Below are 144,179 nucleotides of genomic sequence, written 5' to 3'. Positions count from 1 at the left end.
TTTAGCTGAGTCCCAGTCTGCACTGAGGCCTTGGAATGAGGGTGTTTTTTTGTTTTGTTTTATTTTGTTTTGTTTTTCAGTGTTTCTGTGTCACTTTTGTCAGCTGCCTTAGGTCAACTGTCAGTTGATTTTGAGCGTTTTTTCCTCTTCTGTCTTTATTTCCTTTTCCCAGGGACTTCTACGCAGTGTGGCAGCAAGGTAGGAAAACGTTAGATTTGCTGCTGTCCTTGGTCCAGCACGAACACGGGTTTGAAAGGGTAAATCGCGCTGAACTTTGAGCACAGACACGCTTTGTGCCAGCTGCTGGTGAAGCAACCCAGCCGGGGATGGGGTCATGCTCGCTGCTCTGGGCTGCCCCTCGCAGGAGGGTGGAGCACTGCGACCCACAAACGCGTCTCCTGGCCCTGCTTTCCTTATTTTATTTTATAAGCAGCATCAGTCATGAGACACAAGACACAGACGCATGCAATGCAAGTGCTCTATCTCCCTAAGCCTCTTCTTCTTTTATTTTTTTGTTTTGTTTTGTTTTTCTTTTGGGGACACACCCGGTGACAGTCAGGAATTACTCCTGGCTCTGTATATAGGAATTACTCCTAGTGGTGCTCAGGGGACCAGATGAGGTGCTGGGGATTGAATCCAGGGCGGCCACGTGCAAGACAAGTGCACTACCCACTGTGCTATCTCTCCAGCTCCTCTTTATTTTTTTTTTTATTGGGGGCTATTCCCGGCTCTGTGCTGAGGACAGAACCCACAATGGCTGCAATGCAGCAAGCCAAGCCCTGCCTCTCCAGTCCTCTCTCCTTATTTCTAAGCCTTTCAAAGGGATTCTGAAAAATTAGTCTTGCTCTTCCTTGTCAAATGATTTCAATTAATTTATCTGTCCTATGATGCCTGGTTTTGGGGTTGGGATGAGGGCAGTCTCATGATCTGAGGGACTAATATGTCTTTTGACACAGCCTAATCCCAGATGGCACCCTATCATGAAAAGAGCATGTACAGAAAAACCCCGCATGTCTTAAGGTATCAGTGGTACCTAAAAACGATACTAAAATCAGTGTCAAAGAGAGAGTTCAGGATTAAAGCGCTTGCAAGTGGCCAATGTTGGTTTGATCCCCAGTACCACACGTGGTCCCCAAGCACCACCTAGGGTGACTCCTGAGCACAAAGCCAGGAATAGCCCCTTCCCACCACGCCCCCAAGAAAAAAGAACAACCGAAACTAAAACCACAGAGGTAGAAAATAGATTTGTGGTTACCAAAGGGGCTGGGAGGTTAGGGAAGTAGGGCAGCGAGCATAACAGGTGAAGAACCTGGGCTGGCCACGTGCAAGGCAAGCGCCCTACATACTGTACTATCTCTCCGGCCCCCAAAATATTAAAAAACTAAAATTTTTGTGCCTCCCGATTGCTCATAGATGTGACAAAAGACAGTGCAGCAAATATCCTTCCTGTGATTCTTAAGGGCAGGTGGGCCAACGTGACATTCTCAGGGTTTGTAATGACCAGCGTCCCAGCCCCAGCCAATGACCGGGTCCCACTGACCCTGCCGTTTTAAAGCTACCGCAGGGAATTGAGTTACTTACCTTAGCTGTTCTTTTGTCACTCTGCATAGGGGTTCTTCCTCAACACCTTTGGGCTTCCAAACATTTGTTCACTGACTCTAGGTCTAGCTGATACCGCTGATCGTTCCTGACTGCAGGAGCAGATAACCAGGGTCACTGTGGGCTCTGACAAAGCTCTTAAGATAGCATGGAAGGTTCTGGAACAGATGATCAACAGCGGCACTAGATGATGCTCATGGGGGGCTGATAGCCCGAGATCTCCACTTTGAAAAGGCAGGTTTAATCTCCATTTCATTTGTTAGGCTTGGGGGAACCATGTGGTACCAGGGATCAAACCCTGGGCAACCATATGCAAGGCAAGCATCTTAACCCTGCCTCCTGAGCACGTGTGCTTCAGACCATTGAGTTATCTCTCCAGTCCCAGGGCCCTATTATTTTGAAACCAAGCAGGGCTAGCTATATCAGGAACTCAGAGTAGGCCTTGACCTTGCAACTGTGTTAGAGCTGGAATGTCTCCGAATCAAGCTGAGGAGGTAGGAGCTGGCCAGTGCTCAGTCGGGAAGCCACTTCTCTCCCGGTTGGAAACTAGAGAACATTGAGAGTGAATGTTGGGTACCATTTATCTTGAAATGTTTTAAACTCACTTCTGGGTCTCTACCAAAGAACTCCAGAGAAACTACAACTAGTGCTATTATATACAACTTTAGCAAAACTTCAGTCTTTGGGGAAAGCAGAGTCAGTTATACCAGTTTATTATGTGTAGTCAGCCTGGCTTCTCACCGCAGCAAACCCCTGTTCTCTTGGGATGCAACTACCTACCCTGCATTTTGCCCACAACTTTTGTTTGTTTGTTTGTAACCATAGCCAGAGGTGCTCAGAGGTTACCCCCAGCTTCATTCCTTCACGTTGCTCCCAGCAGAACTCAGAGGACCCCGTGGTGCCAGCAAAGGAGCCATGGGCTCCCATACCGAGCTATTCTCTGGCCTGTGTTCCTCACATTTTTTATTGAGGTACCAGAATTTACAATACTGTTAATTCCATTTTCACGCACACTTGGTTCCAACACTATACCCATCACCAGAGTACCTGATTTTCTCCACAAGTGTGCCACACACCCCCCTCCCTTCCCTACCAAGGTAAGTCCAGTTCTGTAGATAGAACTCCAATTCCATTGCTTCCAGACATTTGATATTCCTTTACTATGCTTCTCTATATTGAAGGCAGTGGTTCCTACATGTATATAGATGAGTAAAGCTAAAATCCTGAAATTCAATAAAATTGTGAGCCAATAATAAGTTGCTAAAAATTGTTTTTCAAAAACTATCTTTCTTTTTACTGCTATACAATTTAAAAATTAATATGATGAATAATTCTCTGCTGATTCATTTTTAATTTTATTTGAAATAAATTCTATGAAAATAGGAAAAGAAGAAATTTTTTAATGTTAATGAAAATCTGAATAGGCTTGTAAAAATATAAAAGTGTGTTTTATCCCACAAGGGACACATTGACTTTATGTTAAAATATTATATGATAGGTGATGCTTAAGTGTCTTCATTAATAAGTAAAAGAGTATTATAAAAATCTTTATAAATATAAAAATCAACTGGATAGACATAGAACATTTAAGATAAATGAAATGTTAATTCATTATTGAAAAACTATAAAAACCCTTAGCAAGCTAAGAATAAACAAACCTTTCTTAATCTATTAGAGGACAATTATAAGTGTCATGAATAAGTGCCATATTCAATAGCAAAGTGATGAGAAGTTTGTCTTGTCTTTTAAAGAAGGTCCTTTAACATTTCTTGCCAAACTTGTTTGAAAGCTATGAATTCCCAAATCTGTTGCCTATTCATAAATTTTTGTATTATTCCTTCAAGTCTGAATGATGCTGTAACTGGAGAAAGTGTTCTTGGTAAGATGTTCATTTCATTGAGTTTTTGTACTACTTCCCTTCTCTTCTGGTTTATGGAGTCTCATTTAATTAGGTCTGCTGTGAATTTTATGGGCTTCCCTTTGCATGCAAGTTCCTCCTTTGATCTTGCTGTCTTCAATATTCTGTCTTCAGCCATAACTTTTTTCTGTCTCTGACTTTAGCTTTTGTCAACTTGATTATAATTTGTCTTGGAGTTATTCTATAGGGATTTATTTTTTTGTTTTTTTTGTTTTGCTTTTTGAGTCACACCCAACGATGTATATGGGGTTACTCCTGGCTCTGCACTCAGGAATCACTCCTGGCAGACCACTTGCGATGCTGGGGATTGAACCCAGTTCAGCTGAGTGCAAGGCAAATGCCCTACCCACTATACTATCACTCCAGACCCTATATAGATTTATTTTTGCTGGACCCTTCTGGCCCTCTGGCTCTGAGTGCCTGCACTCCTCAACTTTGGGAAATTTTTATCTGTGATTTCTTCAACTAGCAGTTCTTCATCAAACTTACCTTCCTATTCTTCAGGGTTGCACAGCAGAGCCTGGCGATATGCCAAAAACAGTAACAACAAGTCTCACAATGGAGACGTTACTGGTGCCTGCTCAAGCAAATCAATGAGCAATGGGATGACAATGATACAGTGATTCTTCAGGATACTGATGAGTCATATTATTTCTCTTGAACTCATCCCATAGTTCTCTGGTGGACTATTTTTAGACTTTTTTCATCCTTTGTTGATTTTTACAGGTTTCATCTTGAAGCTCACCCATCTTTTCCTCAGCTGCTGTTATTTTTTTTAAATATCACCAACCATACTCTTCATTTCTGCCCCTTCTAATTGTAGTTCTCCATTTCCACTTTCAGACTCTCTTGAGCTTTGCCAACTACCAGCGCCATACTTTCTTCGAACTCATTGAACATCCTCAATGTGGTCTCACTAAGGTCACTCTCTGAGAGTTTGCAGAGCGAGTTTGTGTGGGCAGAACCTTCTGTGCTCTTGTTTTCATTCATTGAACGTGGTGGGTCTTTATGTGGCTTCCCCAGCATATTTGCTGTGCTGGAGGTGAATCTTTGTAGTTATTCCCACTGGGCGGGGTGGGGGGTGTCTCTGAGGGATTAGACTGGCTGTTGCTCTTTTCCTCCAGATGGTTTCCAGTAAAGGCAGAAGTGTAAGTGTGAGCACTGTGAGTTGTGATGAGTAGAGTTGTCAGTTCTTATACAAGCAACCATTTGGAGGAGCAAACAGAGGGAGATGGGGACTGCCAAGATGCCAGAGATGGGCGTGGTGTGGATGTTCCCATGACCCAGCTGGAAAGGAGGGAAATCCATTTCCTGCTCCAAAGATGACAGCCAGGGATGACAGCCAATGGGTTAACCTCACTTCTGATAAGAAGAGCAAGCAGAGGATTTGAGCTTTGGAGCTGGGTCTAATGAGACAGCAGAGATCAAGCATGATGTCTGTATTGGTCACTTTTTTTTTTTTTGCCTTTTTGAGTCACACCCAGCATTGCTCAGGGATTTTTCCTGGCTCTGCACTCAGGAATTACTTCTGACAATGTGTGGGGACCCATATGGGATGCCAGGGATGGAACCCGAGTCGGCCGTGTGTGAGGCAAATGCCTTACCTGCTGTACTATCCTCTGGCCGCTGTATTGTTCAATTTGAGCGGTGCTCTGTATTCTGGGAGGGGTGAGTCACACCCAGTACTGCTTGGGGGCTACTCCTGGCTCTGTGCTTAGTGATAACTCCCCATAGTGTTCGGGGTACTATGCAGTGCGATGGAACCAAGCTTCCCACATGCAAAGTATGCACTCAGCCCATTGAGCTATCTCTATGGCCCGTGTTGTTTATTTTGGCAGGTGTTTTGTTTTGCTTTGCTTTATTTGGACAGTCATACCAAGCAGTGTTAGGTGCTATTCCATGTGCTGTGTTAGGCAGTCATTAGTGGATCATGCTGTGCTGGGATTCAAACCCAGGCCTCCTTCCTGCAAAGTACATATTCCAGCTCTTTGATCCATCTCCACGACCCATGTTGTTTGTTTTCACTTTACAGAATGACAAAGATCAAGTGTCATAAACCTCCTTCAAACAATTGCCCTGCAGAGTGTATAATCTCCAGGCCCAGAACAGACTTGGCAAACATTCTTTCTCTCTTAATGTTGTGCAGCAAAACCAGTACCCCGGAGACACTGTCTAGTTTGCAAGTGCCTTTGGGATCATCCAAGATGGACTAACGCATGGGAAGTCTCGTTGCAGAATTGGCAAAGTATCAAAACCACTGACAGCTCAATGTGCCCTACGGCAGGCGGCTACCCGATTGAAGGCGAGTCCTTGTTTCCTGGCTACTCTGAGCATATAGACCTCTCTAAAAAAAAAAAAAAAAGGCAGAGAGGAGTTGCTGGCAAACAGATTGATGGTTAGCTAGGAATAATTCTGGGTTTATTGTCTCAGAAAGTGGCAGGGTACCATCACAGGACCAGGAGGCAGATAGAATTGCATGTGGAGCATTATCATAAGGACCATGACACTTGACTATACAAATTAAATCATCCTGTCTCACATCCAAAACAACTAAAGTAATGGGATGGGAAGATAGTTCATTGTACTGTTGCTCACGATTTTTTTGTGTGTACACATTTAGTTTTATTGTAACAAAGCAATTTGCACACTTTTTAACGTTTAAAACTGAGCATCGGGGCTGGAGCAATAGCACAGCGGGTAGGGCACTTGCCTTGCACGCGGCCGACCCAGGTTCTATTCCCAGTATCCCATATGGTCCCCTGAGCACCGCCAGGAGTAATTCCTGAGTGCAGAGCCAGGAGTAACCCCTGTGCACCGCCAGGTGTGACCCAAAAAAACAATTGAGCATCTTTCCTGTAAAACAACAGAGAAATTTAAGAATAAAACAGGAACAAAATTACAGCAGAGAATGTCAATTCCAAATAAGATTCTACAGGTTCTGCTGATTCTCCCATCAAGTGGCAGGGTTCAAGTCATCATTAGGAGAGAATTTTATTTTAAAAGTGTCACCTTAAACTGCAAGGATGTCTGCTAAATGTCACAATTAAACATACCAAGGGAGAAGCCATGTTGTCAAAACACCCACTTAACCCACCCAAACATTTCAAACCTACCCTTTTGCTGACCTTCTATAACCCCATTTTTTAAAAAATTTTATTGACTCACCGTAAGATAGTTATAAGCTTTCATGTTTGGATTACAACCAAACACCCAACCTCATATTTTAAGATTTTTTTCCTTTTTTTAAACAGGAGAAAGTAGTAGACAGATACATGTTGGTAAATGTTGACTGTCCATATTCACATAGAGACACAGTGTCATCTCTGAGCCCAATATACAGAGAAAGGAGGGAAAGTGTTGCTCATTATTTGCATGTAGGAGGCCCAGGTTTGATCCCTGGCACTACATGGTCCTCTGAGCAACACCAGAAGTAAATATAAGAACTGTTGAGTGTGAGCACAGATGGATGATAAATGCCTCGAAGAATAGGTGTAGAGCTTCAAGATTATAAGGTGAGCAGGACTGGAAAGACAGTACAGCAGGAAGGCACTTGCCTTCCACACGGCCGACTTGGGTTCGATCCCTGGTATCCCATAGGGCCCCCCAAGCATAACCAGGAATAATTCCTGAGTGCAGAGCCAGGAGAAACCCCTGAGCATCACCGTGTGTGGCCACAAAGCAAAAAAACAAAACGAAACAAAAACAAGGTGATCAGCTGTGTAACTACTGACCAGTAGAGACAAAACTTGCTGGTTTTCTCTGGTGCAGTTGCCCCATATCTTGGCTTGACTTCAACCTAATCTTGCTATCTCTGTTAGCAGAATCCTGACTTAAAATAATAATAACAATAATCACTGTATCACTGTAACACTGTCATCCCGTTGTTCATCGATTTGCTCAGGCAGGCGCCAGTAACGTCTCCATTCATCCCAGCCCTGAGATTTTAGCAGCCTCTCCTTACTCGTTCTTCCAAATGGTGCCATATTGGAGGCTCCTTCAGGGTCAGGGGAATGAGACCCATTATTATTACTGTATTTGACATATCGAATGCTACGGGGAGCTTGCCAGGCTCTGCCGTGCAGGCGGGATACTCTCTGTAGCTTGCCAGGCTCTCCAAGAGGGACGGAGAATGTATATAAGAGAATACAAGCAAGTATGTTAAAACCAAATAAATGTGTGCTGCTTTAGGTACATCAGTGGGCTAGACTATAATAATAATAATGACAATATTTTTAGAATAATTTTAGACTATGGTTTTTTTAATTAGTGAATCACCGTAAGGGTACAGTTACAGATTTACACACTTTTGTGCTAGTGTTTCCATCATACAATGTTCAAGAATCCCTCCCTCCACCAGTGCCCATTCTCCACCACCAATGAACCCAGTATCTCTCCCACCCCCCAATCCTACCCCACCCCTCCTCTGTGGCAGGGCATTCCCTTTTGTTCTCTCTCTCCTTTTGGGTGTTGTGGTTTGCAATAGAGGTATTGAGTGGCCATCGTGTTCAATCTATAGTCTACTTTCAGCACGCTTCTCCCTTCCCGAGCGGGTTCTCCAACCACATTTTACTTGGTGTTCCCTTCTCTATCTGAGCTGCCTTTTCCCCCAGCATGTGAGGCCGGCTTCCAGGACGTGGAGATGACTGGTTAAAGAAACTTTGGTACATCTATACAATGGAATGCTATGCAGCTGTTAGAAAAGATGAAGTCATGAACTTTACATATAAGTGGATTAACATGGAAAGTATCATGCTAAATGAAATGAGTCAGAAAGAGAGACATACATAGAAAGATTGCACTCATCTGTGGAATATGAAATAACAGAATGGGAGACTAACACCCAAGAATAGTAGAAATAAGTACTAGACTATGGGGTTTTTTGGTTTTGTTTTGATAGGCACACCTGAGCCAGGAATAGAGGCAATTTATTTATTTTTATATATAAATAAATATTACATATAAATACTATATAAATTATATGTTATATAATATATAAATACTATAATATATAAATAAATATTATAGTATTTATATATAATATTTATTTATTATCAAGAGTAACTCCTGGAGGTCCTCAGGTGACCAAATATGGTAGCAGGGATCAAACCTGGCTTGCAGCTGAAGAGACCTCATGCAAGGCAGGTGCCTGATTTTCTGTAGCATCTCTCTGCTCCACTACACTCCTCATGTTAATGTTGTTGTTTCACTGATGTTTTATTTATTTGGGTTTTGGGCCTCATGCAGTGGTGCTCAAGGAGCCACGCTGTGCCAGGAGCAAACACTAACCTACCGCATACTAATCCTGCACTCAGGCTGCGAAACTGGAAGAACAATTTTAGATTCAGAAAAAAAAATTAGTCTATAGTTCAGGGAATCCCCTTGTGCCTCCAGGGATATACCAATTTCCCCTATTATCAATTTTTAACTTTTATAAGCTTTGTCTGTTATAAAAAATTAAACGATAACGATATATTATTATCTTTTAAAGCCCTCATTTTATTCAGTTTCTTGTTTCTTATCTAAATCTTTCTGTTCTAGAATTCATCTTAGGAGCTGGGGATGCTGTTCAATAATAGAGCACATGTTTAGCATGGGTACTCGTGTGTGATGCCCTGGGTTCAACCTCTGGCAATGCAATATATTACGTATACATTATATACTATATATTACCCAAATTCAACATTATATCAAGTGTCACATCTCCTTGGGCTCCTCTTGACTGTGACCATTTCTCAGCCTTTTCTTGGTTTCTGTGACTGTATGCATTATGAAGATGATTTGTCAGTTATTTGATAGTATGGCATTCTGCTGGGACTTGATGCTTTTCTCATGATTAGACTGGGGACATTGGGTACTTGTGAGGAAGACCAGAGGTAAAATGCTATTTTTGTCGCATTGTATCAGGAGTATAAACTATCAACTTGATTTATGACTTGATGTTGCCCTTGTCTGCCTGAAGGTAGAATTAATTCTAGTTACAGACTTTATTTTATCCAACACATCCCCAAATACTAACATTTCAACATGCAGTTTTGCAGTCAATATAAAAATTTTTGGCCCTGGTCTGAATGCATCAGGGCTTACAATTATTTGATCTCAGTCAGTTACTGATTTATTGGGGCTGGAGAGATACTACAGTGGGCAGGGCATTTGCCTCACATGGGGCCAAATTGAATTCAATTCCCAGGACATGTTCAATGTCCCTTGAGCCCTGCAAGGAGTGAGAGCCCTAAGAACAGAGCCAGAAGTAAGCCCTGAAGTCCACTGAGTGTGGCCCCAAAACAACAACATAAAAGTTACAGGTTTGGGGGAGATAGCATGGGGTTTAAGGTACTTTCCTTGCATGCAGTTGCCCCAGATTCAATCCCAGGCACACTGAGTACAAAGCCAGGAGTAAGCCAAGGCATGGTCCCAACTCCCCCCAAAAGTTATTGTGGAGTCAGAAAAATACCACAGGGAATAAGACTTGTCTTGCATATGGCCACATTGAGAAACTAAACTCTCTTCAACCTTTTGTTCATAAGCTTGTTTTTAGGTTTAGTTAAATTTTTTGAATTTTAAACTGCACTAATAAATTTAACATGTTCGTTTTTAGTACATTAGTCACCTACCCTGATAAGCAAAACATTCCCAAGTATTTATAGACAAAACTTAAATTATAAATACAATAAATCTATTAAACATTCCATTTAAATGATATGTTGCTTCTAAGTCATAAAATGCTTTTGGCAATAAATTACAAATCTAAAGCTAATTCCAACATTCAAGTTGGAATCAGCAAGTTAATCCCTCAAATATCCTTATATATCCAATTATTTTAAACACTGGACATACTGTTAATACCAAATACCCATTGATTTTTGTTCCTAGATTTTAAAAAACATAAATACTGTGGATTTAGTCTCTTGATTTTGCCTAAAATTATATGCACGCCCAACGAATAAGGGAATGGTCAGGGCATCTCAAAATGAGATGATGTCCCCATCCCAAGAAAAATTGCATTGATTTCTTGCCAGAGATTTTTGGCCCAAGGCAGATTTTGGATTCCAGGGTTATTTTTTCAGCACCAAAAATAGACACACTCTCCTTTTTAAAAAATTCGTCACTTATTTCAAATGGGAACTTTCAGTCCAAACCTTTCTAATGGAAATTGTTGGTTTTGCTGAGCCAACCTTCTGGGTGTAAGTTACGCCATGGTCCAGTACTTCGCTCCTAACTTGAGTCTGCAGCCAGCCCCACCCTCCATGTTGCTTTACCACCTTAACTGGACTTGGGGAACCTTTTCACTGTCAGATTGAATGGAATAGTATTTTCAAGTCACTGTCTTTGCTATTTATCTCATCTTTTTAGTGGTATTGATGGTCCGTCTGTTCTGGCTCCCAGGAAGACACGAGACCCAGGTACTCAATGGGGCTGCTTTCTTTTTCAAGTTGGAATGAGGAAGAACAAGGGCCCGGCTGGGAAGGGAAAGTGGTGACCCTCTGCCTGTCATGGAAAAGGAGCTGGCCAAACCCACGCAGCATGGACTTGGGAGGAGGGAAAGCGGCCACTCTCTGTCCCCAAGCCTCTGCCCCCTCACTCTCGCTGGAGGATTCCTTTAATCTGTGGCTGTCTCCCACCCTCAGTCACCCCCTCACCTGCTGTGACTGCGCACCTTTTCAGGAGGCAAGATTTACAACGATCAATGGAATCCACTAGTTCATTTGGTGCTCCACCCCTCCACTCCCACTCTAGTATTAGTCTGGGGGGGTCTTAGGGTTTTATACCACTGCTACATGGGAAGATACATTTCTGACACCCCGTGTGTTAAAGGGAAAGCCTGAATGCAGGGACCATCCCTAAGTACTATTAGCATGCTGGACTGAATGCCATTAGAACCCTTCTTGCCAGAAAATTGCACTGCAGCACTGTCGTCCATCGATTTGCTTGAGCAGGCACCAGTAACATCTCCATTGTGAGACTTGTTGTTACTGATTTTGGCATATTGAATATGACACGGGGAGCTTGCTAGGCTCTGCCGTGCGGGCGGGATACTCTCGGTAGCTTGCCGGACTTTCCGAGAGGGACAGAGGAATCAAACCCAGGTCGGTTGAGTGCAAGGCAAATGTCCTACCCGCTGTGCTATCACTCCAGTCCAGGCCAGAAAATTATTACTGTTATTATTATTATTATTATTATTATTAGCTTTTGGTTTTTGTTTCTGAGGCATACCTGGCTGTACTCAGGACTTACTCCTGGCTCTGTGCTCAGGGACCAATCAGGATTGGGAAACCAGATGCAGTGCCAGGGATCGAACCCAAGTCAGTAAGGCAAATATCTCAACCCCTATACTATCTCTCTGGTCCCAGGAAATGTATTGTTGGAACGTGACCTTTGCTAGCTACCTTGTCTGGTGCTGCATCTCCGACCTGTCTCCCAGCTGTGCCTGACCAGCTCTCCCACCCCTCAGTGGACTCACGTTTTCACTCCCTCTCTGTGGTAGATGCAGAAACACCTACCACAAAGGGGACACAGTCAGATCCCTGACGTTTCTACCACCAACCTGATTTCACCGCCAAATTTCAACTTTGCAATCTCTGTTTCGGTTCCACTTCAGCTCACTGTGCTTTATAAACTCCCATGTTCTACCAAACTTCTTTCTTCTTGATCAAGAGGTATCCAGGCTGATGGGGTTTCCGTACCACCACCCTGGCTGGTCTCCATCCAGGCATGGACTGTGTTTGTGTTGATGTATATTCTCTGTACCCACTAGACAACTGCACAATATTTATTCCACAAAAATCTCTTTAAGCATGTAGACTTGAATTTAAATTGGAATTAGGGACCAGAGAGATGGCACAATGGGCTGGAGTTTAATCCAGTCCAGTTCCAACCCTAGCACCGCCTGGTTCCCTGAACACCGCCAGGAGTGACCACCAAGCAACTAGCCAGGAGTAGCCCCTGAGGACCACTGGCTACAGTCTTACCTCTGAAACCCCAAAGAAAATAATCATGAACCTGGAAATTTATCATTTGAGGAAAACTTGTTTAATGAGAAGTTAAGTGAAAATTTTCTGAAGGTTTCCAAACTGACATGTAAGGAACCAGAGAAATAGTACAGCAGGTGGGGCACTTGCCTTGCACTTGGCTGACCCAGGTTTGATTGATCCGTGGCACCTTATATGGCTCTCCAAACCTGTGGGAGTGATTGATAAGCATAGGGCCAGGAATAAGCTCTGAGTGTCACCTGGTGTGGCTCTCAAATTAGAAATCAGTGTATATAAATATAGAGAGTAAAAAACTAGGAAAAACATAACATGTAAAAAAAGTGCCCAGATCCATGTACATCTCAATAATATCCACAGAGCAATGCATCTCAGGGAGCCAGCTCTAGATCAAGTAACAAAACATTTTCAGCACCGCAAAGTATGCTGGTGTTCCCTAAGAGAGACTTCCAGGGCTGAAGCAATAGCACCGTGGGTAGGGTGTTTGCCTTGCACTCGGCCAACCTGTGGTTAGATTCCCAGCATCCCATATAGTCCCCTGAGCATTGCCAGGAGTAATTCCTGAGTGCAGATCCAGGAGTAACCCCTGAGCATCGCTGGGTGTGACCCAAAAAGCAAGAGAGAGAGAGAGAGAGAGAGAGAGAGAGAGAGAGAGAGAGAGAGAAGAGAGAGTTCTATATTTGTTCAGCTCTAATCTGTGTGAGGCAGTCTCCTGCCCCCAGCCTGGCTGTCTGGGGGGTGGGGGGGTGCGTTTCCCTCCCCGCCCCAAACAGCCCCAGCAGCCGAAGACCTCTAGAACCTAGTCACAGCCATGCTCAAGGCCCCTCTCCACACATTCGGACGAGCGTGAAGGAACCAGCAGAGGAACCCAGGTGTGCGGGACCCGAGGCTGAGATCTCCAAGCCTGCTCAGATCGGGACTGGGCCTCTTCTACCCAGATTTCCCATTTACCAGTATCTTGGCAGCCACACCCACAAATTGCCCCAGGCACCGTGTAATCCCATCAATGGCCAAGATCCAGAGACTATAAAACAAAGCTCCTGGAAGCTCTAGGCCACACTTACAGACATGCGGCCTCTTATAGCCTAGTTCTCCCTCTCGGAGAACCTGGCAAGGTACTGAGAGCATCCTGCCCATACGGCAGAGCCTGGCAAACTCTCCACAGCATATTTGGTATGCAAAATACAGTAACAGTGATGGGTCTCATTCTCCTTACCCTGAAGGAGCCTCCAATGCGGCACTGCTGGGAAGAAAGAGTAAAGAGAGGCTGCTAAAATCTCAAGGCAAGGACGAATGGAGACGTTACTGGTGCCCGCTCGAGCAAATCGATGACCAATGGGATGACAGTGATACAGTGAATCTGTGCAAATGCAGGGTTGGAGGAGGAGGCAGAGGGAATGCAGTTCTTCCTAGCTAGGGTTCCATTGAGCCATGCTCACGGGGCCATGCTGTCCCGGGCACTGAACCCAGAGCTCCACACAGGAAAGGCATGTGCTCTCCCATTTGAGTCACATCCCCAGGCCCTCAACCTTCATTGAAACACAAATTCTGGTGATACTTCACTGCCTGTAGACATTAATAGCACCAAGTGAGTCTTTGATAATTTCTTTTATTTTTTAATTTTGGGGGGTAGATTTTTGGAGCTATACCTGCCAGTACTCAGGGGAATCATATGTGATGCCATGTGAGTTCCAAAGAAAAGCGTGTGGGCACATGTGGGATTCAAGCGTTCAGTGTCTGAGAGCCACCTCTCCAGGCCGGTCCATGGCATTGGACAGACAGAGGACCGTGGAAGGGAGAAACAGGGCCCCAGCTGGGTGTTAGTTTATTTCTCTCTTCTCCCCAGCATAGTCTGATCTCTCCCCTTGCAGCTCAGTTGTAGTCGTAGTTTTGGTCGAGACCTCAAAGCTCTCTCTCCTCTTACCCCTTACAGCATAGTTATATAGCAATCATGAAGGGTGGGGTATACATAGGTGGGGTTGAACACTGTCATAACAACAAACAGAGGTAAAGCCTCTATTCCTCTTCAGGGGAAGTTCTAGGAGATTATCTCAAGGAGAAAAATCTCATCTGAGGGTTCAGCTCTCTAGGTTACTAGGAGATCCCCTCAAGGACAGGATTCCATTCAAGGTGTATTGCTTTCTCCTTTCCTCAGCTAGTAATCTATTTAAACAATCAAAGTAAATTTACTTCTTAAATGACTACTTTCTAGTCATTTTGTATGAACAGTAAGAGATATGCTAAGCTTAAAAGTTGGCTCTTTCTGGGGCTGGAGCAATAGCACAACGGGTAGGGCATTTGCCTTGCACGCGGCCGATCCGGGTTCGATTCCCAGCATTCCATATGGTCCCCTGAGCACCGCCAGGGGTAATTCCTGAGTGCATGAGCCAGGAATAACCCCTGTGCATCGCCGGGTGTGACCCAAAAAGAAAGAAAGAAAAAAAAAGTTGGCTCTTTCTGGGGACATCTTGCTATGTATTCCAGACCTCCTCAAGCCAGGTTAGTCTTTCCCACCCCCAGCAGGGCTGTTATTCAGTTACTCCTTTTTGGGTCATGACAGAGTTTATTCATGACCATGCTCTTACCTTTTTTTTTTTTTTTGCTTTTTGAGTCAGTGATGCTCAGGGGTTACTCCTGGCTCTGAATTCAGGAATTACTCCTGGTGATGCTCAGGGGACCATATGGGATGCTGGGAATTGAACCTGGGTTGACCGCGTGCAAGGCAAATGCCCTCACAGCTTTGCTGTCGCTCCAGCCCTTAACTTATTATACTTATGGTGCTTAGTTTGTCCCCTTTCGATGCCAGAGTAGCTTACAGTTGCCCTGGGTCCATCTAGTCCCTTCGTCAGGACCTGCTTTTGGGGTGCTGGAAACTAAGGGAAACTGAGATTTAAGTCAAGTGAATATGGATGCCCAGGAGTAAATATTATTTTGGAGTCAATTAGCTCCCATGTTACAAAAGCATAGCATCAACTGTCTTCCTGTGTCTATACGAAAAGGACATTGCTAAACCATGAAAATAACATAAAGGAAAGAGAAAATCACTATAGGATTATTAGTACTTGATGGAATTGAGTGTGTCTCAGGGGCACGGTTGTGGGAATAATGCAATAAACCTAAACTCCTTATGGGAGGAGCAAGGACAACCCAATGTTACCCAACAGTGTCAGGAACTGAACTGGGTACAGCTGCCTGCAAGGCAACCTTCTAACCCCTTATGCTATCTCTCAGACCCAAAACGTCATACTATAATTGCATGTTTTTCCACACTGCTCAGTGCTCAGGGGACCATGCCATGCTAATGACACCCAGTAGGAATATGCTTGATTGGACACCTATTCTCTGGGTGTCAAATTTTGCACGTATGAAGCCCAGGATTCAAGGATTTAATCCCAGCACAGCTGGGTGTGGCCCCACAAATAATAACAAATATCTGTGGAATGGACAGAACTTAGATGTTTCCTAATAGGGTAGCTCTGAGAAAATAGGATCCATGTTAATGACTGGACCCAGCAGGTCCAGCTAGGAAGTAAGAAGGCCTTTGAAGCCTCCAAACAAAGGGTATGCAAAGGACCCAAGAAGAGGACTGTGAGAAGAGGCTGGGAATCAGCCTGGTGAGGCTCCCAGGATCACTAATAGCACATGACTAGGCCTGGAGGAGCAAATGAAGACACAGTGTTGTCTATGTAACAGGCTGTTAGGGGGGACCAGAAACCCAGTGAGGAACCTGATACACACAAGGTGGCACCCTTGGGCAAGAGGTTAAGGTGTTCACCTTTTGGATGCCCACCTGGTTTGATTCCAGGCACTGTATACGAGCAAGCTCCCAGCAGACTAAGGCCTGAGCACCACCTGCTGTGGTTCCTTTCCCCCCAAAAAAGAAGAAAATAATTTTTTTCTCTACTGGCTCTAGATTGAAATACCAATCAGATAAAAGTGATAGAGATTTTGCCTGAAGGAGAATTAGGTTGGGAAGTAGGCAGGAAGACAGGACACTGATGGAGGGCAAAGTAGAAGATTCAGAAGGTCGAGATCCAACACTCACCCTTGCCTTTGTGGCCCACATGGAAATTTTGCACGTATGAAGCCCAGGATTCAAGGATTTAATCCCAGCACAGCTGGGTGTGGCCCCACAACAATAACAAAAATTCAAATCAAATTAAAAAAAATTTTTTTGAGTGAATTCATGGAGCAGCAGCTCCAATCAAAAATTTTAAAAATCCAAACAAATCTAATTAAATGAAACAAATCAAAAAATTTTCAAAAGCCTCCTTGAGTGTTTGGAAAGGGAAAGAATTAATGAATCTCCTAAGTGCCGGTGTTTGTGGTATCTAAGTGTTTGCAATGTGATTGGTGGATGGAGAAATGACGTCAGTCCAGGGCAAGGGTTGCGTGATTCAGAGGCAAGTTTACTCAATAGGTTAATAGTGCGTTCCACTAAAACTGCTCCACTTTGTTCCACTAAATAGCAGCAGCTGAAAGACCAAGTAGATGCTCACAGCTGCAGAGGAATACAGCACCCATCCTAGTGCACGTCAATCTTTCTGCTCCTGGGACAATGTCTGTCTGAATGAGTTTGAGTCCCTAACAAGTGACTGACACAGAACTACTGAACCGGCTACCCTGTCAGGGGCTCTTTCATTCCTAACTTTGAAGTTAGACCATTGTTTTTCAGCCTTGCTCACAGCTGCTCTAGGATCTAGCCTGAACCAGTGGTTGGAATATTCTGCGTATGTTAGGGTCCGGTGTCTATAATTTCTCCCTCTCCGAACCCACACAAGGAGTTCAGCCAGTAATGTAACACACAAGCGGAGTTTATTAAGGCAGATACGTGGGGGTCAAGCTTCTAGGCATGCAGGTCCAAGCAAGACCCTGAACAGGGGAGAAGCCGCAAATTTTATAGTCAGGGCTTACATCATAGCCTGCACTTATGAATTTTAACAAAAACATAAGTGAAAATGCAAGTTCTGTAATTCAGAAGAAAACATACTTTCAAAAAGTACAAACAAGCAGTTACAGATAGATGATCTAGACATGATTTCAGAACATTCTGGCAGCTACCCACCCTGCTGGTGTCTGGGTGGCTTCTATAGACAGTGAATAGCGGTGATGAAACTATTTGCCAAGGCCCAGTTTTCAGCCCAGTTGTCCTTCCCTCGCAGATGGCAGGGGAGGAAGGGGGAGTGAGGTTTTAAGAAAAACAAAAAGGTTTAAGTAAAACAAAACATGAAGCAGGAACCAGGCATGATGGAGTTGTTCCTGCCCCGCTCTGTGAACAACACATAAAGGTGACAAAATCAATAGTCCATGTCTTTTCTATATGCAAATAACGAAAGAGAAGAAAGTGATATTACAAAACAATCTTGTTCACAATTGTGCCTCAGAAAATCAACTGCCTTGGGATTAGCTTAACTAAAAGGAGGTAAAGGGCTTCCTTTACACAGAAAACTACAAACTCTACTTCAAGAAATAAAAAAGGACATGAGGAAATGGAAATACATCCCCTGCTCATAGCTTGGGAGAATTCTGTACCACTGTATCATTGTCATCCCATTGTTCATCTATTTGCTTGAGCGGGCGCCTGTAATGTCTTCATTGTCTCTGTCGCATGATAGTGTGGGCTGATGGCGTCTGCTCGTTCCAGGAATACAAAACTGTACTACAAAGCTGTTGTTACTGTTTTTGGCATGTCAAATACGTCACAGGTAGCTTGCCAAGCTCTGCCGTGCGGGGAAAAATAAATAAAAATAAAAATAAATATGGCCTGCACTCCAGGAAAAATTGTGTATCTCTCTTCCGGGAGCTTTGTTTTATAGTCTCTGGATCTTAGCTGTTCATGAGATTACATGGCAATGGGGGGAGTCTGTGGGTGTGACTGCCAAGCTACTGGAAAAATGGAAATCTGAGTGGGGGAGGCCCAGCCCCAATCCGAGCAGGCTTGGATATCTCAGACACAGGTCCCGCATACCTGGGTTCCCCTGTCAGTTCCTTAATGGTGAAAGCTCATTCGAGCATGTGGAGAGTGGCCTTGAGCATGGCTGTGGCTGGGTTCTGGAAGTTTTCAGCTGCTAGGGCTCTTCTTGGGGTGAGGAGAGAAATTCAACCCGCCCCCTCCAAGCCCCCCTGCCCCTGTGAAGACAGCCTGGCTCAGGGGCAGGAGATTCTGCCCTTGGGAGAATTAACCTTGCCAAAATGACAATACTCCCTGAAGCATTATGCAGATTCAGTGCAATTCCTATAAAGATATCTATGGCAATTTTGAAAGAGAGCAAACACTCCTGAAAGTCATACAGAAAAATAAACCCCCATAAATTGCTAAAGCAATCCTTGGGAAAAAGAAGATGGGAAGCATACCCTTCCCCAATTTCAAACTGTACTACAAAGTGGTAGTAAAACCGCCTGGCATCGGGATAACTACAGACCTGCAGACCAATGGAGTAGAGTTGAATACCCTGGCACAAAACTTCAAAATATATAATCATCTAATCTTTGAAAGAGGAGCAAGACAGATGAAGTGCAACAAGAAAAGCCTCTTCAACAAGTGGTGCTGGGAAAATTGGGCAGCTACATGTTAAAAATGAACTTAGACCTCTCTCTAATGACATGCAAAAAAGTCATATCAAAATGAATTAAAGATTTCAACATCAGACACGAATCCATAGGGTACATGGAAGAAAACATAGGCAAAACCCTCCATGACACTGAAGCTAAAGGCATCTTCAAAGATGAAACATCACTGATCAAGCAAGTGGAAGCAAATATAAACAAATGGCTGGGGCTAGAGTGATAGCACATTGGGTAGGGCATTTGCCTTCTCTCTGTGGCTGACCTGGGTTCGATTCCCAGCATCCCATATGGTGCTCTGAGCACAGCCAGGAGTAATTCCTAAGTGCATGAGCCAGGAGTAACCCCTGTGCATCACCAGGTGTCACCCAAAAAACAAACAAACAAACAAATGAAACTACATTAAACCAAGAAGTTTCTGCACCTCAAAAGAAATAATAATGAAGATACAAAGACAGCCCACAGAATGGGAAAACTTATTCACCTGTGTAATCACAAAAAGGGCAGTGGCGCTCTATCTCTCCAACCTCCTGCATTCGGTAGCCTCATGCCGCTTCCCCCACCCCGGGGAGGTCAATGGCGATGGGCAGGTGAAGGAAGGAACGGGAGCTAGGCTGGTTGGTCTCAGTAGCAGTTTATTCCATTCCCATCTCCATTCTCCTCTGATTCTCCTCCTGCTTCTCCCTCCCCCATGCTACTTCATTCTCCTTCTCGATCTCTCCTCAATCTCCTTCTTCCTCTCTTATTCTCCTTCTCCTCTGGTCCCGGATCTGGATCCCCTAGCCCACTATTACAGCCTAGTTAAATCCCAAAGCATGAGAGGTTGGGGCTTACACATAGGTGTGGTCACAATCAATAGGGGTAAAGTTCTTTCCCTCAGGGTTTGCTTCTTCTAGGACAAATTCTCTTTCAGCAGGACTACCCACCCAAGAGCGGAATCCCATGGGTGTTTTTCTCCTCTCCTTGTCCAACAAACATACAAGCATTCATAACATTAATCATTTTTTATGGACACAATAAGAGATACATTAAACTTATAGAATTGCTCTCCTGGGATGATCTCGATCTTAGACTACAGTGCTCAGGCCAGATCAGTCTTTCTTATCCCTAGCAGGGTCCTAGTCTCATCATTACTTTTGAATCATGACAGCATTTGTCCATGATCAAGCCCTTAACTTATAGTTAAGAATCATGGTGCTTTGGCCTGGCCCATTTTGATGCCAGGGTAGCTCACAGCTTGCCCTGGGTCCATTCAGTCCCTCACCAGGACCTTGCCTTTGGGGTGCTAAGAGCTAAGGGCAACTGAGGCTTAAGTCAAAGAAGCAGATGCCCAGGAGTGAATAATATTCTAAGCCAATTAAATCCCAAGTTACAAAAGCATAATATTAACTGTCTTCCTGTGTCTATACAAAAAAGGACATTGCTTTAAACTAAACTATACAAAAGACATAGGAAAGAAGAAAGTCAAAATTAACATACAAGTTCAGTATCCTAGGAGGATCTGACCTTACAAATTAACAGAGTCTGATTAGGAGAAAAAGCTGACTAACTGGTGGGGGAAGAGAGCATAGAGAAATGGTTACAGATAAACAAAGGAATGGGAGTGACTCGGGAGCACTGTAATGGGTGTAACCCAATAAACCTAAGCTCCTGTGGCAAGGGAGAAAGAACAAAGCAATTTTATCCAACATTCACCCAATATCCATATGATAAGGGGTTAATATCAAAGATATGTAAGGCACTGCTACAACTTTACAAGAAAAAAAAATCCAACGCATAAAAAAATGGGAAGAAGAAATGATAAGAAACTTCCGCAAAGAAGAAACTCATATTAAAAAAAAAAGATAAAATGCTCTCCATCACTAACCATCAGGGAGATGCAAATCAAAACAAGATATCATCTCACATCATGGAGACTGGCACACTCCAAAAGAACAGAAACAGCCAGTCCTGGTACGGAAGTGGGGAGAAAGGTGGTGAGAATGTGGTGAGTATGCCAACTGGTTCAGCCTTTTTGGAAAACAATATGGACATTCCTCCAAAAACTAGAAACTGAGATCCCATTTGACCCAGCAATACCACTTCTAGGACTAAAGACACACAGCAGAAACACCATCTTCAATGTTCATTGCAGCACTATTCACAATAGCCAGAATCTGGGGACAACCCGAGTGCCCGAGAACAGACAACTGGATAAAGAAACTCTGGCACATTTATACAAGGGAATACTATGCAGCTGTTAGGAAAAATTTAGTCATGAAATTTGCTTATAATTAGATGGACATAGAGAGTATCATGCTACATGAAAAGAGTTAGGAGGAGAGGGACATATATAGAATTACTCTGCATTCATTTGTGGGATATAAAAAAATAAGTATGGGACTAATTTCCAAGGCCAGGGAAAACAGAGGCCAGGAGGACTGGTCAATGGTTGGAAGCGTGTCACGTATGTGTGTGTGTGTGTTTGTGTGTGTGTGTGTGTGTGTGTGTATTTGGTGGGGAGGGGGAGTGGAGGGCAGTTAGGATAAAAAAGGGACCAATATGATAATAACAGCCGGAAATGATCAATCTGGACAAGAACTGAGTGTTGAAAGTAGGCAAAGGGATATACATGAGAACCCTTCAGTATCTGTATTGCAAATCATAATGTCCAAAGGGGAGAGAGAGAGAAAGAGAGAGAGAGAGAGAGAGAGAGAGAGAGAGAGAGAGAGAGTGCCTGCCACAGAGGCGGGGAGGTGGTGCAGGAGGGAAAGTGGGGATATTAGTGGTAGGAAATATACACTAGAGAACTAGGGAAGGGATGGGTGTTGGAACATTGTGTGGCTGAAACTCATCGCAAACAACTTTGTAACTATATCTCATGGTGACTCAACAAAAATAAATAATATTCTGCCCCAAACACCCTCATTCTTCTCATGTAAGTCTCTGATTAAAAATCTACCATATCCTCTCTCAGAGGGATGAGTCTACTGTTGTGTATTTACTAAAAAGTAAAATAGGAAAGGGCCTGGGCGGAGCAGCTCTCTCTCTCTCTCTCTCTCTCTCTCTCTCTCTCTCTCTCTCTCTCTCTCTCTCTCTCTCTCTCTGCCACCCGCATTTGGTAGTCTCAGGCCACTTCCCCCACCACCGGGAGGTTGATGGCGATGGGCAGGTGAAGGGAGGAACCAGGGCCAGGCTGGTTGGTGTCAATTGCAGTTTATTCCCATTTCCTCTCCATTCTCCTCTGATTCTCCTCCTGAGTCTTCCTCCCCCATGCTGCTTCATTCTCTTTCTGCCTCCCTCATTCTCCTTCTCCTCCTCCTGTGCATTCTAACAGTCTAATGATTTATTTTTTTGCTTTATGGGTCACACCTGGCACTGCACAGGGGTTACTCCTGGCTCTGCACTCAGGAATCACCCCTGGCGGTGCTCAGAGGATCATATGGGATGCTGGGAATTGAACCCGGGTCAGCCGCGTGCAAGGCAAACGCCCTAACTGCTGTACTCTTGCTCTAGCCCCACCACTCTTACAATCTAGATAAATCCCAAAGCATGAAAGGCTGGGGCTTACACATAGGTGTGGTCACACTCAATAGGGATAAAATTCTTCTCTCAGGGGAAGCTGCTTCTAGAACAGATTCTCATTCAGCGGGATGACCCACCCAAGAGCAGAATCCCATGGGTGTGTTTCTCCACTCCTTGTCCAAAACATACAAACATTCATAATATTAATCCTTTTGTATGGACACAGTAGCACTGTCTTCCTGCTGTTCATCGATTTGCTCGAGCAGGCACCAGTAACATCTCCATTGTGAGACTTGTTGTTACTGTTTTTGGCATATTGAATACGCCACGGGAAGCTTGCCAGGCTCTGCTGCGCGGACAAGATACTCTCAGTAGTTGCCGGGCTCACCGAGAGGGACTGAGGAATCGAACCCAGGTCAGCCGTGTGCAAGGCAAACGCTCTACCCCCTGTGTTATGGCTCCAGTCCCCAGTATGGATACAGTAAGAGATACATTAGGCTTATAGGATTGCTCTCCTAGGGCCATCTCGATCTCAGACTGCAGTTCTCAGGCCACATTAGTCTTTCCTGTCCCTAGCAGGGTCCTTATCTCGTCATTACTTTTGGATCATGACAGCATTTGTCCATGACCATGCTCTCAACTTATAGTTGAATATTGTGGTGCTTTGGCCTGGCCCATTTCTATGCTAGGGTAGCTCACAGCTTGCCCTGGGTCCATTCAGTCCCTCGTCAGGTCCCTGCTTTTGGGGTACTAGAAACTAAGGGCAATTGAGGCTTAAGTTGAGGAAGCAGATGCCCCGGAATGTGGATTGTTTGGAGACAATTTACTCCCAGGTTACAGTAGAATAATATTAACTGTCTTCCTTTGTCCATACAAAAAGGGCATTGCTTTAAACCAAACTATTCAAAAGACATAAGGAGAGGAGAAAGGCAATATTTCACCCATACATATAAAATCATAGATTTCTGAGGAATCTGACCTTACAAGTTAACAGAGTCTGATTAGGGGGAAAAGGTGGTAAACGTGTTGGGGAAGAAAGCATAGAGAGGAGTTTACAGATAAATACAGTGGAATGGAAGTGCCTCGGGAACACTGGCATAAACCTGAGCTCCCCATGGCAAGGGGAACAGGACATACCAATGTTATCCTAAAATTTTTAGAGCTGCACTCCAATAGACACAGAGGAATGGAGATGCTTCAGGAGCACTGTGATGGGTATCACCCGAAAAAACCTAAGCTCTCTGTAGCTAGGGAGAAAGGACAAGCCAATGTTATTCTACATTCTGTCCTTTGCTTATTGCATTCTTAGGGGCCAGTGGCAGTAGTACAGCAGGTAGGCTACTTGTCTTGTACAGAGCCAATCCAGATTCAATCCCTGGAAACCCATATGGTCCCTGAGCACTGCCAGGAGTAATTCCAGAGTGCCGAGACAGGTGTAAGTCCTGAGCAATGCTGAGTGTTAACCTCCCAAAAAAATTACAAACAAAAAACTATCTCTGCTTATTGAATTTTACATAAGTTAATGGCCTCGGTCATTTTTTAAACCTTAGCACCAAGCTTGCTACATTTTTTGTTTATTTATTGTAGTGCTAGGGATGGCACTGAAGACCTCACTTATGCAAGGCAACCACTCTAACACTGAGCCACATTCCAGGCTCTAGAGACCCCTTACTTTACAATGGGGGTAGAAGGTCACCCAGCAGTGCTCAGGCCTTGCTCCTGACTCTGTGCTCAGGTGCTGGGAAGACCCTCTGGAGTGTCAGAGATCGAAACCCGGTCAACTGCATTCAAGACAAGCACCTTCCCAGCTGAGCTATCTCACGGGCCCCTAGTGACACTTTTAAAAGGTACAGGTCTTATTTGATTATTTATTGGGGTTACATTTATCTGGGGAGGGGGGGGCACAGTTCCTGATGTGCTCAGGAACCGTTCCTGGCTCAGTGCTAAGGAGTGTGACTCCTGGTGGTGCTCAGGAGACCACATATGCTGGTCTTCATACTGGGATTCATACTTGGATTCATACTGGGGTAAGCTGCATTCAAGGCGAGCACCTTCACCCCCATACTATTTCTCTGGCCCCCAAACTTATCTTATTCATTGTGTCCTTGTTGTACTATGATCATTCTTTTTCATTAGTGCTTTAATTAACAAACTGCATGCACTTTAAGTGATCTGACTCAGCCAAATAGTTTCCATAAGCCTAATAGTTTTAACTGTACTTATTTTTTTTTCCAGAATGGAGATTTGTCTATACATATAGATGCAGTGACTCCACCAGTAAGAATCACCAACTCCATGGCGGGGGGGCGGGGTGGGGTTGGGTGGGGGTGGGATGGGAGGTATACTGGGGCTTTGGGTGGTGGAACTTGTGCACTGGTGAAGGGATGGGTGTTTGATCATTGTATGACTGAGACTTAAACCTGAAAGCTTTGTAACTTTTCACACGGTGATTCAATAAAAAACTAAAAAAAAAAAAATTACCAGCTCCTGCCAACAGTTTGGTGTTCAGAGATTCTGAGAGGTTGGGGGGGTCCATGAAAGAAATAGGGCGATGCAGCCATAATACAAACCCAGCCTCCTATGACTTGCCTCTTAGTCTCTGCTGATTGCTCTAAAGAGTCTGTCTTTGAGGGGTCAGAGAGGTGATGCTCAGTGAACTCAGTGATATGATAGCTGGCAAGGCAGACAACATGCTCAGAGATCACTGCACCAGGAGTGGCCTCCGGACACTGCCGGGTGTGGCACACACACACAAAAGGAGTTATCTTTGAGAAAAGAGGCCGGTTCTTCCTTCTGCCTTGAGTTCAAAAAAGCTTGCTGACAGCCTTGTCCTACTTGTTTTCTCTGAGAGTTTCAACTGTCCTTCCTGAGCATGACTCTTTCTTGTTTGTTTGTTTGTTTGTTTGTTTGGGGACCACACCCACCTGTGCTCAGGGCTTACTCCTGCCTCTGTGCTCAGGAATCACTCCTAGTGGTACTTGGGGGGCATCTGGGTTGCTGGGAATCAAACTGAGGTGGGGCATGTGCAAGGCAACACGTGACCTGCTGTACTGTCGCTCCTGCATCATGGCTAACTCTTAGAGCAGCTCCTAAATCCACCTCTCTTCCCTGAGCTCTCCTAAGTGCTCCCCTCTCAATACAAGAACCACTGGAGGGGAAGGTTTCCTCTCTGAAGGCTCAAGTACCACAGAGATGAGCCTGTAGGAGCACTTGAATAGCTCTGGGAAATCGGCAGTGATTCAGGGCCTCTCCTAGACCCTTCCTTGCCTTGAAGACCCTCCTTCTTACAAACAGGCTCTGCTAATACTGCACTTACAACAAATAGTCCTCCAGACCTCTGTCACCATTCACTGAGGTTTCAATTTATACTCGATGACAACCATTTCTTATTCATATTTCTTCCTTTCCTGAGCATTTTCTCGAAATATTGCCCAGAGTGGCACAATTGTCTTCTCCATTGGAATCCTTTTCTTTATTCTTTTAAAATTAAAAATCAATTCCTAGCGCAGATATGTGGCTTTTTTTTTCCTTAAAAGCCAGATTTGTCTCAGCGAGACTGACTCAGCCTCCACCATGCTAATTGCTCTTTTCTGTTGCTATAGCACAGCACCTCAATGCCAGCATAGAAAGACTCCAGGGTGCATCGGGGGCCCAGAGCCCCTGGAACTGGGTCTGCTTCCTTTTGAGGCAAATTATGAGGACCTTACCACAGCTGAGCCCCAGTTACCTCATTTACAAGGGGATTAGTAACACCTTTCTCTATGGCTGCTGTGAACAGCAACAAAAAAATCCTATACTAGGTAGCACAAAATACCTCATTTGATAGTTGCGTGTATGCCTGGCTTATATTAAGGATCCAGCTTGATCTGGAATACTTTGTGGGTATTTTATGTTTGTGCACTTGATTTGTTTCCTCTGGGGCGTCTTAGTCCACTTGGGCAGCTGGAACAAAATGCCACAGACTTAAAATAACAAATATGTATTTCTCACAGGTATAGAAACCCGAGTCCAAGGTCAAGGTCACAGCAAGGTGAGATTCTGGAGAAGAGCCTCTTCCGGGTTGCACACTTCTCACTGCTGGATGTGTGGCAGGGGCCGGGGGCTGGGGGATGCAGCTAGAAACTCCTCTCCCCTTCTTATATAAGGGCACTGATCCTCTTCTTGAGGTCCCTCGTCAAGAATTTACCACAGGTGCTAAGAGAGTACTGTCTCCTAATAGTACCTTCTTAAAGGTGAGGGTTTCGAGTATGAATTGGAGGGACCGGGAGCATAACCACTCAATCCACAATGCCCACAAAAGGGGACAAGCCCTTAGAATGATAATAATACTATAGTGAGATGTTACTGAGGTGTGTGATCACTTCCTGCATTGGGTCAGTTCAGTCTGTGCATCCCTGGGCTCAAAAAAAAAATCCCTGCTGCTTTTTGTCCTTCACTCTTGTCAGTGTTTCCCACCAGCAGCTCCATTTCTGCTGGGTCCTTCTCCATGGTGTCTCCTGGCCCTGTTCCCATCTGTCCGCTCTACAATTAACCCTTATGTAACTCCTCTAATCCCAGGCCCCAATATCTCATGTAAGGTCTTTGTAACTTCTGCGATGTTGGCTGGATTTTGGAGCAAATGCAATTTTTTTTTAAGTCTACAAATCAGAGACCAAAAGTAACTGTCTTTATTTTTCTATAGCTAAATATAGCTTCTTGTCTTCAAATCTCAGTTGACTCATCGGCTGAAAACTGGTCTAGTCAATTCCAAGGGTATTTTGGTGATTTCAGAATGTTCCTCTCATCCCAAGTTAAAATTCAATTCTGAAAAATCTCTCCCAAGAAGGCACATGTGTTGCATGCAGCAGGTCTGGGTTCAGTCCCTGTCTGGGTGCCATGACCCATGCATGCCAGGAATGACCCATACATACCACCCAAGCCTGGAGTTGGGAGTAGCACTCAAACACCGCTGGGTATGGCCCCCAAATCACCCCCAAAACCCATTCCTCTGCTCCTCTCCATGGTACCATTCAAGTGCCCCTGTTGCCGACACAGCTTATAGGAGGCGGAATTGATTTGGTTGGTTTTGTTTTTGTATCATACCCAATATGATACAAAATTGGGGCTGGGGGTGTGTGTGTAGTGTGGGAAGGGATGCTTTCAGAGGATACTTGGGACAAAAACAAAACAAAAACAAGTAAGAGTATAGTACAGTATTTATAGCTCCTTGCGGCTGACCTAGTTGGATATCTGGCATCCCATATCTGATCCCGAGTGGGAACCACACCAGGAGTGGTGACTGGGCGCATCCCAGGACACTGCTAGGGTGACCCAAGAACAAACAAACAAAAAACAAAAACAGATGGTGTTTGGGGTACTATGAAGTACCTGGATGGGCCACCCTAGGTGGGGTGCTGGGGCTATACATGGTGCCAGGGACGGAACCCAGATTGACTATTTACAAGGCCTTCCCTACTGCTGTATTTTCTCCGCTGCCTCCTATTTTCTGATTTTTGACGGCCAGGGAGATGATTTAAAGGGCTGGATAAGATGTGGGAGTCCCAAGTTCCATCCCCTGTACTGTATGGTCACTTTGAGCACTGGACCGGGAATAGCCCCCCGAGTCACTGGGCATGCCCCCCAACTATCTATTTTCCTTTCATTCATATCCCATCCCAGCTTGGAGTATGTTTATAAAATGTTGGAAAAGAGGTTGGAAGAACCAATTTTTAGTGATTTTCATGTGGATCAAGGCTCTTGAGTTTTAGACAAAAATGTTGCATTACTACTTAAGGTACATAGGGGACCCTGGTGATTGTGTAAACACAAAAAAAGGGGGCACCGGTGCTCTATCTCTCCCGTCGCCCGAGTTCCGAAGTCTCATGCTGCTTCCCCCACCCCGGGGAGGTCAATGGCGATGGGCAGGAGAAGGAAGGAATGGGAGCCAGGATGGTTGGTCTCAGTTGCAGTTTATTCCATTCCTATCTCCGTTCTCCTCTGATTCTCCTCCTGCTTCTCCCTCCCCCATGCTGCTTCGTTCTCCTTCTCCATCTCTCATCATTCTCCTTCTCCTCCTGGCTCTGGATCTGGATCCCCCGGATCTGGCACCCCCAGCCCACTCTCACAGCCTAGTTAAATCCCCAAGCATGAGGGGTTGGGGCATACACATAGGTGTCATCATACAATCAGCGGATGTAAGGTCCTTCCCTCAGGGGAAGCTACTTCCAGGACAGATTCTTATCCAGCAAGACGATTGGCCTAAAGGTAAATATGGGTGTGTTTCTCCTCTCCTTAGTCCAGCTAGCATATATTCATAATATTAGTCATTTTGTATGGACATAGTAAGAGATACATTAAACTTATAGAATTGCTCTTCTGGAGTCATCTCGATCTCAGACTACAGTGCTCAGGTCACATTAGTCTTTCCTAACATTAGCAGGGTTCTAGTCTCATCGTAGATTTTGGTTCATGACAGCATTTGTCCATGATCAAGCTCTTAACTTATAGTTAAGAATTGTGGTGCTTTGGCCTGACCCATTTCAATGCTAGGGTAGCTCACAGCTTGCCCTGGGTCCTTTCAGTCCTTGTTGGGACCCTGCTTTTGGGGTGCTAGAAACTAAGGGCAACTGAGGCTTAAGTTGAGGAAGCAGATGCCTGGGAGGGAATAATATTCTAAGCCAATTAAATCCCAAGTTACAAAAGCATAATATTAACTGTCTTCCTTTGTCCATACAAAAAGTACATTGCTTTAAACTATTCAAAAGACATAAGGAGAGGAGAAAGGCAATATTTCACTCATACATATAAAATCATAGGTTTCTGAGAGATCTGACCGTACAAGTTAACAGAGTCTGATTAGAGGGAAAAGGTGATAGACCGGTTGGGGAAGAAAGCATGGAGAGGAGTTTACAGATAAACGCAGTGGAATGGAAGTGCCTCAGGAACACTGTGATAAACCTAATCTTCCTGTAGCAAGGGGAACAGGACATGCCAATGTTGTCCTAAAATGTTATAGCTACATTCCAATAAACACAGAGGAATGGAGATGCTTCAGGAACACTGTGATGGGTATTACCAGATAAACCTAAACTGTGGGGGCTGGAGAGATAGCACAGCGGGTAGGGCGTTTGCCTTGCACGCGGCTGACCCGGGTTCAAATCCCAGCATCCCATATGGTCCCCTGAGCACCGCCAGGGGTAATTCCTGAGTGCAGAGCCAGGAGTAACCCCTGTGCATCGCCAGGTGTGACCCAAAAAAAAAGCAAAAAAAAAACAAATAAACCTAAACTGTGGCAAGGGAGAAAGGACAAACCAATGATATCCTACAGGTAATGAGTTTCAGGGAAATAATGAAACTTAAGAAATAATTGCCTGGCCCTGAAGTAGCCCAAAGGCCAGAGGAACACATTCCTTTGAAATGCAAATACTAAGCTCTTTGAAGATAGAGAAACTGAGGCACCACCCACCTGGGTGGACCCTCTCAGAAAAGAAGCTACTGGAAAATCTAAAGGTCCTGATAAGGGCTCCAAAACAATTGTCCAGCAGAAAGGTCACTTGACATGCAAGGCTGAGCAGGTTAGATTCCCCAGCACCACACATGGTTCCCTGAGCCTGCCAGGAGAAAACCCTGAGCACAGTTAGGTGTGGCCCCAAAACTAATAAATTCACTGTATCACTGTCATCCCGTTGTTCATCGATTTGCTTGAGCGGGCACCAGTAACGTCTCCATTAGTCCCAGCCCTGAGATTTTAGCAGCCTCTCCTTACTTACCTTTCCCAGTGATTGGAGGCTCTTTCCAGGTCAAGGGAATGAGACCAGTTATTGTTGCTGTATTTGACATATCGAATACACCACTGGGAGCTTCCCAGGCTCTGCAGGGTGGGCAGGATACTCTCCGTAGCTTGCCGGGCTCTCCAAGAGGGGCGGAGAATGTATATCAGAGAATACAAGCAAGTGTGTTAAAACTATACTCTGGAGGTGGGTAGCTGGGAATAAACCAGAAATGGGTTTTTGCCGGAGAGCTAAGTGAGAAGGCACAGAGAACAAACATCCAGAAACAGGACAGCTCAATGCCTGTGCCCATGCTTTGTGGGTGGGCGGCCCAGGGTTCAACACCCAGAACCCCATGAGCCCCATGCATCACTTTCAAAACAAACTAACCAAACCAGCCAAGAACCTTTTTTTTGGGGGGGGGAGGATATGACGGGATGGGTGGAGGAGAGGTACACATCCAGCTGTGCTCAGGGCTTAGATTCCTGGCTCTGCGCTCAGGGATCACTCCTCCAGCCAGGTAGCATGAGGCAAAGGCTTTCAAAATTGAGGGAAGAACCAGCCGTCTCAGGTTTGAGAGCCAGACAACACGTGAATGATGCCCGCTGCCCACTCTGTGGCCGCCTCCCGAATGATTCATTGCTTTGCCACATCAAACTGTGACACCGTGGAGACCGCCTGAAAAATTCAGTGTCCTCACCTGTCCCAGGGAGGGTGACAGAGCTTAGGCAGCCCCTTGCAGAAAATAGAAACCTTCCAGATAAAACGCAACTCCGGGGAAATAGGAAGAGCTCAGGGGTAGTTGGTCTCGGACAGGGAGTGGAATTGAGAGTTCTGCTCTTCGGTGGGATTTTATTGCTCTACAAGCCAGCTCTCTGCGTCTCAGCTGACTAGCGCGGGCGCTGTCCCGTGTCCTGCTGCATCTGCTGATCCCCACAGGAAGTTTCTCAGTGGTCCTTCGCTCCAAAAGAAGTGAAGCTGGTCCAAGTTCCTAAGAGTTTCCACCGCGCAAAGGGGCGTGGTTAGGGAGAGCAGGAGAAGGGAGGGGTTTTGTTCATGACGCTTGTGACCTGAACATTTTTTCCTAAGATGCCCTGTGAGTAAACTGGCTCACACATCTGAGAAATAAATATCTCACGTAAAGCCTTTACCACATGGAGTAGACTTACCACATTTTATGATGGACTTGTTCCTAGTCCTCTAGTGTGGCTGCCTAGCATCTGGTTCCCCATCCTGACCATCTGAATTTCCTTTTTGGGTAATACTAGCTTTTTTTTTTTTGGCTTTTTTAGGTTACACCTGGTGATGCTCAGGGGTTACTCTGGCTCTGCACTCTGAATTTATTCCTGGCAGTGCTTGGGGGACCATATGGGATGCTGGGGATCGAACCCCAGTCAGCCATGTGCAAGGCAAACGCCTTCCCTGCTGTACAATCACTCCAGCCCCAATTCTAGCTTTCTTGATTGGTTTTAAACCGGGGTTTCTTGTTATAGAACCTCAAGTCCCCACAGGTTCCCTGAACTAACCACTTCCTTTTGAGGTGCAGGGAGATGCCAGAGACCTAGGCTGCAAGACCATCTGCTCTCATTTGCAAAACTGAATCTGCAGTGATTTTATTTGGGGGCGGGGAGCTGAGCCACATTGATGGTGCTCAGGGGTCACTCCAGGTGGTACTCAGGATACCATGTGCGGGGCCAGGAGCTGACTCAGGGTCAGTCACATGCAAGGGCAAGGACCTTACGAAGCAGGTGATTTTGAAAAGGAATGAATCAGGGCAGGGGGTCCCTCGAGCAAGACCACTCTGGAGCCAGGCTCTCTGACACTCAGGAGCTGCCTTCATTCTCTGTATGACCCCGGCTTTCCTGCATCCTTCGAGCTGCCACTATTCTTCCGGAATCCTCCTTAGTTAACCAGTCAGTATTTCTGACTAAAGAACCAGGCCAATGGTCAGCTACAGCACATGCTGGGTCTTGAGGCTAACCAGAGCCAAGAGCACAGCTAAGGGCTATGTCTCCTAAGACTGGTCATTCCTCCACGTATGAATGAGAAGAAAAAAAAATGAGTAGAGCGGTTACAGAAACCAGCCACCGAGGCTGCTTTGATTCGAACACCATTTGGATCACAATTACACACTCTGATCTCTCAACTTGTCTTGTGGGGAAACCATACATAGTGGTTGGGGACTGAACCCAGGTCGGCCACATGCAAAGCAAGTGCCCTCTGCTGCGCTCTCTCCAGCCCCCTGAACTTCTAACATCAACATGTGAGGTTCAGAAATTCAGCCCCAGCTAGTATTGACTCTTCAATCTGTTAAATTAAAACTAATATATTTTTTTAAAGTCCCACTAATAATATGAAAGGACCATCAAGAGTCTGTCTGAGGCTTTCCCTGTGACAACACCCACATCTGCTTTTATGTATGCAGAGAACTATAAGGCAAGACAATTTGAAGAGATTGTATATAACCTCTGGAAAGCTGTCCCTGCGTTTTCACCCCTGGAGAAGCATGTTCTGTTTTGAACATCTCTCTCTCTCTCTCTCTTACTCTCTCTCTCTTTCTCTCTCTCTATCACTCGATCCTTCTCCCTCTCCTCCCCTCTCCCCTCTCTCTTCTCTCTCTCTTCTTTCCTTTCCTCTCTCTCCCATCTCTTTCCTCTCGCTCCCCTATCTCTCCTCCTTCTTTCTATTTTTCTTTCTTTCCCTCTCTCCCCCTTCCCCCACATCTAACATCCTTTCAGTAAAAACTATTTCTGCCTCCTCCTGAGATTCTCTTTTGTGAGGAAAAACGACAGGCCTGCAACACCTGTGCTGAGGATGGACTGACTTCCCTTCTCCTGAAAAGAGCAATTCCTCGCTCCAGCTTGATCCACGGCTCCCTGAGAACTCGGGTGTGGGACAGATGGCGCAACTGCCTCTGGGGCTAGTGGGACGCAAGTGTTCGTGCCGTGCAGGTGCTCAAAGCCAACTTGACCAGGTCTGACCCATACCAGACCTTTTTCCGGGTGGCCCAGGTGGGTCAAACAGAGAGGTGGAAGCACAGTTGTCTCGAGGCAACCTTCTTGCTCTCCATTTCACTAAGTCACCATAACACTACCTTTGTCCTCTAATCTGTCCCTCTGAAGTAACAGAGAACTAATACGCAGTGACCTGAATGGGGATGGCCACAGGGCATAAAGAGATGGGGGTGGAGGGGGAAGCCCTTGGCTAATATTTCACAATCTCATATTGCCACATTTGTAACTATTTACACTTTCTAAAGGCTCTTCATTAAGGAAAAGATTGAGTACAAGCAAGGCAAGTGTTCATGAGCGGAACTTTGTGGACTTGGTCAGTTAACGAATCTTACTCACTGGCCAGTGCCCAGTGAGGAGACACAGAACCAGGAATGGCCCGTAGAAAGGATGATTTATTGTAACAGATTTATTGAGGGACTATGCAGGAGGTGAGGGAGGACCCTAGGACTGGGAGGAGAGGGTGTAAGGAAGGGAGGGCCCCGTCTCTTCTCCAAGGTGGATTTTACACCTGAGAAGCATGTGGTCACTACTCAGTGGAGAAGAAGTAGTCTCGGTTGCTCTGAATTGGAGTGAACATCCGCACCAGATGCTGCGTTGGTGTAAAGAAAACCAGGGATGGGAGCAGCCCCAGTAACTGCCCTCAGGTTGGCTGAGGCAGGGATGCTGCTGGCTAGGATGCCAATGAGTGAAGGGAGCTCTGAAGACAGTAGGGGAGGAAGAGTAAGGGGAAAAGGCAGCCGAGGTTGGAGAGACAGCACAAGGGTCAAAGCTCTGCCCGGCAAGCTGTTGTCCCCAATTCAATCCCTGGCACTGTACCAAGCAATGCCAGGAGGAGTGAGTCCTGAGCACAGAGCCAAATATAATCCCTGAACACCACAAATTGTAACCCACTAACAAAAGAGAGAAGGCAGGGGGAAAGGACTAGCCTACCAGGACCAGAAAAAGGTCCCCTTCCTCCTGAAAATCTCCCCTCACATCCTTTCCTGACAAGGGAGAGTGTTGAATGTGATGCCAGCAGTTCAACATGGAGAAATCCCATCTGACAGGGGCTAGTTTCATTAACATAGAGAGGTAAGAAACGTGAATCTGAACTGAAACTGAGAAGCAATAAATGACCAATGGCGGACAGATGAATGAAGTTGTGTTGGTTTGTTCAATGGAATGTTTACTTAATCATCAAGCTTACTCCTGGCTTTGTAGCTCGGGGATCACTCCTGGTAAGATTCGTGGGACCTTATGAAGTGTCAGCAATCTAACCCAGGTTGACTGTGCAAGGCAAGTGCCTTACCCTCTCTTTTTGTTTGTTTTGGTTTGGGGCCACACCTGGCAGTACTCGGGGCTTACTCCTGGCTTTGTGCTCAGGGATCACACCTGGTAAAGCTCAGGGGACCATATGGGGTACCAGAAATCGAACCCAGGTTGACTGTGTACAAGGCACGTGCCTGGCCATCTGTATTATGGCGCCAGTCCCTGATCAATGAGGGAGAAGAACAGTGCTTGAGAGTCTGTTGCAAATCAGGCACTGGAGCAGGTGCTAATAGATTCTGAAAAATGTGACACACCTAAACTTCTGTCCTGGAGCTGGTTGACAAGGTGGAGACAGGTCTAGACTTCCTAATCTATTATTAGGTAACTAATAATGATAACAACACTTGGTGCTGTGAAGAAAGAAGAGAGATGTGAGATAGATACTAAGAAGGAATATTTTTAGAATGAATAGGCGTGGAAGTGTCTCTGAGGAGGTGGCAAAAATTTTGAATGACATTTGTGGTATATTTAAAAAATAGTAAAGGCCAGGGAAAACTGGGGCTAGGAGAACGGGTTACTGGTTGGAATCTATCACAAATGTGGGTGGGAGGAGAGCGTGGGCAGAGGGTAGGTGAGTATGAGTATGAGACAAGATCAGTATGACAATAATAGTTGGAAATGATCACATTGGACAAGAACTGAGTGTAATAGGTGGAGAGATATACATGATATCTGTATTGCAAACCACAGTGCCCAAAAGCAGAGAGAGAGAGACAGAGACAGAGAGAGAGAGAGAGAGAGAGAGAGAGAGAGAGAGAGAGAGAGAGAGAGAGAGAGAGAGAGAGAGAGAGAGAGAGGAAAAGTGCCTGTCATAGAGGCAGACTGGGGCAGGGTGTAATGAGAGGGAAAGTGGGGATATTGGTGCTGGGAAATGTACATTGTTGGAATGATGGGTGTTGGAACACTGTCTGAATGAAACCTAATATGAACAGCTTTATAATGGTCTATTCCACAGTGATTCAATTAAAAGAATGTATTTAAGAAATTCTGAATGAGTTTAAAATGGGCAAAAGAGATTCCTGGGTGTTTAGTCTGGTGCACCCTTCCCATAATTCATTGCCACTCATTATCTTTGAACTCTGCAACTCAGTAATAGGTAGCAGTGTAGACAAACCTGGTATGTGGACATAGAAATAAAGTGCAGTTGATTTCTCTTCCCTCACTCTTTTGTAGTTGTTTGTATATATGAAGCAAATTCAGTTTTTAATGCCTCTGATAGCCTATATAGGTTCCTTGCATCTTTTATTCCATTGTAACCACTCACTCATTCCTTTTTTTTTTTTTTTTGCTTTTTGGGTCACACCTGGCGATGCACAGGGGTTACTTCTGGCTCTGCACTCAGGAATCACTCCTGGCGGTGCTCAGGGGACCATATGGGATGCTGGGAATCAAACCCGGGTCGACCGCATGCAAGGCAAATGCCCTACCCGCTGTGCTATTGCTCCAGCCCCTCACTCATTCCCTTTTAAATTTTTTAAATTTTACTTGTAAAATTTTTGTGTTGATTGTTATGTATTTTTTTATTTTCAGAGAGGAGTTCTAATAATTTACTTTAAAAAAATGATAGGGGCTTGAGAGATAGTTTATCAGGACAGGTGCTTGCCTTGCATGTACTTGACCCAAATTCCATCTCAGGCATCCTATATGGTCCCAAGCCCCACCAGGAGTGATTCCTTGAGCTCAGAGCCAGGAGTAAGCCTTGAGCATTGCCAGATGTGGCCCCAAAACAACAACAACAAAATAAATGATAGGGGTGAGATAGTATAAATTTCTTTGCCTATGGCTATGGTGGCAATAATGGTTCAAATCTAAACTCTGTATATGGTTACCACCAGGAGTAACTTCTGAGCACAGAGCCAGGAGTAAGCTCTCAGCCCTGTCAGATGTGGTCCTTCAATGATACATATATGAATACATATATGTATATACGAGTACATATATGTATATACATATAAAGATTAACAGATAGCCCAACCTCTCAAAGCCTCTAGCGTGCATGTGTGGTGGGGGAGGGCAGAGGGCGAGGGCACTCAGCCAAGGTTAGCAGCCTAACATTATCTTCACATCAAGACTGAACGAACTGATCACACTTCCAGCTGATCACAGTTTCTGCTTGTGTTGATAACACAAGCTGGAAATTCTCCCTCTGAGATGGGGTCAAGAGACCCCATGTAAAGGCTGACAGGCTTTTATCAAGAGTGCTTGTGAAATCAAAGAGCTATTGATCTTTCTAACGTGGTTGACAGTTAAAAGAATGCTTAACGGACACCTAAGGTGCCTTTGAGCCTATATAGAATAAAAGAAAAAAATTAAGACAGTGTAGAACATAACTGCCTTGTTAGAAACCTTAGAAATCTTGGAACTCATCTACTTCAATCCCCTTAATTTATTTATTTTGGTTTTTGGGTCACACCCAGCTGTGCTCAGGCCTTACTCTTGGGTCTGAACTCAAGGATCACTCCTGGTGGCGTTCAGGAGAACATATGGACACCAGAATTAACAGGTTGGCCACGTGCAAGGAAACGCCCTACCCACTGCACTATCGCTCCCGCAAGTCCACTCCTTTTGTAGATGAATTAATAAGGCCAAGAAAAAGGAGTAGCCTCGAGTGAGGATGACAGATCCGAGCAGCCTCTTTTTCTTAGTCCTGTTCTCTTCCCACCTCTCTGAAGGTGGGACCAAACAGAACTTCTGACCATACTCCCCAGCCCTTCTAGGTCTTTTTTTCCCCCATTTGTTATAAAAACATTCACCTCTGAGTGTGGACCAAATCTCAGCCCCCTCAAATTAAAATAGTAAAAAAGAAACAAAAAAGTAAAAAAAAAAAAATGTGTGGGGAGAAGAAATAGCCCAGGGGATTTAGCTCATGCTTTTCATGTGGAAAGTCCCAGTTCAATATTGCCCCCACCAGTGGCATCAGCATCTGCGGATTCCCAGAGTGGAGCAGTTCAAGCATGGAGCCAGGAGTAACCCCTGAGCCCTGCGGTTTTAACATGGTTTTAACCCCCTTCCTATCTCCCGCTGCCCCCTCCCACCCCCACCCTTGAATTTTTTTTTTGCTTTTTGGGTCACACCTGGCACAGGTGTTACTCCTGGCTCTGCACTCAGGAATTACCCCTGGCCGTGCTCAGGGGACCATATGGGATGCTGGGATTTGAACATGGGTTGGCCGGGATGCTGGGATTTGAATATGGGTTGGCCGAGTGCAAGGCAAATGCCCTACCCGCTGTGCTATCTCTCCAGCCCCTCCCACCCTTGAATTTTTTTTTTTTTTTTTTTGCTTTTTGGGTCACACCCAGCAATGCACAGGGGTCACTCCTGGCTCTTGCACTCAGGAATCACCCCTGGCGGTGCTCAGGGGACCATATGGGATGCTGGGATTTGAACCTGGGTCGGCCTCGTGCAAGGCAAACGCCCTACCCGCTGTGCTATCACTCCAGCCCCACCCTTGAATTTTAAAGAAAGCAGAGAGAAGCTGCTGTGCCCCGCCCCTAGGCAATGGGAGCAGCGGGCAGGGAGACCAGTTGACCTGTTGGTTTCTAGATGATTCAGTTACCTGGCTGCTGTATTCATTTTGCTAAAAGCCCCGAAATGTGTCACTAATGGGATAGTTTAGAACAACAAGATTTTAATGTCATAGAAACCTGGAATCAGTATTTGGCAGGACTCTGTTCTGTTTTGCAGTGCTGGAGGCTGAGTCCCAGGGCTTCCCAGAGGCAAGGCATGCACTCTGCCACTGAGTCACATCCCCAGCCACTGGACCAAGATGGTGACAGAAGGGCTCTTTCCTCCTCTTTTCTCCTGGCTTGGGGTAGTTCCTTCGACTTTGGCACCATAATTTCAGTCCTCTCATGGTATTGCCTCTTGAATAGGTTTTGCTTGGGACATGGATTACAGGGAATAGGACTTGGCACCTGGCCATTTGAGTTATCTCCCTGGTCCTAAGAAGTCACATTTGAGAGGACTCAGACTATTACTTACTGAATATTTATTTTATGCTGGGTGAGGGTGTGTGTGTGTGTGTGTGTGTGTGTGTGTGTGTGTGTGTGTGTGTGTGTGTGTATACCAAAGTTGGCAGTGCTCAGATTGTTTGGCATCTTCTTTATCCTGATTCTGTGCTCGGAAGCCAACTCCTAGAGGTTCTGGGGACCATATGGTGCTAGGGATGGAAACTGGAACCTTCTGCATGCAAAGCATGTGCTCAGCCCATTGAGCCAGCTCACCTGCCCTGTGCTGGGTGTTTAAGCATTCTTCTCTTAAGTTTCACAGTGCCCAGGGAGCTGGAGGAAAACACTAAACCAATTCAAAGAGATAGTTGCATGCCTATGTTCATTGCAGAACTTAGTACAAGAGGCAGAATATGGAAAAAACCCGAATGACCAATGACATATAAAAGGATAAGTAAACTGTGGTATAGCCTGGAGCAAGAGTATGCAGATAGTCCAAAATCTGCCTGTGGGAACAATATTCTCACAAATTAGGTACTACGTTATCTATGTCTAAAGGGGGCAGGAGAGATAATACAGCGGTTGAGGTGTTTGTCTTTTTGGGATCCTGTTGATCACAGTTGGAATCTCTGACACTACATATGATGCCAAACACCATCAGGGGATGACTTCTGAGCAGAAAGCTAGAAATAGCCCCTGAGCACAATGGGGTATGGCCCTAAAATGAAAATAAAACAAACTAAGTGTATCTAAAGGATTAAGTAGAATTACACAAGTAGCTCAAAGGTATTTGTACTGAGAAACAGAGTTCAACAAAACACTTAAAATTATTTTTTTTATTCTTGGGGTTACTCCTGGCTCTCAGCTCAGGAATTATTACTGGCAGTGCTTGGGTCCCATATGGGTTGCAGGGGGATCGAACTTGGGTCAACTACATGCAAGGCAAATGTGCTACCCACTGTATTATCACTTCAGCCCCCAAAGAAACACTTTTTTGTTGTTGTTTGGAGACACCCAGAAATTTTCAGGAACTACCCCTGACTATGTTCGGTGATCACTCCTGGAAGAACTTGGGGCACCGTATGGGGTGCCTGCATGCAAGACAAACAGCTTAATTCCCATATCTCTCTGGCCTGAAGAGATGCGGAGCCTAAACTTTAGCAGGTCTGGGATTTCTTTTTTTCTTTTAGTTTATAGCATATGTTCACAATAGTGTTAACACGTATGGCTTTGATATACACAACTATTTCAACTTGCCTCCACTGAAATGCCCACAACTTTCCATCAATGTCCCTGTCACTTCCAGTCCACATCATGGTATCCCCACACCCACTATCCTCTTACTTGGTAATTGCAGTCCAGGATTATGGGCTTTAGATACTGTCCATTCCCTTGTTTTGTTTCTCTCTGTGTTACAGATGAGTGCAGTGATGTTCTCCCTCTGACTTACTTCACTGAACATTTCCCTCCAGTTGCATCTAAGTTACAACAAACTGTATGACTTCCTCCATCCTGACAGCTGCATCGTTTTTCATTGTGTATATACATCACAGCTTTTTTTTTTTTTGGCTTGTTCATTTTTGGGTTTTGGGGGTCACAGCAGTGCTCAGGGCTTACTCTGCACTCAAGGATTATTCCTGGTGGGCACAGGGACCATATGAGGCTGGGAATCGAATCTGGATCTGTGGCACGCAAGGCTACCCATGTAATCTTGCTCCAGGTCATACCTTGGTTTACTTACCCTTTCACATGTCATTGGTCATTCGGGGTTGTTTCCATATCCTGCCTCTTGCACTAAGTTCTGCAATGAACATAAGCGTGCAACTGCCTCTTTGAATTGGTTTTGTGTTTTGGGGGTAGATACCAAGAAATGGACTTGCTGGGTGGTATGGTACCCTAGATTTGGTGAGAAATCTTCATACTTTTCTTCCATAGAGACTGAGCAAGTGGGTATTCCTACCAGCAGTGAAGGAGGGTTCCTGTTGGATCACATCCCACCCTCACTATAGCTTCCGTCTTTCATCCATATGGGAGGGGAAGTATCTATTTTCTTCTCAGGTGTATCTTCCGCGCTTTGAATGTTCAGGCAACGATGCATCACCAAGATTAGCCTGCATCCATCCACTCTAAGAGATCAGGACTGATCTACTAATGACACATCGGTGGCTTTAAGGAATTAATACTGTCCGTGAATGACCTCTCCTCAGCAGAGCACAGCCGAGGGTCCCCCGGAACGGGAGGACCACCAGCCCGCTCACTACGAAGTAGGGTGCTCTGGCCAAAGGAGGGTGTGATGGAAGCACGTGGTTTGGGCTCCGAACTCTCTGCGGCGGGGATGAGTCCACTCATCCCATTCAATCCTTCCCCGGTTCCAGGAGAGGGCCACACCCACCTGAGGAACCCCGAGCGCGTTCCGACCCTCTCGCAGCAGCCCCCCCTACCGGCGAGGGCGCCGCGAGCGCGCACGCGCGCCTACTCCAGCGAGGCGCGCGCTCGTGAGCTCCCCGCAGCCCCGTGCTCATCCGGGTCTCGGGGAGCCCGAGCCAATGGGAGCCGCCCCCTGCCCCCGAGGGCGGGGCCCAGCCTGCCTCACGCGGGGCCTGCGGGCGGCGAGGGTGCTCCGGGGCGAGCGCCCGCGGGAAGGCGCCGGCCCCGGGAACGCGCCCTCGCGGCCGGCGGCGACGGGCGGCCCCGGCGAGCGGCCGCCGCCGCTCAAAAGCGCCGCGGGGAGGCCGGGATCGCCCGAGTCGGGGCCGCGGTAGTAAACACACTTCAGAAACGTGAGGTGCCGGTCGTCACGTGGGCAGCGCGCCGCCCAATGAGCAGCGAGGGGCGGCGCCGAGGCCGCTGACGCGGCGGCGGTGGCGGCGGAGTCACTCCGGCCGCTTCGGGACCGGGCACCGGCGGGCAACCGTCCAGCGGCCTCGACACCCCCCCCGCCGCCCACGCCCCTCCTCGGCGCGGCGTGCCGCGTCCCGCCGCCGCTCCCGGGGCCCCCGAGAAGGCGGCTCCGCCCGGCGCGGCCGCGTCCTCCCGCGTCCGCCTCTCGGGGCGGCTGGCCTCGCGCGCGCGGGCGCTTCTCCTCCTCAGGGGGCCGCCTCGGTGGGGCGAGGTTTCCGTGACGACTCTCCCCGGGCTGCCGGGGCCGGCTCTCGGGCCGGCGTGGCGGCGCGGCTCCCTGGAGCTCCGAGCCCGGCCGAGGGATGTGTCTGGCGGCGGCGGCGGCGGCGGTGGCGGGCGCCGTCTCCTAAAGGGCGTCCCCGCGGGACCCGGCGCGCCGCCGGCCCGTCTCCATTCATCGGCCCGCGCCCCGGGGCGCGCGCGCGTCCCGTCGCTGCCCCGCGTCCGCCCGCCTCGGCCCCGCGCCGGCCGCCGACGGGGGCCGCCGCGGGCGGCCGCTGAGCGCCCCTGACATGGGGGTGAACGCGGTGCACTGGTTCCGCAAGGGGCTGCGGCTGCACGACAACCCCGCGCTCCGCGAGTGCATCCAGGGCGCCGACACCATCCGCTGCGTCTACATCCTCGACCCCTGGTTCGCCGGCTCGTCCAACGTGGGCATCAACAGGTGGCGGTGAGTCCCGGGCCGCTCCCCTCCCCGCCCTTACCCCCCGCCCGGGGAGCCAGGCAGATCGGGGTCCGAATGAGCGTGGGACTCGGCACCGGGTCGGGGCGGGCTTGGCGGGGGAGGACGGGCCCGCCCTCGGGGGTGCCCTGCCCGGGGCGCTGGGCACGGACTGAGGAGTTGCCCGGCCCGAGGGCGCCGGCCAGCGCCGAGCTCCCGGGCCGGGTGTGGACGTGGACGCGGCTCTGCGCGCGCCCCTGGGAACTTCTCCCCGGAGTTTTGTGGGTTTTTTTTTTCTTTTTTCTTTTTAGATTGCGGCGCAGTGAAAGTTAACATCCTGCCAGGCCCTCCGTGTCCCGTGGATATGGATTTCCTTGGCCCCCTCTTTTCTTTCCTTTCGGAGGGACTCGTGGCTTTTTCGTGCCGGCGATTTCCGTGTGTCTGAGTTTACTCCGTTCGGAGGAAAATCATTCATTCAGTGACAGCCCGCCTCCACAGCCACCCGGGCTCGTCCCGCCTGCAGGCGGCCGTGGGAAGAGCAAGGGAACTCGCACAGGCTGAGTTTTTTTTTTTTTCTTTTTCTCCTGGCTCTACTCTTTCCCTCTTCAACTCCTCCTTGTGGTTGACTAGACAAAGCACAGTTGTTCTTTCTAGGCAAAGTCGTAATCCTTCTAGGGATCAGAGCACTGGGTGAAATCTTAGAGCTCTCTGCTTTTTTTCCCCTGATCTTTCCTGGAACCGGCCAAGCTGGAAAGAGGGCGCTTCTTCTGTTTGATGGGCTATTGATCAGCTGCTGTCCAGGTCCTAGAACGTTAAAAATACATAGTATTTGCCAGAGCAAATGCTCTGGAAAAGAGAGTAGGGAAAGGAGGGGTGTGTGTGTGTGTGTGTGTGTGTGTGTGTGTGTGTGTGTGTGTGTGTGGAGGGACCAGAGAGATAGGACATTAGGTCAGGTGCTTGCCTTGCATGCAGCTGACCCCATTTAGATCTCCAGCCCTACACATGGGCCTCTGAGCACTCCCAGGAGTGATCCTTGAGTGCAGAGCCTGGAGTAAGCCCTGAGCACTGCTGAGACCCGCCCCCCCCGCCCCCCGCAATAATCATAATCAGATGGGAAAAGAATACAAGGGGAAATGTCAGAGATAACTCAAAGGGCTGGGGTGTTTGCTCGTTATGTACTGTTTTCTGTACACCAGGATCCCACTGTATTGCCTGGCCTTATGAGCATTGGGGGATAGTGATTTCCCAAAGAATGAGAGGAGGCAGGGCAGGATAGCCACTGAATATCACTGGGTGTGACCCAAAAAACCACCTCCCTCAAAAGAAAAATAAAAAACACTGGCAGTGAGGTGGAAGTAGAGTTGTATGTCAAATCTGGATTAATAAAATCTCAGAAGATGGCAGTTGAACAAGGGGATGAAGCAGGTAATGGGGCGGCAGAGTGTACGGCATTTGCCTTGCATGTGGCTGACACACGAGGGTTCTATCCCCAGCATCCCACATGGTCCACCCGTGCACTGTTAGAAGTAACCCCTGAGCATCACCGGATGTTACCAAAAAAGTGAAAAAGAAACAAACAAAGCAGGTAATTGGTTGTGGGTATCTAAGGGAAGAGTATTCAGGTAAAGGTAGTGTGGGGGATGATAAGGCCTTGAGGTGGAAACATACTTAATCTTTGGAGGAAACTACAGAGGAACCCATGATTGACACAGAATAAGTGATGGGGGGAGGGGGATGGAGAGTAGGAGATGAAGTCAGAGATGTTCGATTGCAGGCCTGTTAATAAATTAGAAATGTTGTCTGACCTTGTTTGGGGGCCATATCTGATGTGCTTTAGAGTTACTCCAGGTTCTCTGCCCTCAGCCCTTTGAGCTCGAGCCCCAGGAATGTTATCTTACTTAACTTTGCTCCTATTATTATTATTTTTTTAATTGGGGAGTGGGGAAGGTAGCTTTACAAGCAGCACTCAGGGGACTCTGAGCGTTGGAGGCCACGCAAGGGTCTGGTGATATTCAGCCAGTTGGCCCAGATGGTTCAATCCTAGGCACTGCGGTGCAGTTGCTGCTCTGGTTATGGTTCTGAGAATAGATGAAGTTGGAGGGTGGGGTGGACAAGAAGCAGGAAAATTAGGAGGTTACCACATTTCTCTAAGAGGGGATAATGACTTGTACCACATGTGATAGTGGTGGGCAGGTGAGAAGTAGTCAAGATGCTGAATTTACTTAGAGGGTATAATCATCAGTATTTGTTGGCCAATTAGATATTTTTTGGAAAGGAGGAATTAGGAATGATTTAAATTTTTTTGGAGTGATAGGGCATTTGCCTTGCATGCAGCTGACCCGGGTTTGATTCTTCCATCCCTCTCGGAGAGCCCGGCAAGCTACCAAGAGTACCTCGCCTGTACGGCAGAGCCTGGCAAGCTTCCCGTGGCGTATTCTTTATGCCAAAAACTGTAACAAGTCTCACAGTGGAGACAGACGTTACTGGTGCCTGCTCGAGCAAATCAGTGAACAACAGGAAGACAGTGCTACAGTGCTTGAGCAACTAGTGAAATAGACCTGTGCTATTTTACTAAGAAAGTGAATTCAGCTTTGTGAGAGAGAGAGAGAGAGAGAGAGAGAGAGAGAGAGAGAAGAGAGAGAGAGAGAGCGCGAGAGAGCGCTCAGAGGACTGAATACATGTTTTGCATAGTGGGAGGTCCATGTTCAAACCCTGGCACCACATGGTCCCCTGAATACTGATGGAAGTGACATCCAAGTACAAAGCTGGGAGTAGTTCCCAAGCACCATTGGGTGGGACCCCCCCAAAAAAAATGGGGGATAAAAAGAAAATTAAGTCAGAGGAGATATTAGGAGTGTGGTTGAAGTTTATTTGTTCCCTATTTTTGGTACCATCTAGCAGTGCTCGGGATTGCTCTGAAATTGGTTCTCAAAGGTCACTACAGGTGGTGTTTGGATACATGCAATGTTAGATATCAAACGAGTGCTTCTGTATGCAAAACTTGTTCTTAGTTTTTTTTGCTATATCTTTGTTTTGGAATGTACTTTTGACCTTGGGTAAGTTTGAGATGTTTCTGACACATTTAAGTAGCAGGCAGACAGTTAACTATATCAACAGTGCAGGACAGAGATCCAAGAAGAGGGGAGCACAGGGAAAAAAGAAAGAAGAATTTGGAGAGTGATTGATTGGTTTGTAGATAATATTCATCCCCAGATATATGTCTGTTATATGTTGGTTCTCTATATATTGATCTGCTGTTTAGATTATGGTACCTTCTTTCTATTTGAAATAGAATTCAAGGACTGGAGGGATAGCACAGCAGGTAGGGCATTTGCCTTGCACGAAGCTAATCCAGTTTTGATTCCCAGCATCCCATATTCCTGAGTGCATGAGCCAAGAGTAACTTCTGTGCATTGCCGGGGTGACCCAAAAAGAAAAAAAAAATAGAATTCAAGAGCTGGAGAGATAGTACAGTGGGTAGGGAACTTGTCTTATATGTGCCCGAACTGGCACTACATTTTGTCCCTGGTAGCAGTGCCAGGAGTAAGCCCTGAGCGCCACCAGGTATGGCACAAAAGCAGTCAAAAATAATGAAATAAAATCAAGTTCATCTTTTCTTTTACCTCTTTCTGAAAATTTTTGTAAAACCTTACTTTCCCTGTTTCTTCTTTCCATAATAACTCACCATTTTCCCAGTTCCTCAGACAGCTTAGATTATGAGTCATACATTAATTTATTCAACAAATTTTTGAATCCTAACTGTGCAGATAACTTTATTTATGTTTTGTGTGTAAAATGGTAGTCAATAGATTCTTTCTTTATTCACAGGGAAATTTTAAAATTAATACAATTTTTAAAATTTCCATTGCCGTTTAGCTCACGCCACTTTTTTTTTTTTTTTTTTGCCTAGGGTACTTGAGTAGTAGGTTACAAAAATAACTGTTGCCCTTGCTCATCTCTAATTATAGAAACCAGAGTAATCTTTGAAAATCACAAATTTGATCCTGTTATTTACTCTTTGGTATCCTTTGGTGACTTTTGTTTTCCCCTAGACTAAATAAAGTTCAAGATCTGAAGAGATAGTTTATTCCTGGCATCACTTGGTCCTGCATACCACATTACTGGATAGAACCCAGAGCTATTAGGACCACACAGTGTCGCTGGGAGAGACCTCGGTGCTCTGGGCACACTACCTGACGGTCAATCTCGCCCTCCAAAAAGAGTTCAGAGACTCTAAGCATGGTTTCAAATCCTTACTTAGGATGTTACTTGTATGAGCATATGCCTTTCCAGGCCCTGGGATTGCTCTTCAGCACCACATCATGACACCTTCCCCACCTCTAACACTGCCCTGTGTGGCCTTGGTGTAACTCACAAGCACCACTGGGTGTAGCTCTCATGTTACAAAAGTAAAGATAAATCCCTGTATGATATGGCTCTTCACTTATTTCTCCTTGGTATGGTGCCATACCCAGCAGTACTCTGGGGCCACACCTAGCAGTATTGGGATTCAGACCATTGTCACAGCCAAGGCTGTGTGCGGTGTGAGTACCTTCATCTCTGCTGTCTCTGGCCCTCTCCATTTGTTTTCCAGCCTTGGGTGATTTACTTCACAGAAACATTTGAAGTGGTTGTTGAAGTATGAGATGGATCTTAATACAGAGAATAGAGTTAGGGGATTCCAGGCTGAGGAATTAAAGTGGGGCAGAAGAGAGGAGCTATTTAGCACTGGTTTTGGATTAACTATGGTTTAGGGATTCTCAAAGCTGATTGCACACTGGAATCACCCAAACAGATTTTAAAAATACTGAATCCAAAATCCTACCTTCAGATTATTCTGATGTTATTGTCATGGTCCGTGGTCTGGTTCTCTTTCTAACATTCTTAGGAATATTAGAAAGATATTAGGAGTGTGTGTGTGTGTGTGTGTGTGTGTGTGTGTGTGTGTGTGTGTGTGTGTGTGTGTGTGTGTGTGTTTTAGACCACACTGCGATGCTGAGGACTATTTATTTTGCTCAGAATGTCATTTGTCTTGGTGCTTAGGAGAACATGTAGAACTTGGAATCAAACCTGGACTACCTGCTTTCAGAGCATGCTTCCAGCTTACTGAATCTAGCTCCTGGCACCTCCCATTAGGAATTGAAAAGCTCTCCAGGTGATCAGATACAGAAAGTTTGAGTACCTTTATTCTACTTGTTTCTCAACCTAGTTTACTTCCTGGGCTCCCTCTCTACCCCCATCCTATTGACTGGCTCACTAGTTTCAAGCCTTTCCCCCTCCCCCATCTCCATTTATGTGATTCGTCACCTGTTGAGATATGCTCTAGTTGGTTGCTTGGCTCAGTCAAGCATAAACAAAGTTATTGAGAGGTATAATTGGACAATTTAAGGGAAATTGTCTTCAGACGTGTGTTGATTCTGAGGCTCAGAAGATTTCTACAGGGCCAAACTTCTGTCTTTGAATGTCCAAATGTATTCTGTGTTGACTTCTTATAAGGCTGACCTTTGGTGGTAAGATCTAGCAATAACAATAGCAATTACAGAAGTGGAAAGCATATGTCTGTGCCCCAGAAGTTGGCAAGATTGTGGCACTTCAATGTCTCTGTTGGGACCAATATCTGAATCAATTATTGTGAGCCTCATTGTCTACAGGCAGAATCAGTTCAACTGAAATAGAATAAGGAGGAAGAAAGTGGATACCCCAAAACAACAGATGCCTGTTATGTAACAACCCAGAAAATGAGACCAAATAAAAAAAAAACTTTGACCCCTGACTGAGAAAATAACAGTGGCATCTGAGTGAATGATAAAAGAGACACTGTAACAGTGTGGAGTTTTATTGACAGTTGATCAAAGAAAAATAGAGGTTTAAAGAAAAAGGCTGGGCTGGAGAGACTGTATAGCGGGTAGGGTGCTTGCTTGCATGCGATCCACCCGTCCTCAATCTTCGGGACCATATATAGTCCTCTGAGCCTGCCAGGAGAGATCCTTGACTGCAGAGCTAAGAATAAGCCCTGAGCTCCTTGAGGTATTCTCTCTACCCACACCCCCCCAAAAAATAAATAAATAAAGGCTATAGGAAAGGGCAAGATGCAAGAAAATGGTTGTGGAGGTGTAGTCAAGAAAGCTTAAATGGGAGATGGATGTGATTAAGGGGTATATTACCTGTCTTGTATATGTGAGGCCCTGGATTCAATTCCTGGCTTGCCAATGTATATAAAACAAAAATAAACTTTTGGGGCGGGAGCCATAGTACAGAGGGTAGGACATTTTCCTTGCTTGCAGCTGATCCGGGTTCAATCCCCAGCATCCATGAGTCCACTGAGCACTACCATGAGTGATTCCTGAGTGCAGAGCAGGAGTAACCCCCTGGGCGTTGCTGGGTATGACCCAAGAAGCAAAAGGAAAAAAAAAAAAAGCTTTTAAGTGGCTGGAAAAGGCAGCTTCAAGGAAAAGAGTAAACTATAAGATTTGTATGTTTTGTGTTGTTAAAGTTAGCCCTTAACTGAGTTAGAGGGCACAGGAATAGACCACATTTAAGCAAAGCAAAGTGAATTAAGTTTAGGTCATTGATGAATGTGAGGTTCTACTAAGTTTTCAGCATGGCAAATGGAGAATATAATGTAAGGTTGGGGGACTGTGGACATTAGAGCTACAGATATGGAAGTAATTCTTAGAGAATAAGTGAAACATTATGGACGATATGGAATAGAATAACACCCCTTGGTGAATAGTGTAAGATGAATAGGAACAAGGGAAGGAGACTAGGTAAAATCAGAGAGGGAGAAGAGGAACCAGGGAAATGCTGTGGAAACCAGAGGTGGCAATAATTTTCCTCATTTGCTAAAGAAGACAGAATGAGTTTTAGTATTGTGTGGGGAAATTTTTTCAAGATTGGAAATGAACAAAAGAAATCACTGCAGTCTGAAATGCTAGATGTTACCTAGAGCAGAGGTTCTCAAACTTATTTCAGGGGGTTGGGAGGAGGCTGGCGGCCACGGGGCATTTTTACCCATATCCAGCTGTGTGCTTAGAGGTCACTACTGGTTGACCATATGGGATGCTGAGGATCAAACTGGGGTCAACAAGTGCTCTAACCACTGTACTATTTCTCCACCTCTCTGAATTTTTTTTTTTACTTGAGTCATCTGGAGAGCTTTAAAAATCCTTCATGTCTTTCTCATATACCTAATAATGTGTTCAAAACCAAACCACAATCATACCAATGATGTTAGAATCATCAGAGTGAGACACAGGCTGTAGTGGTTTAAGTCTGTTTAGGTGACAATGCAGTCAACTTGGAGAATTACTCCTCTAGAGGTTCTTTCAGGAGTCACATTATTCTGATTTAGGATGTGCACCTTTGTCTTTGATTGACTAGATTGTTTTACACTTCTGTAAAAAGGGCTAACAGTTAATTGTAGCAATTTTGATAACAAAACAACTGTCTCCTGACTCATGTCAATAAAATTATTCTTGATGCCATAAAAATGGATTTTTTTAGAGTCACAATAGATCTATTTAAGCCAGATTTTCACTGGAACCAGTATTAAAAACTTACTGGTTTCTTCATTCACTGAATTAAATAAAATCTTTGCCAAATTTATTTCATATTTGCACGATAGTTCTGATCTTACATTTGAAAATTATTCTTTTATCTGTTAAAAAAAAGCCTTTGATAAACTGAGAAAGCTGCTTAGATGTAGATACAAGGAAAGACTTAAGATTATATAAGGTGTTATTTAAAGTGTGTGAATGGTATATAGAAGAGAGGAACTGAAGAAGGTTTTTATGGAAAAGGCAAGATGAACTTGCATTCATCCATTCTGGACAAGCTGGGGAAAAGTGAATTTGGGGCAGATCACCAAACTTCAGACAATCAAGACTGTGGATAGTGGATTTATGCATAGGATGATAAGTAGAAAATAAAATACTACGTAAATAAGGTGAGACATTCTGAATAAGTTCTTTGAATGACAGAAGAGTTTAGATGACCTGGTTGTCCTGAACCCCAGATTTTAACCACTACTTTCTTACTGAGTGACATTTGGATCTACTGGGTCAAATTAGTCCTCTCCATTCAATTTATTTATTCATGAAATATAAGCGCTTGTTATTGTCAAGGTACTTTTCAAGTTACGGTTTCTGTTCATAAGAAAGCTTTTATACCACTTCGGCCATAGAGATAGTACAGTAGGTAGGGTGCTTGCTGTACACACAGCCAACCTAGGTTTAAATCCTCAACACATATGGTCTCTAGTATTCCATATAGTCCCCAGAGCACCCCCAGGAGTGATTCCTGAGTGCAGAGCCAGGAGTAACCCCTGAGTATTTGGGGGCCACACCCTGGGCCAGGTGTGGCCCCCCTCAAAAAAAACACCAAAATATCAACAAGGAATCTTTTATAACATGAAAAAATAACAGAGTCTCTTGACCTGGCACCTGGCTGTCTTCCCCAGGGCCCCTCGGAGGGGCTGGGCTTCAGTTTCCCTCCCCGCCCCGAGCAGAGCTCCAGCGACTGAAGACCTCGGGAGCCTAGCCACAGCCATGCTCAAGGCCCCTCTCCATAGGTTTGGATGAGCTTCATGCATGAAGGAACCGGCAGAGGAACTCAGGTGTGTGGGATCCGGGGCTGTGACCTCCAAGCCTGCTTGAATTGGGACTGGGCCAAGTCTTCCGCCCAGACCCCCCATTTTCCAATAGCTAGGCGGTCACACCCAGGGACTGCTCCCAGTGCCGTTGTTGTAATCCCACCAACAGCCAACATCCAGAGACTTCAAACCAAGCTCCTGGAAGCACGAGGCCATTTTGTGGCTATATGACATCTTATGGCCTAGTTCTCCCTCTGGGAGAGCCTGGCAAGCTACCGAGAGTTTCCTGCCTACATGGGAGAGCCTTGCAAACTCCCCATGGTGTATTCATATGCCAAAACCAGTAACAATGAGGGGTCTCATCCCCCTGACCCTGAAAGAGCGTCTAATAAAGAGCCAAGGGCACCATTGGCAAGGATGAGTAAAGAGAGGCTTCTAAAATCTCAGGGCTAGAACGAATGGAGATGTTACTGAGACCGCTCGAGAAATTCGACGATCAATGGGATGATGATGATGATGATGAAAAAACAACTAGTTTAAAATGCTTAAATGAATCTTTGTAGAATTATGCAAAGAATCATGGGGGCACAAGAGAAAGATCACTCTGGGGGAAGAAGAGGAGACAAAGAGTTGTTTATATCATAATAAGGTGGTAATACTCATTTTGTTGCTGTATAAAAATTTAGGAGCCATCCATTATCTTTATTTTTCTTATTTTCCCTATGGTGCTGTGGATTACACCCAAGGACTCACAAATGATAAGAGACTATTCATCTCTTTTTTTTTTTTCCCTAGGGGATAGGGTGTTTAGGCCATAGCTGGTGGTGCTCAGGGGACCATATTTTGTGCCAGGGTTTGAACCAGGGTCAGCCACGTGCAAGACAAGCTCCTTAACCCCTGTACACCTATGTTCTCTCAACCCTCTCTATCCACATCTAATACTACAACAATTATTACTGCTTTTCATTTAAAATAACTCTCATAGGGCCAGGAGGATAGCTCAAAAGGATTGGCGTGTATGCTTTGTATGTGGGAGCCCCAAGTTTGATCCAAGTCCCCAGAAGAGCCAGGGATGTTGCTCAGCTGCTTTAAATTATTTTTAGTTTTGTGGTTGGAGAAATTGTACAGCAAGTAAGGCACTTATCTTGCACAGGGCCGACATGGGTTTGATCTGAAGCATATAGTCCCATATGGTCCCCTGAATACCGCCAAGAGTGATTTCTGAATGCAGAGCCAGGAGTAACCCCTGAGCATTGCCAGGTGTGGCCCCAAAATAAAAAATATTTTTAGTTTTTAATTTCTCACAAAGTAAATTTTGATTGATACAGTATATAAAAGGCAAAGCTCTTTGGAGTTATTCAGCACTTATTAAGACTATAAAGCATCTTGAGCATTTCAACAAAATTCTGGGCTGGAGACATGGTACAGGAGGAAAACCTGTTGCAAACAGGCTTTGGTTTGACCCCTGGCATCACCTATAGTCCCCCAAGTACCACCAAAGATCACTTCTGTGCACAGATTCAGGAATTGCTCCTGAGCCACTTCTAAGTGTGGCCCAGCAACCCCAAAACAAAACAAAATTTAAAATAGTTTGAGAGAACTTAAACAATGTCCGGCACAGTATGGTTAGTCAATAATATGTAAGTGTGGGTTGAATATATAAATGGGTATTTTGCTGACTTTGCTGTTAAATTTTTATACTGGCTTGCAAGCATAAATTATACCCATAGCTGATATTGCCTATAATCTTCTTAAACGTTGACTAAAAGGTCAACGTTGTGTCCTTAAGGTCTTGTGACCTTAAGGATCTTGTGAAGTACATGAGTACAGAATTCTTTTAGTACATTTCTTACCTACTTTTTGTTTCTGGGCACCCAGTAATGCTCAGGGCTTATTCTGGGCTTTGTGCTAAGGGGTCATTCCTGGCAGGCTTGGGGGGACCCCTTAGGCACTAAGGATCAAACCTGGTCAGCTTCGTGCAAGGCAAACACATTATTCACTATACTGTCTTTCTGGCCCTTAGTGCATTTCTTCTAATTTGTTGTAACTGTGTTACCCACTTAGATGACATAGAAACTTCTAGGTGATCCAAAACAAATAAAACCCCAAACAAGCCCTTTTTCTTGTTTTGGGGGTTTTTCTTGCGGGGGGGGGCCCGCTTTGGAACCACACTTGACAGTCCTCAGGGGTTATTTCTGGTGCTGCACTCAGGGATCATTCCTTGCAGGCTTGGGGAATCATATAGGATGCTGGGGATGGAACACACATTGGCTATGTGCCAGTCAAGCATCCTATCCATTGTACTATCTCCTTAACCCCTATGGTGAGTCACCAAAAAATAAAAATAATTTTGGAAGCATTTAGTTTTAAGTAAAACAGCTTTGTAAATATTTTCTTTTGGGCTGCAGCCAGGTTGCTCAGGGGCTACTCCCAGCCCGGTGTTTGGGAGTCACTCCCAGCAGAGAACCATGTAGTACTGAGAATTGAACCTAGGCCTCGTGAGTGCTTTGCATGTACTCAGTCCTTTGGATTATTGCTCCCTTCCCAAAAACAGCTTTTCCTGTGTGTGTATGTGTGTGTGTGTGTGTGTGTGTGAGAGAGAGAGAGAGAGAGAGAGAGAGAGAGAGAGAGAGAGAGAGAGAGAGAGAGAGAGAGAGAGAGAGAGAGAGAGTTGAAACACAGCTGGCACTGCCCAGGGCTTACTCCTCACTGTGTGTTCAGGGATCACGCTGGCTGTCTGGGGGGCCATCTGTGGTGTCGGGGATCCAAGATTGGTGAGCCATGTCCAAGAGCCCTACCCACTGTACTGTCACTCCAATAACAGTAAATCTAGCTATTAAACCAAAACAAAATGTCATACACCTGGGAAGTTATACCCAAATCTTATGGTAACCCAAAGCAAAAGAGTTCAAACAGAAGCCAGAAGAGCATGTAAGACTTAAATGTTCAAAATATTGAAGTAAAAAGAGCTTTCCACCAAAAATTTTCTACCTGACAAAATTAACATCCAGAATTGAAGTGGTGGTTAAGATTAAGATTAAGATTAAACAAAAGTTAGGGGGCAAGAGTGGTAGTACATAGGGCCTTTACCTTACATGTGGGTGACCCAGATTTGATCCCTGACACTCCATATGGTACCCTGAGCCCACCAGGAGTTGGGCATAAGCCCTGAGCACCACCAGATATGGCTCAATAAATGGGGGGAAAAATAAGCAAAAAATTCAAGAAATTTATTATGGCTAAACTGACTAGCAAGAAATGTTAGTAATTTATGTAAACTGGAAATAAGTAGTACTAGTATCAAGAGAGCATTTGGGCCAAAGAGATAGTTCAGGGGTTAAGCAGTTACCTAATATGAGGCCCACCCAGATTTCATCTCTGGCACACTATATGGTACCCTGGGCACTTGAGAACAGAGCCAGGAATAAGCCTTGAGTGAGCACAGTTGTGTGCGGCCCCAAACCCAAAACCAAAACAAAAAAGCATGCCATTTAAAGGTGTCACTGGGAAAAATATATATAAAAGTAGTGAGATAATTATTTATAAAGGTTAAAAGATGTATAAAATTGACTAAGGTCACAATTAAGTGATACATGATTTGTTCGAGCGGGCACCAGTAACGTCTCTCATTGTGAGACTAATTGTTACTGTTTTTGGCATATCCAATACGCCACGGGTAGCTTGCCAGGCTCTGCCTCTCGGGCTTGATACATGATAAAGGTTCAAAATGAGACATTAAAATATAAAGTATGGAGAGCACAAAAATGTAAAGTTATGGAGTATTTTATGGAAGTTATGGAAATCTAAGTGGTATGAGGACAGTAGAGATAGTATAGTGGGTAATGTATGAGGCCCACCAGGTTAGATTCCCCAGTATCCTGGTGGTGCCCCAAGCACCCCAAGAGTGATTTTTTTTTTTTTTTTTTGCTTTTTGGGTCACACCCTGCGATGCACAGGGGTTATTCCTGGTTCTACACTTAGGAATTACTCCTGGCAGTGCTCAGGGGACCATATGGGATGCTGGGATTCGAAACCAGGTCAGCCACGTGCAAGGCATACACCCTACCCCCTGTGCTATCACTCCAGCCCCCAAAAGTGATTCTTGAGTATAGAGTTGAGAGTAAGCCCTGAGCATTGCTGGGTGTAGAACAAAACCAAAAATCAACCAAAAATCAAGCAAACACAGAAAAATCCTAACTACTAAAGCAAACCAATGTCATACACCTGGATAGTTAGACCTGAATCTTATGGTAACCCAAAGCACAAAGTTATAGAAAATAAACATAAAAATTTTTTTTAATGAATTTAGTGTACCACTAAAGAAAACCAATACAGGGGTGAAGAGATAGTACAGCAGCTAGAGTGTTTGCCTTGCATGTGGCAACCATAAGGCCTATTCACAGGAGTGGCCCATAACCCCCTAAGCACCACTTGGTAAATTCAAACAGGTGATCATAGAAGATTTAGTAAGTATCATTTTCAAACTGTTAAAAAAAAATTAAAGAGGAAACATTCCTCAACTCATTTTACAAAGCTGTCATCCTGATAAAAGCATCACCAAACAAACAAAATTATAGCTTAATATCTTTGAACAAAATTAAAAAATTCTCAACAAAATAATTATTTTAGGGCCTGGAGCAATAGTACAGCTGGTAGGGCATTTGCCTTGCACGCAACTGACCCGGGCTCAATCCCCACCATCTCATATGATCCCCCAAGCCCCTCCAGGAGTAATTCCTGAGTGCAGAGCCAGGAGTAACTCCTGAGCATCACTGGGTATGACCCCAAAAAGCAAAAATAAAAAAATAATTATTATTTTAGACACTATTTTAACAGAATTTAATGATACAGTAATCAAATCCTGGGTTGGCTATATGCAAGGCAAGTACTCTACCTGCTGTACAATCTCTTCAGCCCCAAATAATGTAGCACTGCACTTCTTTTTAAAATAAGTCAAATTATGTTATTAATATATAATGTTATCAAATATTTGTCAGATTAATGATTATGTAGCATTGTTCAAGCGAATACAATGACAGTAAGTACTGCTATTTGGGTCACAAATCTATATTAGAATATTGTGGTTCATCATCTGTGACTTTGACTTCTTTCTTTTTTCTTTTGGTTTTTTCAGTGGTTTCATACTGTAGTTCCATTGTTCATCGATTTTCTCGAGCAGGCACCAGTAACATCTCCATTGTGAGACTTGTTGGTACAGTTTTTGGCATATTGAATATGCCACAGAGAGCTTGCCAGGCTCCAGGCTCTGCCCTGTGGGTGGAATACTCTCGGTAGCTTGCTGGGCTCTCTGAGAGGGACAGAGGAATCAAACCCGTGTCGGCCGAGTGCAAGGCAAACGCCCTACCCGCTGTGCTATCGCTCCAGAGTTTTGGGGTGTGTATTATTAATTGCTTACATTGAAAAAGATCTCTGGCAACTTTTGATAACTATAATTTAAGTCAGAGATGAGAAAAAAAATCAGAATGCATTTTAACATTTTGGTTAAATTCTTTTAAGAGATACTCTTTGACTCTCTTAATATAGAAAATAACTATATATAGCTCTTTAAGATAGTTTGCTTTTTAAAAATATTTAACATTTTCATTTTATTCCATTTAAATCCCCTAAGGTCCCCAGATAGATCTCTTACCTGATTTTTTCCATCCTTTTGACGACACAAAGCAATGCTCTCTAAAAATAGACAAAGGAATTAGTAGGAGGCTTAGATTACAGATGCTAAGATGAGATTTTTTGAAATAAGAGTAGCATACATTACATGTACTTCTATTATAGTAATTTTATACCAGATGATCTATGAAACTTTATTCTTCTTTGTTTGATTTGGTGCCACACCCAGTAGTGCTCAGAAGCTACTCCTGGCTCAGTACCTGGGGGTAGCTCCTGGTAGGGCAGGGAACCATGTGGTGCTGGAGATTAAGCCTAGGCCTCCTGCTTGCACAACATGTGCTCAGCCTATTGAGCTCTCTCTCCAGCCCTTAGTTGGTATTCTTTTCAATGAAAAGTGTTCTGTCCTCCCCCATATAATTATTCAGTGATTTTTTTTAAAAGTATGAACATTTATTCTTTGTGTGTGGGGGGGTGTTTATTTCTTTGTTATTCTGACTTGGGCATTCATCCTGTTTCCAGTGTACACCCATCTTATTTGTCAAGAATGCTTCCTTTATGGGGCCACACCTGGCAGTGCTCAGGCTCTTCATTCAGAGATGCTGGGGATCGAACTCTGGTCAGCCATATGCAAGGCAAGCACTCTACCTACCTGATATACTATCACTCTGGTCCTGCTTTTTTTTTTCTGACACCAGCTCATTTGGCATTTTTTTGCTCAGCCCTTAGATACAGTCACTGTTCTGCAGAACCTCTGGATCTTCTTATTGGAGAAATATACTTATAAATCAAGGTTTAGTTAGATGTTTTTTTTTTTTTAATTTTTGTTTATGGACCATACCCAGTGCTGCTTCAGGACTGCTATTTCCTGCTTAGTGCTTAGGGGTCATTCTTGTTGGTACTTAGAGAAGTATCTGTGCAGTACAGGGCATAAAAAAACCTTTCAGTTATCTTCCTGGTCCATGTGTTTTATATGTGAGAGCCATAATGTATTTATTCTAAACCTGACATGTGTTTGACTTCCCCCAGCCCCCACCCCTAGTCATCACAACAACAAATGAAGGGAAGGGGAAATTTTTGTTGTTGTTTTGTTTTGGGGTCACACCCCATAGTACTTAGGGGTTACTCCTAACTCTGCACTCAGGAATATACTCCTAGTGGTGCTAAGGAGACCATATGGGAGGCTGGGGATTAAGCCTAGGTCAGCTGCATGTAAGGCAAATGCCCTACCTGCTGTACTATCACTCCACCCTATTCTTTTTTTGTTATTTTGGGGGCACACCTGGCAGTGCTTGGGGATTCCTTCAGGCTCTATGCTCAGACATCACTCTTGGTAATGAGTGTTGAGGGGACCAGATGCAGGGCTGGGATTAGTCCCAGGTTGCTGCATGCAAGGCAGGTGCTCTACCTGCTGTACTGTCTCTCTAGCCAGCCCCTCCCAATTTAAAAAAAATAAAAATTAACTCATTTATTGTTTATTTATTTTTTGACTTTTGGGTTATACATGGCAGTGTGCGATGGCTTACTCCTGGCTCTGTGCTCAGGGAATCATGCCTTTTTTGTTCTTCTCTCCAGCATTTTTTGTGTCCTCTGTCATTCCTTCAGTTCATTCAAAAATGGAGAATATTTCTTTACATTATTATTTTTTGCTTTTGTTTTGGGGCTACACCTAGTGATACTCAGGGTTTACTCCTGACTCTACTTTGGAATCACTCCTGTGGGGATCAGGGAACCTTCTGGGTGCTGGGAATTAAACCAGGGCTGGCCACGTTCAAGGTAAGCTCTTTACCCACATACTGTCTCTCTAGCCCTCATTAGTAACCCACCTATGTTCTGATTACTTCTTCAGCCCGTACTTCCACTTTGGGTTCCAGATTTAGTAATCCCACTTCCTTTACTATATACCTCTTGGATTTCTATTCACAGCCCACCAGTTCTTACCATTTCTCTATTCTTGCTCATTCTTCCCCTGAAGAACCTCCTATTTCTTTCCATTATCCCATTTTCTTTTGTTTTTAAAAGTGATTTATTTGTGGCTGGAGCCATACTACAGTGGGTACTACAGGGTAGGGCATTTGCCTTGCACAAGGGCACACCTGGAATTGATTTCCAGCACTCTATATGATCCCCCACTATCATCAACCAACATACACACTTTAGAATACAAGTAGCTTGATTTTGCTCCCTTCTTTGCCCAGTGTCAATAGGATTGTTAGTAAATTTGTCCTGTATAGATTGCTTATTTTATGATGATCACCTTTTTTAGTAATGTCAGCATGGGAAAGATCTTTTTCGTTTTCTTTTTTCTTTTCTTTTTAACATTTCCTCCTCCCCACACCCTTCACTGATGTTGCAGTGACTAAGGGTTACACACACACCATTGGTGTTCACCCAGCGGTCACATAGCCGGCTTTGAATCTGACAAACTCGGCTGCCATGCTCCCTGCAGTTTGTGCACCTTTGGTGGTGCTCACCAAGGATGGCTTTGGCACTCACACATCATTTTAGTCGTGTTTCCTGGAGCCATACATTTGTTACTTCATAGATTTATTAACAATTTTTCACCATTTGTCATTTTCACTAATGAAAATAGATATTGTATTGTCTTTTCAGTTTTATTAAACTATAATTGACAAGTAACTTGTCTTTATCTGAAAGAGCTATTTCAGGTAGATACTATTAGACTATAGACAAACATTACATGTTGATCTGGGTCATCAAGGTTCTTAACATATGCTGGACAGATTTTATTTGGTTGAAAGTAAATCCTTTAAAGCCTAGTAATACATCTTATGCTTAAATTTGGCCTATCTTGGTAGACTCACAGTGTAGTTGTTTCTAAAATTATACAAGGAATAAGAGTTCTAGGTTATAAATAGCTTTGTGTGATTTTTGAGATGAAAGGCATGTTACTTAAGTTGCATTAGTGTAAATTGATTCCAAAGGTGATTTGAACCGATTTAACCTGTGTTAATTTAATGTTGTGCATGTGTTTTTATATTGATAATACTGATATGTGTAAATACTCATACTTTTAATTTCTTCCTTTCTATGATATATTTTTTATCTCTTGTTCTTTTTTTTACTGCACTGGTTAGGCCTATTAGTATGAGGCTATATTGAGTGTGTTGGCAGTAAGATTCTGGTCTAGTTCCCAATCCTAAAAAGTGCTTTCAACCTTTACCATTAAACACAATGTTTTGGGGAAGTAATTTTGTGGGTGCCCTTTTTCATATAAGGAGGATTACATTTTACTTCTTAGTTGTTGAGACTAAATGGAAATCACATTTTAGTGGTTACCTTTTTTGCATCTAATGACATATTTTTTTCCTCCTTTATTCTATCTATGAAGGAGGTAGTGTACATTCACAAAATGTTATGTGTGTGGTTTTTGGGTGAGGTGGGAGCAGGGTTTGGGGTCACAACAAGTGGTCCTCTAGGGCTACTTCTGGCTATATGTTCAGGGTTTGCTTCACTTCTCTGAAGACCATAGGCAGTATCTGGGATTTGAGCAAGCTTGGCAGCATATGAGCCAAGCTTTTGACCCCTGTACTCTCTAAGCCAGTTTTTGATTATTAGATGAATCAGCTGTGAGGCTAAACTCAACGTGACCGTGATGTTGAATTTTCCTTACTTTATTTTTAATGGGGGTGTGGTTTGGACCACACCTGATGGTGTTGAGGGCTTACTATTGGCAGACAGTTAACCATGTGGGGTACTGGAGATCAAATCTGGTCAGCTGCATGCAAAGCAGGCACCCTACCCACTGTACTATCTCTCCAGCATAATTTCTTTATAATATTGCTACTTTTGGGGGTTTTTTTTGGAGAGTAAGCTCAGGACTTACTCCTGCAGTGTTCAGGGGACTATATGTGGTGCTGGGGGTTGAACCTGGTCAGATGCCCTCCAGGTAAGCCACTTACCTGCTTTATTATCTCTGCAGCCCACATTTGGTTTGTTGATATGTTATGCTTATAAATAAGATTAACTTGTAATTCACTCTTATACTCCTCATCTAATTTTGGTGTTAAGGTAAATTTAACTTCATAAACGTGGCTGAAGAGGATCTTTATCTGTTCTTTCTGTGTAAGATTAGAATCTTACATAAAATTAGAATCATTAATTACTTTAATGTTTGGTAGAATTTATCTGTAAATCTGACTGGTTCTTATATTTCCCTAATAAGATTTTGATTACTGATTCAGTTTGTTTTGTGGCTATGGAAACAATTTACATTCATTTTTGCTTGAATCTGTTAAGGTTTAAATTTTTTCTTGAATTAGTTTTGGTAAGGACTTCATCCATTTTTATCTAACTGAGGAAGTTACCTGGTGGACTGGAGCGATAGTACAACGGGTAGGGAGTTTGCCTTGCACACAGCCAAACCTTCGTCCCTTAAGCTACCAAGAGTATCCCACCATACGGCAGAGCCTGGCAAGCTACCCATGGCATATTCAATATGCCAAAAACAGTAGCAACAAGTTTCACAATGGATACGTTACTGGTGCCTGCTCGAGCAAATCTATGAACAATGGGACGATAGTGCTACAGTGTGAAGGAAGTTATCCATTTTAACCTAGATTTTCAAAATTATTTTTATAGAATTGTGTGTATCATTTCATGGTCTTATGAATTCTTATAGCATCTGAGATTATTTATTTTTTTGTTCTTAATATTTATTTTTCCACCTCCCATTTTATCTAATTTTTGTGTAAGAATTTTATATTCTATCCTCACTGATTCCTGCTCTTTAGCTTTCCTTTCAATTTTTTTTCCCCTTTTTTTTTTTTTAGGTTGGGAAGGTCACACCCAGCAATATTCAGGGTTTAACTCCTGGCTCTACACTCAGGGATCAGGGATCGCACTTGGCAGGGTCAGGGAACCATATATGGTACAGAGGACAAAGGATTGAACCTGGGTCGGCTACATTCAAGGCAAGCGCCATACCTACTGTGTACTCTCTCTGTGGTCCCTATCCTTTAAATTTTTTAAGATTTTTTTATTCTGCTATTTTTATGACTTAGTTTTAAGTCTTCATGCACTTATTATATATGTCTCTACATTTCCATTTTGTTCTGCATTCTGCAAATTTAAGATATTTTCTTTGTTATCATTCCATTGTAGATCTTTTCCAAGATTGTGTTCATTTTCCCATAAATTGTTTAGGCAAATTTTTTTACTTTTGAGGTATACGAATGATACCAGTTCTTTTAAGTTCATTATTATCATATAACTTATATCATGTCTGTTTTCAAAATACTCAATACATGCTTGAAAAGTATTCTCTATATTCTCTATCTGTTGGGCATGATATTTTCTGGATGTTTTCTATATTATTTTCTGTATCATTGTCTTTGATTTTGTGTAGTTTCAATATATGTCTCAATCTGGATGCTCTGTCACTTCTCTTTCCAGATTGATGTCTCTTCCCATTCCTGTCTGTTCTTTATCTTATTTGTTCTTACTTTACATGTTTACATCCCTTGCCTCCCCACCTTCTCCATCCCAACCCCAGCTCCATATTTAGCTCTTTATTCCTCTGCTTGGAACTCACTGGCTTCCTTTTGGGGATTTGAGGGGCATATCCAGTGGTGCTCAGGACTTTCTTCTAGCTCTGTACCCAAGGATCTCTCCTGACAGGGCTCTGGGGACCATATAGGGTGCCAGGGTAGCATGTAAGCAAGTGCCCTACAGTTGTACTACCCTCCAGCTCTAGAATTGTTATCTTTGAGAAGAAAGCTCTGTCACCAGGTCTCTCTGCAACTCAGATTAGGTTTTTATTTCTTCCTGTACCTTATGATTGTTTGGTTTGGGTGGATCATCTTCTCTTTTTTTTTTTTTTGTGAAAATCTTGTTGACATTGAACATTCAAGAGGATTTATAATAATTTTTAGCAAATTAACTTAGATTACGCCAGCCTGAGATCACTTCTGTTGCAGTGATATACCACTTAAATTTCATAATTTGCATTACAGTGTGTATGAGAGAAAACAAGAAGATTTTAAAAACTAAAATAATTATTTGTGTTTTTTTTTTAATTTAGTTTTTGGAATTGGGGCCAAACTCAGCTATATTTGGGTCTTACTGCTGATTCTGTGCTTCAGGATCACTCTTCACAGGGTCTGGGGGACCATATGTGATACTGGGGATCGAGCCTGGGTTGGACTTGTGCAAGGCAAGCACCTACCTGCTGTCTATCTTTCCAATCCCTAAATTCAGATTTACAAAAAGCATCGATTGTATAAGCAGTTCCTAAGTTTCATCTAGTAATAACATCTTTCCATACTGTTGTACTTTTTTCTAAAAGAGGAATTGTTGGCACTAACGGGACTCCAGGCATTCTGATTATCTTCAGGTTATTTTCATGTTTCATGATCTCATCCAGGACCCTTCACTGTGTTTGGTCATGTCTCATTAGCCTCCTCCGTTTGAGTAGTCTTGCAGGCTTTTTTGTTTGTTGTTGCCCTTTATGATTTTTAGTACTACGTCATGTATTTTGGAGATTGGCCCTCATGTGTGTCTAAAGTAATTCTCATGCTTAGACTAATGTTAGTGAGTTTTATGGGAAATAACTGTAGCACTGTCGTCCTATTCATCAGTTTGCTCGAGCGGACACCAGTAATGACTCCATTGTGAGACTTGTTACTGTTTTTGGCATATCAAATACACCATGGGTAGCTTGCCAGGCTCTGCAGTGCAGGCAGGATACTCTCGGTAGCTTCCCAACGCTGGAGCAGTAGCACAGCGGGTAGGGCATTTGCCTTGCACACAGCCAACCCGGGTTCAATTCCTCCGTTCCTCCCAGGAAATAACTATGATAGTGAATTGTTTTTCTCACAGCATATCAGAATGTTCATGATTATTGTTAGCACTGGTGATTACTTGATGATTAGGTATAAGCTTTTTTAGTTCATTATCTTCTCATGTTCTGCCTAGAGAAACATCGAAAGAAGTACGTATTATTCTTTTGGAGGGGTGTCTCAATAGTAATGGAGGATCTGGGGACTACTCTGTTGATACTTGACCTGACTCTGGTTCAGTGCTCAGCCAACAGTTCTATGCTGCTTATGCCCAGCATTAATGGCGACTACCTGGGCCACAGCTGTGGTACTGAGGATAGGGGCAATGTATCATCAAGGATCAAACTGGCCTTGTGCATGTCAGACATGAGGTCCTTGAAGTCTTTTAAGCTGTTTCCCTTGCCCCTTAATTTAAAAATATTTGTGACCTTTAATTTATCATGTATTATATGAAGGCTTTATAATCTTTTTTTTTTTTTTTTTTTTTTGCTTTTTGGGTCACACCTGGCCATGCACAGGGGTTACTCCTGGCTCTGCACTCAGGAATTACCCCTGGCCGTGCTCAGGGGACCATATGGGATGCTGGGATTTGAACCCGGGTCGGCCGCGTGCAAGGCAAACGCCCTACCCGCTGTGCTATCTCTCCAGCCCCAAAGGCTTTATAATCTTTTAAAGTTGCATATTTTGGTATGTTATCTATAAATTTCATTTCAGAATTTAAAAGTGGACATTGAAGAATATTTATAATGAAAAGTGTCACTGTCACTGTCATCCTGTTGCTCATCGATTTGCTCAAGTGGGCACCAGTAACATCTCCATTGTGAGACTTGTTACTGTTTTTGGCATATCAAATATACAACGGGTAGCTTGCTGGGCTCTCTGAGAGGGGCAGAAGAATTGAACCTGGGTCGGCTACATCAAGGCAAACGCCCTACCCTCTGTGCTATCACTCCAGCCCAGGAACTAAGCATAATCTTTTAAATAAGAAAATTTATAATATACTCCCAAATGAAATGTACTGACTTAAATCTGGAAAATTTTATTGTCTTAGCTATATGTAAATTCAAAACATGTGGTACTCTGGGCTCCTAGAAACTCACACCCTGGAATAAGCCTGAAAGAAGAATGTACTACTTCACTGTATCACTGTCACTGTACCACTGTCATCCCATTGCTCATCAACTTGCTTGAGCGGGCACCAGTAATGTCTCCATTGTGAGACTTGTACTGTTTTTGGCATATCAAATATGCCACCGGTAGCTTGCCAGACTCTGCTGTGTGGGCAGAATACTCTCAGTAGCTTGCCAGGCTCTCCGAGAGGGATGGAGGAATCAAACCCGAATCAGCCACGTGCAAGGCAAACGCCCTACCCACTGTGCTATCGCTTGTATTTTATACATTTTGCATTAAAACAAATTTAGGTATGCTCATTTTTAAGGCAGACCTGTTGAAATATATTCTTTGAATGCACTTTATTTCCTCCCTAAAAAATGCACTGCTTATTTTGTAATAAGATCCAGATAGTGAAATCCTCCTTTTTTCCTTTTAGATGTAACTTTTCATGCGTTAGAAGATACCAGCAAAATATCTGTTTATTATTTTTGCTTACTAGGGACTGGCAAAATACAAAGTTTGCTTTTGAAATATGTATTTGATGGCAGGAAAGAATACAGCAGGTAAAGAATTTATCTTGCAACATGCAGTGTGGCTGCTTTGATCAATCCTAGTTTGATTCCTCAGTACCACCAGGGATCATCCTTCTGAGTGCAGAGCCAGGAAAAACCCTTGAGCATTGCCAGGTGTGCCCCCCCATAATAATAATAATAAAACAAAATATGTAGTTATCTTTATTAAATGTTTAATTATTCAGAGGGGACTGTGGCTCACAAATATTCTGACAGATTATATTACATAAAGCACTAAAAGGTTTAGAACCTGGGCCACGGGTTAAGGCACTTGCCTTGCACTCAGCCAACACTGGTTTGAGCTTGCTTGAGTCTTCCAAGCATCACTAGGAGAAATCCCTGAGCAAAGAGCCAGAATAGCCCCTGAGAACTGCCAGGTGTGGCCCTAAAACAAAATATTTAAAGCCCAGAAAAAAGCAAATGTAAACTTTATTCAGTTTATTGAGAGACAAACTTGATTTATTAATTTTCTAATAAAGCACCAAAGATTTTTTGGTTAGTAACCAAAGCTCTTATTTTTTGGTTTCTTTATTATTAGTATATTCAGTACATTTTAAAAAATCAACTGTTATTTCATGTGGAAGATAGAGGAGAAATTTGCATGTGGGTTTAATTATATTAATAGTCTTTATTTTATTTTGAGGGAGGGGTCCCAGCTGTGCTTGGGGCACCATTATCAATAATAAACTGGGTCAGGTATGCAGCTCTGCTTGGGCCCTGTGGTGCTGGAGACCAACAGGGCTGCACCTGGGTGTTTCTTGGGGGGCCATGTGGTGTCTGGCCAAAGTGCAAATTCAGGTTATGGTGCTTACAAAGCACGTGCCCTGGCAACTTGCTTAATATTTATTTGTTTAGGGGTCAGCAGTAATTTTTTTTTAATTTTAGATAGTCTTGAGTCTAGTTTTCATTGTTGAGCATATGGTAAGATATATTATAACTTAAGTGTAAAACCCAAATGGCTTTATTCTGGTGTACTTGCTAATTCATAATGTCTTTGTTTTTAGCAGAGATGGGATTATGTTGTATCTGACTAGTACCTTTTTTAGACTGTCTTATAGACAGAACTAGAAATTCTAGTTATATAAAGCTGTTGTAGCACAGGCTGGAAAGTGGGTCATTGTGACGAGGGAGTACACCAAACCTTCCAGTGGTTGCTATAGCAATGACCTACTTTAAGAAACTATTTCTGTTGATTCATGTTGAAATCATCTTTTGGAAATAGTATAAGGGAGCTCACTGCATGTTATATTTTTTTGTAATAGTAAGGTAGTGATTTCTAGAGGGAAAATATCCTCAAAATGTTTAAGTGAGTAAGTATTTTTCTCACTTAACATTTCTTCAATTTATTTTAAAGTGCACTTAGTATTTTAATTAAATAACATATGGACTATGAATCTATGTAAGCATAAGCAGTTCAGTTCTACAAAAGGCTATAGTGAGTTTTTTCTGCTGTTGGGCCTATTTTAAAATCAACCTTTTGTCTAGGCTTAATAGCATTTTATCTGAGCTTTCAAATGTGTTTCAAGAAAACTGTATATAGTATGAAATATGTTTCTATTAAAGTGTATCCTATGTATTTTCTCTATATTATATGAAATAATTTCTTTTGAATGCCTGTCCTAAAGCCTATCCATTTGTGTATATAAAGGCTAAAATTGTTTCCTCCGGAACACGGTGAATCTGAACTCTGATAAATCTCATTCTGTTTCCGGTTGAGGCTAAAGGATGAAAGGTTAAACCTTATGTAACAATTTTCCTTCAGTATTAAAAATAAGCTCACCTATCAGTGAATTAATACTTGGGGTTTTTTTGGGGGGAGGGGAGTCTTGTGGGGTGCTGGAGTGGTTTTGGGGGGTTGTCAAACACAGGATTCACATGTAAGACAAGTGTGAGCTGACCACTGACCACAGAGTCTCATCTCCAGCACAGTGAGTTAACACTTTGAACCTGGATTCTTAGAGATTTTATTTTATTTTATGGTATCATCAAAGAACATTATATATACTTAGAATGTAGTTTATTCTTCTGAGAGGAATTTAGGGGGGAACATCAACAGATGTTCCTGCTTGGAAGCTATTCAGGGCAAGGGACTCAGGTGACCATGTGGTGCTGGGGATTGAACCCTGGACCCCATGTACAAAGAATGTTTTTCAACCCTCTGAGTTATCTTCCTGACTTTGATTCAGGATCCTAATTATACTGCTTTCTGTGTTCTCTGTTTAACGTATCTGTATATACATATTCATATGTTTGTTCATATATATTCATTTATATTCACTTTTTCCTTGTTACTGGGAAAGATTTTATTGGGATGTTTGTTCTATGTTGCATTCAGAGGAAGCTTTGTGGAGTCACACTTTGCTGTACTCAGAGGCTACTCCCAGTTCTGCCTGGGGCTTACTCCAGGTGGCACTCAGGGGACTATTTGGTGCCAGGGATTGAAATTCAGATGATTTTGTGTGTAATTATTGGCGTCCAGCTAATTCAGTGTCTTCTAATGTCATGTTCCGGTATTTACATATGGAAATAGATCACTTCTCAGAAGTATAAGTTATTCCCCAGTTATAACTTTTACTTAACATCCACCAAATACTAGATGATTTAATGTGGTGTCCAGTGCTTTCAATAGATGTAGAAAGCAGTTCTAAGTTATTTTTATCTCGTTTCTATATTTTCAACAAACTATATATAGTAGGTGATGAGATCTATTTGCCAAATGTAAGAACTGAAACGTAGGTTATGTAACATGTAGAAAGAAATGAGACTCAGATACTTACCTTGAAAATCATCAAGGTTCCTCTGGAGAGATAGTGCAGTGGGTAAGGCACTAGCCTTGCACGAAGCTGGTCCATGTTCGATCCCCAGATCACATACGGTCTCCTGAGCACTGCCAGGAATGATCCCTGAGTGCAAAGCCAGGATTCAGAACATTGCTGGGTATGACACCACCAAAAAAAAAATAGGAAAGAAAACTATCAAGGGAGGAAATGATGTGTGTATGTGTGCAATGGTTAATGGTGCGTTAACAAATCTGATGGTTTCCCTAACAGAGTAAGAAATTACTTTCAGCTGAAAAACTGAGTATTAATAGTATGCCATAGACTAGAAATAACAAGGACCTTGGTGGTGGGTATTGGGCCCTTTGATGGTATGCTGCAATAGTGTATATTAAGTAACAGTACTATTGTAACCATGTTACCTAAATTATAATAAAAATTTTAAGTTTAAATTTTAAATTATTAAATTATCAAAATTTAAATCATAATAAAAATTAAAACAAAAACTGGAAAAAGCATTCTAGAACTAAACTTTAGGAAATTGTGTGCGGAAAAAAGTCGTTTGGTAGGAGAAAAAAGTGAGAATAGTATTAAATTAACTAGATTTAATAATCTCTAAATTAAATTTTAAAAGCTTTTTATGCATCTTTTATTTTACTGATTTGGGGGCTATACCCAGAAGTGTCTCTGCTTGGAGTCATTTCTGTCGCAGCTTGGGGAACCATGTACACTACCTATTGAGCCTAGACCTCCTGTCCCTCTGGGCACACAGGAGTCACCAGGCTGACCGCAGCTTCCCTCCATCTGCTCCTTGCCGACCCTCATGGAGGAGGCAAGCAGCCTGAGGGAGGGTGTGTACGCCGAGGTGCAAAAAATACACACACTTGGTAAGGTGTTCATTTTGTTGAATTTTTGGACTATATCCTTCCAAATGAGGCTTGTAGAGTCATTTGGTAGATCTCCTCTACAACCTTATGGGCTTCCTTTTGTATATAAGTTGTTTTTGATCTTGCTGCTCTCAGTATTGTCTTTACCTTTGATTTTTGTCATTTTGAATATAATGTGTCTTTGAGTTTTCTTAATTTGGTCTATTTTCACCGTAACTCCTCGGGCCTCTTGGATTTCAGTGCCTGCAATCTTCAACTCTGGAAAGTTCATATTGATGGTTTGTTTCCTTAACGATTGTTTTTCTTCATCATATTTTTCTTATTGGTCTTCTGGGACTTTGACGATTCATATATTGTCCCTCTTGAACTCATTCTGTAGTTCTCTGCTATGTTGTTCATGACTTTTTCCTTTACTTTGTAACCCACTTTATTTTTTAAAAAAAATTATAACACTGTGATTTACCTAGTGTTCATAATACAGTTGTTTCAGGCATTAAATGTTCCAACATTTCCCCCCCGCCAAGGTCCCCAGTTTCCCACTCACCACTCTAGCCTGCCCCCTTTGCAGGCACTACCAAATTTATTTCATATTGTTTGTTACAGCACAAGGGCAAATGGAATGATCAAATCTCAGAATAGTAAGTCCATTTGTGATAATTGTTATGTCTCACATGATGTTACTAAAGTCATTGAGGATCTACTGTACTAGCATTAATCTACTATTAATCTACTGTTAATGCTAGTTGAGCCTTCTGTTATTTTTTAGGCTCATTGAGCTTGGTGATCTTCTATGCAAATTTCCAGTTAGACTTACTATGATCCTACTGGGACTGGAGCGATAGCATAGTGGGTATGGTGTTTGCCTTGCACGCGGCCAACCTGGGTTTGATTCCACCGGCCCTCTCAGAGAGCCCAGCAAGCTACCAAGAGTATCTCGCCCGAACTGCAGAGCCTGGCAAGCTACCTGTGGCATATTCAATATGCCAAAAACAGTAACAACAAGACTCACAATGGAGACATTACTGATTCCCACTCGAGCAAATCGATGAATAGTGGGACAACAGTGCTACATGATCCTACTGAGTTGACAGTACTAAGAAATTTTGAATTGATGTGGCTGAGCAGTCAAGATCTGGAACAATTTGGTTTGGCAGTTACATGAGGATCAGTTGTGGATCTGGGCCGTTTCTAAGTTAGAGGGTATCAGTTGTGGTTGTGGGCTGCTGTGCCTTCAGGCAGAAAGGGGAATCAGCCTGCCCCCGTTCTGAGATGGCCCCAGAATTTTCAGCCTGGACCAGTACAACCTGGGAAGAGTCAATAGTATCATGTTCTTTTGGAGATACAACCCTGGGCCATTTGTCTATTGGCAAGATGGCAGATCAATATACTCTTCATTTCTTTTCAGACTGTTTTCCCCCTTCTGTTGGTTCCTAGTGATTTCCTCCTCATCTTTGAACTCCTCAATCTTTTGCTCAGTTCTTATTATTCTGCATTTGAGAGCTTCTGTTGACTTTTTTGGCATCACCTACCATGTTCTTCATTTCTGTCTCTAGTATTTTTTTCATTTCAACTTTCATACTTCCTTGTGTTTTGCTGACTACCTGTCTGTTGTTTCTGTGAACTTGTTGAATATCATCCTCCTCATAATCTCACTGGAGATACTGCTGAAGGATTCATTAGCGATGTTTATGTCTTAATGATATTTCAATGACATTTCATTAATTGAACTTGGTGGCTTCTACATGTTACCCCCATTGATTTTCTAGTGTCCTTGTTCTGGGGGAAATCCTTGTAGTTAACCCCCTGGGTGATGTTGAGGGATTAAGCTGGAGGCTGCCCTCTCTCTTTTCTGCCTGTCCTCACAGAATGACAGGAGGAATAACTGTGAGTAGCATGTAGTTTGTTGAGTATTTCTGTCGCATCAGGAGCTGTGATATGGGCCCTTAATATGGTGCACATGAGGAGTGGAGGCTGCTGGGACCCACCCTGTAAGGAGGGGATTTAACCTCTGTTCCCAAATAGACCCAGTAATGTCTGCTGGAGGCAAGCCTCACCTGGGATGGTAGAGCAGCAAGCCAAAGGTCACGACAAATTTATGTAAATGGGTTTCTTAAAAAAAAAACATATATATATATATATATATATATATATATATATATATGTTTCTCTTAAGCCCCAATGCAGACTCCCAGTTACTAAGGGTAGCTATTATTAATAGCTTGGAAGTGTTGTTTCAATTGTTCTTTTGTTTTGTTTTGAGGGGGAGATGGGGGCCACACCCAGCCATGCTCAGGGCTCACTCCTGGCTCAGTGCTCAGGGATCATTCCTGGTGGCCTTGGGGGACAAGTACAGAGCCTCAGGATCACCTCCTGTTCCCCAGCCAGAAGCAAGTCCAGAGCACCACTGGGTGTGGCCTATTCCTCTCCCCCTAATTATATATGCATGTAGTTTTACAAGTTACAGTATTCATTTTTAAAAAGCTCTTTAACAAAGGACAGCATTACTGTTTTCTGTTCAGCTTTATTTTCTTGACAAACCTTTTTCATTTAACTATGCAAATACAGTGTATTACATTTTTTAAATTACCCACATTTAAATTCATGGCAGTCTTGTATTCTATATGAAACTATAGTGGTGTAAATATTTATCCATGGAAGAAAAATATCTTACTATGGAAGAAAAACATGTGGAAATAACATGTGGAAAAAAATACTACACATCAATACAACTTTTGTTCTTTTGTTTTCTCAAATGCCAAAAATATTCTTAGGTTGCAAAATTTTCCATTTGATCATATTGGTTCAGTACATGTCAAGTCCGTGCACTGTTTATTTGGTTCATAGACTGTCTTTGAAAAACAGTAAGGCTGTTTATTCAGCTTGTTAATAAGAAAGGGAAAATATAAAGGACCAATTATTAATTAATCCAGGGTTGCTTGTTTTTTCACATATATTAATCAGGTTCTTTTTTTTCTTTTGCCATCTTGCTGTCTGTTGTTGGCTTGCTTGTACCAAATAGAAAACATTTTCCAAAAAGTGTTGAATATGGAGAACTCTTAGCAGTCCTGTTAAGATTTGAGAATGACTTTTGGTGTAGATTATCCTTCTGAGACACTGAAACTTTGTTTTACTTAAATTTAAGAAAACTTAAAAGGGCTAGAGAGATAGTACAAGGCGTTTGCCTGGCACACAGCTCATCTGGATTCTATCCCCAGCACTGCATATGGTTCCCTGATCCCTGCCAAGAATGATCCCTGAGCACAGAGCCAGGAATAAGTCCTGAACACCGCTGGATGTGAATCCTCTCCCCGCAAAATTATATATAACTTGTTTCTAGAGTCAGTGGTTTTTTTATGTTAGAGGTAAAAGGTAATAAGATAATAGGGTTGGCATTTTAATTTGTAGAATAACATGGTCTCTGCAATACATTGTATCTTCTAAATATATATTTTTAACAATTTTAATGTTTCTGTCTTCCTAGATTTTTGCTTCAGTGTCTTGAAGACCTTGATGCTAATCTACGAAAATTAAACTCTCGCCTCTTTGTGATTCGTGGTCAGCCAGCAGATGTGTTTCCTAGGCTTTTCAAGGTAATTTGAAAAATAATTGCATACTAAAATATTTTTATAGAAAATACTATTTGGATCTATGAGGCATTTGGGGTAATTAAGAGAAATAGAACTATTTTAAAAATTGGTGGTCGAAGAAAAGACCCACAGAGATATTTAGTTCCTTTCTATGTCTTAAATGGTAGTTTTCCTTTCCATTTCATAAACAACTGCCTGCTTCTTTCATATTTATTAGAAATATTTCTTGCCATAAAAAAAATTTGGGGGGCTGGAGCGATAGCACAGCGGGTAGGGTGTCTGCCTTGCACACAGCCGACCCGGGTTTGATTCCTAGCATCCCATATGGTCCCCTGAGCACCGCTAGGAGTTAATTCCTGAGTCATGAGCCAGGAGTAACCCCTGTGCATTGCTGGGTGTGACCCAAAAAAGAAAAAAAAAATTGGGGGTGGAGGGGGCACACTCAGCAATGCTTAGGCTCTGCACTCAGGAATTACTCTTGGCAGTGCTGGGGGACCATATCGAATTCTGGGGATGGAACCTGGGTCGGCCACATGCAAGCCAAGCTACGTATCTGCTGTACTATTGCTCTGGCTCCTCCATAAAATGAGAATGTATGTGTGAGTGATTGGATCATTGGGAGGACTGATAGATATATAGATAAACATTTCCCCACTCTCTTTTAGAATCTAACATGGGAACACCCCGTTTTATTTCAGTATTCATGTATTTTGGAGATTGTTTCAAATTTTTTTGGAACAATTTATTTGTCTTTTTGTTTGTTTCCAAAACAAATGCAAAACAAATGCACTGGCCTGAGACAGAATCCAGGCCTTTTTTGAATTTGTTAATTATGTATTTTCTGTCTGCAAAGTGACTTACAAATGATCGTTTGATATGTTGGTTTTAAACTTTTCATTTTTTCCAGTTTGTGCTTATAACCAAAAATGTTTAATTGTGTTACATTTTTGTTTCTTTCTCTTATATTAGGAATGGAATATTACTAAACTTTCAATTGAATATGATTCTGAGCCCTTTGGAAAAGAACGAGATGCAGCTATTAAGAAACTGGCTACTGAAGCTGGAGTAGAAGTCATTGTGCGGATTTCACATACATTATATGACCTGGACAAGTATGTTTTCTTTGTGTCTTCTCTGTTAGAGTAAAATATTTCTCATTTTAAGCATTTTTAAGTGATGCCATCAGTGGTACTAAGTATGTAGACATGTAAGTTTTAACTTGTGTGGTTTTTTGGTTGGTTTTGGGGCCACAACCGGCAGTATTCAGGGATCACTCTTGGTGGAGCTCAGGGAACCGTATGTGGTGCTGGGGATTGAACCCAGGTCAGCAGTGTGTGAGGCAAGCGCCCTTCTCACTGTACTATCATTCTGGGCCGTAACCAGTGTGATTTAAGTAAAATAAAAGTATACTGTACATGGAGTTGTGGGGAAATAAATGATTAGATGTCAAACCCTTAGCATTTTATCTAACTGCTGTGATGTTTATTTACTTGGTTTTGGTTTAGGGACCACACCCATAGGTGCTCAGGGCTTATTCTTGGTTCTGTGCTCTGGGGTCATGCCTGCCAGCTCAGGGAACTGAACCATAGGCATCATCTGTCACATGGAAGGCAAGCACTTTACCTGCTGAACTTTATCTTGGGACCTGCTGTGCAGTGACTTTTATTTACCGAAGTGACAGATAACTAGATATAAATATTCAGAATAGTTTCAGAACTATATTTTTAAAACTATTTAAGAGTAATACAAAATTTTCCTTTGTGGTTAGGAGAGTGGTTACACCAGGTGCCCATCAGAGCTTGCTCTAGGGACACTTCTAGTGGTACTTGGGGAACCAGATGTGGTGCCATGGATCAAACTGAAGTTGGCCCCGTGCAAGGCAAGCACCTAAACCTCTGTACTATCCAACTCAATTTTCCTGATTATTGTATCTCAGCTTACTGTAATTTTGCCTACTGTAGTCTTGCTTGGCTCTTAGTGATAACTAATCTCATAGTTTAAGTAATACTTAGCAATAAATTAGCTTAATATATTTTGTTTGGTTGTCTCATTTTATTTCACATTTGGACATCTTGTCAATATTGATTTTAGGTGCATATGCAACTTATGCAATATTACTTTGCATACCTTTGAACCGTGGTGATATATTTCTTAAATTTTATTTTTGAGCATCTTTTCATGTACCCATTGTTCATTTTTGTTTTTTAAAAAGCTTTCATTGCTTTTTGATTTACTTACTACTAATAAAATTTTATTGGTTTGCTATATTATTTAAATTCTGATGTTCTAGCATTACACCTTGCTATATATGTGCACGCCACTGAAGTTCTGGTGTCATCTCACTATCACATTGACCCCTCTACCCTTTTCCCTCACTCCTTTTGCCATTTCCTTCTGGTAGCTACCATATAAATGTGCATATCTTGGGACCAGAGAGATAGTAAAGGGATTAAGGTACATTCCTTGCATGCAATTGATGGTGGTTCAATCCCTGGCACCGCAAGGCACCTCATGCATTGGCCTGAAGGCCCCCAGGCACTGCTGTGGAGGCTTTAGTCCCAGCACTGCGGGACCCAACCAGCACTATGTCCTACTACTCATATTGAACCACTCGCCTGGTTGGCCAAGAATCCCCTGAACCTCCTGAATGCCATTTGGGAGCCCCCCACACCACCACCAAAATACTGTTTGACCAAATCAATCAAATTGTACTATAATATATTTCTTGAGATACTGATTCTTGTTGTCACATTGTCCACCACTGATTTTTTTTCCTGCCACTGATTTTATAATGAAATTCAAATATAGAAAGTATTACATGCTGTCAGTTTTAAGGTTGTGCTACTTAATAACATTGAACCCTATAGTGACTCAATGGTAAAAAGCATAGATCCTTAGTTTTTTTTCTCATATGTTCTGAACGGTCTTGTTAGCTATCCTGTGTGGAACCAACCCCTCCCCCCTCCCCGGCATTGTAGCAGAGCATGTGAGCTCCGGAGCATCGTCACTATATGTGTAGGCACCACAACTGAAGTGTGTACCCCCAACAAGCACCACAATATTACCATAAAAACAAAACAAAACAAAACAAAAAAAAAGTGAGGGTCTGGAAAGATGATTAAAAGTTGAGCACACATGTATGCTGGCCGGTTTTGATCACCAGCACCTGTATGGTCCTCCATGCACTTCTGGGGGAAAAACCTGAGCCTAGAGCTAGGAGTAGTGACTGTATTGCTAGGTGTGGCCCAACCAGCTCCCCTTCTTGCTCCTGGCAAAATATATGAATGAACATTGCGGCCAGAAGTATGACATATGGTGAACATGTGTTTTAACACCCTGTGAACAGTACAACCAGAATGTTTCTGAATGCTGCAACTTAATGAGTGTGATCTGTAGTCACCAACAGCAGGCATTACAGCCAAATGTGCGACACTACTGGCATGGCAACCAAGTGTGTTTGTAACCCCCTACCTCATCCTTAATGCTGCAACAGTAGCAACTAAAAAGGGTAGGAGAGGGAAGGGGGAAAACATCAGCAGACCTTCATCATCATCTTCATCATCATGGGCCAGGACTTAGCGCAAAGGGCCCATATTCTATCCCTTATACGTCATGTTTTCCTGAGTACCACTGGGAATGACCCCTGGAGAAGACCATACCTCCTTCCCAGCACTATGCTGAGTACTAGCACCCCTCTGCACTGCCAGCTATAGCCTGAAAACCAAACTAACACACTTTCACTTTAATTTTTGTTTTGGGGCCACACCAGCTGTGCTCAAAGCTTACTTTTGGCTCTGCTCAGGGATCACTCCTGGCAGGCTCCAGGGACCATATGGAATACCAGGGATTGAACCTAGGTGGGCCGTGTGTAAGACAAGAGCCCTACCCACTGTACTATCTCTCTAATCCCTATTTTAAATGTATTAAATATTAGTTTTTGGCATACTTCTTTCCTTACTAGTGCTAAACCCATGATTTATGTACCTTTAAAGTTTGTTTCAATTATCGTTATCAAGTTAGTACAGCTAATTCTTGAAGTAACATGACAGACTGATTAATTTTATTCTACTTTTCCAACTGTTTTTAAGAACATCTCGTATAGGCAAGAATCATATAAAATCAGAGTCATATATCCTTAATAATAATCATGCCATTTTATTTGCCAGTTTTTCTAACTTGAGAGAAGCTGAAAAATAGCCAGAATCTGGAAACAATTCAAGTGCCCAAGAACAGACGACTGGTTAAAGAAACCTTGGCACACCTACATAGTGGAATACTATGTAGCTATTCGGAAAGATGAAGTCATGAAATTTGCTTATAAGTGAATGGTAATGGAAAGCATCATGCTAAGTGAAATGAGTATAAACAAACTCAAAGTATGCCAAAGCAAACTTGTGAAAAACAGGAGAGCAGTTTTATGGTGATTGCTTTCTATATTTACAATTGACACAAAGTTATATATGATAGAATGAAGGATGTCATCCCGTTGCTCATCGATTTGCTCCCGCGGGCACCAGTATCGTCTCCATTGTGAGACTTCTTGTTACTGTTTTTGGCATATCGAATACGCCATGGGTAGCTTGCCAGGCTGTACCGTGCAGGCGAGATACTCTCAGTAGCTTGCTGGGCTCTCCAAGAGGGGCAGAAGAATCGTACCGGGTCGGCTGTGTGCAAGGCAAATGCCCTACCCGCTGTGCTATCGATCCAGTGACAGAATGAAGGATGTACTATATGTAGATTTAAAAAAAGCTTTGGGGGCTGGAGCAACAGTACTGTGGGTAGGGCATTTGCCTTGTAGGCAGCCACCCTGGTTTGATCCCTGAGCATGTTGGGAATAACCCAAAGAGCCAAAATAAATAAACAAATAAACCTTGGTTTTCTGCTGTGTGACCTTAGTGAATTTACTTATTAACTCTCTTGGTTGGTAAACTTCACATTTATGGATAAAATACATACATAAAATATGTACATAAATGTGTATAACATATGTACATAAAATAGAAATGTTGAAATATTTAATAGCGGTCATGTACACAATAGAAAATAGAAGTGATTGTCACTATAGGAATGTAGATTTCTAATTAATGAGACTTACTGCTTCTTGGTAGAATATTGTTTTTGTTCCTTTTTATTGATTATCAGAGATTTTTTAGAGTTGGATTCTGACATGTGTTATTTTGTTGTTACTGCCTTTAGCCACACTTATTCCATGTCTTAGGTTTTAGTACTTGCATGCTGTGTATTTTTGACTTAGAGCAAATGTCTTGGAAATAGAGAATTATTTTTAGATTATCATTTAACAGCATTCCCAGTCATATACCTAGTTAATGTTGTCCTAGAATCCTTTATTTTGGCAAGGAGAGATATTGGTTTTGGGGTCACTGTCTATCCTCAGGGACTATTCCTGACTTGGTGCTCAGAGGTCACTCCTGGTGGTGTTCAGGAACCATAGATTTCTAAGAATTGAGTCTCCTGCATGCAAGGTATGCACTCCCCTGAGCAGTCTCTCTGATACTCTCCTAGAATCCTTTATATTTTTAAGGGGAGGGGCAGGGGGGTTGAGCCAGCACCCAGTGTTGCTAAGGGGCTATTTCAGGCTCTGTGGTCACCCCTGTCAGTGTTTGAGGGGCCAGGTGGTGCTGGGGTTTGAACCAGGGAAGTGCCTGGTTTGCAAGGTAAGTGCCTTAACCCCTCTGTTCTATTCTTCCCCTTTTCTAGAATTAAGTGATTCTTTTTTACTTTATGATTTTAAATCTTTTCAGAACTTATCAGTCTAAATGTATTGTCTCTTTCAAGTACTAAGTACATTTTAATGATTCTTATAATAGGATCATAGAACTCAATGGTGGACAGCCGCCTCTTACTTATAAAAGATTCCAGACTCTCATTAGCAAAATGGAACCATTAGCGATACCAGTGGAAACAATTACTTCAGAAGTGATAGAAAAGTGCACAACTCCTCTGTCTGATGATCATGATGAGAAATATGGTGTCCCTTCCCTGGAAGAACTAGGTGAGTATAAATGGAAGAAAATGTTGAGCTTTCAAGTGTGTGAGCAGAAAGATCCTAATTCTAGTTTTGATATGTAAAGTATTTTGCATTAAGATCAAAATACAGGGGCTGGAGCAATAGCACAGCAGGTAGGGCATTTGCCTTGCATGTGGCCTATCCGGGTTTGATTCCCAGCATCCCATCCCATATGGTCCCCTTAGCACCGCCAGGGGTAATTCCTAAGTGCAGAGCCAGGAATAACCTCTGTGCATCACTGGGTGTGACCCAAAAAGAAAAAAAAAATACGGGAAGTTTTCAGAAAAAAACTCCTAAGAAGTGCTAATGTATATTTTTATAATTAAGTAGTCTGTTATCACTTTAAGATATATATCCTAATGAACCTTCATATGTGAAACCTTGTACAAGATCCTCCCTTTATTTCTGTGCTACTTACAGCTTGCTTGCAGAGAAATTTGTTCTATTATTGTGGTTAAATGAGAATTAGTCCCAGAAGAATAATAGGTTTTTTTTGTCTTCATCTCTTTTTTGATTTAGGTTTTGATACAGATGGCTTGCCCTCTGCAGTGTGGCCAGGGGGAGAAACTGAAGCTCTGACTCGTTTGGAAAGACATTTGGAAAGAAAAGTATGATAATATGGGTCATAATTCAGATTTCCAAACTGGCTTTTAAAAATAATGTATTACCTTAGAGCCAGAAGTAAACTATTGAAAAGAAATTGAGAGATAAGTGCTTAAAATGGCACAGATTAGTTGTTTGAGAATTAATCTTTGCACTTAAAAACCTTTTCTGGGCTGGAGAGATAATGCAGCATATTATTATTATTATTATCTTCCTTACCTGTCCCAACATAGGTTTGGTTTCCAACATATTATATGGTCCCCAAGTGTTCCAGAAGTGATTCCTGAGTGTGGACCCATTAGTAATACCCCTGAGCAGAGCTGGATTTGGTCCAAAACCCTAAATAAATAAATACTTTTTCCTTTCTTCTGATTATTTCTCCATTTGCTATTATGATATTACCTATTTTTTCATCTAAGCCAGTTTCTGATTGACCATATTTTTGAAGCTTGGATAGTTTTCCTACTTCACCTTTACTACCTCAGTGTCAAAGTTAGATTCAAGGTGGTATTCATCTTGAGTTGGGATCTCGGAGGTAATTTACATCATATAATATGTGCTGTATGAGAATGTCTAGAACAAAAAAGTATTCACTTATTTTTTTTTAATTTCATCAAGAAAAAAATTAAAAAACAAGAACAAAAAAATTTTATTAGATCACAGTGAATTGCAGTCAAAATGATAAATTTTTATGATTGAGTTTCAGGAGTATGTTGTTCTAACACCAGACTTTTCACCAATGCCCACTATCCTCCACCAGTGTTCCCAGTTTCCCTCCCACCCCTCACCTCTCCAGTTGTTTCTGTGGAAACACTTTTTCCCTAGTAAAAGTGGGCAAAAGTTGTTCTCGTGTTCCCTTCCCTAACTTACCCGCCCCCCCAACACACCATTCCTGCCTCAGTGCCAAGCTTCCTACTGAACAGTTCTAGAATTTTTGCTTTTATTCTTGTTTTTTAATTAAAACATGTCATTTGTGGCTGAGATTTTATTTCTCAAGAAATATATAACGTCAAAGAAACATTCTCAGCTTTAAACTAAAATGTAAAGTAATCTTTTAAAATGAAAAGTAATTAGTGTAATTAGTAATTATTATAATTCTCTCTTTGTGTTTTCATTTCAGGCTTGGGTAGCAAACTTTGAAAGACCTCGAATGAATGCAAATTCCCTGCTTGCTAGCCCTACTGGACTTAGTCCTTATCTTCGATTTGGTTGTTTGTCATGTCGACTTTTTTACTTCAAACTAACAGATCTCTACAAAAAGGTATTATTTAAAAAAAAAAACTGAAGCTTATGTTTTAAAGTAGTATTTAACATTTTGTGGGCCGAAGACACAGCCCAACAGAGTGCATGCTTTGCATGTAGGGTTCAATTCCCATTACCTCATGGGCACTGGGGAATGCCAGGAGTGACTCCTAAGCACAAAGCTGAGAGAAGCCCCTGATCATTGCCAGGTATGACCCAGAAACCAAACCAAATGGAATATTTCTAATAACACTTCTTTTATTTGGTTGTTTTATCGGGTCATGCCTGGCAGTGCTCAGGGCTTACTCCTGGCTCTGCACTCAGGGATCACTCTTGGCAGGGCTGAAGGAACAATGTGGGATGCCGGGATCAAACCCAGGTTGGCTGTGTGCAAGGCAGATGCCCTAACTGCTGTACTATCGTTCCACCCCTGATAACCCTTCTTTGCTTTGTAATCTTAGGTAAAGAAGAACAGTTCCCCTCCACTTTCACTTTATGGACAATTATTATGGCGTGAATTTTTCTATACAGCAGCAACAAATAATCCACGCTTTGATAAAATGGAAGGAAACCCCATCTGTGTTCAGATTCCTTGGGATAAGAATCCTGAGGCTTTAGCAAAGTGGGCAGAAGGCCGGACAGGCTTTCCATGGATTGATGCCATCATGACACAACTTCGTCAGGAAGGATGGATTCACCATTTAGCTAGACATGCAGTAGCTTGCTTCCTGACACGAGGTGACCTGTGGATTAGTTGGGAAGAAGGAATGAAGGTAAATATTCTAACTGATGGAATATGGTATTATTTTGAAAGGCTTTACTTCGCTGAAACAATTTTTACAAGTTTATTTACTTGTTTTTTTATTTGTCTTTTGGATCACACCCGGCAGTGCATGTTTCAGGGCTTCTTTTGGAGGTGATTGACAGTATGGTACTAGGGATCATACCTGGGCCTAAAACACTCTGGACTTACAGGATTAATAAAGGTGATCATTTCTATCACACCCAAGAGATCTTAGAAATAGTGAGTTTGTATTATGTGTCTTGTTTTGTTTTGTTTTGTTTTGGGGACCACACCCACGGCTTACTCCTCATTTCTCTCTCGGGGATCACTCCTGGTGGGCTTGGGGGCCATGCAAGATGCTGAAGATTAAATTTAGTTCAGTCGTGTACAAGGCAAGCTTCTACCACCTATACTGTCTTTCTGGCCATGTTATATATCCCTTAAAACAGAATTCTTTTATCATCATCCTATCACAGCTTTTTTTTTTTTTTCAGTACCATTCATCAAATCCAAGACATGTATTCTTCCACTGGCCTATGTCCCCAACAGCATCACAGTTTCTAAATTTTATTTTATGTAAAATGAGATGTACATTTGTTCTACATTTTGTAGCATCTGTCTGGTATATATACATAACAGTACTTGCATCAGTCTTCTGCAGCATCATTGATTTCCCCTATCCAAGGGCAGTTTCTGATTTAAATATTAATAAAAAAATAAATATATTGTATTTAGATATTCTAGTACAGAGTTGTACATGAGGTAGATATGTAGCACACACTTAATGAATTCATTAAAAATAATTTATGTTTTATTTCCCTTTTGGATCAAGTAATTCCAAATTTAAACTCAGTCATGTTCATTTTTAAAGATTATGGTTGATGGTTCACTGTATGTAGGTGAGTGTACAGTGCTTAAAGACTTTGTTGGTGATTTATTTCATAGTATTTGTGCTTTTTTGAAAGTGTAAACTTTTTTTTAATGGTACTAGAAATTGAGCCCAGGGCCTTACACATACAAGATATGAAGACAACTGCTCTACTATTGAGCTGCATCCCTGTCCACTCCCTTTCTTTAATCTCCATCATATCCCATCTTGACTTTGATAATTTTTTTTATATTCTCCCTGCTTAAAACACTGCAAGGATTTTTAAGGTAAATTCTATTTAGAATTCTACTTATATTACTCATATTTCCCCCCCCTGGCAGTATGGCTCTGGGAATCATACTTTTTTCAACAGGTTGAGCATCTGGGGTCCCACGGTGCAGGCACACTTTTGGAAAATAGGAGAGTATAATCAGACAGGAGAAATGGTGAAAGCCTGATTGTTGATATGCCTGAAGTCATCTCATTGATTAAATCAGCCTGACTCAGGAATATGGTGCCACCTGTACCTGTACAGGTCAGCCTGTACCTGTGGGGCAACTGCATCAGTGCCTTGATGGTGCCTCAGGCTTCCCATAATTGCCGCTGTGCCTATGGCTGGGCCCCAACAACTTGGGACCAAGTTTCCCAAGAAATTAAATGGCCAAAAGTTAGGTATGTGGGAGCCACTCCCACAAACCACCTCGGCTCAGCTACAAGCTCATTCATTGGCCTTATTTCAGAATCCCATAAATAAATCTCAAAAGAGATCAAAAGCCACAGTTTATCTCAGACCTTCACATGGCTGAACAGACTGGGGTAAGTGAGAGGGGTGTGGGGTCAGCCTGGAGCCTGCCCAAGCAGAGCCCCTGGCAGCCTCTTGTTTCCACAATCCAAAATCGCCACTATACCCCCAGCCTGATTCCACCATCTCAGGACAGATCATACCAAGATATAATCTGCTTAAAATTCGGGTATGCGGGTTTTGTGACTGAAATCCCCAGGCTTCTTATGATGGGCTACCTCCCCCCACTTCCCAATACTCCTGGAAGCACTGGCAGTCACCCCCATGAACCAACTCCAGTGCCACCGTGTAAGCTGTACTACTGGCCTTGCTTCAGAGACCCATAAATAAATCCTGAAAGGGATCAAAAGCCGCAGTTAATCTGAGATCCGAACAAGGCTGAACAGACTGGGGTAAATCAGAGGGGATTGGGTCATCCTTGAGCCTGCCCAAGCAGATCTCCCAGCAGCCACTTGCTCCCCCAATCTAAAATCGCCACCGTACCTTTGACCTGACTCTACTCTCTCATGACCAATCTCATAAGACATAATCTGCTGAAAATTTGGATATGCAGGTTTTGTAACTTAAATCTCCAGGCTTTCTCAGGTCAGAAAGCTACATCCCCCACTTCCCTGTACTTCCAGAAGCCTCAGCAGTCACATCCATACCCCAAAACTGCCACCAATTAAAAAGTTACTCCAGCCTTACTGTCCCGATAAAAATACTGAATGCCCTGAACAAACATCATGACCTCTTAACACCTGTATTGCAAACCATAATGCACAAAATGAAAAGGAGACAGAGAGCAAGGAGGAAAGTGGCTCCCACAGAGGAAGGTTGAGGGTGAGGGGTGAGATGTTGGGGGATGGTGATAGGGAAACGGGACATTTGTGGTGAGAAATGTACACTGGTGGAGGGATAGGTGCTGGATCATTGTATGACTGAAACCCAATTATGAGCAGCTTTGTAATGGTCTGTCTCACGGATATTCAATTAAGAAATTTGATAAAAATGTAGAGTTCATGCCCATATGGTCCCCTGAGCACCACCAGGAGTAATTCCTGTGTGCAAAGCCAGGAGTGATCCCTGTTGTATCGCCAGGTGTGAACCCAAAAAGAAAAAAAAAAAATCAGTCTGACTCTCAATGGAACTATAAGGTTTAAACACTCTGAACTTACAGGATTGATAAAGGTGATTATTTTTGTCATGCCCAAAAGACATTAGTATAGAAGAGTGTACATAAATAACTTAAGTATAGAACAGAATATAAATAGGGAAGTTAACTTTGGAATGTTTAATTTTACAATTCTCTGCAAGATTTTCTCTGCCTTGACTTTTAATCTGTAATGACTTGAAATTGTTTGTTTTGAATCATGTATGTGCGGACTTACTGTTTACTATTATTTCTGAAGGTATTTGAAGAATTATTGCTTGATGCAGACTGGAGCATAAATGCTGGAAGTTGGATGTGGCTGTCTTGTAGCTCCTTTTTCCAGCAGTTTTTTCACTGCTATTGCCCTGTTGGTTTTGGTAGGAGAACAGATCCCAACGGTGACTATATCAGGTAAGCCAAGGATAATTATTACTCAGTTTGCAATAAGCTAGTACAGGAATAATTTTTCATAAATATCAAGCAAAGTTTAAAGTATTTGCCACTTATAATGGGCAACAGCAATAATAAAGGGAAGGAAAAACAATCACTTAAATGGTATTGATTTGAATTATAATTTATTAATAGTTCATTTTATTAATGATTTTTCTTCTCCCAAAAGGCGTTATTTGCCTGTCCTTAGAGGTTTCCCTGCGAAATATATATATGATCCCTGGAATGCACCAGAAGGTATCCAAAAAGTAGCCAAATGTTTGATAGGAGTTAATTATCCTAAGCCTATGGTGAACCATGCTGAGGCAAGCCGTTTGAATATCGAGAGGATGAAACAGATCTATCAGCAGCTTTCACGATACAGAGGATTAGGTATGTAAATGTCTTTGATTTGTTTCTTTGCCAGTTTATGTTCCTATCCTTGAATTTGTGTCTGATCAATTTGTTGTTGTTGTTGTTTGCTTTATTTTGGTTTTGGAGCCCCCTCCAGCAGGGTTCAGGGTTTACTCCTGGCTCTGAGCTCAGGGATCACTCCTGGCCGGGTACAGGAGAGACTGTATGGCATCAGATCCCAGGTTAACTGTACAATGCAAATGCCTTATTCTCTGAACTATCTTTCTGGTCTCCTGATAATAATTTAATGGGAGTTTTCTTCCTTTTAGGTCTTCTTGCAACAGTGCCTTCTAACCCTAATGGGAATGGAGGCTTCATGGGGTATTCTCCTGGTGAAAACGCCTCAGGTTGCAGCAGCAGTGGAAGTAAGTGAAAAAGAAATGTCTTCATTTAGAAACAAGAGCTTCTTATTTCTATATATTGTCACTTAATTTCACTGTGGTAACTGTGGTATCTATTTCAGACATCTTTCTTTTGGGGATGTTGGTTGGGCCACATCCACAGCAGTGCTCAGGAGCTACTCCTGGCTCTATGATCAGGGGTCACTTGAGATGCTCAGAGGACTACACTGGGATTAGCCACATGCAAGACAAGCTCCTTAACCCCTGCACTAGCTCACCTGTCTTAAAAAATAAGTCTTTAAGGGCTGAGCACATGTTGAATTTGATTTATTTTACATACGTTAAAATAATTCAGTTTACCAAAATTAGGTAGCAGAAGACAATTCTGATTGTCTCCTAAAATTCTAAAGAGAATTTTTCTTTAAGGTCATGTCCATGGCAATTGAGAAACAGTGTTCTAAAAACTTTGATAATGACCTTAAAAATAAATCTTTAAAATGTGTAATAGAGGCTGGAGAGATAGTACAGTCAGAAGGGTGCTTGCCTTGCACACAGCTGAGTTGGATCCCTGGCACCCTATATGGTCCACTCCACTGAGTTCCACCAGGGAATCCTGAACACAGAACTGGGAATAAGCATTGAGCACTGTCAGGTGTCACCCAAAAATCAAAAACTAAAATAAAATTTGTGATAAATATTTTTTGTCAAAAATATTTTGATTTTTTTTAATTTAATTTAATTATTTTTATATTTTAATTGAATCACCATGAGAAAAAGTTACAAAGCTTTCAGATTTAAGTTTCAGTCATACAATGATCAAACACCAATCCCTTCACCAGTGCACATGTTCCACCACCAAGAACCCTAGTATACCTCCCATCCCACCCCCTCTCCCCCGCCTGTGTGTGTAGCTGATGATTTTCACTTTAATCTCTCTTTACTTTGATTACATTCAATATTTCAACAGAAAATTCGCTATGATTATTTGGAATTTCCCCTCAGCAATCAGAACTGCCAAAAAGGCATCATTTGATAATATGTTTTCCATTGCTGAGAATGAAGAGCATATAAGGTTTTGGATTTTTAAATTAAATTCAGAGAAATTTCTGCCACAAGTTGCATCACTGTAAGCTTGTACCTCTATTCAGTGGGGTCTACAAGATGGAGGTCGCCACACCGCCAGCGAAAGGAAAGACCGAGAGAGAAAAACCTTTCCCCTCCCGGAGCGGCATGGGACCATAGCTTAGTTCACAGTCTAGAGGCATTTCTGCAAGAAGCCGCTGGTTGCCAAAAGTAGTTAGTGGGCCTCCAGGATCATGGTCGCTCAGGAACGGAGGAGCCATTCATGTGCTGTGATAAATTTTTTATACGCTTATGTATACGTGTCTCTGGATCTTGGTCATTGATGGGATTACACGGCTGCCAGGGGCAGTTTGTGGTTGTCACTGCCTAGCTACTGGAAAATGGGGGATCTGGGTTGGAAGAGGCCCAGTCCTAATCCTAGCGGGCTTGAAGATCTCAGCCCCGAGTCCCCGAAAGAGACTAATGCAGAGTCTCCTGCCCCAGCACCTGGCTGTATTTACCGGGGCCCCTCGAAGGGGGGGCGGGTTGTTTCCCTCCCCACCCTGAGCAGAGCCCCGCCAGCCAAAGACCTCTGGAACCCAACCACAATCATGCTCAAGGCCACTCTCCACACGCCCAGACAAGCCTCACGCATGAAGGAACTGGCAGAGGAACCCAGGTGTGTGGGACCCAGGGCTGAGATCTCCATAAGGTTGCTAGGCAAGTGTCTTTATCCCATGCTATTTCTCCAGTCCTCGTCTATCAACTAAGGTAGTCAGTGGCCCTTTGAATGTGTCAAAAGATTCATTATAGGGGCTGGAGTGATAGCACAGCGGGTAGGGCGTTTGCCTTGCACGCGGCCGACCCGGGTTCGATCCCCAGCATCCCATATGGTCCCCTGAGCACCGCCAGGAGTAATTCCTGAGTGCAAAGCCAGGAGTAACCCTTGTGCATCGCCAGGTGTGACCCAAAAAGCAAAAAAAAAAAAGATTCATTATATCTTGTGTATAGATACTCTAGTTCTTTTACAATGAATTTTCTCTATTAAGCCTGTGGCATTTTTGTATGTAATATTTTGTTGCCACATTTACTAATGTGATATTAATGTCAAAGTCAGGTATGTATAAGAAATAGGAATCATTTTGTCTGTGTCCAAAGGCTTAACCAAAAATAGCATGAGCCTATTTAGTTTCATCATAAAGGGACATATATATATGCCTCTTGGAGAGCCCGGCAAGCTACCGAGAGTATCTCACCTGCATGGCAGAGCCTGGCAAGCTCCCCATGGCGTATTCAATATGCCAAATACAGTAACAATAGCAGGTCTCATTCCCCTGACCTTGAAAGAGTCTCCAGTCGCCGGGAAAAATGAGTAAGAAGAGGCAGCTAAAATCTCAGGGCTAGGACGAATGGAGACGTTACTGGTACCCACTCGAGCAAATCAATGAACAACAGGATGACAGTGATACAGTGAAAAAAACAAGGCAGTTAAGTTTCCAGTGCCAGGAGTCACACAGGCTTTCATACATAAATGCAAAGCTGATGCCCTGCCACTGATCTTGGCCTGAGGAATGCATTATTTAAGAAAACAACCCAGGGGTCAGAGCGATAGTACAGTTGATGAACATTTGCCTTGCACACAGTCAACCTGGGTTCAATCCCTGGCATTTCATGGTTTTCTGAGCACTGCCAGGAGTAATTTCCTGAGTACAGAGCCAGGAGTACTTCCTGAGCATGGCTGTATGTGAGAAAGAAAATAAAGAGAGGGAGGAAGAAAGGAAGGAAGACAAAACCCCAAAAGTCAGATTTTCAAAATTGATATAAATAACAACCCTGAGGATGGAGAGATAGCTCAGTGGACTGAAATGCGCGCGGTGACCTTGGCTCTATCCCTGGTATCCCATGGTTTCACCTGCACTACCAGAAGTACCTCCAAGCATTGTGACAGGAGTTGCTCCTGAATACCATAGTTGTTACCCTCAAACCAAAATTAAATAAAACTGTTAAAATCTTAACCTTTTAGAATTTTGAGATACTCTGCATTCTTTTGAGTCCTTGTGTTCCTCCCTTCTCCTCCAAGAATTAGTTTAGGGAGGAACAATGGCAATCACATTTGACTGACAATCCAAGAGATTTTTTTTTTTTGCCACATTCTCACAACTTGGGTAAGTAGCGTTTGGGTAAGTAGGGTGTATAGGATGCAGTGGGTAAGTAGGGGTTCTCATTTTCTGATTGGGAAAATAAGTCTAGGAAGTTGAGGTACTTGAAACAAGACTTCATAGTTCATAGTTGATCTAGGATTCAGATCCAAGTCTAATTGCCTTCGAAATTTGTACTCTTTTTGTAGCAAAAAATTTGTATATAAAATTTGTATCACTAAGCCTCTCCTGCAGATGTGATAGCATTCCTCTTTTTAGTGAAATAAAATATTTGATTGCTGGAATGTGTTTCTCTTGATATTAAAATAGTTGTCAGTTGCTGCGCAGAAGGTCATCCTGTACCTGCCGGGTGAGTGCATCAGCAGCCTGATGGTGCCTTCAGGCTTTCTAATACCCTAAAATTGCCTTTGTGCCTCTGGCTGGACCCCAACTTGGGACCAAATTTCCCAAGAAATTAAATGGCCAAAAGCCAGGTATATGGGAGTCATGCCCACAAATCACCTCTGCTCAGCTCATTTTTTGGCTTTGCTTCAGAGTCCCATAAATCTTACCCAATAAATCTCAAAAGAGATCAAAATCAAGCCATTAACGCATTAATGGCCATGATTCAGAGACTCACAAATGAATCTCAGAAGAGAGCAGCACACCACAGAGAAGCCTCCGGGCCCCAAATATCTAAAAATTAAAAAATTCTAGGATTTCAGGAGTGCAGCTACTTTTGCAGCTACATGATATCTCATACTATGCATCCCTGTATCACTGTATCACTGTCGTTTTGTTGTTCATCGATGTGCTCAAGCTGGCACCAGTAACATTTCCATTCGTCCCTGTCGTGTTCAGGGTCAGGGCAGTGAGGCCCATTATTGTTACTGTTTTTGCCATATCGAATATGCCACGGGTAGCTTACCACGCTCTGTGGTGCAAGATTCTGCATCGCTCTCTTCGGGGAGCTTTGGGTTTTTTTGTTTGTTTTTTGGGGTTTTTTGTTTGTTTTATAGTCTCTGGATCTTGGCGTACTATGCGTAACAAGGAATACTAAGTAAATTATTTAGCATCTGCCTATGGGCAGGTATGGGTGGTGGTGGTGGTGGGAAAATTCAAAATAATGGCAGGGATTGAAATGTTGAAATGTTGAATGTGAACAATTATTGTGAAAAACTTTATGAAAATAAAATTTAAAAGTTTTAAAAAATGTAATATGTTCATGCCTGCTTCAGTCAGCTTAATCAGTGGCTGAACAAATAGATAGCAGTACTCTTACATTTAAAAAAAGAAAGTTAATACAGCACCGTGATTTTCCAAGTTGTTTATAATACAGTTTTTCAGGCATTGAATGTTTCAGTACCAATCCCACCACCAGTGTGATCTTCCACTGGTCCCACCACTTTCCTCCCTGCCCCCTAGCAGACACAAATTTGCTTCATATTGTTTGTTACAACACAAAGGCAGATGGAATTATCAAAACTTAGAGCAGTTAAAGTCAGTTTGTGATAATTGTTAGTTCTCAAAAATAAAATAGTTGTCATTGATGTTGACATACTTCAGTAGTGTTCTTTTTCTGAGTATTCTACAGTTTGAAGTAAACTCTTCCTATTTTAAAGTACCATATACAAATTATATCAGATCATTTGTTGAGTTTGCTTTGTATGTCTACATATGAGTCTGAGGGACAGAACTTTATGCATCAGTGTGATGACACTCAGGTAGCAGGTGTATAGGATGCAGCAGGCTCCAGCCATCTATTCCTTTCTTGGTCCACTTAGTACACACTGCTTTCTCAGTGCACTCCAGTCTGTAGCCATTATTTGGAGGTAATCATAATTCCAAGTTAAACTGGAATAATTTTGCTTCACAAATTTATAAACATGCAGTATTTTATGATATATACTTAAATCTTGGAAGCCTTTCAGAACCACCCTCCTGATTTGTAACACTAAAATTTTGATTATTTTGAACTTTTGCAGAATTATATAGTTTGTACTCTTTTTGTGTGTATAGCTACTTTAGCTTCGTATTTTGTTTCTGAGATTAATCTCATTTATCTTAGAACTGAAAGAGGAATTAATGAAATTGAGAAAATTAAATTATATAGTTTATGATAACCTAAGGGCTACCATTATGAATCTACCGATAAAATTACATTTTCTTTCCTCAGTGTCCCCACACAATCCTTTATCAGCTTCATCCTAGCACCTGACTCATCTTTGTCCTTTGTCCCTAGTGTTTTGTGTTTTGGTGCCAGGAATTGAACTTAGGACCCTCTTACATGTGAGACATGCTCTCTGCCATCAAGCTACGGCCCTAACCTTAGTTCTGTATATGTGTGTGTGTATAATTGGGATAAAAGTAAATGATCGAACAGCATTTTATTTTTATTGTTTTCTAACTTACTAATATGTAAGCAGTACTTTAACCATTATTTTTGCATTTTATATAAAAATAAGTTCACTTTGTTGTGTGAAGTTTTATGTTATGTTGTACAGTGCCCCATGCTGAAAATATCACCATTCAAGGAAGCTCTCAGATAGATCAGGAAGAGAGTAGGAGATTCAATGGAGAATTTGCCATTATCTGACCTTTAGCCTCTTAGGTTCCCAAACTGAAGATTTTCAGTGTAGACAAAACCATACTATGGATGAAAGACTAGAGACTTAAAAATTATATGAATTAAATTATCTATAGGGAATATAATTAATTTATGGTGTGGCTTTATCCCTTCACCTATAGAAGTTCCTAATGCGAATTTCTTCATACAATAGAAGTTGGTGAGCATAAAATTTCATTGTAATTAAAGTAAGTGGGAGCATCACTACCTGCATTGTGTACTTTCTCTCTCTTCTCCCTACCCCTTATTTTTCTAAATAAAACAATTTTTTACAAAATCAATGGCAAACAAGTATATTGTCCTGTTCAGACCATGAGGCCACACCTCAGGGTGTGACCTCAGGCTTCTCTTCTTCCTTTATCTGAACATAATGACATACACGGTTCTCTAAAACCTATTTTTCTGTGACAACCCAATCTGCTATTAACATTGTTTGAGAAAAGTTGATGGTAATAAGTTCAGCTTCAGTTTACATTGTCTGTTTCCTCCACTTTGTGTGACTTAAGTTGTTTGACTGTCATTTGCCTGATTGTTGTCCCAATTGTCAGCAAAGAAGTGTGTTTTTAAGAAAAAGGTTATCATTGATTTGCCTTTGATTAGTCAACATTCCTATGAACCTATATTAATTTTCCTGATTTCGTTGTGTGATAAATTTTTATTCACATAAAAGATTGAGTTTAGTCTTAAAAACATAAACTTAAGTACAAATACTGAGTGTAGTTTTAATACATATAACTTGGAATTTATTTTAAGTAATTTTACTGTGTTTCAAATACCATCAGGTTACTTTCAAGGGAGTGGTATTTTACGTTATGCTTATGGAGACAGTCAGCAAACTCATTTATTAAAACAAGGTAAGAATGAAACATATGAGCATGTTTTCTCCCTATCTTTCATATCTCAAACATTTTTTTCATTTATTAATCTATGGGCTGGAGCGATAGCACGGTGGTTGGGCTTTCGTCTTTCACACAGCCAACCTGTGTTCAATTCCTCCGCCCCTCTCGGAGAGCCCGGCAAGCTACCGAGAGTATCGAGCCCGCGCAGCAGAGCCTGGCAAGCTACCCATGTGTATTGGATATGCCAAGACAGTAACAATAAGTCTCTCAATGAGAGACGTTATTGGTGCCCGCTCGAACAAATTGATGAGCAACGGGATGACAGTGACAGTGACATTAATCTTTAGGTTTCAGGTATGAAAAATTATAAATCAGCATTGGTCTATACTGTATTTTATTTGCCATTAAAAATTTAGTTTCCATCTTTTGCATATCATTGAACCTTCTAATTTGATTTCCAATCACCCCCTTCCCTTTTTTTCTTTTTAAATTTAGTGAAACAAAACAATTCTTACTGAAAGAAATTTAGAGAAGTGAGAGGGGAGAGAAAGATACATGTTCAAGAGAAAACACGGGCTTCTGTTTTTTAATAGAGGCCACACGTGGCATGCTTGAGGGAGGGGGCCTGGGACCACTCCCACCAGGACTCAGTTTGTGCTCTGAGATTACCAGTGCCACACCCAGCAGTGCCAGTTTATACAGGTGTCTGCACTACCATTTCACCTATTTCCTTGCCCATTCCTCCCTTCTCTTATCCACTGCTTTGCTTACATAGTCAAAGTATGTGTTTGTTTCGGTTTAGTTTGGTTTTGAGGCCGCATCTGGCATACTAGGGGACTGCCTAGCTCTGTGCTTGGAGGCCACAGCCTGCATTGCTGAGAGACCATGCTGTGGCAGAGGTTTGCTGTGTGCCAGACAAGTGTCTTAACCCCTTAACTATCTCTCTGACCCCTAGGAGGTGTGTGTGTTGGGGGGGGGGAGTTGAGGAGGGGAAGAAAGTGTTCATTTTTTAAAAAAATTTGTTTTCCACATTTGAGTGATGCAATGGTTTCTTTTTTAAAATTTTGTTTTTTTATAAAGTTGTTCACAATAATTCATTGCATTTACTATTCAAACATCAATCCCACCACCATTGCACTTTCCCACCACCATAAGAGGAAAGTGTGTGAAGATTGTTGTATTTCATCCTAGAACCATTAAGCCCTTGTATAAGAGATAATCAAAAAAAAAAAAAAGAAAGAAAGAAAGATAACAAACATGTATGTTAAACCGAAATAAATGTGTGCTACTCTTGGTACATCAGTGGGATAGGGTAAGGGAAGTTGTATGGCCACATTTGCAGCCATGTGCTCCAGGAATTCTGAAATTTAGAATACAATTATAGAGCAGATTCACTCATGGGTAAGGCCTTTGTCTCTCTCTTCTGGGAGCTTTATTTCTGAGTCCCTGGATCTTGGCTATTGATGAGATTATATGGCACCAGGGGCAGTTTGTGGGTGTGACTGCCAAGCTAATGGAAAACTTGGGAGCTGGAGGGAGCAGGCCCAGTCCCACTCCAAGGGAGCTTGGAGATTTCAGTCACGGGTCCCACATACCTGGGTTTTTCTGCAAGTTCCCTCATGGGTGAGGCTCACCCAAGCCAGTGGAGAGTGGCTGTGAGCATGGTGGCGGTTGGATTCTGGATATTTTCAGTTGTCAGCGTTCTGCTGGGGCGGGGAAGGAAACTTAACCCGCCCCCCCCCCCCCAAGTTGCCCCGGTGAAGACTGCCTGGCGTGGCATCCGGATGCATTGGTTTCTTTCTCTGAATAATTTTGGTTACTTAAATACCCTTGGACTGGAGCGATAGCACAGCAGGTCGGGCATTTCCCTTGCATGCAGCCGATTCAGGTTCGATTCCTGCCTCCCTCTTCGAGAGCCTGGCAAGCTACCAAGAGTATCCCGCCCACACGGCAGAGCCTGGCAAGCTACCCATGGTGTATTTGATATGCCAAAAACAATAACAACAAGTCTCACAATGGAGACGTTACTGGTGCCCGCTCGAGCAAATCGATGAACAATGGGATGACCGTGCTACAGTACAATAGAAGAATTTTTGTTGTTGGCTTTTTAGGTCACACCCAGTGTTGCACAGGGGTTATTTACAAGAGTGCAAGTAATTGCACTCAGGAATTACTTCTGGCGGTGCTAGGGGAATTGAACCCAGGTTGGCCGAGTACAAGGCTAACACCCTACCTGCTGTGCTATCGCTCCAGCCCCTCTTTTAATGTTCTTGAGATATATACCATGGGGAAAATTACTGGGTCATATGGAACTTCTAGTTCTTTGTCTTGTTTTTGGACTACACCCTGCAGTGCTGAGAAACTATCTATGGTCTCATTTCTCCCCTGCATACCTAACCCTTTATTTTGTAGAGGGAGTTTGGCCACAGCAGACTGTTCCTTGGGTTTACTCTTGATTCTGTGCGCAGGGATCACTCTTGTTCGGGGGGGATCATATGTGGTGCCAGGGACTGAGTCTGGGTTGGCTGCGTTTAAGGCAAGTTCCTTACCCACTATGATAACTCTCTGGCCTCCCTTAATTTTTTTGGTGAAGGGGGTATTTGGGAAAACACTGGGCTTGCTCCCCGTTTTGCATTTAGATCATTCCTGGAGCCATACAATAGGTGCCAGGGGTTGAATCTGGGTTGGCACGTGACAGGAAAGTGCTTACTTGTATTTTTTGCTATCTGCTACCTGCTTATTCTCTGGCCCCTTCCCCACTTTTAAAATTGACTTTTTTTCCTTTTTTTTTTTTTTTTTTGCTTTTTACTCAGGAATTATTTCTGGTGGTGCTCCGGGGAACCATATGGGATGCTGGGAATTGAACCCAGGTTGGCCACATGCAAAGCAAACGCCCTACCCACTATTCTATCGCTCCAGTCCACATCTTTCTCTTTGGACTGTTTCTTGCCTCTTGTCCCCTGCACATTGACTCAGCCCTCTTGCTTTTGTTAGTCTGCTGCTTGTTCCATCATTGTGGGTCGTAATTCTCCAAAATTGCTCTTCAGTTCCATGCCTTCTGATTAAAGTTTTTCTCTTTTTCTCATTGGAGCTCTTCTCTCTTTTTAGTGCAGCTTACTCTTTGTTGCTTTGAATTCCTCATGGGAGTATAGAGAGTTCTTCTGTGTTTGGAATCCTTCTCAGACTTTTTTTTTTTTGGTAATCCATCAGTGCAAATTAATCTTCCACTTCATTATTTTAAGTGCTATGTGAATAGTATTAGTCAAGGTCTAGTTTGGGGCAGATGTGGGTAGCAGTGTATGGTTCCTGGTTATTAATTCCCCCTGAAAACAGGATGACTGCAAAGAGTTTGTCATCATTTGCACCAGTCAGTGATGCAAAACTGCTACTTTCTTCTCTTCTTGGGTCTGCTGGGTTGGGGTGCATGTGGGTCTTGGCTGACAGGGCTAACTCATTTCTCTAATTGTAACCCACTCCTGTTTAAGAAAGCAGTGGCTTTTCTTTCTGTGCTGCCAATGGTTGAGGGAATTGACTTTTTGTCTTTTTTATAGTAACCACTCTGATATCAAGTATTACCTCATTTTGATTTACATTTTCCTAGTAAGAAATGATACACAATGTTTTCATGTGCTTAATGGCCATCTTCGTAGAAATACGGGTTCAAATCCTCGGTCCATTTTTCTATCTTGGCTATCTTTTTGTTGTGATTTGTATATTTGGTACAATATTTTAGACCCCATGTCAGAAAAGTGATTTTAAAATACTTTTCTCTATTTAGTAGATTGTCTTTATATTTTCATGATTGTATCTTAAGTTTTCTCTTCCTTTTTTTCTCCTTTTGGTGGGCGGGGGTGCACGCGGCAACGCTCAGGGCTTTCTCCTGGCTCTGCACTCAGGGATTACTCCTGACAAGGCTCAGTATGCCGGGGATGGAACCCAGGCCGCTGCATGCAAAGCAAGAACCTTACATGCTGGACTAGAGACAGCCCAGTTGTATCTTAAGTTTTGCAGAATTTTAAGATTATACAAATCATTTTTGTTTTTCTGTTTCTTGCTTATGGCATTGTCATCTATGTCTTGCACAAAGTATTTTATGGTTGACATCAACATTCAAGTCTTAAGTCCTTTTTGGTTTGGTTTTGCGGGTCCACTTACGGCTCAGTGTTTGGGGTCATTCATGGCAGTGCTCAGGAGACCATGCAATGCCATAGATTGAATCCACACCTCCTTCATGCTAAACATGCATGCAGTCTGTTGAGCTATTTCTCTGGACCCTCTTTTGTTGCTTTGTAGGGGGAGCACGCCTGGCCGTGATTGTTGGCTGCTCCTGCCTCTCTGCTTGGGGGGTGAGGGTGGGGGTGTGATACTGGGGAAACAAACCTGGCATCCTGCACATACAGCATGCACCCAGCCCGTTGGGCTAGGTCGCCAATGTATTTGAATTAGTTTTTATGTAAGGTACAATATTATAGTCTAGTTTTATTCTTTTGCATATCCCTGGCCAGTTTTTCTAATACCTATTTACTGAAGACACTTTCTTGCTTCATTCCATGCTTGTTAATCCTTTGTTATGAATTATTTTCCATATATGTTTGGGCTCTCTTCTGGGCTCTCAAGTTATTCAAATATGCTTTTTGTTTATTTTGAGCGGCAATGGTCAGGGGCTACTTCAAGTTCTGTGTTCAGGAGTCACCCCCCAGCAGTTCTCTGGGAACCTCATATGCTGAGATTAAACCCTGGTCTCCTACATACAAATTTTGCACTCCAGCCCATTAAACTATCTCTTCAGCCTAAAACACAGATATTTTTTGAATTTTTTAAATTGAGAATCTCTGGTTGACAGTGCTACTATTATTGGTTTCATCATCATCATCATCATCATCATCATCATCATCATCATCATCATCCCGCCCATTGATCATCGATTTTCTCGAGCAGTCTCAGTAACATCTCCATTCGTCCTAGCTCTGAGATTTTAAAAGCCTCTCTTTACTCATCCTTCCCAACCAATGGTACCACACTGGAGGCTCTTTCAGAGTCAGAAGAATAAGACCCATTATTGTTACTGGTTTGGGTGTATGAATACACCACAGGAAGCTTGCCAGGCTCTCCCATGCGGGCAAGAAACTCTTGGTAGCTTGCCAGGTTCTCCCAGAGGGAGAACTAGGCTATAAGATGTCGGCACTTCCGGGAACTTGGTTTTATAGTCTCTGGATGTTGGCCGTTAATGGGATTACACGGTGCCGGGGATGGGAAGGTGGGGGGGGGCAGGTAGTTTCTGGATGTGACCGCCTAGCTACTGGAAAATGGGGAATGTGTGTGACCACCTAGCTACTGGAAAATGGGGAATCTGGGCACAAGAGGCCCAGTCCTGATCCGAGCAGACTTGGAGATCTCAGCCCCGGGTCCCGCACACCTGAGTTCCTCTGCTGGTTCCTTCATGCGTGAGGCTTGTCCGAATGTGTGGAGAGGGGCCTTGAGCATGGCTGTGGCTGGGTTCCACAGGTCTTTGGCTGCTGGGCTCTGCTCGGGGCGGGGAGGGAAACTCAAACCCACCCACTCCGAGGGTGAAGACAACCAGGCGTGGGGGCAAGAGACACTATGGTTTCATAAAAAGTTATTAATGCCATAACTCCAGTGTCACACCCATCACCAGTGTACTCCCTCTCAATCCCAAGAACCTCTTGCAAAACATATATTTTTTAAATGTGTAGGAAGAAGCTCCTCATGCACTGGTCTCAGCAGTGGGAAACGTCCAAGTCAGGAAGAGGACAGGCAGAGTCCTAAAGTCCAGCGACAGACGACTAACTAAGCAACTGTTTCAGCGCTGTATATCTTTCTTTGAGGTATGTGTAATTAAGATAATTTCCAAAATAAATTGATTTCTATTTTCAAATAGGAGTAATAAGCACTGTCATCCCATTGTTCATCAATTTGCTCAAGTGGGCACCAGTAACGTCTCCATTGTGAGACTTGTTGTTACTGTTTTTGACATATTGAATATGCCACGAGTAGCTTGCCAGTCTCTGCCTTGCGGGTGGGATACTCTCAGTAGCTTGCCGGGCTCTCTGAGAGGGGCGGGGGAATCAAACCCAGATCGGCCATGTGCAAGGCAAACGCCCTAAGCACTTTGCTATCACTCCAGTCCTTCAAATAGGAGTATGAGGTGTAATATTTTTAGTGATACCAAATCAACTTTTTTTTTTAATTTAAATTTTATTGAATCACCATGTGGAGGGTTACATAGTTCTCAGGATTATGTCAGTTATACAATACTCAAACACCCTTCCCTTCACCCGTGCCCATATTCCATCACCAACCACCCCATTATACCTCCCGCCCCCCCAGCCCCCCCAGCCCCCGCCCTTGTAAGTGATAAGTTTCACTTCGTTTACGCTTTATCTTGGTTACAGTCCATGTTTCAACACATAACTCACTATTGTTGCTAGGGTTTCCCCCCAAAAAAGAGAAGACAGTCCCACTGTCAAGGAAGCATTTGATGGCTCTCCATTGCTGAGAATGTAGAGATATTAAGTCCCACTGTTTGTTACATAACTTTTCTATTTTTTTCCCCCCTCGTCCCGCGCCACCGAGATCACGCCTGTTTAGTAATCACCACGCTGCCTGACAAAGGGAAAACAAACCAAAAAAGATGATTATTTCCCGTCATCAGCCGGCGTGGGGCTCTGGCTTAGTTGATAGTCTGGTAGAATGTCTGCAAGCAGTTTCTGGAACCAAAAGTAATACGCTGGTATCGGCCCCGGCTCGAGATTCCACCAGCATCCCGCTGTTCCAAGTACATAATAATTTATTTCCTTGTATCCCATTCCCACGCCACCAGGTCCATGTCAGCTTAATGGAAATCATACTATGGTTAATGCCACGCCGCGTTTCTTCCCGAGAAAGAAGGATATTTCTTCTCAGTCGGCGTGGGGATATGGCTTAGTTCAGTCTATAGAGATGGCTACCACTTTGGTAGCCTTCAATATTTCAGCAAAAGACTTACTATTCTTAGGATTTCCCACCAAAGTCCGACCCGTTAAGAAGGAACCATTTCATATTGGTGATGATTAAATGACAATAGGTTGCGCGGCCATGGCAGCGGCCTCGAGGCTTTGAATTTCTGTATAAAGTCCAGGGAAAGTACAGCCAGAAATTACACGTCGCTACAAACTTTAACCCTATTATGGTCCCCACAAAGTCCAACCCATTACAAAGGAACCATTTCATATTGCTGATGATTAGATGACATTAGGCTGCCGCGGCCGCGCAGTTTTGGGTTTCTATATAAAGTCCAGGGAAAATTCTGCCTAAAATTCTATCGCTACAATCTTTTACCCTTCAACAAAAAACTTAGTACTATTGTTTGGAGTTTCCCCCCACGGTAAGTCCTGCCAAAAAGGAACATTTACACGTTGCTGACAATCAAGAGATATTAGGTCGAGCGGCTGCAGCAGCCTAATGTCATCTATCGCAGCCGCGCGGTTTTGGATTTCTATATGAAGTCCAGGGAAAATTCTTTTGGTAATTGCATCACTCGATGGCAGCGCCTGGGCCAGAAGCTCCGAGCACACAGTTTGGAGGCATTTTGGGGGCGCCGCTCGTGTCCAAAGTGGTTCAGTTGCCTCCGGGGTCGATCTCGCGCGGGGCCAGAAAGGAGTGTCCCCACATGACTCTGCGCTTAAATGTCAGCCGGCACAGGGCGGATCCGGAAGTCCAGCCCCATCGGCTTTCCCGGGCTTCCTGCATAGTCTAAAAACCGGCTATAGCCTCGCTGCATTCAAAAAGAAGGAGTTGAGAGAGAAAAGACCATACTCCGCCGGCAGCGCCTGGGCCAGAAGCTCCGAGCACACAGTTTGGAGGCATTTTGGGGGCGCCGCTCGTGTCCAAAGTGGTTCAGTTGCCTCCGGGGTCGATCTCACACAGGGCCGGAAAGGAGCGTCCCCACATGGCTCTGTGCTTAAAAATCCAAATCAACTTTTTGACAGGGAAATGAGTCTGTCAAAGTGTTGCACTCATTTTTATGGTTATCAAAATCAGTGATCTTTAAATTTAAAAAGTTAGGGTCAGAGCAATAGTATAGCACGTAGGGCAATTACCTTGCATGCTGTTGACCCGCATTTGATCCCTGGGGCTCCGCCAGGAGTAAACCCTGAGAAATGGTGGGTAGCACCGCACTGTCCTCCCGTCCCATTGTTCATCTATTTGCTCGAATGGGCACCAGTAATGTCTCCATAGTGAGACTTGTTGTTACTGTTTTTGGCATATCGAATACACCATGGGTAGCTTGCCAGACTCTGCCGTGCAGACAGGATACTCTCGGTAGCTTGTCGGGCTCTCTGAGAGGGACAGAGGAATCGAACCCGGGTTGTCTGCATGCAGGGCAACGCCCTACCTGCTGTGCTATGTCTCCAGTCCAAGAACTGGTGGGTGTGGTCTAAAAACCAAAACAAATGAACAAGAAAACCAAAATAAAACAAGGCAAGCATCCTATTGCTGTACTACTATACTACCTCTTCAACCCAATAGCCCATATTTCTAAAATATTATCACTTTGTTTAGTTTGGGGACCACACCTGGTGGTTCTCAGGGCTTACTCCTGGCTCTGCACCCAGGGATCTCTAAGCACCATGGGGCCCTCTACATGGTGCTGGGGATCAAATCGAGATAGGACACATGCAAGGCAAGCACCTTACCCACTGTACTATCTCTTTGACCTTATCACTTAGTTTTTAATGCCACCCTAATTATACTGTCAATTTCTTAAGAAGATCAGCAAACACTCATCAAATTTTTAATTATTTCATTCCTTGCCATCAAATTTTACCTAGTGTTTTTTTTCCCCCTTGAATTACAGAAAATATTCAGGAGGAAGAAGCTGTTGCAGCTGAAGTTGGTGGGGAATTCAGTAGTTTTTCATTTAAATTATTTTAAAATGTTCTTCATTGATGGAAAATAGTTACATTTTAAAATGCATTGTTTCTAATAACAATTTTTGTGGTTTTTAACTTTTTAATGAATTTCACATAGAAGAAATGGTGATTTGTATATAAAGAACTTGGTCAAAGAATTTGCTTCATGTAAATATAGTCACAATTAGCATAGACCCATCAGTATATTTTTGATAATTTTTGATGTATGGTAAAGCTTAAGGTTGCAAATGGATTTATGATAAAAATAAAAGTTTTGAGAGTCAGTATGGGAAAATAAGAGGTTTTTAGACTTTCTTAAGAGACTTTGTTAAAATTTTAGGATAAAATTTTCTTGAAACGGATCTATGTTTGCAATCTTCAATAATGTTTTAGAAAATGTGTGTAATCAAATTAGTAGTTATAGCCTATGTTACCATAGACAGTATGTGCTTCAAACCCTTATATATGCCTGTGTTGACTCAAAACTTGTGGAAATGTCATTTGTTACATAGTCCTTGTCTCCTTCTATTTGTTTACAGCTGAAGTGACCTTGTTATTAAAGTATACACATGTATGGAACCTTCTGTACTTGGAAGTTTTTGTTTTTAGATTCTTCTTAACTTTGAGGGGGGTGGTGGGGGTGGCTGATTTCGAATTCATTCTTAGGGCCTCACACATGGAGTCATGGGCTCTGCTACTGTACTATCTCCCCAACCCTGCTTGTTAGTGTGTTTTTCTGTTGTTGTTTTAGATAAGGGAAGAGTGTTGATATATAAGATATGATTATAAATTAAATTCTTTAAAGTTTGTGTCACCATTTTGAAGGAATAGCTAGCATATATTTAACAAAAGAGCATTTCTCAAGATTGATCCAAATAATAGCATTGTTATCTAAACACTTTGCAGAATTATCTAAAATAAAGATCTTTTTTCAACAAAGTTATTTTTCCAAGTAATGGGTCTAAGAATGATTTAGTTATATAGGAAAACACTTAAGAGCTTGGCCTATAGAGTCAGTTTCATGGTCTGCCATCCAGCAGCTTTGAGATCTCAGACAAGTTATTAACCTTCTTGACCTTTTTTTCTCATCTATAAAATGGGTGAGATAGTCATATATATTTTATACTACACATAAAGTGCCCCTAACAGTTCCTGATATGTGAATAATCCTGGATAATGAATTAACACTGACTGATCATTTCCATTTCTGAGAGAAGGAGAAAAATGTTTTATTGAAAGACTAGAGAGATAGGTAGCACAGCAGGTAGGATTTTTACGTTGCATGAGGCTGACCTGGGTTCGATCCCAGCATCCCATATGAGCAATATGGGAGTGATTCCTGAGTTGCAGAGCCAGGAGTAGCCCCTAAGCACTGCTGGATGTGGCATAAAAACAGAACAAAAAAAGGGCGGGGGTGGTTTTGTTTTTCCTGACACCTATCTTAACATTCTAGTCTTTGCATCCAAATGTATAGTACAGTGTTTAGAAATTTATAGATATCTGTCATCACCATTCAGGAGAATAAAATGCTCATGACAAATATGCATAAGTATTTGAGGGAGAACACTATCTTCATAAGCTTAGTTATCTTTTAAATGGGTGAGAATTTTGGGTTTTAGGGTTATTTTTTACTTTTCCAGTCTAGACTAAATTTTAGCTAATAAGAGTCATCGAAAAGGACATGAGGGGCTGGAACAATAGCACAGTAGGTAGGGTGTTTGCCTTGCACACGGCCGACCTGGGTTCGATTCCCAGCATCCCATATGGTCCCCTGAGCACCGCTGGTGGTGGTTCCTGAGTGCAGAGCCAGGAGTAATCCCTGTGCATCGCCAGGTGTGACCCAAAAAGCAAAAAAAAAAATAAAAATAAAAAAAGAAAAGGACATGAGTGGAATTAGTCCCTGTATTGTAATTGAGTAGATATACCGTATTTGAGTTCTAGGTCCTTAAAAACCCTGAAAGTGGCTTAAGGATTCAAATCCTTTAATTCATTCTGCAAATACAGCTGTGTTCTGTTGTCATAAACTGTGCTGGCAGCTTGGGAAATGGAGTTGAGGGAACCAAGGGTAAAAGCCTATGCAAGGCCCTCAATTTAATCCCTGGTAACACATCCCCCTTCCCTCTAGCCCTAGATAGCCTGAGAATCACTTTTCCTTGGCATCCATTCATTGGACTCGGTAATTGTCACTGGGGGTGGCCCTGGGACCACCCAGAGCACTATTTGGGATGCCCTCCTCCCAAATTCAGTTGAGGGAAACAAGATTTGAATAAGTTTACGCAAAGTCTTATGTTTTCATAGTCACTTGAAAGAAGTTCATTTACATATAAAAATAATAACTTATTTTTTATATATTCCTTGTATACTAAGGATATTATAGGGTGAAACTTCATGATCACTCCACATTTTTTTTTTTTTTTTGCTTTTTGGGTCACACCTGGCAATGCACAGGGGTTACTCCCGGCTCTGCACTCAGGAATCACCCTGGCGGTGCTCAGGGGACCACATGGGATGCTGGGAATCGAACCCGGGTCAGCCGCGTGCAAGGCAAACGCCCTACCTGCTGTGCTATCACTCCAGCCCCCGTCACTCCACATTTTAAAACATAATTTTACTATAGATAATTTGAATAAGACTAGGTTCTTGTCTCCATTTCTCCATCCATTCCCCCCCCCCCCACACCCGTTATATTTTTCTAGAAATGCACTGTTTAAATATTTATGCTGGATGTGGCCAGAGAGAATGTGCAGCCAGTAAGGTGTTTGCCTTGCAAGTAGCCCACCTGGCTTCAATCCCTGGCGCCACATGTGGTTGCTCCTCTGAGCACAGGCAGAAGAAAGCCCCGAGCACAGCCTGGTGTGGCACAAACTCCTCACCCATCCCCCAAGTGATATATTTGTGATGGGAGAGAAATATACGCATATATGTTTGTTTATTTATTTTGGTCACACCCCGCAGTGCTTAATGCTTCCTCCTGGCTCCGTGCTCAGGATCACTCCGCGCATCCCGCCCCTGGAGGATAACTTGAAGTTCCAGGATTGCTGTGGGAGTAGAGGAGTGATGGTAGCGGGAAAGGCGGGTAGAGAGATTCCCAAGATCCTAAGAAGGGGGTTTCCTTTTATCACTAATTTGGTAATTTTAAAAAGTGAAGCAAGATCATTTTTTTTTTTTTTTTGCTTTTTGGGTCACACCCAGCGATGCTCAGGGGTTACTCCTGGCTTTGCACTCAGGAATTACTCCTGGCAGTGCTTGGGGGACCATATGGGATGCCGGGGATCGAACCCGGGTCGGCCGCGTGCAAGGCAAACGCCCTACCCGCTGTGCTATCGCTCCGGCCCCGCAAGATCATTTTTATTGAACGAAAATTTAGACGTGAGGGAGGGGAGGGAGAGAGGAGAAGCAAGTGTTCCAAGAGAGAACAGGGCTCTCCAGAGTGGAGGGCAACGGCAGAGAGAAACAGAGACAAGCAAGAGTGATGCATGTGCAGGGGGAACACGGGCGGGAAGAGCATGCAGCCTGGTAGGTGAATTCTTGACTTCCTGGATTGTTTGGGAGAGGTTCAGAATCTAGCTTAGCTTACATTAGAAAATGGTTTCTGAGGTCCTTCTTTCTTTTCTCCTCTCCACCCCGCCCCCCATTTTTGAAGCCACCTTGCTCAGGGACTACTCTTTTTATTTCTTTAAATTTTATTTCCATAATGTTATTCACAATAATTGATTACATGCAGTATTTCAACACCAATTCCACCACCATTACACCTTCCCACCATCATTATTTCGAATTTGCCCACCCCCACCCAAGCCTGCCCCAAAGGCAGATGCTAAATAATTTATTTTATCTTGCCTGTTACGAATAATCAACTAAAAATCATCCCAGAAGTCTTCCTTAGAGGAAAGTGTGTGAAAATGGTTATCTCACCTTGGGGCCACTAAGCCCCCTGCATTAAGAGATCACTAACATGTTGTTACAGTTTGGGGGCTGCTCTCTTTCCAGGGGTCACTCCTGAAGGTTTTGGGGGACCGTGCAGCGCCGGAGGAGCGGCCTCTGAGTGGGAAACGTGCCTCCAGCCTCCGCCTTTGCTCTTTGGGGTGTGGGGATGTCCTGTTGTTAGATTCCCCCAAAGAACGAGAACTGAAACGAAATGCTGGGGAGGAAAGGGTGGAAAGACGCGCAGCCTGCGGATTCCCACGCGCCGCCCCGCCCCCCGCGCGCCGCGGGTTGCTGCCCTCATTGGCTGCGTCGGTGCTGCCCGATGTGGGCGGGATCACGTGTCCCGGGCCCGGATTGGCTGCGGGCTCAGCTGGCCTCGCGGGGCCAAGTTCACGGGCAGCCCGGAGCGGCCCGGCCGCCTCTAGCGCAGGGAGAAGGACGGAGCTTGGTGTCCAGGACTCGCTGTGCCCTGCACAGAACTGACGCCCACAGGTGAGTGGCGGCCACGTCTCGGACTCTCGTGGGGTCAGAGAACCCCCCCCCCAACCCCGCCCTTGGCTCCACAGTGCCAGCCTGGCCCGCGGCCTGCTTGCTCTGGGACTCTGGGACGTTCGCGGCTCGGGTTGTATCGAAAGTTTCTCTGGGGAAGTGCAGGCCCCACGTGATCGGTGCCTGGCTTTTTTATCGCGCTCGGGGAGATCGGCTCTGGGGACCTTCCTATCTTACACACACAGGGGCCAACACAAAACTGTCAGTAGATTGTACATGTTATAAAAGTGTGGAACGTAATTGAGATACCTGGTGGTGTATTCAAGAAAAGAACTGCTCATGATCGCTCCACGGCTTGGAAGCCGGCCTCATGCTAGGGGGAAAGGCAGCTGGGATAGAGAAGGGACCACCACTAAATAAATGATGCTTGGAGTGCTCGCTGGGGATGGGAGATGCGTGCTGAAAGTAGACTGTGGACCAAACATGATGGCCACTTACTTCCTGTATTGCAAACCATAACACCCAAAAGGAGAGAGTAAAAGGGAATGTGCGGGGGCGGGGGGGAGAGGGGGGACTGGGAACATTGGTAGTGGAGAATGGGCTCTGGTGGAGGGATGGGGACTTGATCATTGTATGACTGAAACGTAATCACGGAAGTCTGTTAGTACGTAACTATCTCACGGTGATTCATTAAAAAATAAAAAAAATTGGATTTGGGGGGTCTCAGAAAATGCTTTTTAACATGAAATATGAATAGGCCACATGGAGATTTAACAGATACTCCCCATGTGCCTTTCTCGATGCAGAGCTCAGGGCTGAACTCTGGAGCCAGCTGTTGGGTCTGAGTCCAAGGTCTTGCCCTTTCAGTCTTCCTGCATGATTCTCTTCTTCGCTTTGGGAGTAGGGGGGGAGTAGGAGCACACCCAGAGGTGCCACGATGGGGTTATTTAATGGTGGTGCTGCCGTTCAGTGGGAGAATCATGTGGTGCTGGGACATCAGACCTGGGTCTCTCGGGTGCCAGCCATGTTTCCTCGGCTTTCGGATGGGTTGTGGTGATCATTTAATGAATTCATGTGAATGGAGTTTTCTGCTTACTCTCCAAGTCAGAGCAGTTATTCATTGTCTTTTCCCAGTCACCCAGGATAGTGTTCCCGCTTTCCTAATCCTCAGACTAAGGCACAGAAATGTGAAATGCTTCCCCACAGTTACAGCACAGCTGAGACCCTGAATTCTACTCACTGCATTAAGTGGCCTCAGAAGTTGGTGTGTTGGGGGCCAGAAGCGATTGTACAGCTGGTAGGGCACTTGCCTTGCATGCAGCTGACCACGTTTGGATTCCCAGAACCCTGTATTAGCCCCATAGACCACCAGAAGTAATTCCTGAGCTTAGAGCCAGGAGTAACCCCTGAGAAGCGCTGGGTGTAATCCCAAAACAGACCAAAAGAGAAGTTGGTGTGTTTATTCCATTTCAGTTGCCAAATACTGGTCAGGTCAGGTTTTTATTTTTTATTTTTTTTGGTAGTATAAAGTTTGGCAGAGGCATTTGACTTTCAAGCGACTATTTTGCATTTATATAGCACTTTTAATAGTCATGTACTTTATAATCATCCATCAGTGTAAATACACTTGGTTTACAAATCTTAAGCACGCTTGAAGCCACTTAGAAAATCTATTCAGTAGCAAATTCTTAGACTAGTCCATAGAACAGACTTTAAAATGAGATATAAAATGTCTAAACAGAACAGCACTTAGAGCCTGTCCTTCATCGATGGGGTACTGTGTGCTTATGAATCCTGCAGAAATCTTTTTTTTCTTTTTCTGGGTGGGAGTGGGAGCAGGTCACACCGGCAATGCTCAGAGGTTACTCCTGGCGCTGTACTCAGGAATTAACTCCTGGCAGTACTCAGGAGACCATTTGGGATGCAGAGGATAGAACCCAGGTCAGCCTCGTGCAACAGGCCCCACTGCGGAAATTCCGGGCAAGATGAAGTGAGTGCAGATCTTCCTTCACCCTCAGACCCAGGTTGCAATTTCTGGCCACATTTAGGTTTCTGAAGGTCCATAAATCCAAAGTTCTGAAAAATGTTGTTAGAAGAACTAATGTCTAGAGCAATGCCCAGCAAACCTGAACTAAATACCAAACCCAACCCAGTGGTACACAGTGAGTGAAGAACTCGATGTTATAGGTGCTACACTAGGGTCAAGAACTGGGTGCCCTATGGGACCACCGGAATCGGATCATGGGAACGTGATCTTGAGGAACAAGACAGAAAGAACATGTGAACAGCTACAGCTATGGCAGCTGGCACAGAGGAGTGATCTGTGGTACCATGAAAGCCTGTAATGGGAACCGGATATAAGGGAGAAGGAAATTTTCCTGAGAACAGAACACTTAGAGTTGTTGGGAAAATGTAGATGCCAAGGACTGAAAGGAAGCAGTTATGAAAGAGGGAGACGGGACAGAGTGCAGAGAGGCCTTTGTGGAGCATAGGAAGGCATTTTTATTTTGTTTTATGTCATTTTTCTAAAGTGCCATTAAAAAGTTGATTGCAGGGAAGAAACAAGACATATTTTGAAAAGCAGCTGGAGTGAAGTTCATGTGGATTAATTGGCATCCTGGATGAGGACTTCAGGCTCTCTGGAAGGTAAGAAAGAGTCTTACCTTGAACCCACTTTGAAAGACAATCCCTCAGAGAAACTAGGAGAGTGGAAAGTCCTGAAAGTCAAATGAGTATTTCACAGAGAAAGTAGAGAGCTGTCCTGAAATTGTAGATGTGAAAAAAGAGAGAGGAGTTAAAACTACTCGTAGTGCGGCTGGGACTGTAGTATTGCGGGTAGGGTGCTTGCCTTGCACATGGCCAACGTGGGTGTGATCTTAGGCACCCCATATTGTATCTTGAGCATCGCCCGGAATGATCCCTGAGCGCAGAGCCCGGAGTAAACCTTGAGCAGAGCGGGTGTGGCCCCAAAACAAAAACACTAAAATAATGTACTAAACACAGCCCTGCTATACTAGTAATAAAAGAATTCCGATTTGGGGGCCAGAGCAATAGCACAATGGGTAAGGCGTTTACCCTGCTAACCGTAGTCCCAAGTTTGATCCCTAGCATCCCATATGGTCCCCTGAGCTCTGTCAAGAGTGATTGCTGAGTGCAGAACCAGGAGTAACCCCTGAGTATCGCTGAGTGTGACCCAAAAAGCAAAAAAGAAAAAAAAAATCCTGATTTGAAAACCTGGCACCACATAGAGTCCCTGAGTACTGCGTTGGGTGGCCCCCAAGCAAAAAGTAAAACTGGTATTATATTTGCTTTATCCATATCCAAATTGAAGCTGATAAGAGATTAATAGTGCTGTGAGAAAATCGACAATGCTCATTTTTCAAATAATAATAAACAGTTGGCTTTTCAGATCTCTTCAGTAAGCTTACTCTGAGGAATTCTTCCTAAGGGAAAGGAATATGATGCATGGCCAGATACTCAGCACATTATAGAAAATAACAGGACCAGGGCCCAGGGAGACACCTCAGAGGGCTGGCATATGTGCTTTGCAGGCGAGAGGCCTAGGTCTGATCCCCAGAGAGCACTGTTAAGCACAACCCCCAAGCATGGGGCTGGGAGCAGCCTCTGAGCCACTGGGTGTGTCCTCAAAAAGACAAACTGAAAATACCCTAAATGTTCCATAATAGGGAATGAACTGGAAAAGTACTATATTGCAAGACTAGAGCAATAGCACGGTGATGTCTGTTCATGTCTTGCATGCAGGAGGCTCAGGTTTTATCCTGGTACCCATGTGCCTGATACCATAATGCCTTGTCATGAATGATGCCCAAAGGTGGGAGTAATCCCTAAGCACAGCCAGAGACCCCCCAAAAAACTCAAAATTTATAAAACAAAATTATAATTGCTGTGCATTCATTTAAAACATTCAGAATATTTTTTATGCCAATAGTCACATACTTGGATTGGAATTTAAAGAAAGAAAAGAAAAATCATTATATACGTATACATTGTTCGCTATTTATAAAGGAGCATCACTGTGGTGCTTTTCACTTTTGCAGCCAGTGCTGTGTGCTCTGACCAGAGAATACAGTTGAGCAATTCTGAACATAACAGTGCGCCTGGGAGTGAACAGAAAATGGTCTGCTTTTCCCTGAGCCTCATTGGGCAGGAGCGTCTTGCCCTGGCCAGTGTGGTTCTACGATTTAGTGATGTCATTTTGTCTAAGGTAGCCCCACGCTAATGCAACTACTCACCTGGTGCTTAGTCAAACACTGTTCCAACCCCAGATGACTCCCTGACCAAGCTGGGCTTATGGGAGAATGCTATTTGACTATCTAGTAGGGTGCAGCATAAGAAACTGTATTTATGTATTTAAGGTTTAGTTTTGTTTGTATTGGGGCCACACCTGGTAGTGCTCAAGGCTTGATCCTGGCTCTGTGCTTAGGGATCACTGTTGGCAATGCTCGGGGAACCAGATGGGATAGCTGGAAGTAAACCCTGGTCAGCCACTGCCCTGGTGCCCTACTGCCCTGCTCACTGTACTATCTCTGGCCTTGGCTTAAGTGATCGTCAAGGAAAATTCTAAGTCTTTGCAGTTTTCTCTGTAAGGGTTAAAACTTAATTTTCACATACAAAGACGCCCTTTATGTATTAAAAAATCATAAACACTATCAAGGCACTGTTCTGATCATTGACTATTTAATCTGAGGGTAAATAACTTTTCCTGGATGATCCTGTAAATTACATTTAGGAGCCCTCCCTTTCCTTGGCATGTATAGATGTACACTTGAGCTTGTGGGTTCCCATGAAGAGATGACTGCAGGACTCCAGCCTGGTTTGTCCATGCCCTTTCTAGTGCTTCTGTGCCTTCTTCCCATCAGAAGCCATAGTCATCTTAGAAGTGTGTAAAGTAACTTTAGTATTTATATCTTGGCTGTTAGGAATTATCTGAAATTCTGGTTGAGCCACTAGAAGTAAAACATACTCCATGTCTTTGATTACTTTGGATGTTGTAACACTGACTGACCTGTTACAGCAAATTGTAAACCAAGATGAGAACATTACCACTTGTCAGTTTTTCTTAGAAAATAATGACCTATTCAGATTGGTTAGGACAGTCTTGAAAATGAAGAGTTGTTGGCATACAGAACAATGCCATTATTAGAGGCAGAGATTGAAAATGCTTTTCTGTAGCTTTCTTTCAAACCTACAAATAATAAGAGCTGCTAGCAAACTAAAAATTAGCTCCATTCTACATGCTTGTGACAGAAGCAGGGCATTCAAGAACACCCTCAGGAACTAAAAGTTAGTGTTTTTATATTATTTTTTTTCTTTCTTTTTTTGATTCTTGGGCCCTATCTTGTGCTGCTCAGGGATATAGGAGTAACCCCTGGGGTGCCTGGTGAGCCATATGTAGTTTCGGGGATCAGAGAAGGGCCAGCTACATGCAAGGCCTTAGCCCCTGTGCCAACTCTCTGGCCCAATATTTGTATTCTAAACATTAACACCTTTTAGATTAAAGCATGTATTTTCTTTCTTGCAGGTATGATGTAGATACTCTGAGACCCAGGACAGTGGAATTTAGCCAGTGGATTGATTATAAAGCATGTTCTGGAAGTTAATAATGAGATCCCAGCCCTACAGGCTGTGTTCTGTCAGAAAGATGTTATCCCCTCCAACTTACAGACCTTTATTAGGCTGCCTCCCCTATACAACTGATAGACAGTCAGACAAAGAAAATAAAAGAACGGTGGAAAAACTCTACAGATTTTCCGTTGACATTAGGAAAATCCGCAGACTGAAAGGATGGGTACTTTGGGAGGATGAAACCTATGTTGAAGAAATTGCGGATATTTTACAACAACTGGGTGCCGATGAGACTGCTGTGGCCAGTATTTTGGAACGCTGCCCAGAGGCAATCGTCTGTAGCCCAACCGCTGTCCACACCCAGAAAGAACTCTGGCAGTTGGTCTGTAAAAACAACGAAGAGTTAATCAAGTTAATAGAACAGTTTCCAGAATCTTTTTTTACTGTTAAAGACCCAGAGAGACGAAAGCTAAACATTGAGTTCTTTCAAAACCTGGGACTCAAAAATGTGGTCATTAGCAGATTTTTGACAACTGCACCTAACATTTTTCATAATCCTGTGGAGAAGAATAAGGATATTATAAAGATTCTCCAAGAAAGTTACCTAAATTTAGGTGGCTCTGAGGCTAACATGAAAGTCTGGCTACTAAAATTATTAAGCCAAAACCCTTTTATTTTCTTAAATTCACCTTCAGCTATAAAAGAGACACTTGACTTTCTCCGCGAACAAGGTTTCACCAACTTTGAAATTCTTCAACTTCTATCTAAACTCAAAGGATTTCTTTTTCAACTTTGCCCAAGGAGTATAGAAAGCAGTATTTCCTTCTCTAAAAATGCTTTTAATTGCACAGATCATGACCTGAAGGAATTAGTTTTAAAATGTCCTGCTCTTTTATATTATTCTGTTGAAGTTTTGGAGGAGAGAATTCAGGGATTATTGAAAGAGGGCGTTTCTATAGCTCAGCTAAGAGAGATGCCAATGGTTCTTGAATTAACACCACAGATAGTACAATATAGGATAAGGAAACTGAATTCATTAGGTTACAAAATAAAGGATGGACATTTAGCTAATTTAAATGGAACAAAAAAAGAGTTTGAGGCTAACTTTGGTAAAATTCAAGCTAAAAAAGGAAGACCAATGTTTAACCCTGTGGCGCCACTGCATGTTGAAGAGTGACTCCTTGCTGACTGAGCTCACTGCTTTCCAGCAGGGCAGAGTAAACTCACGAGTGAAGACTACAGTGGACTTGGCAGTTCTGGGGACCAGTCATTTAGGAACCTTCTTAGTTTGGGGGCTGTGCTTAAGTTATTTGTAAATAATGTATGACTAATTATGTTTTAAAATACAAATTGGCTTTTACTGCAAACTTGATAAGTTTGACCTTGAATTATTTTTTTCTGAACTATTAAATGGTACATTTAACATTTATGTGAATCATTTCTAAGAACCTGACTCCCATAATTTAATCCAAAATATGAAGACATTTTTATCCATTTAGTATGTTTTGTCCGGGATGCCTCAGAAACACTAGCATGATCTGGATTCCCTAGCAGAGTGTCAGTGTTCAAAATTAGCAAACTGATGTTCCAATTTGAGAACCAAGTATCACTCATGCAAAAAAAGAGCTTACTTGGTGTGGTCAGTTACCTCTTATAAAAATCCCTTCTTGTGTATTCATTTCTTTCCCCGTTTTACAGATGAAGGACCTTCTGAAGCTTAGGCCACTCAGCAGCAGCCAGTCGACCAGATTTACTATGCTCTGACTTCTGTTCAAACCTTGTGAATATAAAAAGGAGTGTGTGTGTGTGTTGGTGTAAGAAGTCACCTTACTAGGCATGGCAAGAGTGAGTACTGATCACAAATTTAGGAACTTGGACAAAAATTTCTGCGTAAAACTTCTTAAACATGAAAATGATCTAACTCATATACATTTGAAGTTAAATGCATCTTTTCAGTAAGATTTCTGAAAATCCAGGTCTGCCTCTAAAAGGGAAATTGTGGGGCTCTTGGTACTGATTTTTGCAGCTTTCAGGTTTCTGTTCCTAAATCTTAATCGGACAAGACCATGAAAGACTAGCTCACTTTCAGCCATGAACTTTCCACTTTGTTGTTGTTATTGTTGTTTTTGTTCTTTTTGGGGGAGTGGGGAGCAGGAGATGTGCCACACTTGGCTGTGTTTGGGACTTCTGCCATGGCTTGGGAGACCAGACGTACTGGGGATCAAATCAGGGTTGGCCACGTGCAAGCCAAGTGCCTTACCCACTTTACTGTCTGGCCCCGAAGCTTGAACTTTGTAACAAATACACAACCAAATAATTCTGATACTCAAATATTTGTGCACTAGATAATGAAAGTAGTTAAAAAGATTTTTAAAAACACAAGCCATGGGCCAGAGAGATAGTGCTGGGGATAAGGTATTTGGCTTGCATACAGGGTTCTATCCCTGGCATTGCATATGGTGCCCTGACCACCAGAAATAGCCCCTGAATGCAGAATCAGAAGTGACCCCTGAGCACCAATGGGTGTGCCCCTCTCCAGATAAAAAATCTGTACAAGCTGTGTCTTCATTATTGACTTGTTTGGCAAATGTAGGTAATCATCACTATTCATATCTGTTTTGTTCCTTCGGATAGTGAAACTTTCCTCTGCATCACACCTCGCTGAGTGTGGCACGTTATGCCTTATTAACACTATGAGTTGCGTACCATTGTGCACCATTCTGTAAATGAGGTTACTTGGCCCAGAGAAAATAAGTCATTACCTAAGGTCACACAGGCAAGTTCATTCATGAAATAGCACAGGGGGTCATTGGCCTATGCTTTGCATGCCGTGGAGACCTGTTTAATCCCTGGCATCTCGTGGCTTAGCACCTCCAGGGTGACCCTCTCCGGTGCCAAGTACCAGACTCCAGCTCTAGTATTGAGCCCACTGCCTCAGTATTGCTGGCAATGGGCGTGGGCCTCCTGAATAGTGACTGGAAGACCTTCCGCCGCTCCCCACCGCCCAGATACACACAGGAAAGAAAACTGAATGGCAGCCAGAATAATTGGGACAGTGTTGAGTTGCATAGGATTGGGGGGGAAAGAACTGTGGCTCAAGAAAGGAATCAAAAGTTCATCCAAGAAGCAGGATCTTACTTTAAGGTAATGGGAACCTCTTAGAGAGATGTTAGTCTTTTCCACCATTGACAGGATCAGTGGTGGTCTGTCATACACTAGTGTTTCAGTTTGCAATTCATGATATGATCAGTTGGTGGTTCTGCTTTAGATGCTCATTTTGAGATACCTATTAGATATCTGGGTAGTGATAGCCAAGATTAAATGGTCAAGCCTGGAATTGGAAAATCACTACTGGAGTATTTGGCAGTCATCTCTGCAGATTGATGGCCACTGCTGCAGATGAGATTGCTAGAAAGGAAGTTTTAGATTTGTGGTTGTGGCTGGCCAAATCACAGCAGGATTGATCTAAAAAAAAAAAAAATCCACCAAAGAGGGTATGGCTGAGCACAAGTGACCAGTGGTTTGGCAAAAGAGAATCTTTGGCCCTGTCGGACTCTGGTGAAATAGAATAAGAAGGCAACTAGAGCTGCTTTCTAGGATTCAGAGAATAGATGAGGAAGAGAAACTGCAAGGTTTTTCAAAACGCTGCTGTCTAGAGAAACAAAAGTAGAGGCTTGAATTTTATTTGTAATTTATTTTTTGCTTTCAAAGAAACATACTGAGACATGCTTATATGCTGACAGGTGTGACTCAGGGATATAGACAAGAGCAATGGAAGAAATACAGAATTAATTTTTTTTTTGAGGCAAGAAAGTTTTTATCAAAACTTATTTAGAAAGATGTGAGGGGAGAGAAAGGGAGAAGTACATGTTTGAGAGAGAACACAGGCTTCTCCAGAGTGGAAGATCAAGACAGCAAAGAAGCAGAGACAGGCAAGAAGGTACGTGTTCAGTGCAAAATACACGCTTGAAGAGCAAGCCCAGAACTAATATTCTTGAAGGAGGGAAGGAGGGCTGACTTTGGATAAAATCAGATAATGGACATGTTCCACAAAAGCATTTTTAAATGTTTTGTTTGGGGACCCCACCTGGTAAGGGGTTGCTGGCAGTGCTGGGGGTCAATGTATCACCCCGGATCAAACTCAGGCCTCTGGGTGCAAAGCATTCGTTCAACCCTTTGAGTTGTTTCTCTTGACCTGTTTGTCTCTATTTGCAGAGAACAGTAGATCCCAGAATATTAGGAAAACCAAGAAGTATAAAATAATTTCAAGAGTGGAGAAGCAAATATGCATTTGGGTGTATGAAAAGTTAAGCAAAAAAAAAAAAAAAGTTCAGCAGCACTGAGTGGGCATTAATGATAAAGAACTTAGGCAGTAGGGTCACAGATTTACCTTTCAGGGCAGTTGGTTCACACAGCCTCTGTACAGTGGAGAAGGTTTTGCATTGTCTCAACAACGTTGTTCTCTCTAGACTGTGTCCTTGAAAATGGCTCCCTCTGTATTTCACAATTTGTATTCCACCCCTGTCTTACTGGGTGTAATACAAATTCCACCCAGTAAGACAGGGTTCTCCGATTTAAGCAGATCCAGCTCACAGGTGCTCCCTTACAAGTCCCAGGCTCAGAGGATGAGGCAACTGCACTTCTAGAAATACATTTGCAGTTAACTTCTAAACACTGGTTGGATTTATCCACATTCCTAGTCAAACATGCAGTGTACATGGGGCCAGAGCAATAGTATAGCAGGTAGAAGCTTGCCTTGTGTGTGACCAATCCAGGCTCAATTCCCCTGAGCACTACCAGGAGTGATCCCTGAGTGCAGAGCCCAGCGTAGGCCCTGAGCATCATGGGGTGTGACCCAAAATGACAACAAAAAAAGTGTACTGGCTTCATTTTCCCTTTAGGCCCATAATCTTATTCCATTGTTTTTTAACTCTTGAAACTACCTTTATTGTTTTGGGGCCACACCTGCTGTACTATCACTCTGACCCAGATCTGCCTTTTTCCAATCTTAAGTTTTACTCATATCTATGAAAAAAAATTAAAGCACAGCAGGGGATATATTTTTGTTCATATTGTTTTGGGCCACGCCCAGCAGCACTCAGAGATCACTCCTAGAGGGACTCAAGGAACCTTATGGGGTACCAAGGATTGAACCCAGATTGGCCATGTGTAAGGCAGCTAGCTGTACCATCCCCAACCTCCTAGGGGATGGATTCTTATATAAAACACAAGTCAAATTTTATTTCTTCTGTGGAAAAAAGACTCTTGTAACAAGATTTTGCTCCATTGATTGATCACACTCAATTGATCTGTGACAAATATAATTAGGTGCCAAAGTAAATGACTGCTTGGAAGACTTTCTTCTAATGGGCTCAAGTTAACCTAATGAGTGTCATAAAGCAGAATAGACTATTCAATAACACTATTTTTATTTCTAGACATAAGTGAGAAAAGCGTGACTTCACAGTACATTCAAAGGTGATAGGCAATTCAACTAACATTGAAAACTATTGTATTACCTGTAAAAAGGTAATGAAGGTGCTTTCCTCAGAGTATTCATACTGGACTGGAGAATGAAAGCTAAAAGTAGTGGAGGGGCCAAGAGATTAGGCTCTTGATACTCATGCAGCCAATCCTGGTCCTATCTCCAGGATACTACATATGGTCCTACATATGTACTACACCTGGTACCACATATGGTCCCCCATGCACCACTAGTTGTGATCCCTGAGCATAGAGCCAGGAGTAAGCCCTGAGCACAGCCAGTTTGGGTACAAAATCAAAAAACAAAACCAGAAGCTGAATTATTTAAAACTGGTTTTCAACTTAGTCTCCAGAAATTCCCTGCCAGTTCACAAAGTTACTGAAACCACTTTTGATTGGATACAGTTTATCGAGCCACTCACATTATTCAGGGGTGCAGGTAGCAGTACCTTTTTTTTTTCCCTCCCCTGAACTGTGGGGAATTTCTACGGACCAAACCCCATCTGTGAACTAGTGGTTGAAATCACTGGTTTAAAATATATTTGTATTTTATTATTGTATTGACATAAATATATTCAGAAATGTTTTGTCAGGTGTGTGTGTTTTATGGAAAATAGAAACTATAGTACCTCTGAACTATGTATGAGCCTAAATTTTTACTGTCACCCTAATATTTTAAAGTATCTTTTATTTCTTTAGATATTTATGAAACACTTCATCTTTTGTAGATCATAGTGCTTTATTAACAGATTTATGTTTTCCCATTCCTTTAATACAAAAAAGTATTCAATCAGTTACTTTCATCTGACATTTCACTAAGTACAGGATTCATAACATCAACATTATTAGAGCAGTCATTCAAGTGGGCCACAAGTTTTATCCTCACTGTGCCAAGTATCTACTCAAAAGCTGAATAACAGACACACCTCCAGGTGTATACAACAACCTTAGTTTCTTGAAGTGAACAAGTATTGTGTAATAAGTCAAATTTCTAAGTCTATGAAAATAAAATGAAAAATATTCATGTATGCTGAATATCATTAAGTGGAAAGTTCATTTCAACAAGTACCTCTAAAAAACGAACTCTTCATTTGTACAGTTCTCTGCTATCGCTGCAAAAACCTCTACTGGAAAAAGTTATAGTTTAAAATTAAACAAACTTGATAAAATATACCAGGTGATTTTTCTGTAGCAGAGATTCATTACAACTACTTTTCCTTGACAATTTTAAAGACAAAGTTGTAAATAAATATGCAAGTGTACATTAATCTAAAATCTATGTTTAGAAATTCAGGTACAAAGCAGAGCCTATGACTATAGAAGATAAATTAGAAATATTAACTAGCAATGAAGCAACAATTTCAAATAGCAGGAAACAAGCTCTCTAATACCAATATTTATATCATTATTTAGTGTTCATTTATTTTGTCCTTTTTTTAAAGGTCCCCTTTAGTAACTTGACACTTAACTTATATACCAACAAATAAATATACCTTAAATCATACTGAATGAAATAAACATCCATTTAATTTCTGATGTATTGAACTTCCTAATTTCAGTTTTGTATACAGTAGAAAAGTCCAAGAACTTCTATAAATTTGTTTAAAATCCCTGCTGGTATTTATGAATGCTTTTAAAAGTAATGTTCTTTTATTGATACATAATATTAATGCAGAACTCTTCGTTCATGCCTTGGTGTTGGAGTTTACTGTTTTAAGTTCTAAAGTAATGTATTTTGATCTGTATAATCCAGTGCATCGCCTCCTTTCTTCTCTTCCCAAACCAAAAGGGAAAAAAAAAAGTTTGCAGAATGGAGGCAAATTTCCAGATTTAAGTATAAACAATTTTAGACCTGGATATATCTTCCTTCCATGCCACTTGTTACATTTGGGGGGGAGGGGGTCTGGGTGGATTTGGGCCACACCCAACCTGGCGTGATGGCTAGTGCTGCGCAGGGACCACACGTGGTGCTGGGGATCCAACCCAGATCAGCTGCATGCAAGGCAAGCACCTCAACCCCTGCTTCCAGCCCCACCACTGGTTCCATTTTTATGAAACTGAGCATGAGACAAAAATAATTCCAGCTAATGTTCTATGAGGCTAAACGACATGATAAAACATCTTAATAAGACATGACACACTTTATAATCAAAACTTCAATTCCCTGCCTAAAGTTGATTTGAAATATACTACTAAAAAACGTTTTAGTCTTTAAAAGACTAAAGGATTTTAAATGGCCTAGTAGATACAAACCATTGAAAGCGCACACGCAATGTGTGTGTGTGTGTGTGTGTGTGTGTGTGTGTGTGTGTGTGTGTATGCATATATAATGTTCAAAACTAATCTATGGAGCCCATTTCATTTCCTTTCAGTCAGCCATCATATATTTGTGGTCATTTTTTAAAAGTACAAACCACTAGGACTGATAAGAGATAGCTCAAGGGACTGGAGCACAAAGCCCCAGGTGTGGTCCCCAGCATCGCATGGCTCCCTGAGCACTGCCAGGTGTGGTTCTGGTAGCTCCAGGTATACTGGGCTCTAGCACTGACTCACAAACAAGCCAAGCTGAGTGTTGCTGGAGTGGCTCCCAGGCCCCCTGAGTTCTGCTTGGGAGGCTCCCCCATACACATACACCCCACACATACACAAGTAGTTAGTAAAGCTAATGTTATCCTAGAGATTTAAAAAGGCATGAAAGATTATTTGTATATCTTGGATGCCTTCAGTAATTTTTAAGAACTAAAAAGTATTCCTTCTTCATCTACAACTTTTCCCTATAGCTTCTGACCAGCAATGCTCCGTAGGCACTGTGAGGTGTATTAACCATGGAGAATAAACCCAGATTGAAGTGTATAATTTGATAATAGCTACTAGCAGTTAATAAGCACTATTTTATCTGCTGAGAGCAAGAAATGCCTACATCCCACTACTCCTGAGATCCTTAAGAGGGAAAACAAAGCAACCTTTAAAAAGAATCCATATAAATTCAAGAACTGCACATACTTAAGGTATCAGAAAAGATGTTTTCTTTTGTAAGGCATCAATGATTAAATTAACACAATGAATATCTAACAAAAGATGTGTAAAATTCAGTATCATATAACCATTTATCTTTAAACTTCCCTAATTCTTGCTACATTGCCATCTTAAATAACAACAAAAAAGCCTCTCAGCCTAATTAACTATGGTTATAAAAAAAAAAAAACTAAGACATATGAAACTATTAGGCACATCAAAGGTACAGTTTATGTAGTTCAAGGTTCCCTTTTCAAGGGGCAGATGAGTTACCTGGCACATTATACATAAAGAACTGTAAAGATAATCCACTAAAATTCAACTTTCACATTTTAAAACTGAAAGACTTAAGAGTAAATATTCAAATACGCCATATCTTCAGTTACAACTGAACGTAACATTTTACCAGATAAAAAGCTGGAATTTCAGTTCAAGAAACCTTCACAACACTGTGCTAGTACTGGTCTCTTCTTTTTAGATGAAAGCAAGTCATCAATACTTTCAACACAGCAGTTTAGAAGATAAAGGTCCAAAACAGGTGACTTGGTTATAGTCCATAACTTAGCAATTCAATGCCACTGGCATCATAATGCTGTGAAGAACAAATGTATCTCCAGATTTTAGTCAGATTTGTCTTTCTTCTTTCCTGTTAAGGGCACTTTGTTTACAACAGCGGACCCAACAGCTGTAACGCCTCCGGCCACAGCTGACACACCCCCTTTCACCAGCCCTAATCCCATGGAAGGCACAGTTGTAACAGCTGTTTTGGTAACTTCCAAACTCTTTCCACCAATCCAAGCCACTCCACCAATGGTAGCACCAACTGCTCCCTTCGTTACATTGAAGATACCCCCAGTCACTCGGGACAACATGCCTGGTTGCTGTTGTGGGTGATCTTTCATTGAACCTAGTGAGAGAAAAAGCCAGAAAACAGTAGATCAAGTTATTCACATAACCTAAAACTTACAAAAATAAGTTGTTTTACCTGCAGACCAATCATACAAATACGTATCTGATGAAAAGAGAGGAAAGTTGTATCATGAAGGCTAAAGTTACACATTTTTAAGAAACCTTTGGGGTTCAATGCTGTCTTATAAAATGCTATAATGGCCAGACAGATAGTACAGTGGTTAAGGCGCTTGACTTATACATGGCTAATCCCCATTCAATCCCCAACACCATATATGGACCCCAGAACCTAGAGTAAACCTGTAGTATCACAGGGTTGAGGCCAAAATTCCCTCTGCCGCCCCCCCATAGAAATGCTTTAGAGATAAGATTACCTATATTAAATATTTTGTGGCCATTAATGTATTTTATATCTTAAAATGTATTTAAGGGGGCTGGAACACAGAACCAGGAGTAAGCCCTGAGCAACTCTGTGTATGGCCCAAAAATAAAAAGACAAAACAAAAAAGGACACTTAGGGAAAACTGAAAGATAAAACATTTGGCCATCTTTTTCTTGATATAACTCAGTCATTCCTTATGAAACAACCTTCTTCATTGACGCAATGGTTGTTGGTCTGAGACCCCTAGGTAACATCAAAACCATTTCATGGGGTCTCTTAAGATAAAAAAGAGGCAAATGATATACAAGTAATACATTATTTGTCTTTTTACTATTATCCTGCATATTCTACAGGGGTCTACAGTAGTTTGTTCAGAAACTAAAAGGTACACAGTACAAAAGATTCAACACAGCAGAAGCTGTGAAAATCTAGCTGTCATCTATTTCACAAGCCATAACCTGTGCTTCCCCTTTTCAGTTATCCAGTCAACTGTCATCTGAAAATAGCATCTAAATAAGATACTTTGAGAAAGACAATATTATTTTCATCATAGCATATTATAATAGTTTTTTATTTTTAGCTATTATTATCTTCTATCGGCCGACCCAGGTTCGATTCCTCAGCCCCTCTTGGAGAGCCCGGCAAGCTACCTGTAGCATATCTGATATGCCAAAAACAGTAACAAGTCTCACAGTGAAGACATTACTGGTGCCCGCTCAAGCAAATCAATGAGCAATGGGATGACAGTGATACAGTGCTATAGTGATTATCTTCTATGCCTACTTTACTATAAATATGTGTGTATATATTTCATGTGTGTGTGTGTATATATATATGTATATATATATATATATATATATATGTTGTTTTGTTTGGGGAGCCACATCAGGTGATGGTCAGAACTTATTCCTGGCTTCGTGCTCAGGAGACCAAATGGGGGTGCCAGAGATTGAACCTGGGTTGAATGCATTGCAAGTCAAGTGCTACTTGAAACTAGGCTCTAGAGATTTATAAAAAATTAGAAACACTAGGTCTATTAAGTTCTTTTGAGGAATAAAGGAATTTCTTTTTATCATTGATATGGTTAAGTGTCTAGGTACACAAGTTCTTTGGAGACTTCCAGTTTTTTTAAGTGGCAATCATTCTGATACCAAAATTTATACACACACACACACACACACACACACACATACACACACACATATGTCTTGCAAAACATGGATAGATTCTTGGGAAATGCAACCTTAAGCATTAGGACAATACAAAAAAGGGGTCCTTGAATACCACTGTTTTATTCAACATTTCTTGGGAATGTTTTTTATCAATATTATAACAAAATGAAGTTCAACAAACTAGTATAATTTGAGACCATGATTGTAACCAATTATATATTTAGAGCTAATGCTGTTAAAAATAGGAAAATTATTCAGTACATAAAATATTACCTAACATCATTTTTTGTAGTGTTTGAAAAACTGGTCTTTAGCTATATGTATATTAACCATAGCTATGGTTAATACTTAAGTCACTGCTTCAGTAACTCTCAGAGTATGTGATATAAGCATGTAGTTTAAAAAAAAAAAAACTTAAAATACTCCCAAAAACGAAAACATCAATGTGAAAAATTCAGATTTATTTAAATTTTAAGTTTATATTCTCTTTGGTTCATCTTGCTTTCCAACAAAGCCCCTCAAATTGGCATTATCTCTCAAACTCAGGCATAAAATGACTATGAAGATTTCATAAAATCTGGTGTGTGTGAGCTTAGATGAGCGCTGGTCTTTTCTATTTAGTAATCTAATGATTAGGTAGTCATCACACATAGGCAATGTTGTTTTCATCTTTCTAAACTTCAGTGAAAAATATTTGATAGCTGTGCAATTCAGGCTTTAACATAAATACAATCTCAGAAAGATTAATTCCTGGATACAGAGGTCCAACTGAAGACCAGCAAATCTAAATTCAAGCGTATTTGTGATTGTCAGGGAAGATAACTGGAAAGCTGACAATATTTGTCCACAAAAAATTTCGGAAAACTGAGTTCTAATACACAGAAATGAAGTATTATTCCTTAAAGGATAATTCAAGTAGATCTTCTTTTTATTGCTTAGAGTAAGTTTTACATTTATTATACTAATAAACAACTCTCATTACTTATTCAAAGTAGCTCATAGATAAAGACAGAGCAATAGCTAGATTTACAAAGATCAATTAAAAATGATTAATAATCTCGGCCCAGATAAACCCGGAGCTGCTGAGCGCGAATCGGACCCTCTGCGGCGCTTAAAGACTTTGACTCCAAAGATGTAACACATTCGGGCATCCAGCGCAGCACCTGAGAGCAATGCATTGGGACACCAAACTGGGCTACAACTCGGTGCTGCTGGGGGTGGATTTTCCCCCCCCCCCACACCTTGTCTTCCTGCATGGAAAGCGGCGGGCTGGCGGCACCATGTGGCAGGCGCCATCTTCTGATTCCAGACCCACAGGTATTCGGATTTTACTTTGGGGGCTCCCAGGAACTCATGGGAAGGGGGCGTAACCGGCACGCCCTCGGCCCAGATAAACCCGGAGCTGCTGAGCGCGAATCGGACCCTCTGCGGCGCTTAAAGACTTTGACTCCAAAGATGTAACACATTCGGGCATCCAGCGCAGCACCTGAGAGCAATGCATTGGGACACCAAACTGGGCTACAACTCGGTGCTGCTGGGGGTGGATTTTTCCCCCCCCCCCACCCTGTCTTCCTGCATGGAAAGCGGCGGGCTGGCGGCACCATGTGGCAGGCGCCATCTTCTGATTCCAGACCCACAGGTATTCGGATTTTACTTTGGGGGCTCCCAGGAACTCATGGGAAGGGGGCGTAACCGGCACGCCCTCGGCCCAGATAAACCCGGAGCTGCTGAGCGCGAATCGGACCCTCTGCGCCTAAAGACTTTGAATTCAGAGACTTCTTACAGCAATGCACTGGGACTGTGAGCTGGGCTATGTAATTTCTGGCAGAATTCTCCCTGGACTTTATACAGAAACCCAAAACCGCGCGGACGCTGCCGCGTCCGCGCGACTTAACATTTATAATTGTCAGCAATGTGAATTGGTTCCATTTGAACAGGTCTGACTTGGGGGGAAACTCCAAATAATAACAGTAAGTTTTTGTTGAAAATATTGAAGGTTTTTAATGTAGCAGCCACCTCTGGACTGTGAACTAAGCAAAAGCCCCACGCTGGCCGACGTGGCGTGGCGTACACCATACTATGAGGCGCAGGAAGGGGGATGAGGGGGAAAAAGAAAAAAAAAAAAAGGGAAAAGGAAAAAGAGAAAAAAAAAAGAGAGAGAGAGAGAGAGAGTTATGTCAACTATAGTGAGTTTTGTGTTGAATTATGGAATGTAATCAAGGTAAAGAAAAAACGAAGTGAAATTCATTAGTTATACAGTAGGGGGTAGGGGGTGGGGGCGGGGGGTATACTGGGGTTTCTGGTGGTGGAATATGGGCACTGGTGAAGGGATGGGTGTTTGAATATTGTATAACTGACATATAAACCTGAGAACTTTGTAACTTTCCACATGGTGATTTAATAAAAATTAAAAAAAAAAAAAGAGAAATGCAAAAAAAAAAAAAATGATTAATAATGTAAAAAATTCAATAGCTAGAAAATTTAAGATATACATAAGCATTTGTAGGACCAGAGTGATAGCACAGTGGGTAAGCACACTTGCCAATAACTACTTCATACTGAATATTAGAGTTATCCTACAATGTCAAGTCTGGTACACGTACATTTATTGCAGATACTTTTTCTTAGTCCCATCAGATATAAATGCTATTGATCTCTTTAATTACAGTGTGCTCTTACCACCATAAGTATCTGGATGTTTTCTAGACCAGGGTTCCTCAACCTTTTTCCAATTGTGCTACCCCCCTCTACCTCATCCTCATCACCCCCTCCTCTATGGACATGATTTTTACCTCTGGCCCCTTTGAATACCCTGCGGCCATATGGGTCTTAGTTGAGAAGCACTGTTCAAGCTGTTCTTGTATAGGAGAGTGTCATATTAAAACATTTGTAAGGCTCACTGTCCTTGTCATGCTCTTGGATGGTCTTTATTTTCTTTCCTGACTTTTTCCTTTTAAAAAGGAAAAAGTTTACATTCTCACTGGGCCCTAGCTTTTCAAACTCCCTGTTCCAGTCCTAAAAGATAAAGGAAAAGAGGTATGCTGATACTTTTATAGGCTATTTTCCCACCAAACTAAATTAACCATCAATTGTTTACCTCAATTTTTTGGATTTAAATATTAATTTTTCATTGTGTTTCATATTCTAGTAATTTCTCTTTTATGAAAAACTTTAGTCTGTGGTGGATAGCAGAACTGGAGAGAAAATACACTAGAGCAGGGGTAGGAACCATTTTTTCTGCCAAAGGCCATTTAAATTTTATAATACTAATTATGGGCCATCAGCTTAGGGGCTGGAGAGATTATTTCAGTGGTTAAGGCGCTTGCCTTCACTCGACGAACTCTCACCCTATTTGGACCCCTAAGTCCATCAGGAGTGATAGGAACACAGAGCCAGGAGTAAGCCCGAACACTGCCTCATGTGCACCCCCTGCCCCAGAAAAAAAAAAATCATTTAATATAAATTATGTTGCTATGGAAAAAGCTCGTAGACACATTTGCATCTTGAATCCCACCTGGAGGCCATATACCTTTAGCCCAGGCCCAGACATTCCCCACCCTAGCCGTAACTGCCAGGCCTAGGCCTCATCCCCAAGGCAGGCAGCCTACGATCCTGTCTGCTACTCTGGTATGGTCTGTAGGACCTTCATCCCTTACTCCTATTTTGACTTGTACTATTATGACAGCCCTGTACAAACATGCTGTTGTCCAAGATCATTATCACGAGCAGTCTACCAAAATAGCACATCCAAAGAGCCTACAGTAATTTTCAGTGTATATGTTTGTACACTCAGATAAGTAGTGTTTCCAAGGAGCTCTGAAGTAAAGGTAAGAATAAAATGATTCATGGCGTCACAGTTTAAAACTAAAGAATTTGCTTTTGAGCAAACCAGCAGTGTTGCTGGGGAAACTATGCAGTGCCAGGGGTCCTGCCTCCTTCGAGCAAAGCACACGCTCCCATCTGAGCTAACTCAGAATACAAAACGTTGTTGCTGTTTGGGGGGCGATACCCAGCAGTGCTCAGGGGTTACTCCTGGCTCTACTCGGGCATCACTCCTGGCAGGCTTGAAGGAGCATGTGGGATGCTGGGGATTGAACCCAAGTGTGCAAGTGTGCAAGGTAAACACCCTACCTGCTACACTATCACTCGGGCCCCCAGAAATACAAATTTAACAACAAATCTCAGATGCTTCTTGAATTTCCTGCACCCCCAGACTATATACAAAAGGATAAGGTCTTCAAAGAGTGACTATACAAATCACCATTCACTTATACTAAAGATACTAAAAGTGTAATTTTTTTATCATACTGATTAAAGTGTTATTTTTATTTTTGCTATATTAAAGACTGAAACTCAAGTCTCATACGTGCGAGGCGTGTGCTGCTTAATGAATGAACCACATCCTACCCCCTATATTATTTATAATTTAACAAACTACTAGAGGGGCCAGAGGGACAGAACAAAGATAAGGTGCTTGCTCTGTTCGTTGGCTGACCCCGCTTAATCCCAGCCCCACACATGGGCTCCATCAGGAGTGACGCCAGCACTGCTGGGTGTGGCCCAATCCCCTTTGGCTCCCAAAAAAATGTAGTTTTAATTCACTTAAATGCTTTTTCTATTTCTAATGATACAAATGCTAACTTACCTTCTGGTGGCTCATCACTAAGGTACGATGGGATTTCCTGTTGATTTTTATCCGCCTGATTCATGATCTCCTTTTAAAAAAAAAATACATTTAATTTTAAACCTCTATATGATTTATCACATGCTAATTAAGACTTAATTACCTTACTCAGATAAACAACATTTTAAAACAGCCATTAGAAGATGACTTCATTTTCCTTATTTGTTTCCTCCTCCCTCTCCATCTTTGAACTTCATCTCATTTTTTTAAACTTTATTTCATTTCTTTCTTTGTGTTTAGAAGATTTTTTAAATTATTTTACTAGATAAATTACACCAAAGAGAGTGGCAGGCAAAGCACAACTTTTCCAATGTTAATAGTTATTATTGCTTTAAATTAAACTGAAAATTATTTACAGAAAGAGAGTCTGAAGGTGGAGGTTAGCAGACAAAGACTTTACATGCTTTTCCTATAGAATATTGATTACTGTAATTTATTTCACAAGACTTAAGGGGGGGTCCTCTACTATGAGGAATCATTTTCTAGCTGGGGATTTTCTAAAAACATGACAGCTTTCTCATAAAGATGTAATCATAGATTTTTTTCCACTCTGAAGAAGCTCATGTTCTCTCATGAATATGTAACTCTCTTCCTCCCCTCACATTTTTCTAAGTGAATTTTAAAAAAATAAAACTACTTCAGTGAAAAATAAAAAAACATCAGTCTGAATCACTAAGTCAGGTTTTGATTATCCCTTTATGTTTATTGTAATGTTCTAAGCAGAGGCATTAAAAATTCACTATGAAATATATTTACTTATACATATATATATGCACATGTACTATGATTACATATTACAACTGAAGAATTACAATTGCTTATTGCCAAATATTTACCAGTTTCCTTTACTATCTTAAAATACTTGCTTTGAAATTAACTTAACTAAAATTTAAAACAACTCAAGACTGAGCAAAATCTTTTCTTGCTGGCCAGAAAACTAGGGTTGTTATCTTAACAGTCATCTAGTCAGATATTAGTCAAAAAACTATAGAGCCAAAATCATGGAAGTTTATCCTGTCTGGATACATGCAATGAATTTTTAGAGGATATTGTGAAGTTACACAACATGCAGAAACCTTGAAGGTATACCTATGTGAAATAAATCAGAGAAAGGTAAATTCCATGTGATCTCACTTGTCTATACTCTAAAAATAACAAACTCAAAAAGCAGACCAGAGGTTGCTGGGGGATGGGGCAAACAGGATGTTCTAGGGTACAAACTCTTAGAGCCAAATTGCTCAGGAAGCTGACCTGCGCACAGCCAATCTCAGTTTAATCCCCAGTACCACATTATAGTGCCCCTACGCACAGCTTGGTATGGCCCCAAAACAAACCCAAAAAGGGGTGGGGGCAGTTTACAAACTTTCAGTTCTATGCTAAGTAAATTCTGGGGATATAATGTTTAACATGGTGACTATAGTTAACAATACTGTATTATTTCAAAATACAAATTGGTTAACAAATTAGATGTTAAATGTTATCACAACACAGAGTGTCATGTGAGGTGATGAATGTCTTAAGTAACCTTATTTTATAAAATGAGGTTTTGGGGCTAGAGCTATAATACAGCAGGCAGGGCAGTTTCCTTGCACATGGCCAACCCAGGTTGGATCCCCAACACCCCATGTTTCCCCAAGCCCAGCCAGGAGTGCTCCCTGAGTGCAGAGCCAGGGTTAAGCCCTGGGCATTGCCAGGTGTGGACCCAAGACAAAAACAATACATTAAGATCATAAAACATTTCACAATATATGTGAATTATCAGGTCATCACATTGTTCACCTTAAACTTACAAAATGCTGTGTAGGTCAGGTATATCTCATTAAGCTTGGGGAGAAAGACTGTAAGCTCAGAATGTGCTTCAAAATGCTAATAGCAAATACAGAATACCTATTTAGGTCACAGTGTTCTAAGTTCATGGGATACAGCAATAATAAATCTCTACCATTACTAAATGGACAATGTGGTGGATGAAAACAATAAATATATGAATATACTATATTCTATATTCTATATATACTATATTTGAAATGGTGTTAAATGCCATGGAGAAAAAAAATAATGGCGTGGGCGAGGGTGGGGTAGTTATCGGACAGTATGTGAAAACCTCATGCTGTGACATCCCAAAGAGATAAGGATACAGGTATTTGGCTGAAGAATTCTCAAGGCAGAAAAGAGGAAGAATAAAGGTTTTGAGGTTGGGAACTTACCAAAAGCAACAAGGAACAAGCCTGAAAAATGTGGCAGGGGCCGTGCTGAAAGGAGAGTAGGACAGGACATCACAGAGATCTATCGGGAGCACACTGACCTTTACAAGCCAAGATGGTGGTTATTTAGCTTTTAACTTAGACAAGGAAAAACAGTGGAAGACCGTGAACAGAGGGAGATGTGCTGTGGCTACCGAGAACAAGCAACAGAACAGAGACAAAGATGTTAGGCAGGGGCTGGAGCGATAGCACAGCAGGGAGGGCGTTTGCCTTGCACATGGCCGACCCGGGTTCGATTCCCAGCATCCCATATGGTCCCCTGAGCACTGCCAGGAGTAATTCCTGAGTGCAGAGCCAGGAGTAGCCCCTGTGCATCGCCAGGTGTGACGCAAAAAAAAAAAAAAAAGATGTTAGGCAACTTTGCGTGTTTTCAAGATTGGTAGGGTATGAAAACAATGGTGATTCGTTTGAAGTGGCCAAAGGTAGGTGAGCAGAATTTTCCTTTCCTTTATTGCTAATGACAAAAAATGTTGCTGGCCTGAATGAGAGTGGTAGCAGCTGTGAGATTTTATGTTTTTCAAAGGTAATCTTAACTGCATGCAACTCATGTTGCAATCCCTTTAAAAACTAAGTCCAGGGCCGGTAAGATAATTCAAATACTGTTGTACATACTTTTCATGCAGGATTGATCCTGAGAACAACATAGTAGTACCCCAAGCACTGCCAGAAGCACTTTTTTGCCTGAGTGCTTCTTTAACTGCCCCTAGACAAAAGCACCTCATGCACGGGATCTCTCTCATAGGTGCTCTAGTGACTCTAGCTGCTTATCAAGAGCTTATTATACATATATTTATCTAGCTGTAAAATTAAAGCATTTTTTTTTTTTTTTGCTTTTTTTAGGTCACACCTGGCGATACACAGGGGTTACTCCTGGCTCTGCACTCAGGAATTACTCCTGGCTGTGCATTCAGGAATTACTCCTGGCAGTGCTCGGGGGACCATATGGGATGCTGGGAATCGAACCCAGGTCAGCCGCGTGCAAGGAAAACGCTCTACCCGCTGTGCTATCGCTCCAGCCCTGTAAAACTAAAGCATTTTATACATACTTAAGATTTTAGGGGTCGGAGCGATAGCACAGCGGGTAAGGCATTTGCCTTGAACACGGCCGACCCGGGTTCGATCCCCGGCATCCCATATGGTCCCCCAAGCACCGCCAGGAGTAATTCCTGAGTGCAAAGCCAGGAGTAACCCCTGAGCATCGCTGGGTGTGACCCAAAAAGCAAAAAAAAAAAAAAAAGATTTTGAAAGTAATAGTAAAGATATGTAATCTCAATGAAAAAATGAAGCATTTAGGGGCCACTAGGGGCCAGAGCTATAGTACAACAGGTAGGGCTGTTTGCACTTCATGCAGTCAACCCAAATTCAATCCCCAGCATCCAATATGGTCTTGATCCCTGGGCACAGAGCTAGGAGTAAGCCCTGAGAATCACTGGGTGAGGCCAAAAAAACAACAACAAAAAAGTAGGTATTATGGGGAATTCCTAATTGATATGACTTAATTATAGTTTATAATGAGGGTAAGATTATGATATGTATACAGGATAGTGGTTAAGGTTTTAGGATAACAGAACTTGAATTTGAATCCCAACTTGACTCTGGCTGTGAATAAGTAATGTCATCAGATGCTAGCCTCCAGGAAATACAAAATATAAATTAAAGATATAGTCCTAATTCATCTTAATAACAATACTATTTAATAGAGTCAAAACATGTAGAAAATCCTGGAAGGATACGTATGTCCTCTTCTAAAGAAATATTAATATTGAAATGGTAATTGGAATGAGAACATATTTATGGTCAGACAGCTCAAATGAAGTTTGATAAAATTGTTTGAAAAGTTTGAAAATACAAAAACCTAAATATTGACAAGCATTTTCTTTTTCCCCCCATCTAGTTATCAGTAAATTTTTCTATGTGAAATGAGAATATGATCATTTCTCATTATTTCTACTTTTGACACAGACATCATAATCTATTAAATTTGTAAGGTGAATGTAACAGTAGACAGCAAAGATACACAAAATACTTGCAAGTAAATACTCAAGTAATTACAGCCTATGAAAGACAAGAGCTGAAATTAAAAGCTTCCTAAAGTTACACAATATAGACACTGGAGACCAAACACTATTGAAAATACTACTGTAATACTGAGTTCCCTAAAAGGTAGATATCATATGATCCCTTTTTTAATACAGAAAATGCTGGAAAGAAAGTGTACAGAAGAGTTCACAAAGACTGCAACTAAAGTGCAGAAATGTGTGTTGATGCACACACACACACACACACACACACACACGAAGAGAAATAATATAATAGTTAATAGTTCCACATTAAGAAACATGTTTTAACTTTTTATCTATACATCTACTATTTTTCTAGTTTAAGAAAAAATATTACATCTTGGAAATCTGAAATTCATAAAACATATTCTTAGACATCATTTGTATCTAGTCACAGTTATTCTAGTTTCTTTCTTTCTTTCTTTTTTGCTTTTTGGGTCACACCCGGCGATGCACAGGGGTCACTCCTGGCTCTGCACTCAAGAATTACCCCTGGCGGTGCTCAGGGGACCATATGGGATGCTGGGAATCGAACCCGGGTCGGCCACATGCAAGGCAAACGCCCTACCCGCTGTGCTATTGCTCCAGCCCCAGTTATTCTAGTTTTCTATCCTCACATCAGTTTGATAGCATTTACAATGCTTGAATCACCAAATGCTAACTGGAAGAAATAGACATCACTGACTTAATGTCCTTGGTAAGGAAACCCTGAGGACAGCCTTATATGAGTTACTGTTCTGCAGTCACTGTACCACTTCTGTTAAGGACTTTCTATCACTGTTCAGACTTAAGTTCCACGTGAGACATTTCTATAAAGCAAATTATTCAGAAAAGCTTTTGCTAGTCCCAAGTATGTTTCTTCTCTTGTAAGATCTCCCTTCTCCTCCCAGAGGAAGACTTACAGCTCAACCACACAGAGGCTTTTGTGATCCACCGTTGGGTTTTATCCCCCCCCCATACCCACTTCCTGTTTATACCTCTGCATTACTCTAAGTGGTTTACAATTATGTCTTGAATTCCATTTTCTACAGTATAAATATTTGTTTGAGTTGTCATACAGTATTTGAAGTAAGTGGGACAAAATATCTGTAATTATATTAACTTTAAGCACAAGATACATACCAATATTTCAATATGTACTTTCTGAGGAATTCATTAAATGATTTTGTGACCAACAGAGAGAGTCATTTGTGACCATAATCTATTATTCTCTTAAACTATAGTCTTTTGGAATTGTCATATCTTCAGTTTATCACTGAAATGCTGTGAAGCGGCATATTATTGTATATTTTGGGTCTAAAAATATATTGGTTCCGATTTTTGGTTTTAAAAAAAGGAAAGGACTGGAGAAACAGCACAGGAATTAAAGTGGTTGTCTTGCACATGTGGCCTACCCTGGTTCAGTCCACAACACTGGGTCCCCAAGCACAGAGCCAACTCAAGGCCCAAAAATCAAAAAAAGAAAAAATAATAAATAAAATAGAGTTAATGCTTTTCATATTTTAAAATAGTAGGCAGTGATCAGGAGTTAAGAACCCTGAGAGACATAATGCTTGCATTTTTTTAGTGATTTTTTTGTGATGATAAATATATACTAGTAAGTATAATCAACAGTGCCTTCGGAATTTTGACAGGTAACCAGACTTTCACCTTTTCATTCGTGCTTAGAGCTACAACATAAATTCAGATTTACCAGATTTTCCCGCCCCACCCCCACTACTACCTCTAACATGTGTTTATTCTGGCCTTCTCTTGCTAGTATCTTTAGAATTTACAATGTAGAAAGCTATATACTATTAGAAAGACATTCATAGATACATTTAATGTTACTAGTAATGGTTAACAACAAGACTGTCAATAAATAATCACTATATCACTGTTGGACCGTTGCTTATCGATTTACTCGAATGGGCACCAGTAACGTCTCCATTGTGAGACTTGTTACTGTTTTTGGCATATCATATACTCCACGGGGAGCTTGCCAGGCTCTGCTGTGCAGGCGGGATACTCTGGGTAGCTTGTTGGGCTCTCCGAGAGGGGTGGAGGAATCGAACCTGGGTCGGCCTCGTGCAAGACAAATGCCCTACTCATTGTGCTATCGCTTCAGCCCCAATAAATAATAAAATAGAAAATCTAGGGTCCTGATTGGTCAGAAATCTGGTTACCCATACAGAGAAACTTGTTATTCTATGAGCTTATACACCATTGGTATAACTGTAGTTCATAGTACGCTAGAACGCTTCAGGTAATAAATTTAAGAACTATATAAAAGCTAGAATTCTTAATCTCTAGTGTGATCTACACTCTTATTTACATCTCCAACTTGTATGAACATATATGTCAAACTTTTTTGAGATATTACATTTTTTGGATTTTATCACTAAGGAGAAATATTTTTTCTATTACCATCTTATTCATTATCATTATAGGGGATTTTTAAAAAAACTGCTAATGACATTTACAAGTATATACATCAAGATAAGTAAAAGTGTCAGAATGACTTGGTTGGCGCACCAGTGGTGCTTAGGGATCACTCCTGCCTAGCAGCTTGGGAGACTATATGGGATGCTGGGGATCAAGGCCAGGCCTGCTGAATGCAAGACAAGCTCCCTACGAGCTGTACTTTCTCCAGCCCTCAAAAAGACTACTTTTTAAAAAACTTAATAAATCCTATGCAAACTATTTGCCCTAAACCACTAAACTTAATCATTAGTTCAAAATATAATTTGGTCTCTCTGTTAGCCAGCTTACAGTTCAGTGGGATATACTTTCATTCAGTAAACAACAAGATTGCTCTCTAGGAATTCATAATGCACACATTTCTATTAAAAACATACTTTCCTAAGGAAGGCAATACAGCAAACAGTATTTATACATAAGTCAGTTTTACCTTTGATCCTGACATATGAACAAATTTCATATGTCAACTTAAACTGGCTATAAGTGTTTACTTTTCTTAAGTGTAAAGTGTGAGCAAATTTCTTTGCTATAAATCAGGAGTTCTTAAAATTCTTTTCCTCTAGTGACCTCGTTTCACCCAAGAAAATTCTACATGATCCTGGGTATACGTATATAAAACAGATATGCAAATATAACATTCACTGGTAATCTTTATACACACACACACACACACACACACACATACATACACACTTGACCGATAGTTTAAGCAGACAGGCTAGACTTCGTTTATCAATAGTTTCTTTTAGCCTCTTAAGCCAGGAAGAAATAATTCTTGTCCAATGCAGTAGTGTATCTATGAGATAGCAGTCAGCAAATACATTGAACAAGGATTAATAACACTTCCCTGGAAGGAAATATCTCTCAATAACAAAAGTGGGCACACAGGGCAAAGAGAGTATAGGGGTTAAGGAGCATGCGGCTGACCCAGGTTTGAGCTCCCATATCACACGGTCCCCCAGGCACTGCTGATATAGCCCTGTAGGTCCCATAAACATACCTGGTTTGGCTCCAGAACGACTGGATGACCCAGTTATTCCCAGGCAATACAGCCTCGGTAGACCAAAATCATAGGGAGAGGATCCCAACATGCTTATGGGCCTCCCTGCCTCCACTCCCCCATGAACTAAAAATAGCACACACATGCCTCTTAGGAACTTTTCTTAAGAGGAAAATAGATGAATCAATATTATTTATGAATTTCTGAAACATCTAAATTTCTGAGTTTCTGAAAGAAAAGCTGAAAACAGTACACAAAAGTTTACCTACGACTAAGCCTCCCTCCTTGAACCAAAGAAAGTTAAACAGCACTAACAGGATGAATAAAGCTGATTACAAAATACAGTGCGCAAGAGTTTACCTTCAACACTGTTTTAAAAACCTGTTATTAAACAGCAAGTGCTAATTTCCCTATAAGAAAAAGACTATAAATGGATTTGCTAAATTCTTTTCTCTAGTCTATACATAGGAACTTTGCCATCCTTACTCCCATTTATTCTTTCAAGTAACTACCAGCTTTAAAAATATACCTATACAGCGCTGAAATATATACACACTAACAGGCAATGTATATGAAAACACTTTATGGAGCTCTAACCAACCCTCCAGAACTGGCTGGGCCCTGCCCACTAAATCAACAGCAAAACAGACTAGAATAAATGCACTAGGTCTGGCATGGAAGAAAAATGGAATCTGTCAGCAGAGCCTTTACGTGACCACTTACTTAGTGACCCTCTATCAAGATGACAATTTTAACGTTTTGCCCTTAACTGAAACCGCAAATAACAATTTCTCAAAACCAGATAACCTGTACAGAAAGTCACCTTCAAAAAATCTTGCCCTAGGAGTTCATCCTTACTTAGGACTCCACTAGGTGCCAAGACTTGTGACCCTACTACGTGCGGGTGCGTGGGGCTCTGCAAAGTCCGCGAGCGCAGATGCAGGTCTACTATACGTAGGAGGCCCGTGAGAGCTCCAGCGAGCCAGCCAAGGGCCGATGCGGGGGAGGTTTCCATAGAGTGCTCCAACAGTACCCAGAACTACTCAACCTTCCCTAATGTTTCCCACATACAGGCACATTCTCCCGGGACGTGAACTTGCTAGTACGTCGTCTGGGGCAACAAAGACGAAAGGAAGTGGGGAAACAAAACACGATGCACGTGGCTTTATTAAAGGTGACTTTCCCCCCTTAAAAGCAGGCGTGGAGCTGTTGCCAAGACAATATCCCGGGTGGGGGGTGGGGAGGAGAGAGCAGAGTTTCAAATCTGGAAGGAGGACAAGGGTTCGCCAGGGCATCGCCACATGCCACTCTCGGTCGAGGGGCTCGCGACCCTGGTCCTCAGAAGCCCCGTCTCCCCGCACCGACCCCTTCTTTAGCCCGGCTGGCGCGAAGGATGTTCCCTTGCCTCCAGCCCAGGGAGTGACGTGGCAGGGGCGGCAGAAAGTGACCTGGACGCGCCGGGACTGAGGCGAGCACCTCCTCTTCCTCCACGCTGGCCACCCGAGCGCACTCCCACGGGGCCCAGGGGGCGGGGAGGGGGGGTCTGTCAGGGAGCAGGGGGCCCGGCTGGAGCTGCGGGTGCAGCGCGGGCGCGGGCTCACACCCGGGGGGGGGCCGGGGCGGCCCCCGGGCATCCACGTCCCCGTGGACTTTGAGAAGGTCGAGGCTGCGCGCCGGGGGCTGAGGGCAGAGGGTCCCGGAGCCGGAAGCGCCGAGGGTGGTCTCTCAGCACGGCGGCCCTCCCGCAGCATCCCTCCTCGCCCGCGCCGGGGACGCCCACCCGCACCCCGCTCCCCACCCGAGGGGCTCATCAGCGGGAGGCGGCGGCTTCCCGCGGTCTCGATCCACGGCGAGGAGGAGTCAGGGACCCGCCACGGGGAGGGGGGGACGCCGGGCCGCGAATACCCACCCGCCCCTCCCCCGTTTCCGCTCGGGCTCCCGTCCCGGTCGCCCCCTCACCCACCCACCCCGTCAGGCCCCCCGGGCCGGGGCCGGGGCCGGGCCCGGGAGCTGCAGGAGCGCTAACGGAAGAGCGGCCGGGAGGACGCCGCGAAGGCGCCGCGGGCGCCGGTCCCAGCCCCACTTACTCACCGCCGGGGGCCCGGGGCCCGCACCTGTGGCCGCGGCCGGGCGGAGGGAGCGGACGGCCCCGCGGAGAGGCGGCGCGGCGCGGCGAGCGACACGGACCCGGGCGACCGCGGGCTCCGGCGGCGCCTCCTCCGGCGGTGGAGCCAGAAGACTCCGCGGGCTGCAGCGGCGGCCTCGGGCTGCGGACGTGGCGCCCGACGCGACCCGCCCCCTCCGCCGCCGCCTCCACAGCTCCCGCCTCCTCCCGCAGCTCGGGCTCCGCGGCGCACGCGCACTCCGGGCCCCTCCCACGCCCACCCGGCGCTCGCCCACCCGTTTCCCGAACTGCCCGGCCCTCCCGGCAGCCCCCCGGCCCGCCCGGGCAAGCGCGCATGCGCAGTGCGCCCCCCCCGCCCACCCCGCCGCGCGCCGCCTCTCTCTCCCCCCTCCACCCATCCCCGGCCGGCCCCCGCCCCGCCGCCTCCTGGGTATCCGCGGGAATCCCCGGCCGCCCTGCGCGCGCGCCCGCCCGCCCGCCTCAGGGGGCTCCCCGCCCCCTTTCCTCCGCCGCCCAATCACAGCGGGCGGGGGGCACGGGGCCGCGGGGCGGGCGCCCGCAGAGCTCGCGGGGTCTGCGCGCCGCGCGTGCCGCGCTTTCTCCGTGTCTTCCTTCCGCTGCGATTAACGGTCGCTCGGAATTCGGAACCCGGCCCCCGGGGAAGGTGGGACCGTCGCCCAGCTTGTCCCACTCTTTCTTTCTCTGCCCGGGGTGGGGGGCGGGAGGGCGAGGAACTCAGCCTACATCCCCCTGAGGGCCGGACGAATGGCCCCTTCCCTCCGGGGCTCGTCGGGGCTGACGGGGCTGTGGAGAACGACGCTGTGCGTTTCTGACTCCTAGTTCCGGTCACCCGAAAGCTTCAGGTTTGCCATCTCCCGGCGCTCGCCCCGACGCTCCACCTGAAAATTGGCGGGGTGTCGCTGCAAGACACACACACACACACACACGCACACAGACACACACACGCACGCACCATGGCAGAGACTCAGCGTGTTGCTCTGGATGGTGGGCGGACGAAGGGGCACCAAGATGACCCTTCGTCATCTCGGGCCTCGGCTCCCCGCTCGCTGTCAGGCGAAAGTTTCACCCCTCTTTTCTGAGTGGGTGGAGACTGACACACCCCTTTTCTCTCGGAGTGTGGGTTTAGGGCTCGTATCTGTCAGCTTCTGTCCTCTTTCCATATCTGTCCAAAAAATGATGAGAAGAAACCCGATGTAGGATTCTGAGAGAAGAGAGGTGGTGAGTGTGAAAGAATCTTAGAAATTGTTGGCGCCCTGTGCACTTGGAACACATCTTCACCATCTGATTAGCCAGAGAAAGCTTAGACTTGCAGGCACCCGTGAGAGAAACACAGTAGACAGAACGGTGCAGCTGCATACTGTTAACAGCTCGGCTCGGAAAGTGCATGCTAAATAGGGAAAGCCTCCAGAAGATATCAGCTTTCAAGGTACTATTATTACCATTTTTATTATTGCTGCCATTATTTTGGCTTTGGGGCCACGCCTATCCTTGGTGTTCAGGGATTATTCCAGGCTCAGTACTTTTGGGTCACTCCTGGGTTTCCTGCACACAGAACACAACTCCGCCCCTGGAACTCTCCCCGAAGTCCCCAAAGGTCCGGAATGAATTCTTCATAATCTTTGCCCTTAACTTAATCATTGATTATCAAGACAGAGCTAGAGACCACTGTGCAGAGTCATTAGTAGAATCAATGGATTGTTAGGTTTACTCAGCAATGAAAAGATGATATCTACTCTTATTTTCTTGTTACCACAGCAATCTCTGTTCCTAATATGTGACCTCTCCAGGGTAACCTTTAGGCAGAATTGTGAAGTGCACAATTACAATTTCTTATCAGTGCCCTCTACAAGAAATTTGATTACTACTAAAATACAACAGTATGTGAAACTGTAGCCACTCTGGAAATTTTTTATGTGTACAGTTAGTAAACATCATGCGACAACTGGAATGGGAAAGAATGGGAGTGAAGATAGATGGTCGGCAATTACACCACCTCCGCTTTGCTGATGACATCATTCTCATAACACCAAACATTAGCCAAGTGGCACAAATGTTGGCCGATTTCAACCACGAGTGTGGAAAGGTCGGATTACAGCTGAATCTCAACAAGACGATGTTCATGGAAAATGAACTGGTCCCTGAAGCTCCATTTGCTCTCAATGGAACGAACATCTCCGAATGCAGCAGCTATGTGTACCTGGGTCGAGAGATCAACATGAGGAATGACTTGGTGCCAGAACTGCCCAGGAGGAAGAGAGCAGCGTGGAATGCCTTCAAGAGTGTCGAAGAAGTGGTTAAGAGAACGAAGAACCTTCAATTCTGGGCACATCTTTTCGATTCCACCGTTCTTCCTGCACTAACATATGCCTCAAAGACCTGGGCCCTACGCAAACAGGATGAAAATGCTATTAGGGTATCCCAAAGAGGAATCGAAAGAGCTATGCTGGGAATATCATGTCTCACTCAAGTGAGAGAAGGAATCCAGAGTTCTGACCTCCGTCGAAAAACAGGGATGCTGTCTCGTTTGCCAAGACATCAAAAATCAGATGGACCGGTCATGTAATGTGATTCAGAGACTAGAGCTGTTACCGACTGGATTCCATGGGACGTCAGAAGACCTCATGGCCGCCCACCAACTAAATGGTCAGATTTCTTCATCAAATCCCTGAATGAATGATTTGAGGCTCTTCCTGTGCCTGGAGCAAGCAGATATCATTGGGCTGCACTAGCACGCGGCAGGGACAAATGGAGACGTTACTGGCACCCGCTCAAGCAAATCGAAGATCAATGGGATGGCAAGTGACAAGTGACAGTAAAGCCATAATCCACATCAGTGACTGAAACCATCTCATAAACACCAAAATGTTGGGGAGCGAGCCCGTGGTTATTGTGAGATCACTTCTATAAGATTTAAGTTTAGCCTTTCCGGCCCCGCGCGAGATCGACCCCGGAGGCAACTGAACCACTTTGGACACGAGCGGCACCCCCAAAATGCCTCCAAACTGTGTGCTCGGAGCTTCTGGCCCAGGCGCTGCCAGCAGGGTATGGTCTTTTCTCTCTCAACTCTTTCTTTTTGAACGCAGCGAGGCAATAGCCGGTTTTTAGACTATGCAGGAAGCCCTGGAAAGCCGATGGGGCGGGACTTCCGGATCCGCCCTGTGCCCGCGGACATTTAAGCACAGAGCCATGTGGGGACGCTCCTTTCCGGCCCCGCTCGAGATCTCGAGATCGACCCCGGAGGCAACTTAACCACTTTGGACATGAGCGGCACCCCCAAAATGCCTCCAAACTGTGTGCTCGGAGCTACTGGCCCAGGCGCTGCCAGCGAGTGATGCAATTACCAAAAGAATTTTCCCTGGACCTAATATCTCTTGATTGTCAGCAACGTGTAAATGTTCCTTTTTGCCAGGGCTTACCGTGGGGGGAAACTCCAAACAATATTACTGAGTTTTTTGTTGAAGGATAAAAGATTGTAGCGATAGAATTTTAGGCAGAATTTTCCCTGGACTTTAAATAGAAACCCAAAACTGCGCGGCCGCGGCAGCCTAATGTCATCTAATCATCAGCAATATGAAATGGTTCCATTATAATGGGTTGGACTTTGGTGGGAAATCCTAACAGAATAGTAAGTCTTTTGCTGAAATATTGAAGGCTACCAAAGTGGTAGCCATCTCTATAGACTGAACTAAGCCATATCCCCACGCCGGCTGAAAAGAAATATCCTTCTTTCTCGGGAAGAAACACGGCATGGCGTTAACCATAGTATGATGTCCATTAAGCTGACACGGACCTGGTGGCGTGGGAATGGGATACAAGGGAATAAATTATTATGTACTTGGAACAGCGGGACGCTGGTGGAATCTCGAGCGGAGGCCGATACCAGCGTATTACTTTTGGTTCCAGAAACTGCTTGCAGACATTCTACCAGACTATCAACTAAGCCAGAGCCCCACGTCGGCTGATGACGGGAAATGACCATCTTTTTTGGTTTGTTTTCCCTTTGTCAGGCAGCGTGGTGATTACTAAACAGGCGTGAACTCGGTGGCGTGGGACGAGGGGGGAAAAAAATAGAAAAGTTATGTAACAAACAGCGGGACTTAATAACTCTACATTCTCAGCAATGGAGAGCCATCAAATGCTTCCTTGACAGTGGTACTGTCTTTTCTTTTTGGGGGGGAAACCCTAGCAACAATAGTGAGTTATGTGTTGAAACATGGAATGTAACCAAGATAAAGCGTAAGCAAAGTGAAACTTATCACTTACAAGGGCGGGGACTGGGGGGGCGGGAGGGGGCGGGAGGTATAGTGGGGTGGTTGGTGATGGAATATGGGCACGGGTGAAGGGAAGGGTGTTTGAGTATTGTATAACTGACATAATCCTGAGAACTATGTAACCCTCCACATGGTGATTCAATAAAATTTAAATAAAAAAAAAAAGATTTAAGTTTAGTTTTATTGTCTCAGTTCTCTTGTCAGTGCAAAGGTATCACATCATTTAATGCCCATCCATCCTAGAGCTATAATGAAAATAAACCGCATGATCTTGATGGGATGGCTTTTACAGAAGGATGATATCTTGATTGAAGTTACGCAGGCTCAAGGGCTGGGGATGCAGCTCACAGCTGCATGTGTGAGGTCAGTAGTAATCCCTGAGCATAGCCAAGAGTAAGCCCTGAGCACAGCTGGGTGTGTTCCAAAAACCAAGGAAAAGAAAAAAAATCGAAGGGGCACCACCTGGTCTCAAAACAGGACAGTGGGGCCCAGAGTCCAAGTAGAATTAACAGATATCCCAGAGAAGTCTAGTCCCCATGAGAGTCTATGACTGTGGTCTTAGATATTTTCTCTTTGATTAGTGATGCTTCCCTTTGCTTTTCTCACTCTCACCCCAAGCCTCTCCTTTGAAAAGTTTATCATTCCTACTCTATCATCTTTGTTCAGATGTTCAGATTAGTTTCAAACTAGTTTTCCTTCTATAACCAATGTATTTATCTACATATATGTTTATAGGTATTTTTACATTTACTATATATTTATCTGGGGGGAATAACTTAATTTCCACCAACTGTTTGCTTCCCCCGCTTTGGCTTTAAGCTTGGTAGAATACTATAGTTCAATTCTGCTACAGGCCCTGCACTTCCTGTGGTTGTTTGACTTAATCTGATTTGGTTTGGAGTCACATCCTGCAGTGCTCAGGACTTGACTCCTACCTCCATGTTTGGCTTGGAGAGAATCACTTGGTGGGGGGCTGGAGCGATAGCACAGCAGGTAGGGCATTTGCCTTGCATGTGACCAACTCAGGTTTGATTCCCAGCATCCCCTATGGTCCCCCGACCACCGCCAGGAGTAATTCCTGAGTGCAAAGCCAGGAGTAACCCCTGTGCATCGCTGGGTGTTACCCAAAAAGAAAAAAAAAAAGAATCACCTGGCTGGTTCTAGGGACCATATGGGGTTCTGAGGATCATTGCCTGTGTGCAAGACAAGAACCCTCTCCACTGTACTCTAATAGTAGCCTCGTTACTTAGAATTGCTACCTTGTTTTTGAAGTCAGTTGAATCTGATCAGAATTGTGGTAATTGCTTTTGGGGGTATGTGGGAGGACACACCTAAAAGAACTAAGGGGAATTTTTTCTTCTTTTTTTTTAAGGAAGTAAGATAGATTTTATTGAATGAAACTTAGATGTGAGGAGGAGAAGAAAAAGGAATATATATTTAAGAGAGAACAGAACCTGAAGAACAAGCAAAGAGACAGACAAGCAAGCGAGATATACGTCCAAGGAGAACTTGAGCTTGAGAAGGCAAACCAAGTTATTTCTCTACCGTCTCTAGCACTAGACAATAGATGACACAAAATTTATCCCTTAGGAATTTAGTCTTGAAAAAGGGCAAGATATACTAACTACTTACAAACCATTACATGAGAACACAAATAACCAATGAGTAATCAGAAAGTAAGGACTAAATGAATAATTATTCTCAACAGAACTTGTGGGACTGGAGCAGGGAGGAAGTTAGGGTTTAATACGTTTGGGGGAGTAATGTTTGGGATTTTGGGGGGCCACACCTAGTGGTATTCAGGGCTTAGTCCTGGTTCTGGGCTCAGGAATCACTCTAGCAGGGCACCAGGGTACTAGATGGGATGCTGGGGATCAGACCTCTAGTTAAATAAGTCTCACATGCTTGTTTTTCTAAGGACTTGACCAGGACACTTTTATCCAACATCCAGAATGCATGCTAGATCATGGAAACCAGTAATAAATGACTTTACATCGCGACCAGGCACCAAAAATGGTCACAGAGCTCACTTGTCATGAGCTTTGCCGGTGGTCAAAAGTGAATGGAGATTGGTGAAGATGGGAAAAGAGGAACTTTTCCCAATTACAGAGCTGAGCAAAAACTGTGCCTTGGGGACTCAGTGTCATCTGCTCAAGTCAGAAGGAAAGAACACATAAGTTTGTTTTTAGTTTTTGTGTCACACCCAATGGTGCTCGGGGTTTACTCCTGGCTTCATGCTCAGAGATGAAGTGAAGGAGTGGAGGAAAACCATATAGGGTGCCAGGGATTAAATCTGTTTGGCCATGTATAGAGCACATGCCCTATCCACTGTACTATCACTTCAGCCCCAAGAATATATGTTACCCCAAGATGGGAGACACTAGGCAGTTTCCGAGTGACCCCTGGACATGATATGGTTTGCTTGAGGTATGTGTAGCTAAAAAACAAAACCAAAAAAAACACTTCCTAATATTTCATTGATTTTTACCTGTGTTTGGGAACCATTTCTTACCTGGGATTTTGGCAGGGCTATGTGCATTCTTAGCGAAGGCCCCTTTTAGAGTTGAAGAAAGACTCTAAGGATATCTAATTTTAAATCAAGTTCTCTGTAAGCTCTATGGATAGGACTTATCCTAATATGAAACCCTGGTAACAAACAGTATGCAAATAGTAGTACTGGATTGATATCACAGCAGCTAGGGCGTTTGCCTTGCATGCAGCCGACCCAGGTTTGAGCCTTCCGTCCCTCTCCGAGAGCCTGGCAAGCTACCAAGAGTATCCTGCCTGCACTGCAGAGCCTGGCAAGCTACCCATGGCATATTTGATATGCCAAAAACAGTAACAAAAGTCTCACAATGGAGACTTACTGGTGCCCACTCGAGCAAATTGATGAACAACGGGATAACAGTGATACAGTGATGCAAAGTCAAATGAGTACTAGGCCTGTTTTTAGGCTTGCTTTGGAAATCTGTCTCTTAGACTCATTGCATTCGAGGAAAATAGCCACCAATTTTTTGCCCAAATTTGAGGGGTCAATATTAATCTCTCCCTAGATCTGAAACTACTAAGCTAAAATTTATTATCAGTGACTGCCTGACCTACTTCTGCTCCTTGCTTTGAGAGCACATCCCTAACAGAGGATCTAGTCATTTATTTGACAAGAGATTAATTAGCTTTTTCAGAGCCTCTGTGCTAGTTAATACTCCCAAAATAGACTCATGGTCCCACTGTCCATTGGGAGGATAGATAAAAGGAGAGAAAAAATCTGAGCAAAGATATCAGCTGGTGCCCTTATGCTTATGAAAGATGTGACCTCTAACCCCTAACATGGGTCATTTACTCTCCGTGTGTCGCTTTAATTATGCCCCTCCTACTTACTTCATAATTCCTGGGAACTTGTGGTAATTTAACCTACGTTTCAAGGTGCTGTGACTAAGCATACTGGTGAGTCAAAGTCCAGTTGCAGTAACCACAGTGGAGTTTTTTTTTTCTTTTTGGGTCACACCCAGCGATGCTCAGGGGTTACTCCTGGCTTTACACTCAGGAATTACTCCTGGCGGTGCTTGGGGGACCATATGGGATGCCGGGGATCTAACCCGGGTCGGCCGCATGCAAGGCAAACGCCCTACCCGCTGTGCTATCGCTCCGGCCCCACAGTGGAGTTTTAATAGTAACTCTACTGCTGTGCTCGGGCTCCGAAATTTGTATGGCATTTTCTCCATGATCTCTATAATGCTCATTACTACAAGTCTTTATCATGTCAGATTGTGGTGATAGGCAAGTAGCACATTTTATTTATTTGTTTTGGTGTTTTGGACCATACCTGGTGGTACTAAGGACTTACTCCTATCTCTGATCTCAGGGCTTAGGTTTCCCCTTCCGGGGACCAGATGTCATGCAGCGATTTGAACCTGCAATGGCTGCATGTAAAACAATTGCCCTACCCACTGTACTATCGCTCCAGCTCAGCATGTAGCATATTTCAAACTGCTGACCCACAGATAAGAACAT

General features: G+C 43.1%; 3 protein-coding genes across 8 annotated transcripts; 2 read left to right on the top strand and 1 right to left on the bottom strand.

Moving 5' to 3' along the window:
* The first annotated feature begins 41,997 nt into the window (after positions 1-41,997).
* On the top strand, positions 41,998-101,181 carry CRY1 (cryptochrome circadian regulator 1). Of its 2 annotated transcripts, XM_055118515.1 has the most exons (13): positions 41,998-42,157; positions 71,994-72,102; positions 73,069-73,211; positions 77,928-78,112; positions 78,647-78,735; positions 79,851-79,991; positions 80,434-80,745; positions 83,818-83,969; positions 84,178-84,380; positions 84,671-84,766; positions 91,351-91,422; positions 97,122-97,253; positions 100,265-101,179. In XM_055118515.1, the coding sequence occupies exons 1-12, from the start codon at positions 42,000-42,002 to the stop codon at positions 97,217-97,219; spliced, it is 1,758 nt and encodes a 585-aa protein (XP_054974490.1). In that variant the 5' UTR covers positions 41,998-41,999; the 3' UTR covers positions 97,220-97,253; positions 100,265-101,179. The 2 variants fall into 2 exon arrangements, with proteins under 2 accessions (XP_054974490.1, XP_054974492.1); XM_055118517.1 differs by lacking the exon at positions 91,351-91,422 and having other exon boundaries at positions 100,265-101,181.
* A 3,411-nt stretch (positions 101,182-104,592) lies between these two features.
* MTERF2 (mitochondrial transcription termination factor 2) lies at positions 104,593-123,541 on the top strand. Of its 4 annotated transcripts, XR_008626942.1 has the most exons (4): positions 104,593-104,738; positions 107,267-107,381; positions 112,020-112,166; positions 122,351-123,541. XR_008626942.1 is itself a non-coding variant. In XM_055118146.1 (3 exons), exon 3 carries the CDS (start codon positions 110,341-110,343, stop codon positions 111,496-111,498), a length of 1,158 nt encoding a protein of 385 aa, XP_054974121.1. In that variant the 5' UTR covers positions 104,603-104,738; positions 107,280-107,381; positions 110,278-110,340; the 3' UTR covers positions 111,499-112,005. The 4 variants fall into 4 exon arrangements, 3 of the variants coding, with proteins under 3 accessions (XP_054974121.1, XP_004619737.1, XP_054974122.1); XM_055118146.1 differs by lacking the exons at positions 112,020-112,166; positions 122,351-123,541 and adding an exon at positions 110,278-112,005 and having other exon boundaries at positions 104,603-104,738; positions 107,280-107,381; XM_004619680.2 differs by lacking the exons at positions 112,020-112,166; positions 122,351-123,541 and adding an exon at positions 110,278-112,005 and having other exon boundaries at positions 104,603-104,738.
* Positions 116,524-136,140, bottom strand: TMEM263 (transmembrane protein 263). 2 transcript variants are annotated; one of them, XM_055118149.1, is made up of 3 exons: positions 135,843-136,140; positions 125,929-125,998; positions 116,524-119,727 (listed from the first exon to the last, which is right to left on the bottom strand). In XM_055118149.1, exons 2-3 carry the CDS (start codon positions 125,990-125,992, stop codon positions 119,441-119,443), a joined length of 351 nt encoding a protein of 116 aa, XP_054974124.1. In that variant the 5' UTR covers positions 125,993-125,998; positions 135,843-136,140; the 3' UTR covers positions 116,524-119,440. The 2 variants fall into 2 exon arrangements, with proteins under 2 accessions (XP_054974124.1, XP_054974125.1); XM_055118150.1 differs by having other exon boundaries at positions 135,866-136,140.
* Positions 136,141-144,179: the final 8,039 nt, after the last annotated feature.

The sequence above is a fragment of the Sorex araneus genome, chromosome 10 (assembly GCF_027595985.1).
Source record: "Sorex araneus isolate mSorAra2 chromosome 10, mSorAra2.pri, whole genome shotgun sequence".
NCBI classification, from domain to species: domain Eukaryota; kingdom Metazoa; phylum Chordata; class Mammalia; order Eulipotyphla; family Soricidae; genus Sorex; species Sorex araneus.
This window is presented reverse-complemented; position numbering and strand designations above follow the sequence as displayed.

What these genes read in the sequence shown, in the direction of transcription:
- TMEM263 (XM_055118149.1), bottom strand. Translation starts at nt 125,992, where the DNA reads ATGAATCAGGCGGATAAAAATCAACAGGAAATCCCATCGTACCTTAGT. An exon ending in TAGTGATGAGCCACCAGAAG is followed by an intron (nt 119,728 to 125,928) that starts GTAAGTTAGCAT and finishes TTCTCTCACTAG; the next exon opens with GTTCAATGAAAGATCACCCA.
- CRY1 (XM_055118515.1), top strand. Translation starts at nt 42,000, where the DNA reads ATGGGGGTGAACGCGGTGCACTGGTTCCGCAAGGGGCTGCGGCTGCAC. An exon ending in GTGGGCATCAACAGGTGGCG is followed by an intron (nt 42,158 to 71,993) that starts GTGAGTCCCGGG and finishes CTGTCTTCCTAG; the next exon opens with ATTTTTGCTTCAGTGTCTTG. An exon ending in AAAGACATTTGGAAAGAAAA is followed by an intron (nt 78,736 to 79,850) that starts GTATGATAATAT and finishes TTTTCATTTCAG; the next exon opens with GCTTGGGTAGCAAACTTTGA.
- MTERF2 (XM_055118146.1), top strand. Translation starts at nt 110,341, where the DNA reads ATGTTCTGGAAGTTAATAATGAGATCCCAGCCCTACAGGCTGTGTTCT.